General features: G+C 54.5%; 2 protein-coding genes across 7 annotated transcripts; one reads left to right on the top strand and one right to left on the bottom strand.

Moving 5' to 3' along the window:
• Nucleotides 1-10502: 10502 nt before the first annotated feature.
• On the top strand, nucleotides 10503-82160 carry Pald1 (phosphatase domain containing paladin 1). Of its 6 annotated transcripts, none has more exons than XM_077105425.1 (20): nucleotides 10503-10608; nucleotides 52239-52452; nucleotides 54543-54645; nucleotides 55640-55819; nucleotides 57214-57378; nucleotides 58240-58400; nucleotides 58527-58602; nucleotides 59342-59493; nucleotides 59829-59928; nucleotides 60058-60156; nucleotides 61848-61943; nucleotides 62215-62343; nucleotides 62906-63022; nucleotides 63105-63260; nucleotides 63562-63744; nucleotides 64717-64857; nucleotides 65045-65116; nucleotides 67981-68121; nucleotides 78732-78887; nucleotides 80446-82160. In XM_077105425.1, the coding sequence occupies exons 2-20, from the start codon at nucleotides 52268-52270 to the stop codon at nucleotides 80596-80598; spliced, it is 2565 nt and encodes an 854-aa protein (XP_076961540.1). In that variant the 5' UTR covers nucleotides 10503-10608; nucleotides 52239-52267; the 3' UTR covers nucleotides 80599-82160. The 6 variants fall into 6 exon arrangements, with proteins under 6 accessions (XP_076961540.1, XP_076961539.1, XP_076961543.1 ...); XM_077105424.1 differs by lacking the exon at nucleotides 10503-10608 and adding an exon at nucleotides 10615-10726; XM_077105428.1 differs by lacking the exon at nucleotides 10503-10608 and adding an exon at nucleotides 28258-28319.
• Nucleotides 82161-94918: 12758 nt separating this feature from the next.
• Nucleotides 94919-97740, bottom strand: Prf1 (perforin 1). The gene is made up of 2 exons (XM_077105504.1): nucleotides 97199-97740; nucleotides 94919-96047 (listed from the first exon to the last, which is right to left on the bottom strand). Exons 1-2 carry the CDS (start codon nucleotides 97738-97740, stop codon nucleotides 94919-94921), a joined length of 1671 nt encoding a protein of 556 aa, XP_076961619.1.
• Between the last annotated feature and the right edge of the window lie 29959 nt (nucleotides 97741-127699).

Genomic DNA, 127699 nt, shown 5'->3' on the forward strand with positions numbered 1-127699 from the left:
GTATCCAAGTGTTCTGCATCTGTGGATGTAACCAACCTTGGAGAGAAAATATTTGGAGAAAAACAGTCACATCTGTTCTGAACATGGACAGACTTTCTGTCTCGTCATTGTCCCGGAAACAATATAGTAGAGCAACTGTTTACCCAATCTTTACTTTGTATTAGGTATCGTAAGTAATGTAGAAATGACTTCAAGTGCCTGGGAGGGTGTGCATAGGTCATATGCAAATACTATATCTTTTTGTATGCGACTTGAGCATCTGCAGATTTTGGTACTCACAGGAGATCCTGACACCAATCCCCTGTGGATACTTAGGAATGGCTGTATGTATTACACTCTGGAAGCCATAGAGGAGGAGTTAGATAACAATAAGTTGCAGAGTGGAGGACATTCACCTTGTCACAACCCTCCAGTGTCTACCGCAGCTCCTGGCATGCACCTGGGTAATGAATAAGTGTTTGCCAAGTGATTGAATGAACTTCTAATTCCTGAATGAACTCTCTAATTCCCCGACACACTTGCCTTTCACGGGCTCTCCCTGCTGTTTCTACTGTGTCTCCTGCTCATTTACGACATAGTTTAAAAGTTCCCTCCAAACTGGGTGTGATGGCACATGCATAATCCCAAGGGCTACCAAACTGAGGCAGGAGGATCAGCAAGTTCAAGGCTAGCCTCAGCAATTTAGGGAGGTCCTAAGCAACTTAGGGAGAACCTGTCTCAAACTAAAAAGGGCTGGGGATGTGGCTCAGTGGTTAAGCACCCCTCAGTTCAATCCCTCTACCAAAAAAAAAAAAAAGTTCCCTCTTCTACAAACCAGTCCCACCTACCCCACAGCTATTCAGCTATTAGCAAAGTCCCCTTCAAAGTAAAGCAGCATAGAGCAGTTGTCCAGACTCCCTTTGGCGACAGCCACAGAACAGCACGCTCCCTAGAAGTTGGGATGGCTCCCAGTTCATTTCTCTCTGAAGCCTCAGCCCCGGGTTCCTAAGCAAACATCGCTTGCTGGGACCTGTGGCCAGAGCCAATGAGCGGTCCCCTCAATGGCACCCCTGCTCGCTTGTGCTTTCAGTGTGTGCCCACCCTCTGTGGCCCACACTGCTGGTTTCCTAGGCCCACATTCACACTTGAGAGGTACTGTCCAGGCCATTGCTGGGCACTTGTGGCTGTGACCTGGAGGTAGAGATGAGTCCCCATCTCCAGTCCTCCCCTCCAAACCCCTCTTGCCTCAGATGTGCTTCAGCCCAGCAGAATCACCTGCCTGCACCTGAAGCTCCAAGCTGGTGTCCCTTTGCTAGATGATTGTGCCTCGACTTTATTTACACAGAACATGCAGCTCAGGGATCTTCCAGGAAGCCTTCCTCGGGTGGTCTCCCTCTTGCATGTTCTGATCTCAGACCTTCTGTGTTTCTGAGACAGCAGGACTGCTGGCCGAAACTCCTAGGGACTCAGAACCTGTCTTATTGCCTATCTTCTGGCCTGGCTTATTCTGTATTCTCCAAAGCACTAAGCAAAGGGCCTGACATTTGGTAGATGGAGGTTATGAACTGCCTGCAGCCAGGCTTGATTGATAGCAGTATTTTTGGTCTGTCCCCAACTGTGTTTTTTCTGGTTTTATTTGATTTTATTTTTTCGGTACTGGGGGTTGAACCCAGAGGCACTTTATCTATGAGCAAAGTCCCCAGCCCTCTTTTATTCATTTTTTATTTTTTGAGTACCAGGGATTGAACTCAGGGGCACTTGACCACTGAACCACATCCCCAGCCCTATTTTGTATTTTATTTAGAAGCAGGGTCTCACTGAATTGCTTAGCCTCGCTTTTGCTGAGGCTAACTTTGAATTTGTGATCCTCCTGCCTCAGCCTCCTGAATTTCTAGGATTACAAGCATGACCACCAAACCTGCTATTTTTTAGTTTTTATTAAATCCCCAACATTGAAAATTCTTAAGATTTTATATAAAATAGGTTGCTTCTGTTTTGCGTTATTGGAGGAATGGAAAGTTCTGAGCCCTCATTTCAGCATGGCAAACATTCCCTGAAGCTGACCAGTTGCTGCTTCCTTTTGTCAGGGCCTGCTCTCTTAAGTGTGCCACTGTCCCCCCCCCCCCACTCCCTAACTCATCACGCCTATTGGCCTAGCCTGAAGAACGAGTGCATTTGAGACCCTTGTTATGTGTTGGATGAGAGAGAGACACCCTGGGATAGGAAGTGGAGACTCACCTTGCGGGCACCTGGCGCTGTCTGGATGAGCTAGCTGCACTCTGTTATCTTATTAGCATGGACCATAATGTGGTTGTGTCCCCTAACTTACCCTCCTGTCAGTCCTCGATCCAGTGTGAGATTCCATCTCACAGGTGAGGAAACCTAGGCTCAGGGAGGTCAACCTCTTGCCCCAGGGGACCACCTGCCTGGTGGTAGTGCTGGGATTTGCCCTGGGTCATTCTGAATTAGGAGCCCAGACTGGATGCTGTCATGTCCCTAGGCATGGCCCTCCCACACAGAGGCCTTTCCCAGCTCATCCCCTTAAACCTCCTGGGCTCTGTCACATCACCCTGTTCACCTGTTCCACAGGCTTCCACAGCGGCACAGTAACTTGTTTTGTTTGGTGCTGTTTGCTTTCCAGTCTGTCCCTGCCCCTCCACTGGGCTCTAAGCCAGATTCCTTCTGCCCAGTTCAACGTCCCCAGCCCTTTTTTGTTTGTTTGTTTGTTGTTTTTTTGGTGGTGCTGGGGATGAACCCAGGGCCTTGTGCACGTGAGGCAAGTACTCTACCAACTGCATCCCCAGCCCCCCAGCCCTTTTTAAAAATTTCTTATTATTTTTTTAGTTGTAGATGGACACAGTACCTTTATTTCATTTATTTATTTTTATGTGGTGCTGAGGATCAAACCCAGGGCCTCATTGATAAGTAAGGACTCTACCACTGAGCCACCACCCTGGCCCCATCCCCAGCCCTTTTCATTTTTATTTTTAAAATTTGAGACAGTGGGGGAGCTGGGGCTGTGGATCAGAGGTAGAGCACTTGCCTGGCATGTAGGAAGCACTGGGTTTGATTCTCCACACCGCATATAAATAAATAAAATAAAAGTCTATTGACAACTTCAAAAACAATTTTTTTAAATATTTATTTTTTAGGTGTAGATGGACACAACACAATGCCTTTATTTTTATGTGGTGCTGAGGATCGAACCCGAGTCCTGCCTGTGCTAGGTGAGCGCTCCACCACTGAGCCACAACCCTAGCCCCGACAACTTCAAAAAAATTTTTGAGTCAGGGTCTCAGTAAATATCCGAGGCTGATCTTGAACTTGAGCTCCTCCTGCCTCACCCTCCTGAACAGATAGGATTACAGGCTTGTGCCACTATGTCCTGCTACAGCAGTTCTTTTCTTTCTTTCTTTCTTTCTTTCTTTCTTTCTTTTCTTTCTTTCTTTCTTCCTCCTTCTCCTTCTCCTCTTCCTTCTTCTTTTTTTTATGGTACTGGATCGGACCCCCACCTCATACAGCCTAGACAAGTGCTCCTCACTAGACCACACCTCCAGCCCCCGTAGCACAGTTCACCCACCTGAGCGCTCAGTCCCTGTGTGTTGAGCGGGTCCATGGAACCCAGCGCCTGTACTGGGAGGCACAGAGGTAAGCTGTGAGGACAAGGCATGCGCGTCTTGGCCCAGTGGCCACCAAAAGGACATAAGACTCGGGTCAGCAGCTTCCTCTGGTTTCAGGGTCTTTCACTTCCCTCTCCTGAGCAGGGGGAGGGCGCCCCTGTCTTGGCACACTAGTGTCTGCCCCTCACATCTGCAGGTTGTGGCCCCTTCTGCCTGCACGGCTCAGGCGCCTTCTCGCCTCTACCCTCCTGTGACCTGAGCCCCAGATGGTCCAGCTCTAAGGGCCAGCCCTGTCTGCCTCAGAAGCTCAGGCTCCTCCAGCTCCATGGCCAGCTGTCTTCCCCAGCCCTCCTGGGGGAGCCCAATTGGGCTTCCCACAGGGTCAGGAGGTGAAGCCTCAGCCAGGCCTGGGAACCCCGTGGAATGGGAGGGCTTTGTGAAACAAACAGAGAGACCACCAGGAGAATGTCCTCTCCTCCCACCCCGGAAGCTTCTCAGAGATTCCCACAGCCCAGCCAGCGCCCTCTGCCTCCTGCTTCCCACCTCCCTCCGTCCCTCCCGTGAGAATCCCTGTGCTGAGGCTCAGCTGAAGCTTGATGACCCCAAGAGCCTGGGGCTGGGAGAAGGACGTGTGTGTGTGTGTGTGTGTGTGTGTGTGTGTGTGTGCAGGGTACACACAAGAATCAGGGCTAAGAACACACACTGAGCACTTAGTGCTTACCATGTGCCAGGCCCCAACTGTGCAAGGAGGTTTATGTGCACAATGAACTCATGTCTCTCAAAGTCGCTTGATGATCCAGAATCCCTCAAGGCACCGAGGATAAAGGGATCCCAAAGTGCCCTTTTAAGTTTTAATGACTTCAAAAGTATAAGTGACAGAAACGTATGAAGTCATCCTGTAATCATTTACTTAAAACTTATTAGATCTATTTATTTCTACTATTTTAAGTTTTTCTTTTTTGCTTCAGCCAACATTGTTATTTTCAAAAAGCATCGTATTAGTGGGGCGAGGTGTTGCATGCCTGTCATCCCAGAGATTTCGGAGGCTGAAAGAGAAGGATTACAGGTTTGAGGTCAGCTTCAGCAATTTAGTGAGGCCCTGTCTCGAAAAATAGAAAGGACTAGGGTGAAACTCATTGGTAAGGTACATGTCAGTTCAATCCCCAAGACAAAAGAGAAGCACTAATATTAAAAAATATATCATTCAGCTGGGTGTGGTGATGCACCCTAATCCCAGTGACTTGGGTGGATGCAGCAGGAAGATCACAACTTCGAGACCAACCTCAGAAAATTAGTGAGGCCCTAGTTAAATAAAAAATAGAGGTGGGATGGAAACAATAGAGAACGTGAAGAGAGAGCCTGCAGAATGGGAGGATATTTTTACCACCTGCTCCTCAGATAGAGCACTAGTTTCCAGGTTATCCAAAGAACTCCAAAAATTTAACACCAAAAAAACAAATGACCCAATCAATAAATGGGCAAAGGAACTGGGCAGGCACTTCACAGAAGAAACACATACTAGTGGTCAACAATTAGAGAACTGCAAATTAAAACTACACTGAGTAGGGCAAGGTGGCGCTCTCCTGTAATCCCAGTGGATGGCGGGTAGAGGGGAGCGGAGGCAGGAGGATCCTAAGTTCAAAGCCAGCCTCAACAATTTATTGAGGCCCTAAGCATCTCAGAGAGACCCTGTCTCTAAATAAAATACAATATAGGGTTGGGATGTGGCTCAGTGCTGGAGTGTCCCTGAGTTCAATCCCTGGTAACTTCAAGGGAAAACTACATTGAGAGTCCGTCTCACTCCAGTCAGAATGGCAATTATCAAGAATATAAACAACAATAAATGTTGGTGAGGATGGATGGGGGGAAAAGGTTCACTCAGACATGGCTGGTGAGACTGCAGATGGGCACAACCACTCTGGAAAGCAGTATGGAGATTCCTCAGAAAACTTGGAATGGAACCACCATTTGACCCAGTTATCCCACTCCTCAGTTTATACCCAAAAGACTTAAAATCAGTATATACAATAATGACACAGCCACATCAATGTTTATAGCAGCTCAACTCACAATAGCCACACTATGCAACCAAACTAAGTGCCCTTTAATAGATGAATGGATAAAGAGAATGTGATGTATATACACACAATGGAACATTACTCAGCCATAAAGAAGAATGAAATTATGGTATTTGCCACTAAATGAATGGAACTGGAGAATATCATGCTCAGTGAAATAAGACAATCCCCCCAAACGAAGAGCTGAAGGTTCTCTCTGATATATGTATACTAACATATAAGGGAGGGTGGGGGGAAGACTAGAAGTTCATTGGGTTAGACAAAGGGGAAGGAAGGGTAGGGATTGGGGATGGGAGCAGGAAATGCAGTAGAATGAATTGGACATAACTTTCCTTTGTTCAACAAAATTAGTATAACTCCACATTATGTACGACCACAAGAATGGGATCCTAAGTTATATTTCTTGTATGTATAATACATATGTCAAAATACTTCTATCATGTATATCTAAAAACGGATAAAGTGCCTCTGGGTTCAATCCCCAGTAACACACACACAGACACACAGTAACAATAAAATAAATAAAATAATAAAGAATCTATATTATTCAAGGACTAGGGGTACAGCAGTGGTATAGCAGTGGTCCCAGCCATATACACACACATCTATATACACATAATAAATAATTCAAATGTCTATTTCATATATATACATAATTGAAAATTTAAAGCCACCCATGTGTCTGTGGATATTCAAGTTAAAAGGTGAAAGGAGAAACAAACTGTGCTATATCCATATATTGGAATACCCACCGGACAGTAAAAAGGAATGAACTATTGATACCTGTGCTATATAATAGTTTTGATGACTCTCAAAATGATGACGCTGCAAAAAAAGAAGCTAGACAACGAGTGGTACATACTGGCCAAATGCATTTATATAAAATTCTAGAAAATGCAAACTAATGTATAGTGACAGAAAGCAGGTCAAGAGTTGCATGAAGAGGGAGGAATGAGCAAAGGGATACATTTGGGGTGATAAACATGTTATCTTGATTGTGGAGATGGTTATATGCATATACACAAAAAATCAAAATGAAACTTTTAAATTTTTTTTAGTTGTATTGGACACAATATCTTTATTTTTATTGATTTAATTTTATGTGGTGCTGAGGATCAAACCCAGGGCCTCACACATGCAAGGTAAGCGCTCTACCACTGAGCCACAACCCCAACCTGAACACTTTTAAATTGTCAACTGAAACTAAAAACAAATTTCAATGTAACAACCATTTTTTGTGTGTGTGGTTTCTGGAGATCGAACCCAGAGCCTTGTACATACTAGGCAAGCACTCTACCACTAAGCTACAACTCTATCCCTACATAGAATGAGCTCTGAAAATTTAAGAATTATTATTCAAAATTTATAGAATTAATGAGTGTAAAGATTTTTTTTTTTCTGGTACCAGGGATTGAACCCAGGGGTGCTTAACCCCTGAGTCACATCCCCAGCCCTTTTTTGTATTTTATTTAGAATCAGGGTCTCACTGAGTAGCTTTAGCACCTTGCTAAATTGCTGAGACTGGCTGCAAACTTGATCCACCTGTCTCAGCCTCCCCAGCTGTTGGGATTACTGGCAGGCAGCCACGTGCCCTGTGAGAGTAGAGAAAGCATACTAGGCAAGCTCTCTACCACTGAGCCACAACCCCAGTCCTAGAGTAAAGAAATTTACAGTCCCTTTTTATTTTATTTTGAGGCAGGGTCTCAATGTGTTTCCCAGGCTGACCTGAGAAACTTGTGATTCTCCTGCCTCAGCCTTCTGAGTTGCTGGATCACAGGCATTGTATGTATAATTTGGGGTATCTGTATAATTTGTTCTGGCGTGCCTGGCTTCATAATTAAATTTGATATTCTAAGTTTATGCATTTATACTTCTGAAATACAAGTATGCTTAATAGACTATACTATGAAAGCATTAAGGTAGTCCACAGACTTGGTGGGTCTGGAGTAGGACTCAGAAATTCTTGCCCTTTCCATGAGCCTTTTCTTGTCTGTGCTGGGATCAAACCCAAGCCTCATGCAGACTAGGCAAGGGCTCTTCCACTAAGCCCTAAGCTATAACCCCCGCCCTCCAGGGAGTCTTGTTGTATTCTGTAGGTTGTTGTTGGTTTTTTTTTTTGGGGGGGGGTACAGGAATTGAACCCAGCTGTGCTTAACCACGAAGCCACGTCCCCAGCCTCATTTATTTTTTATTTTATATTAAAGTAGATGTTTCTCTTGTTTTCTTTCAAAAGAGGAAAAATCTGAGGCTCAGAGAGGCTCTCTGATTTGCCAAAGCTCTCATAGTTTAATAACAGTGCTGGGGTTGGGGCCCAGGCAGTCTGACTCCAAAGTCAGGATGAGGACACTTGCATCTCAGACTCTGCAAAGCCCAGTGCCCTGTGGACCACTGACCACAGGGCTCCCGGATCCCTAGGCTGGTGCATCCCCCACTCACATCAAAGGGCCTTGGACTTCAAAGGCAGCTTGAGGGGAGATGCACATACCAGGCTGGAAATGCAGGGAAGCCTGGGAGAGCTAATACGATTAACCACAGGCCCATGGGGCAGGAAGCCCTGCACTGAGCAGCTAATTCTCTGGAAGTGAGAATACATTCTCAGCAAGCAAACACCCTCTGAGCTGAGCTCCTTTTATTCTGGGGCTACTAGCAAACCTCTGGACACATGGGAATTAGGGGTGAGCTAGGAACTGTGCCAAGTGTGTGTCCATTCCATAGGTGGAAAAATGTCAGAAGCCAGGCGATATCACATCTGTGCTAGGCACAGTGCCGAGTGCTTTGGACACATGCCTCCGAAACTAGGTGCAGGGTGACCTGTCCCAAGCACAACTCCAAGGCACTTCCTTCATGCTGTATTCTGTAGGCTTTTTTGGTTTCTTGGTTTGTTTGTTTTCGTACAGGGATGGAACCCAGGGGTGCTTAACCACGGAGCCGAGTCCCCAGCCTTGTTTACTTTTTATTTTGAGACGAGGTCTCTCTCAGTTACCTGGGGCCTCACTAAGTTGATGAGGCTCTCTTTGAACCTCCGATCCTCCTCCCTTAGCCTTCTGAACTGCTAGGATTGTAAGTGTGCGCCCTGTGCCTGGCTAATTAATCCCATTTTTACTGATGAAAACCCTGAGGCTGGGGTTGCTTAAGTACCTGCCCAAGATGGAGTTGGCACTGAATGGCTGAGCTAGAACTGGAGCCTAGGTCTGTTTTGATTCTGATCTCAACCCACATCAGTCAGGAAGGGACAAATAGCCAAGACCCCAGCCTGCCCTGGCCGTGTCCTTGGCTGTTCTCCCACTTACCACCCATAGTCTTTAGGGGGTGCTCTTTGCAAGCTGCAGCATTTATACTTTTTAGGGAATGGGGTTGGGCAATCCAATGCTGAGATAATGCCCCTGTGATTAGAGATGTCATAAAACCAAGAGGCTTCCCCTCCATTGTCCCCACATCCCTCTCTCCAAACCCCAATCTTTCCACCAACCTGCTCCCCAGACACCCCACAGACAAAGGCTGCTGTTTCAGAGAGGACTCAGCTTACAGGGTCTGAGGGAAGCTTGGAGCTGGGGACCCGATCCTCCAGCTCCAGTGTTGGCCACTCCCCTCCCAGGAGAGACCCCAGCCCAACCTTCCCAGCGAGCGTGGTCTCAGCGCCCCGGGCCCTTGCCCTCCTACCTGGTCCTACAGCTCCTGTTTCCATCCTCCCTGTGTGTGCCCCTCAGTGCCCTCTTCCCTCCCCCCTGCTAAGTGCTAAGCTCACATGACTTTTTTCTTTATCTGACCCAGGTCCTGAGAATGGCTGATAACAGAAATTTAGGGGCACCTGCCCTACTGGGACAATCCTTTTACTAGGGGAGTCCAGCCAAAAAGCTCTGAGGGTAGAGGTGGACAGTGGGAGGGGTGTTCAGATTAGGGCCTATGGGGGCTCCTCCCAGCCCATCGCCCCCCCCCCAGCATGTGACTATTTTGGTTCTGAGATTGAACCCAGAGGCACTTTACCACTGAGCTACATTCCCAGCCCCCAACTTCCTTTATTTATTATTTTTTTAAATTTTGAGACAGGGTCTCAAAATTGCTAAGTCTGGCCTTGAATTTGCAGTCCTCCTGCTTCAGCTCCCAAATTGCTGGGATTACAGGCATGTGACACCACGCCTGGTGACTTTGTTGAGTCTGTTTCCACATCTGGCATGATTCCAACTCTGTCCCTGTACTTGTCTGTCCTGTATAGCGATTTTCTGAATACAAAATTAATGTGCATTAATTCACAGTAGGGAATTTGCAGACTATAAAACAGTACATAGAGAAAGAGAAAAATCCTCATGATCTAGCTGTGACCATGGTGAACATTTTGGGGTATATCCTGTTTCCCAGCCTTAGGCATTCTTGTTCACATGTATCTTTTCATTTAGAAGACTCACACTGTTCTGCAAACTGCTTCCTTCATGGAACCAGAATGTATTTCCAGGCTAATTAGCGTTTTTTTGTTTGTTTGTTTTGTTTTGTTTTGTTCACCACCATCTACAAATAAATAATGCTATTCCTCAGGACGCCTCCTTCAGGAAGCCAGCCAGCCCATTCAGCCGTCTCTCTCCCTTTACACCAAACACCTCCCCCGCTAGCCTAGCACCTCTGACACTGTAAGCTTCCAAGCACAGACAACGCCTAGGGATCCCAGCCCTCAGTGCCCTATGTATACAATAGGTGCTCAATCAATAAGGAATAGGGGGAGGTGGCCGAGGCAAAGCAAAGGAGGATGGACCTGGAGTCGTGTCCCTCAGCGTGCATGCCCGCCCACGGCTTTGCTTCTTGTTGGCAGCCAAAGGCTTAAAGGTATGAGCGGGCGGTGCCCCAGCTGCCAGCTGTGCTCTGGCGGGACGCCTGGCACTGTAGGCCGAGGTGCCAGAGGAGGCTGAAGCCCTGGCAAGACCTACGACGCAGCTGGGGAGGTGAGTTTGCGGGAGGCTCCGGCGCCCGGCGGTGGGAGAGCGCGCCCAGGGCGCACTGACCAGTGTTCCGCTAGCAGAGCGGCTGCGGAGCTAGAGGCCCTGGCCACGGGGGCGGCCGGTGAGTGTCCTCGACAGAGCACCGGACAGACGTGGGGTGAGGCGGCTGGGGTGGGTCCCCGGCTTGCGCTCGCTGCGGGTCCTGCTCACGGTGGCGGCTCCCCCGCCCTCCGGGCCCGCCGGGGGCTCCCGAGAAGCTGGGCTACTGTGTATTGAGCTTCCCTCTGGGCCAGTCCCGTGGGTGAAGGCTACCCCCGGGTTTGCCCTCAGCGGAAAGTGTCCCATCCCATCCTTCCAGGGGCTTCATTTTGCTGCTGGTGCGGAGGGGTGGGATGTGCCTGCTTGGGAAATTGTGAAGCGCCATCAAAGTGTGGGGGTCTGGGGAAGAAGAGACTGTTCAGGACCTTCCCGGACCGGCTCGGCTCCGCAGGTGGTCTCAGGGAGAGGCAGAAGAGCCTCTGGGCACTGCCACAGCCCCCAGGAGCCCGATTTATCATAGCCACTGCTCACAGGCACCCGGACTCCTGATACAGACATTTTGGACTGTGACCTCATTTGGAGTTCCAATGACTCCACTTTGCTCTGATGACTGCTGCCCCTTCACGGAGGACAAACTTGGGCTCAGAGAGGTGCTGTCCTTTGCTGGAGGTCATAATGGTCCCAGGCACAGTTACCCTGAGGCTAATGAAGCCCTGCTCTCCACTTGGAGTTGAAGCCAGGGTTCTTGACCATCCACTTACATCCTCAGACCTTTTGATCTCTCTCTCTCTCTCTCTCCTCTCTCTCTCTTGTTGTTGGTGGTGCTGGGGATTGAACTCAGGGCACCTGCCCACTGAACCACATCCCCAGCCCTATTTTTTGTATTTTATTTAGAGACGGGGTCTCACTGAGTTACTTAGGGCCTCACTAAAAATTGCTGAGGCTGGCTTTGAATTCATGATCCTCCTGTCTCAGCCTCCCCAGCAGCTGGGATTACAGAACCTGTGCCACCTGCTTAAATTTCTCATTTTGAGAGGAGGTCTTGCTAAACTATTGAGGATGACCTCCTCTCTCACCCTCCCTAGTAGCTGGAATTAGAGGTATGTGCCATGGAAGCCAGGCTGAAACATGACCGAATTCTGTCCTTGTGTTTTGTGTTCTTTTTCTTTAAATCCCCTTCTCCAGCTATATGAGACTCCAGCTTCATCAAAAGTGATCTCTTTGGCAGTACAGTGGTCCTCCCCTTTTCTGTAGAGGATACATTGCAAGACCCCCAAGTATCAGATGCCTGGAACTGAGGATAGTACCAACCCTGTATATATTGTGTTTTTTCCTATTAAATATATTCCTATGATAAAATCTATGAAATAGCCACAGTAAGAGATTAATAACCATGACTACTAATAAGAGAACAATTGCCATGTTAAGTAAAACTAGGGTTACTTGAACACAAGAACTGTGGTACCATGGTACCACCAGAGTTGATCTCATGATCTAGACAGTCACTGAGTAACGAAGGGGAGGGTAGCATAGGCAGTGTGGACATGCTGGACAGAAGGTTGAACCCACGTCCCGTCCTGAGCAGGACAGAGTAGGATGGCTGGAGATCTCATCACATTACACAGAATGGCATGTGATTTAAAACTGAGAAACCGATCATTTCTGGAATTTTCTTTCTTTCTTTCTTTTTTTTTTTTTTTAGTATTTTATTTTATTTTTCATACCTTAATTTTGTTTATTTGTTTTTATGTGGTGCTGAGGATCGAACCCAGGGCCTCGCACATGCCAGACAAGCAATCTTCCGCTGAGCCACAATCCCAGCCCCCGGGAATTTTCTATTTAGTATTTTTGGACCACAGTTGACCATGGAAAGCAACACCTCAGATCAGGGGTCTACTATACCTAGTCTGCTGTCCTCTGGAGATTTCTGGGGCTGGCCTGTGCAGGCCTGGCAGGGAGAGAAGGTCATCCATACCCTGTCTATGTGCTCACAGGACCTTGGCAAGATTCTTGGCTTCCAATGAGTCCAAATAGGTCAGACTTCTAACGTCCTGCTGTGCCAAGAGCAAACTCAAGCAGAGCCTCTGTGACCTTGGGCCTGTCTCTGGGGCTCAGTGTCCCTTATTGAGGAAAGGGTAGTGATTATAGGAGGGACTTCAGGAACCAGGGTGAAAGTGGAAGGAACACAAGAAAGAGGCATTGGAAAGCTGTCGCAATTCTGCCCAAGTCCTCTGTCCCCCCCCCCCCCTTGAGCCCCTACCCCAAGAGCTGTTTCCATCCATGCACACCACCAAGCCCTGGCGCCCCTCTTTACAGCCAGCTCTTCTCTCCTCTGCGGTCTTCTCTTCCACAGCCAAGGGGTCCACGGTCAGGCCCCCCACCCCCGTGGTCACTCCTCACCCGGTTCCTTTCTGTGTACTCCTGGCCCCGCCTACCGTGGGCTCCGCTCGGACTTGGGCCGTGGGAGACTCTGCGTTGCCAGCCAGATTCCAGCTCTGCTGGGCCTCGCAGCCGCCTTGGCACAGCTGAGATGTCCCCTCCCCTTGGCTTCTGTGCCAGGCCCTTCTTTCACCGTCCGACTGCGCCAGCTCCCGTCCCCTCCCCTCTGCGCTCTGCTCTGGCTCCTCCCGCCCCTCCCTCTACTTGTTTCCCCAGGGTCTCCGCCACCCTAAGGCTCCCCCACCCCCAGCCTCATGCCTGTGGCGCCCTGCCTTTCTCCGCCTCAGGCCACCCCTCGGCCCTCTGGACCCAGCTACCTGCCTCCCTGCGCACCTTCTTGGCCTTTCTCGAAGGTGTCTCAACTGCGCTCATCCAAGTACTGTGCTCCTCCCCTGCGCCTGCGCCCGCAGCCAGACCCCTGGGTCCTGCCTCCCCAGCCCCACACCCGCCCATCCCGCACCAGCCCTGTGGACCCTGATCTCCAGGATCCATCCACTCCTCTTTGTCTCCCTCCACGCTGCTCCCAGCCGCCACTGTCCCTCTCCTGGACAACTGTAGTGACCTCTCTGCTTGCCCCCTGCCTCCGGGAAGGAGCTGAGGCACTGGAACAGGGTTGCGCTTCCATACCTCCTGTACCTCCAGGATAACACAGAACCCTGGCCGCCTGTCTCTTGCCACCCCAGCTCCCTGCTCTCCAGCTGTTGCAGACTTCTCTCAGTCCCTGGACCCTCACATGCTGTTTCCACCTCAGGGCCTTTGCCTTGGCCATTCCCCTCTGCCTGGAAGCCCCCTTTCGCCCACCCTGCTTGGCAAGTCTTAGTTTAAATCTGACTTCCTGGGAGAGAGTCCTTCCCTTGCTAGGCTGTCTGAAGAAGACCCACCTCACACTCCCTAACTGCACCCTGTATTTTCTGTTCAGGGCCTTTATTGAGAGATGTAGCTGTGGCTTCATTTGCGGGGCTGTTGATTACTCTTTGCTTTCCCGCAGATGGAAAAGCCCCCTGGGGGGACTGAGGTTGCTCTGCATCCCGGTTGGGTTCCAGGCCCAGGGTGCGGCACCCAGGAACACCTGTCGTGAGGGAGAGGATGAGAGAGGTTGGCTTGGTCTCACTGCCATCCGTCCAGCAGGTGGCCTCCGAGGCCTGGGCTTCTTTTTACAAGTCAGTCCTCAGGCTGGAGAGCTAAATGGCAGGTGCTGGCGCCAGGCTGCCTCTTTGCCTTCCTGCCTCAGAGAGCCCTCTGCACTTCCCTGGCTTCTGTGAGACTTGGCATCATGGTTGTGGACCTGCCTCTCCTGTAGGGACTGGGGCGACTTGAAGCTGAAGGTCTGATGCAAACTGCTTGTTCCTCGGCTGGGCAGAGCTCAGACAGTAGCGTGGGAGGAAGTTGCCTTGGCCCAGGGAGAGACCACTCCTGCAGGCTGCCCTTAAGTCTTTGGAGCCAATCTCTTGGTTCTAATCCTGGTTCGAAGGCTGGCTAGTTGTTAGACTTCATGCAAGTTTCTTAGCCAGTCTGTGCTTTAGGTTCCACCTCTTTGAGAATAGCTCCTGCCTCTATTGGGAGGCCAGAGTGAGGAAAGACATCAAAAGTATTCAGCAACCCGGCGGCGCAGTGGCACACACCTCTAATCCCAGCAGCTGTGCAGGCTGAGGCGGGAGGATCTCAAGTTCAAAGGCCCTGAGCAACTCAGCAAGACCCTTTCTCTAAATAAAATATAAAAAAGGGCAGGGGAATGTGGCTCAGTGGTTAAGTGTCCTTGGTTCAATCCCTGGTACAAAAAAAAAAAAAGTGTTTAGAACGGTGTTTTGCATGTAATAAATGCTCAGGAAATGAAAGCTTTTATTATTGAACAATTCTTTCCCTCCTGTTGGAACCCCCAATCCCAGCTGGATGAGAGGCTGCCTGCTGTGGCACGGGGCTCTTGCACACACATACACACGTGGAAAAAAAGTCCAAGAATAACTTGAAAACTGCACCTTGACCCAGCTGGAATGCCTCCCCCCAGGACAGGAGGGCCTGGCCGATGCCCTGTCGCCCCCCTGGCCTTGTGCCTGCTGCATCCAGCACCGTTGGCTTGGCAGGACAGTTGTTATGGCAACAGATGACCAGGCGTACAAGCGGGCCAGCGGCTGGCCTTGGCGGGGCTCTCTGGCTTTTTAGGAGGGGGTGGCTTCCTGCCAAAGCACAGGCCCTCCTGGGGCTCAGCTGCAGCTGCCGCCACACCCTGGCTCCTGGGCCTGGGAACTCACAAACCGAGCCAACCCTGAGCCTGCCTCTCACTTCTGGGTGTCCCCGGAGCCCTGGGCACGTGCCCTCTTGCCTGTTTCTCACACTCCACTTAGAACGGTCCCATGTGGGCCTTTCTCCTCCGCACCACCACGATGCCCAGAGAGTTCAGATTGCACCTGGCACCTAGTAGGCCTCTCTCAGATGATTGTGGGGTGAACAAAAAAAGCAGAAAATGAATCCCCTCTCACCAGCTTGAGGGGAGTGCAGTCCTGAGACATAGCCTCACCTGCTGCTGTGAAGGCCCATTCGTCCCACAAACATGTCTTTAGCACCTACTGTGCGCCAGGAACAGCTGCACCTGGAAACAAGACGAACCCAGGAGAACATGTCCGGGTGGAGGAGATGACAAGAAGCAAGAAGCAAACCAGCAAGGAAAACAGCCAGTAGTGAGTGGCCATGCTGGGGACCCAGGGGTCCCGTAGGTGGGGACAGGGAACTCTCTCCAAGGAAGCAGCCTTTCCCGACTGGAAAGAAGGAAGGCCTGGAGGAGGGGCATTCCAGGAAGAGGGACCAGCAAGCTCAAAGGCCATGAGAAGGACCACACTTGTAGAATTTTAATTAATTTGTGTATGTGGGGGCGGGTGTGCTGGGGATGGAACCCAGGGACCCTCTACACTGAACGACATCCAGCTCTTTTATTTTAATTGGAGAATTTCTCTAAATTGCTGAAGCTGGCCTTGAACTTGTGATCCTCCTGCCTCCGCCTCCCAAGTCGCTTCCCAGCGACAGGCGTGGGCCACTGTGCACAGCTGAATCTTATATGACCCTTGAATCTGGCTTCTTTCACTCATAATTAATTCTGTGACTTTGACCGATGATATTTTGCTGCTATTGGCAGTTCATTCATTATAATTGCTAGGTAGTGTTCCATGATAAGACACCATCACAATTTATTTATCCATTCTTCTCCCTTTGTCTGTCTCTCTTTTATCTTTTTTTTCTTTTTGGTACTGGGGCTTGAACCCAGGGGTGCTTATCCACTCAGTCATATCCCCAGCCCTTTTTTGTATTTTATTTAGAGACAGGGTCTCACTGAGTTGCTGAGGCTGGCTTTGAACTCACAATCTTCCTGCCTCAGCCTCTGAGCTGCTAGGATCACAGGCGTGCGCCACTGTGCCCAGCTTCCATTCTTTTCTAGATGAACATCTGCTTCCAAATTTCTGTCTGCTCTGAATAAAGCCAGGGGAGGCATTCTTATGCCAATCAGGCCCTACAAAGTGTGCACTGAGTATTAATAGATTATAGGAGCCAGTGGAGGAGCCTCTCATTCTACTCTTTCATTTTATAGGTGGGGAAACTGAGGCTCAGAGAAGGAATGAATTTAACCCAGTTACCTGGGAGTGGCTGAGGGGGACACTGCTGACTCTATTTTAGGCAGAAGGTCCGGGGTCCCAGGGAGGGAAGAGAGAGAATATTTATTAAGCACCTACTATGTGGCAGGTCCTCCATAGGTATTATGCCATTTGCTGCAACCCTGAAGATAACGTGCAATTCCACCTCCTTGTACCCATCTTACAGAGGAGGGGTCTGAGTCTGCAGCCAGGAGGCACGCAGGCCTGTCTGACTCATGAGTGGAGAAGGCTTGATGGGAAGGCTGCAAAGGTGCAATGAAGGACTTGAGGGGACCTCTGAGGCTTGAGGTGCGGCAGGGGGAGCCCTACAGCCTTCCTTCCCCCCAGGGTGGCTCAGAGCTGGATCAACTCAGGCTTCAGCCCAGCTCTGTGACCTCCTTTCTGTGTGTCCTGGGGCCAGCCAGGTCTGCCCTGGTGGCACCCTGGAGCTGAGGCTGGGGGTCTCTTGACTCCCCATGGCCTGGCCATGCCCCTTTCCCCCCGGCTGTCTCGGTTCCATGCCCCCCTGCGCACGCCGTGTGGGGTCCCCATCTCAGCACACTGATCTTCCAGAATCAGGCCTGACTTCAGGACCCTGGGAACTTCTTGGGGAGGTCTTTTTGGCTTTGTCTTGTTTTGTTTCTCATTCCGGGGACTTTTTTTTTTTTTTTTTTTTTTTTTAATTGTGGTAAAACATACAGAACATAAAATTTAACACTTGAACCACTTTTAATGGTTCAATGCTACAATGGCATAAAGTACATTCAGATTGGGCGACCGTCACCACCATCAGTTTCCAGAACTTCTTCAGTCCCCAAGCTGAAACTTCATACCCATCATACACGAATGAATTATTATTATTTGACATTAATTATTTAATAGTGGATTCCCTCCCCCCCCCCCCCCCCCGCCCCCGGGACGGTGGGCCTGTGAGACGAAGTGAGAGAACGTGGACTAATTTGAAGAGAAAAGACAGGAATTTCAGAGAAGACACCCAGGGCTCCATCTCCCAGCCAGACCCACAGGGCTTTCCTGCCCCCCTTCCTTCGGGCCTGGCTCTGGCTGCCCACCCCCACCCTGGCAGCGTCCCCTCCGCAGGCAGCCTCGAGCAGTCCAGCCATTTCACTGCCTCCTTCCCCCTCTTCAAATATGTGGAGTGCAGAGTGACAGGGGGCAGGCTGGGAGGGGAGGGGGCCTGTCTCCATGTAAAGTGCCAGCTAGGTGTGAAGTCAGAGCCCAGAGGAGCTTCTGGGCAGTATCAGAGTGGCTGGGTCGTGAGACAAAGAAGGGCTTCATTCTTCTGCTGACCCCCATGGAAGAGACCCCCCTCAGGGGCACCTGGGGGTAGAAGGACCATTGCGGCTCTTTTGGTCCTGCAGGTTCTCACCCATCCTGGAGAGCCCCCGGTGTTGAGCTGCAGGTCTGGGCCCATCAGGAGATGGCATTTCTCAAATATTTGAGAGGCAGACCCCTGGGAGGAGGTATGTGTGTTCTGGTGGTCCCTGTGTGTGTGTGTGTGTGTGTGTGTGAAGTGACTGGGAAGTGGGTGTCCAATTCATGTGAGAGAAGGATGTAGGCTGTCCTAACCCCCCCTCCCAGGATTCTGCAGAAAGCAGGCTGCCCCCAGGGGATGAGCTGCTGCCACAGGGCAATGCAAGTCCGTCAGCAGGCTGGTGGCAGGACATAAGGGCTCTGGGCTTGGGGACAGTTGGGCAGATTCCTCAAGTGCTCTGGGCCTCAGTTTCTTCGTTTGTAAATTGAGAATAGTAATGGAAAATGCCTTGGGTTTTGGGGAGGAATGAGATGGTGACTATGAAGGCCAACATGGTACCCAGCACTTGGGAAGCACTCAGGAAAGGCTAGGAGCCCAGTAGGGGGAATCTGGAGTGAAGTGGTGTATTAGTCAGCTTTTGGTTGCTGTGACAAAATACCTGAAAAAGTCAATTTAAAGGAGTAAAGGTTCATTTTGGCTCCTGGTTTCAGTCCATGGTCGGCTGACTCCGTTGCTCTGGGCTGTGGTAGAGCATCATGGCAGAAGGTCACGGTGGAACAGAGCCAAGATATGTCAGGCAGCAGGCTAGTGGTGGGACACTGGCTTGCCCCAGTGACCTACCCCCCCCCCCCCCGTAAGGCCCCTCCAACTACAGTTTCCTCCAGCTCCCATGAGTCCATTCCATCATGACTCCATCACTGGATTAATCCATCAAAGAAATCAAAGTCCTTGCAATCCAACATCCAATCACTTCCCAAAGCCCAACTCGTGGACACTGCTGCACCCGGAGCCCCAGGGGACATTCCTGATCCAAATCATAACAGGTGGGGAGTTAGCTTAAGTCCTCGCAAGAGCCCCGTGGCCTTGACCTAAGGCACTCATTCCAACAGTGTCTCCACATTGTCTGAAGTTTGTCACCTTCCATCAGGTGGACAGTTTGTCTACCCACCTGCTGCAGATAGGTTCTGAAAAGAGTATCTTGTGTTTATGTGCAAGGTAGATGACAGATGAGGAGACTGAGGCCCAGGGAGGTCCCTGGACTTGCCTGCTGCAGGCATGGGGAAGCAGGAATTAGGTTGGATTCAGGGGAATCAGGAATTAGGTTTGGATTCGGGTCTCTAGAAGCCTGGTCAGGGACCCTATCTGGTCACAGCGCTATCAGGTCTGCCCCTATTTCCCTCTTGGTGAGAGGGGTTGCCTGGCCCAGGAAGAGGGCAGGGATGGGCCCCAGGATGGCTTGGAAGGAAGCTGTGTTTCTTTAGAGACCCTCCCCTGCCTGGGCTTTCTCGTGGACATCACGTAGAGGACAGAGCACAGTGGACTGGTGTGGGAGAGCCAGGGAAGGAGGCAGCCAGGGTGGAGGGAGAGACCCTGAGAGCTCACTCTGCTGTGGTTCACACCCAGTGAGGCGCCACTCTCTAGAGGATGAGGAAACGGGCTCAGGGCTTGGTGGGGCGGATCTGCCACGCCCAGTGCACACCTGGTGCACACCCAGCGGCTTCCACAGGCTGAGGCCCGAGGATCACAAGTTCAAAGCCAGCTTCAGCAACTTAGTGAGGCCTGTGTCAAAATAAAAAAATAAGGGGCTGGGGTTGTGGCTCAGCGGTGGAGCGCTCGCCTAGCACGCGTGAGGCCCTGTGTTCAAACCTCAGCACCACATACAAATGAAATAAAGATATTATGTCTGCCTACAACTAAAGAATAAATATTTAAAAATAAAAAATAAAAAGGGCACGTGGTTGGGAGGGGTCAGAGCTGGCATTCAGACCTGGCTACCTGACTGCAGAGCCCCCCACCTGGAAGGTGAGCTTTGAATCATTGCCTCCAGCCCTGGAGAGGCCCCCAGGGTGGGCCGGCTGTGTGTGCTCCTGCTGAACCTGGGCCAGCACATCTTCAGTGAAGAGGAGTTGGCACCGCCCAGGCCCCTGCCGGGGAGTTGGGAATGTTTTAGCCTGGGACAGACGGCTAAGGGCCTGTTATCCTGGTGCAGCCAGGATAACATCAGACACTTGATGAACATCAGACACTTGCTCCTCAGGCCCACCCAGGGCTCAGGTGTGACTCTCATGCACACAGGCAGGCGGGGAACAACTGCCCTGTCCTGGCTTCAGGTTTACTCCTCACTGCAGGACAGTGAATGCTTATCTCTGTTGGCCTGGGGGTGCCTGGAGGGGACTTCCAGCAGAGCTTTGGTGACCCTTGAAGTTACATTCCCAGCCCCATTAATTTTTCAAGACAGCATCTCTTCAAGTTGCCGAGGGTGGCCTTGAACTTGCGATCCTCCTGCGTGCAGCACAGGGCACAGCCTGTTTGTTCTCAAGATGAACAGAGATGAACTGGGCCATTCCCTGTGACCTCGAGTGGCCCCTGTCTCTGCTGGGTGCCCGCAGAGGAAGGTAGGGTAGTATCTGTCCCCTCTGAGAAGATTAGCTCTCAGTCCCGAGGACAAAGAAAGAGACTGGGCTGGGTAATGAATTCTTTGTCCCTGGGAAGAGTCAAGCAGAGACAGGTGACCACTAGCCTTAGGGGACTTAGTCCAGGGATTCCTCCAGGTGGGGCAGGGTACACTGGCTGGCCTCTGAGGCTTTGTTCTGTGCACTGCGTTCATCAGGTCCCGCATTCTGACACAGGGAGGGGTGACAGGCCGTGAGGTCTGGTTGCTTTAGAAGAAAACCAATGAAGGAGAGGGCAGGGGAGTACCAGGGGCGAATCTTGACAGCGTCATATCTGGACGATGGTTCACAGAATTGATTATGCTATTTTCCACATTACTGCATACACAAAAGTGTTCAAAGTCAAAATTAAAAATGGCTTAATAATTAGAATATATCATAAATGCATGAGATAAAAAATTCCATCTGTACAAAAGGATAGTAGAAGGAAGTCACCTTCCTGTCCCCAGGCCCAAGTTCCCCTTCTAGGGATAAGTCCTCTTGGGAAACTTCCAGAGGTTGATCCGGAATATAACTTCATGAGCCTATGAATATAAATATGATTTAATTTTTCATTATTTAAAAATAGAGTCAAGCCTGGTGGACCACGCCTGTAATCCCAGCAACTCTGGAGGCTGAGGCAAGAGGATCACAAGTTCAAGTTCAACCTCAGTAATTTAGTGAGGCCTTAAGCAACTTAGTGAAACTGTCTCAAAATAAAAAATAAAAAGGGCTGATGGGGCTGGGGAAATAGCTCAGTTGGTAGAGTGCTTGCCTGGCACGCACCAGGCCCTGGGTTCCATCCCCAGCAGCGCACAGACACACACACATACACACACACACACACACCAAAAAAAAAAAAAAAAAAAAGCAATTGTGAAGCCAGTTGTGGGTGGCTGCCTGTCATCCCAGTGGCTCCGAGGGCTAAGGCAGGAGGATTCAAGTTCAAAGCCAGCCTTAGAAACTTAGCAAGGCCCTAAGCAATTCAGTGAGACGCTGTCTCTAAATACAATACAAAATAGGGCTGGGGATGGGGCTCAGTGGTAAAGAGTTCAATCCCCAGTACCAAAAAAAAAAAAAAAAAAGTGACGGTGGCATTCTGCAAGTAGTGGTGAGGCTGACCTGCTGCAGGTCCTGCTCTTCTCCCCGGAGTGTTTCCACGGCCGCTCCACCTTCTGTGTGTGCGCCTGGCTGGGTGGTTAGGCCTGTCATCCACTCTCCTCGACACAGGCACCTTGGTGGCCTCCAGCACTCCACTATCCTGGACACCACCACCCTGACCGTCCCCCCATGTCCACCTCCAGACCCTGACACCATGCTAGAGATAGCTTTCCCCAGCCCACACACATCTGCCTTCTGTTTTAAAATAGCCATGTGGTATTTCTAGTTTCTGGGGGCTCCATACTGTGGCCAGTCCTCTCTCGGTGGACAGACTTTCAGTTTTCCAGTCGCTCACCACAGAAAACACAGAACCTTGTCCTGCTGTCATCTGGCATACATGCGTGTGCCTCCCCAGGCTCCCCCTCCTCCTCCTCCTCCTCTTCTTCCTCTATAATGGTACTGGGTGCTTAATCCCGGAGCTACACCCCCAGCCCTTTTTATTTGTTATTTTGAGACAGGGCCTTGCTAAATTGCTCATGGTCTCACTGAGTTGCTGAACTTAGCCTTGAACTTGCAAGCCTCCTGTTTCAGCCTCCTGAGTTGCTGAGACTACAGGCACAGGCCGCAAGGCCCAGCCAGGCTCCACCTCTTAAAATGGACACATGCTACCAAAAAGGGTGGGGGTGTTTCCTTCTCACCCTCCTCAAAGCCATCTTCTAGCACTAAGGATTTTTAAGGCTCAGAGAGGGAGGTGGTCTGGCTGGGATAACTCAGCCAGCGAGACCGGGCCCAGGCCAGTGACCTTCCCAAGGCGCTGCGTGGGCTCCTGTGTGTCCCAAGTCTCACATAGTCCAGGACCTTCCCTGTAAGTTTGGGGGGGCCTGACCCCCCTGGAATCTTCTTGGCAAGCACACACCCCTGCCCATGGCTCAGGGGGGTGTCACCCAGGAGCTCCGTTCCTGGGGACTGGGAGCTTGTCACATGAAGGCCCCTTGGGAGGCTCTCTGGACCCCCTCCCCGCCCCACCTCCCTGCAGCATCTTCATAAATGGCTCTGGCAGAGCCAGGCGTCCTTGGGAGCTGCGGCGGGGTTGCCTGGAGACAACTGGGCAACAGATCTGGGTTATTTATAGGAGAGGGAGGGTGGGGGGCCGCAGCCTGCTCACTGCAGATGGATGGGCTCCCCCTGCAGGGTTTGGCAGCCCCCTCCCACCTCCTCATTATCCTCAGTGTCCAGGGCCTGGCATTCCCAGGGAGACCATGCAGAAGGCCACTGGGAGCTCCTTCCGGACAGCAGTGGGGGTGGGACATTGTCTGCATGTTCCCAGGGGGCACCGAGCAAGTGCTGGCTAGGGAGGGAGGAAGGAAGGGGGTGAATGGCACCTCAGAGAGGGGTCTTCCCGTGCTCATAATAAGCACGGATACTGCTCTGCATTGCTTCCTTGAAGGCAGCTGTTTGTAAAGGGCTTTGCATTTGTCAGTTCATTTAATCTCTAAATCCAGTCAAGGTAGGTATAACTATCCCCATTTTGTAGATGTAAAAACCGAGACTCAGAGAGGTTGAATGACTTGCCTGAAGTCACACAGCTAAATGGCAGAAACTGAACTGAAACTCAAGTCTGCTGGATGCAGAAACCTGAACAAACCCCCTCATGTTGTGGAGTTGGCAGGGCCCTTGCGTGGCACCTACTCCATCTCAAGCTGACCTGCTTCATCTCAGGCCTCCCAGGGGTCCTCTATAACAAACTCCCAGGCCCCAGGAGCTCTCCTCCCTGAATCCTAGGAACGGGTGAGCGCTTGCTTGCCAGGAAGATTCTGCTCTGAAGTGTCCATTTACTTGTCTTTGAGCCCCTTGAGGGCTGGGCTGGGCTGGGCAGGGCCAGGCCCGGCTCCCTCTGTGACCCCCCATCCAGGATCAGGCACACAGGTCCTTAAAGAACAGTGTTCCATGGGGCTTGGATGCTGCTGTCCCTCAGACAGGGCAGTGGGCTGACCACGGCCCTCACCCTCCTGCCAGCAGGCCTGTGGGGAGGAAAGAAATGACCCTTCTTCTGTCCTCTCTCCTCCACCCAAAGAAAACGGAAACTTCAAGCCAGGTGCAGTGACGCGCACCCGAAACCCCAGCTACTCAATGCCCAGTACTGCCAGAAGTGAAAAGAAAAAATGGGGGGGGGGGGCGGGGAAACAGTTTGAACCTTATGGGTGAATTTGGGAGGTGGGAGATGTGATCCCACCTCCCCAAATTCTGAAGGAGGGAATGGACAGGCACTTACTGACCCTGCTGGTAATGGTGAGGCCGGTCATCCACACATCCTGCGCTGGGCAGGGGCATTCAGGTCCTAGGGCCTGTCCGGGAAGGGAGGGGAGGAGCTCTGAGCCCAGTGTCAAGTAACCCCTCTGGGAGCCGGGCCCAGTGGCACACGCCTGTTATCCCAGTCATTTGGGAGGCTGAGGCAGGAGGATCTCAAGTTCCAGGCCAGCCTGGGTAAATCAGGGAGATGCTCTCTCAAAATAAAACCCCCAAATGGCTGGGGAGTACCCCTGGGTTCAACCCCCAATACCAAAAAGAGGAGGGGGAGTGGGGGGGGAGGGGGAGGGGGAAGGGGAGGAGAAGAAGAAGAGGAGGGGGAAGAAGAAACCCCTTTGCCCTGCCAGGTCTGGGGCTGGGGACTGGGGCTGGGGCTGGTGAGCTCTGGAAATAATAGCAATAATAACAGCTGCTACCAGTAAGCACTGGCAGAGGGCCAGGCACCCCCTATCCTATAGACATTCCCAGGAAGCAAGATCTGGGCACAGTGGCGCACGCCTGTAACCCCAGCAACTCTGGAGGCTGAGGCAGGAGGATGGCAAGTTTCGATGTTAGCCTCAGCAACTTAGTGAGGCTGTAAGCAACTTAGTGAGAGCCTGTCTGTAAATAAAAAAAATTTTAAAAAGGGGCTGGGGGGGCTGGGGTTGTGGCTCAGTGATAGAGTGTTTGCCTAGCATGTGCCAGGTCCTGGGTTCGATCCTCAGCACCACATAAAAATAAATAAAATAAAGGTATTGTGTTCAACTACAACTAACACACACACACACACACACACACACACACATATGTGTATATATATATATATATTTTTTTTTTTTTTTTCAAAAGGACTGGGGATGTGGCTCATGGTTAAGTTCCCCTGGGCTCAATCTTAGTATCAGAAAACAAATAAGTAAATAAATAAAAAGATGCTCACCTACAGGGCCCATGTGGTCTCGGTCCTTGGCAGTACTGTGTCTCAGGGAGCAAGGTGCGGCCAGCTCTGGCCCCGCGTCCCCCAGCTTTGGCAGGCGTGGCGAGGAGCAGGGGCTGAGCAGAGCAGAGGGCCTGTCCCTGGTCTTTCCCAGGTCCCATCTCTGCTGGTTGGAGCCCAGCTCCTGCCTTCCTGCACATCGTCTGTGCCTGTCAGGTGACAGCTCTCAGCTTGAGGGTTCCCACGAGGGGATCTGCAGTTCCACGGCTCCTGTTTCTGCCAAAGGACCAAACTGGAGAGCTCTCCCCAAGAGCACCAGCACCTTGCTTGGGCGGAGGGGACTCCTGGAAGCCTGAGGATTAGAATTGCCCCTCTTTCCCCCTTGCTGGGGCCCAGGGCCTGGTGCATGCCGGGCAGTGCTCTGTCACTGTGGTGATGAGGTGCCCTATCACCTCATTCTTGGCAGCCGCAGTTGGACTGGGTTTGAACTGTGGGCTGCTTTGTGTGTGCTACACACACACACACACACACACACACACACACACGCCCGCTCCATATCCACACCACTCTCACTGAATCCTTGCACAAACATGCAGTCCCTAGTCACATCCCTGCACCGAGTCTGCACATGAGCCACACAAGCACAGGCGTGTTCAACACAGCACAGCACTGCACAGAGCTACCCGCGGCCCGGCCTTCTGTAGGTGGTAAGGGAGGTCTCAGTGCTGTGCTTGGGGGCTGGGGGTGCTGGTCAGGTGAGTGGGTCCTGAGCCCTCTGCTTTCTGTGTCCTCTTCTGGAACCCCCAGCCCTTTCTTGGGATTTGGGGCTTTGTTCTGAGCTCTTCTCAGGAGCGGTGGCTCCAGTTGGCTTGACTTATCTCCCCTTTGGCCTGGTACCAGGAGAAAGGACAGAGTTCATATTATCTCAACAACCTGCCCCAGTTCCTAGGACTCTCCCGTCCCGGGCAGCTCCCAACATTCAGGCCCGGGTGGGAATCTGGTCCCCAAGGCTTTCTTCCTTCTGCCCCACTCTGCTCCAGCCCCACAGCCAGGGCTGCGGAACTTTCTGCTCTGAGCAGGGACTTGGCAGACTCTGGGGACGTTGGGGTGGAGGTGCTGGGACGGCTGGGCAGTGTGTTTGGATGCAATCTGTGACCTGTCCCTGCTCCTGGGCCTATCAGCCGAGCCCTGAGGCTTCTGTTGGAACCAGAAGGCCTGAGGTTGCTGGTTTTCCTGAGGAGATCTCTGCCCTAGACCTTTCTGCTGGGTGAAACAAGAAGGTCTATTGTGTGCATGGTGAACACAAACAAATGAATGAAAATGTGCCAGTCACGCCCAGGGGACCAAACAGGTCAGATGTGCTTTTATCCTACAGGAGCTCAGTCTAGAGAGACAAACAGCCATAGGGCCCCCCCAACATCTACTGGACTGGGGTACCTGTTTGCCTATGCACATTTGTGTATGTGCATGTGTGTGCTGTTTGTGTGTATATGCATATATGTTGTATGAGAGTGTGTGTGTGTGTGTGCTTGTGTGTACGAATGCTCCCACCTTAGTCCTGGCCATGAGGGGCACATTATCCTGGAATGCATCCACAGAATGGCAGGGGCATGAGTTGGGGCATCTGAGATGGGATATGGAACTTCTTTCCAAAAGGAAGGAAGGAACTGTGTCCAAAGATGGAGCGCTACCCCGCACTACACACTGCACCTGGACAGCAGGTGCCCAGCTCACCAGCTCCTCAAACATCTCTCTGAAGGAGGATGGAGCCGTCTGGTGGGGGAAGAACTTGGAGGCCAGAGAGTTTGTTTACTTTCCCCAGACCAGACAGTTGATGAACTGTGAGCCAACTTGAGCCCAGCTCTGTTGGACCGTGAAGGTCACGTCTGCTTCTCAAGGCCAGTCTTGGCCTTTCTCTGCCCCTCGGCCACCTCTTATGCTGGAGAAGGCCTGAGCTGAGGTCAGATCTTCTCAGGTCCATTCCCTCATCCATTAAAACAGGGATAAGGGCTGGGGCTGGGGCTCAGTGGTAGAGTGCTTGCCTAGCATGTGTGAGGCACTGGGTTTGATTCTCAGCACCACATACAAATAAATAAAATCAAGGTCCATCAACAACCAAAAAATATATTAAAAAAATAAAAACAAAACCAAGGATAATAGCCATGCATGGTGGCACACGCCTGTAATCCCAGCAGCTGGGAGGCTGAGGCAGGAGGCTCATGAGTTCAAAGCCAGCTTCAGCAACTGGGCTAGGCCCTAAGCAACTGAGTGAGACCCTGTCCTAATAAAATATAAAAAGGGGCTGGGGATACGGCTCAATGGTTAAGTGCCCCTGGGTTCAATCCCTGGTACCCAAAACCAAAATACAAAACCAAAAGACAGGGATAATAAAATATTTAGCTCTTTACGTGGGCCAGGGAAGCACCGAGCCCTAGGTGCTGGAAGTCTGGTAAGACCCAAGGCTGTGTGTCCCCCGACCCCTGAACTCCAGGGCTTGCACTATCTTCGTCCTGGGCTCTGATTGGGGGTAAGACAGGTAGTGACAGGTGAGGAAGGAGGATTTCCCCAGAGTGCAGGAGAGAGAGGGAGGAAGTGACTCAACAAACACAACAAAGCCCAGACTCCCGGAGAGGAAGCCGTGGTGAGAGGGAACGCACGTGGGTGCCCGCGGGGGCTGGAGAGCTTAGCGCCAGCCTGGGTCCAGGGGTCATGCAGGTGGGCCCAGCGGCGCAGCAGGTGGAGCCGGGGTTCTGGGCACCTCAGCGTTTGGAGCCACCGAGTGGGGGTGGAGGGTTCCTTCCCTCCCCAAATTCCTGCTTCTCTTTCGCCTCTAGGGGTTGGGGGGCGTCTTTCCTCAGGAGTCCAGGGCTTAGGAGAAAACCACGATTGAGCCGACGGTGTGCTCTTTATGTGTTCATCCTTAGAAACCAAGAGAGGCTGAAGCACAGAGAGGGCAAGCACCCAGCTCAGGTCGCACAGCATAGCCAGGCTGATTCTGTAGCCCTGGTGTTCGTCTCGGTTCCGCCGAGGCTCGGCCTGCCTTTAAAAAGCCGAGAGGGGCGACGGAAGCCCGGGTCCGCCTGTCTGCCGGGGAGCTGCGGTTTTCGAGGGGGTGTGGCGCCCATAGCCTTTGCTTTTCTCCCAGAGCCAGGGAGGCTGTAGGTCGGGGTTGCGTATCTTCCAGAAGGAATCGAGCTAGACCGGAGGGAAGAGGAACTGGCTTCCCGGGCAGACTCCCCCGCCCCAAACTTTTCCTCCCGCCGAGGGTGGGCGGGTGGGCGGAGGGAGGAAGCGGGCCAGGGAAGGTGGGGCCGCGGTTCCTCGCCCGCCCCGGAGTCGCGCCTCGGGGCTGCCCTTCGCGACCTGCTCGGGTGAGTGTGTCTTTAAATCTGAGCCCCCCGCCCCTCCGCGGAGGGGCCGGGGCTCCCGCCGGCCGGGCGGCTGCGGGGCGGTGATTGGCGGCCGGCGGGGTCCGCCCCTCGGCGTGGGGGACGCGGGCGCGGGGAGCCGCGCGGCGCGCTGGCTGCGCTCTCCGCTGGCCGTCGGACTCGGCTCTCCCGGCGTCGCCTGCTCGGCCCGGCGCGGCCTGCCCTCGGGAGCCTCCTGGGCCCGCGGATGGGCCGGGGAAGTCGGGGGCCGCGAGCCGGAGCCCGCGCCGGGCGCGCCCCACCGCTGCCTGCCTCGGCGCCCCCAGTCCGGGCGCAGCGAGCCGGCCGCAGGAGCGCGGATGCCCCCTGGAGCCGCGGGCTGGCAGGTAGCGACGCAGCTGGCCGGGGGTGGCGACGGGAGGGCGGCCCCGGGTCCCCCGTGCCCCAGCCCAGCCCGGGGCTGCTCCGACCCCCCATGCAGAGAGGAGGGGTCCTGGGCCCCCACCCAGCCCCGCGGATTGATGCCTCCCAGGCCGACGGGGGCTGGTGGTGACCCGGTCGTTTTGTACGTCTGGTCACTGGGCCAGTCCCCTGTCCTGAGGTTTCCCTCGGATTGGAGTCGCTGTAGGCTGGCGACACCTCTGCTTTTCATTGCTGGGCCTGCGAGCTGAGCGACCTGAGATGTTGAAGGGAGAGAAGCCCCTCACACCCCGAGATGGGGTCCCCGACTCATCTTTAGGGGCTTTGAGGTCCACACACAGGGGAAGAGTCCGCAGGCCGCTGTGGGCACAGGCTTTGATTCTTGGCTCCGTCTGGCCTGCTTTCTCCGTGGGCCTGAGTCTCCTAGGAGGGTCCATTTTCAACTTCAGAGACTTTTCCTGAAGTGGCAGGGACCTTTCAGAAGGAGCCTGGTGGATGGGCTTCTTAAAGTGACCACCATGGTTGGTGCCCCTTCAGTGGCCAGCATGGTTGTCTTGGGGGAGTCAGAGTCAGAGGAAATGCCTCCTGGCCTCGGGAAGCTTCTGGACATCTCTGCTCTCCCAACCAGAGGTCCAGGCACCATCTCCTGGGCTCTCTGCAGAGCAACTGGAACCTGTGTCCCAGCACCTGTTAGATGTCAGGCTCTGGGCTGTGCTGGGGAGGCTGTGGGTGGTGGGAGGTCTGGGTAGTCTAGTCACAGTACACAGAAGGTTCTCTGACACAGTTCCGATACCTGTCCTGGACCAGTAACAGTGGAAGTGCCCAGAAGCCCCACACTGGTAATGGCTACAGGGTCACTAGGGTGAGGGCCGTTCTCATGCAGCCAATGCAGATGTGCCTTGGAGTTCTCAGGACAGACTCCCCTCCTTGTTACCTACTGGTGATCAGGACTCTTGCCTGGACAGGGAGCAGTGGGAGGGTCGGGGAGATCCTTCTGTCTCTTTATGCCCCACCCTCATTCCCAGATTTTGTTTTGGCATCTAGAAACCCATTTGGTTTCTCTGGTCAGGCTGGGCACAGGACTCTCACAGCTGCCCTGGGGCTCCTGAGGTTTGGGGTTAGAGCCAGCCCTGGGAGAGGTTCAGAGGTACATGGGAGGAAGCCCTCACTTCCTTTCTGAAAAGCCTCCTTTGCTGAGGGCTGGGGAGATTGGGAGGCTGGGAGGCTCTGGGCCAGACTGGGTTTCCGGTGAGTGCAGACAGGCCCCCGGGAGGTCATGGTGTGTCTGTGGTGATCTCCTTCTCTGGTGTTGGCATGGCGGCTGGGGGGCTGGGGCAGCTCTGCCCTCCCACTTATGAGGTTCTGCTGTCTCTAGGGTTCTGCACCCCCTCATCATCCCTGGCAGGTTTCTGCTTTTCTGGAACACTGTGCCAAGGTGGTAGTGTGTGTGCCCAGCCTTGGGTGCTGTTCTGGGAATGGGAATTGCTGAGCTCACCCTACGCCTTTGGCCAGCACTATGGTAACTTACTGAACATACCCACCCCCTCCAACAGGTGGCATACACAGACCTGGGTCTCCCAGGCACAGGTGGGGACGCCTGGGTGGGCATGGGACGTGTGTGCATGCCCAGGTTCAGAAACAGGAAGTGGACACGTGTACAGGAGAACAGGCCAGGACGACTGTGGGATGAGCAAGCGACCCAGGGACACAGACGCCCGCATGTCCGTCTTTGCAGGGATTTGAACCTATCTGCATGGGAAGCAGACAAGTAGGTGGGCCTAGCAGAGCACGTGGATGTGAGCCGACATTTGCAGATACAGGACCCAGGGGCACATACACGGGGCTTGAGTACCTTGGCTGATGTAGAGTCAGCTGTGGGCCTTCAGGGGTGGCACTTGACAGCGCAGACCAAGGTCTGACAGTGGCACTCTGTGGTGTGGTTTCCTTTCTAAATTCCCACCTTGGGGTTTGAGGACCCCAAAAGCTGTGTTTTCTATTTTACTGTGATCCACAGTTGACCTCCCACTCCCTAAAGGCAGGGTCTGTGCCAGGGGCACCTGAGCACCTCCTGGAACCTTTATTTATTTATTAAAAAAAATTTTTTAGTTGCAGATGGACAGAATGCCTTTATTTTATTTATTTGTTTTTAGTTGTTGATAGACCTTTATTTATTTATATGCTGTGCAGAGAATCGAACCCAGTGCTTCACACCTGCCAGGCGAGTGCGCTACCACTGAGCCCCAGACCCAGCCCATTATTCATTTATTTCTATGTGGTGCTGAGGCTCCAACCCAGTGCCTCACGTGGGCTAGGCAAGCGCTCTACCACTGAGCCACACCCCAGCCCTGAACCATTATTTATTTATTTTTGGTACCAGGTATCGGACCCAGGGGCACTCAACTCTGGAGCCACACCCCCAGCCCTTTTTATGTTCTATTTGGAGACAGGGTCTCACTAAATTACGTAGGGTCTTGCTAAGTTGTGAGGCTGGCTTTGAACTTGAGGTCCTCCTGCTTCGGCCTCCGGAGTTGCTAGGATTCCAGGGTGTACCCTGCGCCGGCCTCCTTGAGCCTTTGGTTCCGTCTTCCCTGGACCTCTGGGAGCTTCCTGAGTGTGGCTGCCTGGCCTGGGTGAGCTGCTTCAACGGTTCTTTGCTCCCCAGGATAAGGAGGAACCTGACCGTGGGCAGGTCAGTGATGAGGGCCACTGCCTGCCCCCGCCCCGCATGGCCTCCTCCCCCAACCCTGGGCGAGGATGGACCCCTACCCCTGGCTGGTCTAACCTGGCAGCTGAGTGTCTTTGTCCACCCTGGGCGCCTGCTGGGTTTGAGATTATAGTTGCCTGTCTTCACAGGAGGACCAGTAACCCCCCAGGGGTGGGGGGATGTTGGAGGGTGGAGAGCCCGCAGTGCCCAGTCCTCACGGGGTGGGGTGTTGAATGCAGCCTCCCCAGGCTTCCTTGGTAGCCAGATGCATGGCCCGGGGGACTTGGCCCAGGCCTGGGGCGGGCTGGCAGGCTGTGTGGACTTCTCGTTTGAAAGCTGGTGTGCTTTGTCCTCTCTCTGGGCCCACCAGCCCCTCCTTGGCCCAGGGGGACCTCCACATAGGGTCAGGAAATGGCAGGCCGGGCGCGGGGAAGCTTGGGCCTGCCGCCTGCTGGGCCTCCGGGAGGGGAGCCAGTGGTGCGCTAAGAATAGCCCCAAATCATGCCTCTGAGCTCCCAGCGGGCAGCTGTGCTTCTCCTGTGCCTCTCCTGCCTCTCCCGGTCCAGGCCAGGGGCTTCAGACTGGCTTTCTAGGCCTCCTCAAGCTGGCACTTGGCACCCGGCACAGGGGTGGGCCTGGGAGCTGCAGACAGCCCTCCCTAGGTCTGTGGCTGTGGGGATGTAGTTCAAGGAAGCACTCGGAACTTGTGACAGCTGCGTCCCCCTCACCATCTTCTACCCCTGAGAGACCTGTAGTGACCTAAGAGCATTGGCTGACCACCAGGGTCTGGAGTCCTTCACCTTCCCTCACTAGCTGTGTGGCCCCGGGTGGCAAACAACTTCTCTGTGCCTGATGAGAATTCCCTTAGAGGAATGTGGCAAGGGTGAAAGGAGGTAGTGCGCAGAGAGGCCTAAGTTACGGTGGCGCAGAGGGTGCTCATTAGACGTGAGGCGTGACAGTGGGTGCTGTTGTTATTAGTAGTATTTGGGTGGTACTGGGAGTTGAACTCAGGGCCTCACGCACGCATGCTTGGCAAGAGCTCTACTACTGAGCGACATCCCCAGCCCTAGGTGCTGCTGTTATTGGCATGATGGATGTTTTCTCAGCAGACAAGAGACCTGTGACACCTGAGGGACAAGGACTACTTGTGTGGTGCCACGTGGGGGAAAGGGACCGGATGGCGTCTAGATTCGGGGTCCCTGACCCTGGGTTTAGTATGAGGTGCAGGGGACTCAGCCCCTCAGAGAGGTGAGCTCAGTGCATGCCAGCCTTATGTCACAGCCTGCTGCTGCCCTGTGTGCTGGTGCCCTGCTGCCTGTGCCTGTGTTGACTGGGGGGGAACTGTGTACCAGGGGTGATGTCTCATGGAGGTTGGGAACGGGGGCCTGCAGTTTGCACGTGGACTGGCCGTGACCTGAAGTTCCAGGACCTGTGCGTGCAGTGAACCCAGATGCCCCGTGACTCTCGTCAGAGTGCCCCGGCCCAGGCTGGGCACCCCTCGGAGCTGAGCTGTAGCCGTTCCTATACCAGTTGTAGGAAATCCGTGAACGGCCTGGGCTTGTCCCGCTCTGCCCCAGGAGCTCTCTGCAGGGAGGTCCCCCCTCACCTTTGCAGACTCCTGGGAACTGGGCTTTCAGGAGGAGGGAGGAGGGAGGAGGGAGGCGCATTGCTGGGAGGGCTGTGGGAGGGCTTTGGGTCCCCCTGGAAATGGCCTTGAGGCCAAGAGACTGCAAGGCCGGGGCCTGCTGGGGGAGAGGGGTCGGTGTCCTCAGGTAACCTGGGACCCTGCCAGCCTCTGCATCCTGCTGAGCCGCAGGCCCTGTCCACCTGAAGGCTGTGTGTCCCGCTGCCTTGTCCCAGAGTGGGGGACCCTTGAGCATTCTGGAAGATTCTGTTTGGAAAACATGGAGGGAGACTTGTCTTCCCCCTTTTCTTTTCCTGGAACTGGAGAACCTTGTGAAGGAAGGTCCTGCTGTCCCAAAGAGTTAATGGATATATCCTGACGGCCACCCTGTGTGACGTCACCCTTTATCCTAGGACCCCAGAGGTTGGTATTGACCCCACCCCGGGTGGCCCTCCATCGGAGCCCCAGGACTCTGATTGGCAGGCTTGGGAGACCCTGAGGGTGGTGGTACCCTGTCTTTGTGGGGCTCCCTCCCCACCCTCAGGGCAGAGTCTACAGCAGGAGCTCATGGACTTTGGAGCCCCTACAGGTGGCTCTGCCGGGTTACTCCAAGGCCTGCTGGGAAGCGGTGGATTGCAGTGGCCCCAGAGAGAAGGACCCTCCCTGGAGCTTGCCCTGGAGTTGCGGAGCCCTTGGGAGCGGATCTCTATGAGACTCTGAGCGGGGCCTGAGCCGTTTGGTGAAGCCTTGGTCTGGCAGTTGACTGCCCGCTCTGAACCCAATTTTCTCATCTGCAAAATGGGCATAATAATTTTTAATTTTAATAATTTTTCCCTGCCTACCTGATTACTGGTGGTGCTGCAGGCCTCCTGGAGAGTCCTGCCTGGCCTGTGGACGGCGGAGGGCTGACCTGTCTGGGGCTTTTGGAGGAAGGGACCTGGCTGTGCTGAGATTTTTTTGTTTTTAAAACACTTTTTTTTTTGGTACCGGGATTGAACCCAGGGGCACTTAATCACTGAGCCACATCCCCAGACCTTTTTTATATTGTATTTAGAGACAGGGTCTCACTGAGTTGCATAGGACCTTGCTAAGTGGCTGAGGCTGGCTTTGAACTCTTGAGCCTCCTGCCTCAGCCTCCAGGGCTGCTGGGGTTACAGGCGGGCACCACTGTGTTAGATTTTTATGCTCCCGATTCTGCTGTGACCCCAGCCAGTCAGGGCCAGACGCTCTGAATCGACATTGTCATGCATATTCTCTGACATTTCATGGTGTATAAGCGAAACCCATTTCCTGCCACTCCTGACGTTGCTTGTTTTCATGGTTTTTCCAAATGTAATAATTCAAAGTAGTGTCTCTTAGTACTGTTGTATGAACGGAGTCCAGGAGATAGGAATCCTGTGTTGTGACGTTCCAGGGCAGTCCCCTGCTTACCCAGGGTGGGGTTGTTAGGGTCTCACCTTGGGCTCAGGGACCTTATAGGAGGAAGTGGAAGAGGGAGAAAGCTCCCCCCAGCCCGCCAGTCGGCTTTCTGTCTTTATAGGTTTGCACAGTTTGGATATTTTATATAAATGCAGCGTGTGTGTGTGTGTGTGTGTGTGTGTATTTTTGTGGATCCCCTTTTAAAGGGGGGGACCCTAACTCATTGATTTACATTATTTGAATTGGAATATAAGCTAAATATGTAGAAGATTAGTGTAGATGCCTTAGACGTACAGTTTTTGTGTAACTGTAATACCCGAGGGGGTGGGAGCGAGCTCAGCCTTAGAGCGCTTGTCTAGCATACAGGGGCCTGGGGCCCACCCCCCACCTTGCAAAAACCAACAAAATCAAAACATGATGAACTACTAGAAAGTCAGCCGACCTCCAGTGAACAGTGCTGATCCTTCTGCCTCAGCCTCCCAAGCTGCTGGGATTATAGGTAGGCGCCACTGTGGCTGGCTCTTATGTGGCTCTTTTCACTTAGCATAGCGTTTTCAAGGTCCAGCCACATGGTAGTAGCATGTACCAGGACCTGACTCCTTTTGGTGGACTTAACTGCCCGTTGTGTGGATAGATCCCAGTTTGTTAATTCTTTGATCAGTTGTTGGATATTGGCGTACTTCTACTTTTTGGCTGTTCGAAGCAGGCATTTGGCTGCTATGACATCACATGGTAGTATTTGGGTGCTTATTATTATTATTATTATTATTTTTGTGGTGCTGGGGATTGAACCCAGGGCCTTGTGCATGCAAGCGCTCTACCAACTGAGCTACACCCCCAGCCCAACTCGACTGGGGGCTTATTTTTCTTTTTCTTTTTTTTTTTTTACATTTATTTATTTTTTAGGTGTAGATGGACACAACACGATGCCTTTGTTTTTTATGTGGTGCTGAGGATGGAACCCGGGTCCCGCCCGTGCGAGGCGAGCGCCTACCGCGGAGCCACAACCCCAGCCTGGGTGCTTATTCTCAGTGCTCTTGGTCATCTCAGGGTGAATTTGCTGGGTCGTATGTTCTGTGTTTTACTTTTTGAGTTTGATGTTCTGAGATTGGATGGTGGTGAGGGTGCATGACTCTGTGAACCTGCTAAAGCCGGTTGAGTTGTGTGTTTTAAAGGTGAGTTTTACGTCGTGTGAATCACAGCTCACTTTAAGAAGACCAGATGCTTCTCTCAGCAGACATCCCTGGCGTCTGGGTTGAGTCATGCTCTCACCTCTAGAAACCCAGAGTTCTGTGTCACCCTTTGGGGATCCTGGGGACTCCCAGGCTGGGTGGGGACCCTGAGCCCATAGACCATGTTCGGGGTGACAGGTGGGAGCCGTAGGCCGGGCTGGGTCACGGCTGCCTGCCCCCTCCCGGGCCCATTTGGCCTTCCTGCCTCTAAACGAGGTGCTCCCCCGAACTCAGTTCTCCGTCTGGGAAGGGGCCTGTGAGCAGTGCAGCCTGGCCGTGGCCTGGGCTCCGTGGGCGGTGAGGCCTGCAGAGTGTCCGCCCTCCTCTCTGGGCCCACTGTCCCCTCTGTATTTGGCGTTGATTTCCAGAGCGACCCCCACGAACCTCAAGCCGGGTTCCTCTTTCTCTGCGGGGACCGTAGGGCCTGCCGCTTCCTTCTGTGATTGCAGCCGGGTAGAGACCGCAGCCTTCCGTCTGTCTGTCCAGCCCTGCCCACACTTCCTCCTCCCTCCGCCTGTCCCGCCAGAGCTGATGGCAGCCCCCCTTCTGTTGTTCAGACTGAACTCTCCCCGTGCCCCTGGCGGCTTGTTTCTTGACTGCAGCACTGAGGGGTCAGGAGGTCCCCTTGGCCTCACCTCCCAGTGGACCTAGCACGAGCCCCTTCCCCTTCCGTGGCCCAGGTGCTGACCCCAGCACCCAGCGCTACGTACATTTATTGCACTAAGTGCTGAACAGTTCTGGGGGCGTCTGTCCTTGTCCCCGCCACCTCTTCTCACCAGCAGCTGGGGTCATCTTGTTCGAGCCAGAGGGTCAGATCAGGGCACTTCTCTGTCCCAGGCCGCCTGGTGGCTCCCTGTTTATTTGCTGTGTAAGCCATTGTCCTCCAGAACAGCCCCCCCCAACATCCAGACTCACGCTCCTACCCACTGCTCAGTGCGCCAGGAGCACCCCAGGACCTGAGCCTCGACTGTCCCTTTCACCTGGGACGCCCCATAGCGTGCCAGGTCGCTTTCCTCAGATCTTTGCTCAAATGCGAGACCTCCCTGGGTACCGAGAGACCCTAAGACCCCCACCTTTTCCATGTGTGTATATGTATTTGGTACCAGGGATTGAACCTAGGGGTCCCTGTTTCACATTTTATTTAGAGACAGGGCCTGGCTGAGCTGCTGTGGGTCCTCGGCCCCGTCACAGGTGCGCACTACACGCCCGGCCGGCCCTTTTGTTCTTTTAGTTAGGAAAGGTGCAGAAGGAGCCTGAGGAGTGTGTGGAGGGTGACGGGAAGGGTGCAGACCTCTTCTTTATACATCTGTGACTTGTGACAGTAAGGACAGATTATTTTTTTAATTCAAAAAATCTGGTCAACAACAACAGCAAAAACAAAAAAGGGAAGAAATCCCGTATCTAGGCAGAAGGAGCTTCAGATGGGAGCCCTGGTCCTTCTGATTCCCAGCCCTGTTCGTAGCCGCCACCTGACCTTGCCACATGCAGCCTCCCAGAGTCACCTCGCTGCCATCCTCAGAGAAGGAGAGTAGGGGTTTTTAGCTATTTCTATTTTATTTTGTTAACTGAGGTATCATTTGCAGGTTGTAAATCAGGTCGAAGCTTGATGAGCAGTCACAGGTGTGTCTCTGAAACCCTCATCCAGGTCAAGTTGTAGAGCATTTCCGGTAGCACAGAGGCTCCCTGGTGCCCCTTCCCAGTCTGTTCCCCAACTGTTCACCCATAAGTGGCCTCTCCGACCTCCTTCTAAGGACCACACCTGCTTGTCCTTGGATTTGGTATAAATGGGTAATACATATGAGTTGTTTTAACCTGGCTTCTTTCACCCCGTGTCCGCTCCCCACCCGTGCCGCTGCATGTGTCAGCAGTCTCTTCCTTTTCTTTGCTGTGTAGTGCTCCCTTGCCACATGTACTACTCCAGCACCCCTCTATTAAACTGCCTGGGTTCAATCCTTGGTACCAAAAAAAAAAAAAAAAAAAAAAGTTTTAGATTTGAAGCCTTTGAAGTATTCAGATTTTAGATTAGAAACATTTGCATACACCTTGGGGATAGGAATCAGATCTAAGCCTAACATTAACTTGTGTTCATATATTCATTGTGCACATAGCCTGAAGTATTTTTATGCACCCACATTTTGGCTGCAGCCCGTCACATGAGATCTGTTGTGGAATTTTCAACTTGGGGCTCAAAAAGTTTTAGATTTGAGCTGGGTGTGGTAGTGCACACCTTGGGAGGCTGAGACAGGAAGATCGCAAGTTCAAGACCAGCCTCAGAAACTTACAAAGCCTTAAGCAACTTAATGAGATTCTGTCTCTAAATTTAGGGAAATTCAGGTGGTCTAGCTGGAGCCCGTGGGCCTCGCAGGCCATGTTTCGGGGTCCCGTGGCTGTCTGTGTGCCCAGTGAGCAGCAGTTCCCTCTTCCTCCTCTTCCTCACCTGCGCCTGTCCCTACTCCTGTCCCAGAGACGGTGTCCAGCCGCAGTTTGCCTTCCCTGGTGGGTGCTGGGTGGCTGGGGGTTGCTGTGTTGGTTGGGCCTGGTGCTGGGCGACGGCCTGGCGTCTTTGGCCTGGGGCAGCGTGTGTGCACCTGTGTGGGTCCTAGCGGGGCTGCTCTCTGTGTCCCTGGTGGGCGCAGGTGCAGGTGGCTGCCTTGGGCCTGGGCACGCCTTGGCTAGTGCCCGCTTGGTCCGGGGCCACCTCCTCACGAAGCCCTCAAGGCAGCTCTGGATCTCCAGCCGCCCCAGCCCCTGCCCATGGTGCCCTTAGCCCTCGCCACCTCTGCCCGGCCTCAGCCCTGGACTCTCCAAGGGTATGACATCTTAGTTTTTATCATGTATAAATTCACACTGAATCTGTGCGTCCAGCATATTTATTCACACCAGCGTGCCAGCCATCACCATGGCGACACCCCCAGAACTGCTTCATCTTTCCAAACTGAGATTCCAGACCCGTCGGAGCTGGCCGGCCTTCCTCCTCCCGCAGGCTGCCCTCCTGGTTCAGTCCGGGTGGAGTGACCACTCCGGGGCCTCGTCTCACTGACCCACTCACCTCTTCTCAACTCTTGGGTCTGACTCACTGGAACGCTGGGCAGCATGCCCCCAGACCCTCCCCGGTTACAGCAGGGTCAGAATTCCCTTCCTTCTGAGGGATGTGATTGTTCTTCTGACATCTCACATTTCAGGATTGAGAGAGGGGGTCGGCTTGATGGTTGGAGGGGAATAGATAAGATTTCCTGATGTTTACTAAGTACTGGCCCTTTCCCCACATTGTCTCCTGTAATCCTCGCCGTGTCCCTAGGATGTAGAAGTCAACGTTACCCTCAGTTTACAGATAAAGGAACCAGGCTCAGAGATGTCCATGACTTGGCCAAGGTCACACAGCAGGTCAGGGGTGAGCCAGACTTGGATGCCAGGTCTGCCTGCCTGCATGGCCTTGGCTCTGTGTTCCTGACCCCAGCACAGGATCGGCTGGCCCTTCCCTGAGCCTCCGGCTTGGAGACATCTTCTGGGATCCTGCTTATCACGTCTCTGCAGCCAGAGTGTGGAGCTGACGGGTGCTGAGGCAGTAGCAGAGGCCCATCTTCCTGGGTCAGGTGCCCTGCCTGGGCCAGCTTCCATGGAGAGCCCCAGTGCCAGCCTCCTGGGCTGGCTGGGCCGGGATCTGCAGGGGTCTGGGCCTCTGCGCAGGGCTGGCAGGGCAGCTGGGCCCAGGGTGGGCGAGGCAGGATGCCACTCTCGGCAGGACTTTCCCTGGACAGAGCGTTGGGAGCCTCAGGGTTGCGGGGAGAGGTAACAGGAAGAGGGAGAGACTCAGACGTCCCTTCCGGAGCCTGCGCTGCCCCTGCTGCTCCGCGGGGCCCCTCCTGGCAGGCTGCCGTCTCAGGGCCGTGCTTGTTTTGCCTGGTGGGTGGGGGGGCCTGGCATCTGGGCTCACCTGAATTTTCCTGGTGCCATGATTTCTTTGCCACGTGGTCTTGGCCTCCTCTCTCAGCCTCCCTGAGGGTCAGCTGGGCCGCTACATGGCCCTCTGGGATGGGGCCGCACAGCCTGCGTGACGGGAGGCTGCTCAAGCACAGAAAGGCCCAGCGTTTCCGTCGGGGTTGAGAGCTGCTGGCGCTGCAGCCCAGGTTGGAACCGGGCAGTCTGGTGCTTGGTGTCTGGCCACGTGATTGACAGCCGACACAGACTTCTTTTTTACAGAGAAAGCAAGTTTCCGTGGGCGTGGTGGGTGGTCGTGGGCCTGCTGGGGGTCGGGTGAGGCCTCGAGCCCTGGGCCCCAAAGGAATCTCCCGGCAGCTTTCTACCTGCTGCCTCCTCTATGCCATCCTGGTTAACACCGGCCGTGGTCATGACCTCATTGCCGTAGCCAGGGCAGCACGTCACCCCCTGCAGAGCAGCCCTAACCTCCTGCGTGGTCTCCCAGGCGCTCAGGTTCGGCCCAGCCTACCCCTTCCTCACGTCTGGCCTCACAAATCCCTTCTTGCATGCGAGGTGCCTCTGCACAGTGTGCAGAATTTCTCTCTCCACGCTGTTCCCTGTGGGCAGAATGCTGTTCCTCTCTCTTCCTGTCTGCCAAGCGTTGCTCATCCTTCCTGGCCCCACATGGTTGCCTCTGATCCCAGGAAGCCCTCCCCGCATTCCTGGTGGCAGGTCAACCTCTCCCTCCCTGTGCAGCTCGGTCTAGTGGGGAGGCTGCAGTCGCTGTCTGGTGCAGCCTGCGGGGCTCAGTTCCCTCCTCTGTGAATTGGGGAGAACACAGTGGCGGAGGAGGAAGCCTGGGTCCCCTCTCCCTGGCTTCCTGGAGCATCCAGGCCGGAGCCTGGGGGAACGCGGCCCCCTCAGGGTTAAGTCCCTCCAGTGCCAGGGACGGAAGCGCAGAGGACAGAGTGTGAAATGAAGTCACTTCCCTGCCCGGGGGTCTGCCGTGTGCCTGGCCTTCCGCAGCAGATCCTGTTTCCTCCTTGGCCTCTGTGCCGCTCAGTCCAGGCTCCCAGGACCCCGCAGGTCACCAGCAGGTGGGGGCTCCGGGTGGAATGTGCCTGTCACTCATCCGGCAAGGCCACTTCCTGTCTGCAGAAGCCAACCACTTTCCTGCCTCAGGTCCAGGGGCAGTTGGTGGGGCTGACGGGCGTGGCTGGGAGGGAGGCTCCCTGAGGTCAAGTGCAAGGGCCAGCCTGCTCCTTTCCCTCCCGCACCAAGGCCCAGGAAGGGGATGACACTTCCCAGGGTCAGACCAGGGCCCGGATCTCTGGTCACACTCCAATTAGGTGGAGGACTCTGTGTGCTAGGTCTCTCCTGGGGTCACTTGTGGGGACAAATCGGGTGAAAGGTGAGGAGGTGGCCTGACCTCCCTGGGCTCCGTTTCTTTTGGGGACATGGGACTATCTGCGTGTGACAGAGAACTGGCCTGGCCAGGCTGGGCCAGCAGGACCTCCTTTGGTCCTCACTGTCCTGCAGGAAACCAGGCTCAGAAAGGCCAAGGCCAGGCCTCTGGGGCAGGGCCGCGCTAGTGACCTGTCCCCTGCCCTCTGCCTGGAACGTTCTGGTTTTCCCACGGAGGGTGGTTTAGCATTCCGTCCCTGGAAACCTGGGAGCACCCCGTGGGGCCATGTCTCTGGCTGTGGGTTGGTGCTGACCGCGGTGGCCGGTGGCTGGTTTCACTGGCCGCGCTGGTGAGTTCAGTAAACACGGCTCTTCTAGGAAGGGACGGGTGTAGCTCAGGGGTGGAGCGCTTCCCTCGCACGGACGGCCGGTTCTGTCCCCAGCTCCGCAACAGAACAGGACAAAACAGAACAAGGTCAGGGGAATGAAGACGCTCGGGGAAATGAGAGGTGACCCCGTTCCCCACGGTGCCCTGGGAGTCGTCCTCCCGATGTTTCCCACTGTCTGTACTCACTTGTACCCAAGACACCGCCCCCACCCTTTCTAATGGGACAAAACTCTAAAATGCTTTGGTGTGGTTTTTTTTTTTTTTTTTGAGTACAGGATTGAACTCAGGGCACTCGACCACTGAGCCATGTCCTAGACCTGTTTTGTATTTTATTAGAGACAGGGTCTCACTGAGGTGCTTAGCGCCCCGCTAAGGTTGGCTTTGAACCTGCGATACTCCCCTGCCTCCGGCTCCTGAGCTGCTGGGATTACAGGCCTGCGCCACCTCTCCTGACATTTTTAAAAAATTAAACTAAATATACGTACATGAAATGTGCTGGTAAATAAACTGTGGGCTTGTTTTTTTGAAACTTTGAATTGAAGTTCCAAGGGCTGGGGACACAGTGCAGTTGGTGTAGGTTGCCTTGCATGCACGTGGCCCTGGGTTCAATTCCCAGCACCACACATACACACACACACACTCACACACAAAGAAATTGAAGTTCCACATCTATAGGAAGGTACACACTGCACAGGTGTGCAGCTTGGTGACTGTGCAAAGTATACATGGCTGGTGTGGGGGGCTCACCCCTCAGAAGAGTCCTATTAGTGCCCCAGGTCCTGTCGCCAGTGTCCCCTCCTTTCTGGTGCACACTTGACTGCTTCCCCGAGTCTCAGCATCACAGATGAGCTTTGCCTGCCTGCCTCTGAGTTCTGGGGAGATGGACTCCTGGCCGTCTTTTGTTCTAGGTTCTGTCAGGGACCTGCATCTGCAGCTCCATCAGATGTCTACGTAATGACGCCTACAGTGGGTCCATAAAAGATGTTTCCAGTGTTTGACTAAATACAAACCAAACTGTACTGGACATAGGTGTGGCCATATCTTTGATGATTTCCTGTGAGTAAATTGATTGAGGTCTGGCATGGTGGTGCACACCTGCAATCCCAGCTACTCAGGAGGCTGAGGCAGGAGGATCACAAGTAGTTTTTTTCCTTCAGAACTGGGGGTGAAATAAATCCTTTGGCACTCTACCACTGAGCTACATCCTCAGCCCTTTTTGTTTTGAGACAGGATCTTGCTAAATTGCTGAGGCTGACCTCCAACTTGTGATCCTCTTACCTCAGCCTCCAGCGTCACTTGGATTATAGGCATGTACCAAGCCTGATTAGAGGATTGCAAGTTTGAGGCCAGCCTGAGCAATTTCAAGAGATCCTATTTCAAATTAAAATAAAAAAGGGCTGCGAATATAGCTCAGTGTTAGAGCACCCCTGGGTTCCATCTCCTGTACCACCCCCACCAAATAAATTAATTGAAAAGTGACTAGGTCAGAGTGTCATACAATCTTAACGTAGTTGAGAATCATCGCCAGATTGGCCTCCAGAGAGCTGTGCGGGTTTATGCCCCACTGGATGTTTGGGAGAGCCCTGCCCAGCACCAGGCAGACACTGGGCATTTCTGCCTTAGTTCACCTCTAATATGATGATAGGAGACACATGGCAGCACCCTGCAGTTGACAGACTGCACGTGACAAGTTGTTTTCACATTCGTTGTCATTATTTCTTCTTTCTCTCTCCCTCTTTTTTTTTTTTTTTTTTCCATTTAGTTTTTCAAAATCGTGTGTTGGTTTGTGGTTCTGGGGATTGAACCGGCTCTCAAGCCTGCCAGCACACTACACTCGTGGACCTCGCCCCGCCCTGTCGTTATTCTGTGGTTGGTCGGCTTTTCTGATCCATTTGACTGTGAAGATGCGCCGTCAGCCTCCGTGTCCAAGGTTCTACATTCACGGATTCACACAACCATGGCTAAAAACAGTCAGGAAAGCTGAACCTAGACAGGATTCAAGACAGGATTCGGGCACTTTGGGAAGGTCCCACCATCCTGGATCTTAGCCCCAAGGAGGGTGGTGTCCTGGGGCTCATTCCCTAGAGAGTCCAGGGACAGCTGAACTCTCTCCCATTCACTTGAAAAAACTACCTATTGAATATGACACATGATACAAATATGTTAGAATATGTTTGTGTAGTTTGTTATTTGCCTTTTAACTTTGTGAGCTTTCTGTACTGGTCACAATCTCAGCCTTTTTTTTTTAAAGGGTGCTGAGGATTGAGCCCTGGACCTCCCACATGGTGGGCAAGTGCTTTTTCACTGAGCTAAACCACCTGGACCAGGACCAGGACCCTTTTTTTACGTAGTCTGTCTTTTGATATTTAAGTTCCAGCATTTTCAGTAGAAAGTTTTTTTCTGGCTTGAGACTATACAAATATTTACTTACATTCTCTTCCTTCAGTTCCCTGGTTTCCATTATAATAGATCATCTTTCATTTTTCTATATTTTCTTTGGGAACAAATGCCAGACAAGGGCAGCCCGAGGTCAAGAGCACCGTTCAGGGCTGGGGATGTAGCTCAGAGGTAGAGTGGCCCAGCACACAAGAGCTCCTGGGGTGGAGCCGCAGCACAGGGGGAAGGCTAAAACTGAATACACATGAGAACACTCACTTCTAAGGTCATTTATTTATTTATTTAGGGTAACAGGGATTGACCTCAGGGGCACTGGCCACTGAGCACATCCCCAGTCCTATTCTGTATTTTGTTTAGAGACAGGGTCTTCCTGAGTTGCTTAGTGCCTGGCCTTTGCTAAGGCTGGTTCTGAACGCTTATCCTCCTGCCTCAGCCTCCTGAGCCACTGGGATCACAGGCGTGCACCACTGCACCTGGCTTATAAAGTCATTTTAAAAATAGTAATTCTAGCAGGTGGCATCACTCAGTGATAGAGCACTGCCCTGCACGCGAAAGGCCCTGGCTTTGATCCCTGGTGTGGCAGAACACACTAAAGCTAAACACATTGGTTGACATTTTTTGAACCATTTTTTGAAAAATAATTCTTTTCCTGGACGGTAAAAGGAGGGTGAAGAGTGGCCTTGTTTTACATTTTTGCAAGTCCTTCTAATGTCTGGCCCAATACCAGCTGGATGCTCACATCTGCTCTGCATTGGGTGGTCAGGATGTTGTGATGTGCTATTTTTTTAATTAAATTTTTTTTTGTAGTTGTAGATGGACAGAATGCCTTTATTTTGTTTATTTTTATGTGGTGCTAAGGATCGAACCCATCACACATGTTGAGCAAATGCCATGATTTCATTCTTCTTTAGGGCTGAGTAACATTCCATTGTGTATATGTACCACCTTTCTTTACCCATTCATCTGTTGGCGGTAACCTAGGTGGGTTCCGTAGCTTAGCTATTGTGAATTGAGCTGCTGTAGACATGGATGTGGCTGCATCACTGTAGTCTGCTGATTTAAAGTTGAACTGTCTCTTTTAGATGGTTTTATAATATAGGACATCCGTTGTCAGGAATACACTGACTCACGGGGTTTTGCAGATTTTCCGCATGTGGACACACGCCATGCCGCCGTTTCCAGCAGTTGCACCACTAATTACCGCTAGCACCGGCACCCTTGTCATCTGAAAACCCCTGTCGTGGGGTGCCGTCACACTCGCAGCGCTGCCCAGGTTTTCCAGAATTCTGACTTCCAGGGAAGCTCTCACCTGGTCCCTGGCAGCAGGCGCCCTCGGCGGTCGACCTTGAGGGACAGGCTCACTGCGACCCTTTGGAGAAGGCATCTCAAGGGGAGCGGGGGAAGCAGGGGAGCGGTGCCCAGTGGTGCTTCCCTCCCGCCTGTCACCCGCGGTCACCCCAGAGCGCTCTCCTGCACCTCCTGGTCCATCGCCAGGAATCCCAAACAGACGTGGGCTGGGGCTGAGGTTCCGTGACACAGATCATTTTTACTGCCTCACAAGGTCACCCTCGAATGACGATTTCCACGACACGTGCACAAGTGCACGTCTGTGCAGTCCCCCGATGTCACCGGCCCTGCCGGGGCCCTGCCGTGTGTCCAGCAGGTCTCTCGCGGAGACTCTCGTGCCATCAAGTGGGATCCCCCTGGGAAGGTGGTGTCTTGGCCTCCCGTACCCCTGGCTACAGGATACCATTGAAGTCCAGCTTCAGCCTTTACCTGGAGAGCCTTGGGGACACCCATGGCCGGGAGCCAGGAGGGGAGGCTGGGAGTGGGCTGGGTGGAGAGGAGGAGCAAGGAGGAAGGGCCAGGCGGGGAGGTTTGAGTGTGAGGCCCTTGTCAGCCTCAGGTTCACCTGCCACCGCGCATCTGTTCCACTCTGGAAGAAAACTGGCCAGACTGGCCCCGCGGGAGGCTGCCCAGCTTGTTGTTTGTGGACCATTCCAGAGATCTTCAAGGCAAAGGGCCTGCCTTATACAGACACTTCCACTGGCCCAGTAAGATACACTTCTGCTTTATTATTTGAAAACATTTTTTATTGAAAACATTCTTCTTCTGCTACTGGGGATTGAGCCCAGGAGCATTCTACCACTGAGCCCCTTTTTTTTTTTTTTTTTTTTAAAGAGAGAGTGGGAGAGAGAGAGAGACAGAGAGAAATTTTTTTTAATATTTATTTTTTAGTCATCGGTGGACACAACATCTTTGTTTGTATGTGGTGCTGAGGATCGAACCCGGGCCGCACGCATGCCAGGCAAGCGCGCTACCACTTGAGCCACATCCCCAGCCCCCCCAGCCCTTTTTATGTTTTGAGACAGAGTCTCACCAAGTTGTTGAGGCTGGCCTAGAATTTGTGATCCTCCTGCCTCAGCCTCCTGGGATTCCAGGTATGCACCCTGAGCCCCGCATTATTTTTAATTATTTGCAAAGGTCTGTTGATGTTGCCAGGAGCGGTAAGAAGTTCACTGCAACTCCGTGCTAGGGCTTTACACGGAGTGGGAGTAGGGGACCCACAGGCTCAGAACGGGCCGCCCCCTGCGGAGGAAGCTGTAGCCCTTCATGCTGAACCTGTGTCCTCTGCTTGGTGAGCTTCTCCTTGGAGCAGGAGAGCCTGATCCTGGGGGGTCTTCCTGGACCCTGGAGGCCGCACCTATTGAAGTGCAGGGGACCCAGCAGGTAGGGGACGCCTGGTCCTGACCCCTCCGTTGTGACTGTGGGCTGCTTTCTGGTGACTTCTGGACCTCTTCTAGAATGGGAGGAACAGGACACGCGAGGAGCTCAGCAGTTGTCTCCAGCGGTTCCAAGGTGCCCAAGGGGGTCAGGAACCTGCACTGGGGGTGGGGGGAGAGAAAGGATGTTTTGAGTTGGGGGACGAGACCCAGGGCAGTGGGGCTCAGTCCAAGCCCCTGCCCTGGTGTGGACCTGAAGGGTCTCCGTGCCTCCGCCCCAGCCCCAGGCCCAGTGAGGACCCCTGCGCAGGGTGACTTCCTCTGAGTGTGCTCTGGAGCTGAGGCAGATGTTTCCTGCAGCTGGCCACTCGGCCCTCCCCCACTGCCCCAGACAGGCCTATTTTTAGCTCCATTGTTACCCACCCTGTTCATCTGGATGTCAGGGGCGTGTGGGGGGCTGTGGCCCTGGAAGGGCACTCCCTGGCCTGGCCCGCTGTCCGCCTCCTGCAAGCCCCTGTTCTAGGCCTCGCGGTGTCTGTCTGTCAAGCTGGGGAGGCTCCCAGGGAGAGGTGGGGGCTGAGGGCCGATGCAGAGGGAGAGCCCCGGGCGTCGCTGCGTTAGGAGGTGAACTCTCCGAGCCTCGGGTTTCTCACCTGCTAAGTGGGAAACAGCTGATCTCCTGCCTTCTCAGGGTTGTTCTGGAGACGGTGACTGAGATAATTCAGTAAGGGACACTTGGAGTGAACCGAGGACCCGGACCTGGTCGCTGCTGGGAGAGAGTGGGTGGGACGCTCTCCAGCCCCTTCCCCGGGAATTGGTCCCCAGGTTCCAGCTGCTTGCTCAGGAGAGAGCTCCTTCCCCAGAACTGGCTCCTCCTCCCCGGGGTCCCACCTCGCCTGCTCCGTCCTGGGAGAGTCCCACCCGGCTGGCACCTGCGTGCTCTCCAGGACCTCCCTTGGCTTCGGAGGGTCCCTAGAGGGGAAGGAGAGGCTCTGTCCTCGATGGGGAGACCCTGGGGGCCTTTCTCTGCCTTGTGGAGTGGTCAGGGCCATGTCTGTGTCTAGCGTGGAGCAAATGTTCTGCTCCGTGGAACTTTCTAGATCTCTGGGGCATCCTGGGTAGAGCCCCTGTGCCACACCTAGAAGTGGATGGTTCCCTCTGGCCTCGCAGCTGCTCCTCCCAGCTGCCCACTGGGCCCTGGCATCCAGGGTTGCCTTCTCTGCTCTGTGGCCTCCTTACAGTTGGCCCCTGGATCTTGGGGCTCTCCGCCTGTGCGTGGCCTGCCACCCACAGCACGGCCTGTCCACTGGCAGGGAAACTTGACGTTCTGCATGAGGGGAAAGGAGTAAGCCCTGTCCTGTGGCCATGCGGCATGTGGTCATTGAGGGTCAAACCTAAAAATAGCAGGGTGCATTAGTCAGGATTAGATTTGGCTGCAAGTAATAGGAAAAGCCAAGTTGCAATAGTTTACACAAGATGGAAGTTTATTTCTCTGTCCTGTCCGAGCCCAGAGCTTTGCAGGCCTGGTGCGATGGCTCTGCTCCACGGTTTCCTTGGGGAACTTGATCTCCCCCATTCCTGGGGTGTGGATTCATGGGCTTATGGTTCAAGATGGCTGCAAACCTTCCATCATCACATCTGGGTTCCAGGCAACAGGGTGGAAGAAGGGAGGAAAAGATCTCATGAGGAAGGATTCTGGAGTTTGGCATGTGACACTGCTCGTATGTCCTGTTAGCTAGGATTCATCCCGTGGTCCCAAGTGTCTGCAGGGAGTGGGGAAGGCAGTGTTAGCTCAGTCTCTGTCCCTCCCCTGGGGGATGAAGGCATCGAGGATGGTCCGGGCTGGGAAGCTGGGCCGGATCAGGGCCTGCAGCGTCTCACAGGGACCTGCCCCAACGGGCGTCCTGCCTTGGGGCCAGAGAGCCACAAGCCCAGGCCGGAAAGGCCCAGGGAGGAGGAGCCCGCTCAGGGGCAGTGCTGGGTCAGGGCGGCAGGTCACCTCTTCTCCATACCAAGAAAGTGTGGCCCGTGTCTGGGGAAGGACAGGCCCGCTCCCAGGAGAGTGGCCAGAGGTTGGGGGCTCAGAGGCCTCAGAAAAATGAGGAAGCGCTGCGGGCGCCAGGGCACCTGTGACGGGGAGCAGGGCGCGTCCAGGACCAGGGCGTGTAGCCCTCAGGACGCGGGCCAGGGAGGGCCCAGGGCTTGCCAGGTGGGCTGCGGGTCCCTGGAGGCCCCGGCCCCATGGCTGCCCCTCCTGGGCTCCTCCAGGAGAAGCCGGGAGCCCGGTGTTTATTGAGGCCATGGTTCTTAAGCCCAGGTGGCCGCAGGACATCACCAACTAGAGGTCAGGCTCCTGGCTCCCGGGCGCCTCCTGGGGGCCCGCAGCTTCCTCCTCCAGCGTGAACGCCTCTCAGGCCTCCAGGCAGAGCCAGGAGCCTGGTCTTTATATGGCAGCTTAACCAAACCGGTTTTTAAAATTTTAGTTCTGAAAAAAACTTTTGACTCCAGTATTTTTATTTTGAAGGATTTTGAAAGAACAGTGAGCACCTGAGCCCTGGTGGCCGACGTCGGCTCACAGGAACCCAAGGCCACCCCACAGGGCCACCCCACAGCCGCAGCCCCTGCTGAACACAGGACGGTCACTGCAGACACTCTCCATCCTGGTTTTACTTTTCAGCTCTTCTCCTCAGCTGGAGGGAATGGAGTGCCTGCTTCTCCTGTTAAACACCCCCTCTAACAGGCTGTGGTCAGGTTCTCACACGCAGCAGGTGCCCACGACCTGCAGCTGCCCGGGCTGCCCTCCGGCCACGGAGACTCAAGCACTGTCCAGTAGAAAGGGAACGTGGGCCGCGTGGGCCATTTTAAATAGCCACACTGAAAGGGCAGGAAGAGTGGATGGAGTTGATTTAAGAACACATATTATTTGACCTTTTACTCTATCTTATTTTTTGGTGCTGGGGTTTAAACCCAGGGGCACTCAACCACTGAGCCCCCTCCCCAGCCCTTTTTTATATTTTATTTAGAGGCAGGGTCTCTCTGAGTTGCTTAGGGCCTCGCTCAGTGGCTGAGCTGGCTTTGAACTCACGGTCCTCCTGAATTGCTGGGGTTATAGGTGACCCCTGCTCCTGGTGCTCAATGTCCTTTCATGTGCTTGTTTGGCATCCAGATGGATTTTCGAGTCTTGTCCATCTTTAAATTGTATTTTGTGTGAACTTGGTATTGAGTTGTAAGAGTCGGCATCTTGTGGGGCACAGTCAGGATTAGAGGATGATCCATGACGAAAGCCTGGCAGTCAAGAGACCCTCCTGTTGGCACTCTTTCACTGTGGGCTTCTGCGATGACGTCCTGGCTCACCACAGTCCTCAAAAGAGTGGGACCAACCAACCATGGGCTGAAACTTCAAATCTGGGACCCAAATAAACCTTTCCTCTTTTTAAGTTGATGATTTCAGGTAGTTTGTTATAGTGATACAAGATGACTGACAGACAATACTGTCCAAACTGTGCAGGATGTGGCCCCTCCTCTTACATCTCTTCTCATTCCAGCCACCCCAGTATCCCCTCAAGGGATTGGGCACTAGGGTGCCCACCTGCACCCCTGAGCTTACTGACCACTGTCCCTGGCAGAGGGAAGAGGTTGCCCAGTCCCCGCAGCATGTGACCGGCAGGCAGGGCTCCGCTGGCGAGGCTCACTCTGGCTGGCTGAGACGCCCCTGGGTTGTGCCTTCCTCCCGACATTTTGGGGGTGGGTCAGTTTTCAGGGGACACGGCCTGCCCAGCCCCCTGCAGCACAGCTGGGCACATCTGTATTGTCTCCCGGCTGCCCCTCCAGGCACAGCCGGGGCCTGTCACTGCCTGTGAGCCTAGGGGCAAGGGAGTGGAGGTGTCGGCCCCGCCCTGTGGGAGTGGTGACAGCTGTGGCCAGCTGTGCTCCTGCAGGCCCTTCCTGCGTCCACCCTTGGCCCTCTCCCTGTGCCCCCTCCCCTGTTTGGGCCCGTTCCCATGCATGTCCCCTTGGCCCAGGACGCTGGGAGAGGTCTGGGAGGTTCCGTGAGACCTTGGGGCCCTCCAGCCCCAGAGCCGCCATGAGGAAACGTCCTGCTCTGCCGACAGCCAGCGGGGTCCACCCTGAGCCCCTCCTCCCCTCTGACCATGTGTTTTGGTGTGGGGACGTGGGGGCTCATTCTTACCATCTTTGAGGGAGAAATGGGGGTGAAGGGGGGACGGCTCCCGGGGACCAGGGTGCACTCTCCACAGAGCTGTCCTGGGGCTTCAGGGGTCAGTGGAGACGGGGAGGGCTTTCCAGGGAGAGGAGCTGGCCTGGCTCAGGCTCCGGGAGGGCCCATGAGCCTGGTGGTCAGTGTCCTGTCTGGAGACCCCAGGGTAAGGGGTGGCTCTGGGGCGGGGGTCCTTGGCGACTGGAGGCGCTGCTGGGGCGCAGAGCCCCCTGGTGACGCGTGCCTTGGGCCCCACTGAAAGCAGCCGGAGAGTCCTCGTGCTGTAAGGCCACAGAGTGGGGCTGTCCCCTCCTCCTGGACGTCAGTGCTCCCTGGTGCCCGCGGCTGCTGAGCTCCCGGAACGTCCATGTCTCCTGCCCTCTGTGAGTTCCCAGCACCTCCTCCCCAGGGCCTGGCTCCCGGTCTGCGAGCCCTTTCCCCGGCTGCAGAAGGCTGTCCTGTCCCCTTGCTCTAGATGAGCCCTGCCCCGTGATCAGAGGAGAAGACAGGAGCACAAGGGGAGGAAGCGCCTCTGGGAGCACCGGGCACCCAGGCTCGAGGGCGGCAGGCCTCCCAGCATTTTGTTCTCAGCGCCCAGCGGCCCCTGGGCACTCAGGCCCAGGTCTCCTGTGGACACAGCGCCCCATGTGTGCCGGCCTTGGCTTCTGCCGTGGCTGTGTTGACCTGGGTGCTGCTGCGAGCTCGGGGCTGTGCTCCTTGGAGCCTTGACCTGCTGAGCTCTGCTGCTCTGGGTGCCGCCGGCCTCCCTTTATGACGTTGGTGATGGAGAGAGCTGGGCCGTGGCGCACGCCGGGGATCCCATTCAGGAGGCTGAGGCAGGAGGATCTCAAGTTTGAGGTCAGCCTCAGCAGTGTAGCAAGAGACTGTCTCAAAATAAAAAATAACAGGGGTTGGGGATGTGTGGGTCAGTGGTAGGGCACCCGCCTAGTGTGTGCCAGCCAGGCCCGGGTTCAGTCCCTCGGCTGAGAAGATGAAATGCAATCCTGAAATGAAATCAAGTCATGGACTAAAGCAGGTGTGTCTGGTGTCTGCCTGCGGGCTTGCTTGGAGGAATGATACAGGGGGTGACGTGGCCTGTCTCTGTGCAAGGAGGACCTGTGGATTCGTGCTGCGACCCCACCCCCTAAGGAGACTGTCCTCCTGCGTCCTGTCCCCCAGACCCTTCATTTCCAGCGGCACCCCCTGGTCACACCTCTGCCCTGGTTCTTTCCACTCAGCCGCTGACCCCCAGATAATCCCTCCCAACTGTCTCATTTTTGCCAGGGGAGTGTGAACTCCAAGGTCTCGGTCCTCCTGTCCCTGTCTGTGACTCCCCTGAAGTGCCAGCAGGCCCGCTGACGGCTGGGGTCAGTGAGCCTGCGCTCCTGCTCCCTGGAGGTGGCAGGGCATGGGCGGCCAGGTCCCCTCCTGCCAGTCCTCAGGCCCCCCCCGACCCTGCCCACCCTCTCTCCCGCAGGTCTGGGGTCCTGAGGCTGCCAGCGGACTATGGGTACGACGGCCAGCACAGCCCAGCAGACGGTCCCGGCAGGTGCCCCCTTCGAAGGCCTCCAGGGCGGCGGCGCGGTGGACGGGCGGCCCTCACTCAGCGTCCACTCCTTCCAGACCATGAGCGTGCACAACAGCAAGGCCAAGTCCATCATCCCCAACAAGGTGGCCCCGGTCGTGATCACGTGAGTAGCAGGTGGGCGTGGCCATGATCCTGGAGGACCCGCCCCCGGGAACCCCTGGGGGTGCAGCCGGTGTCGCTCACCTCCTGCTAACAGACGGCTTTCGGTTTCTTACGAACACAGGCCCAGAGAGGGTAAGCGGTCTTTCTGGAGACGCCCAGCCAAAAGACAGCAGAGCTGGGCTTCTGCTGTGACTCCTGAGCCCCTGTTAGCACTTCCTCCGAGTCAGAGAGTGTGGAGCAAGGGGAGGGGCGGGAGGGGACATCCTTTTGAAAATAACTTCTGACTAAACATTTTCAGAGGAAGTGTATATATTTAGATACATGGAATATAGATGTTTTCTTTCAAAGTCAGTAATTATGGCTCCAGAGTGCGGTAAAGGATGGGTCAACTCGGGGCCTTGGGTGGCGGGGGGTGGCGGTGCGGGCCTGTGTTCCCAGCAGCTCTGGCGGTGGAGGCGGGGTCGAGGCCAGCCTTAGCAACTCAGGGAAAGGAAAAGGGCTGGGGCTGTGGCTCAGCGGTAGAGTGCTCCCCTGGCATATGGGAGGCCCTGGGTTCGACCCTCAGCACCTCGTAAAATAAAATAAAGATATTGTGTCCAACTAAAAGGTAAAGTATATTAAAGAAAAGAAACAGAAAGGCCTGTGCAAGGGCTGTGCTGGGCACCCGTGCTGTCCCCAAGGGCGGCTTGGACAAGGGGTCAGGTGCGCTCCCCATGCCTGTCCACCCTGCTCCTCTGCTGCTGGGCCTGGGAGTCTCTGTTCTGACAAATGTGTTTGGAGCCAGGTGTTGCGGACCACACCTGTAATCAGTGGCTCGGGAGGCTGAGGCAGGAGCCTCAGCAACTTAGCGAAATCCTGTGCTCTGTGACCTAGGGCAAGCCTCTCGCCCTCTCTGGGCCTCAGTTTTCTTATCAGTGTCATCAGAGATAATGTTAAATATTTTACCAAGTGCTGGCCAGCTGTAAAGACCCAGCTCAAGGCACCGTGTGTGGCCTGGGACCCTCTGAGCACTGCCCTCCTTGGGCAGCGGAGTACTGGAGGCCAAAGGACCCTTGGGGGTCATATGGTGGAGGACCAGCACCCTCACCCTGCAGGCTGACTCTGCCCGTCACCTCTTCATGATTGTTACTGGACTCTGTTCCTCCTCGTCACTTCAGTGGCAGCTTGAGCCCTTGTCCCTGGGGCCACGTGCCCAGAGCTCACTGTCCGTCCTCTGGAGAGAAGCTCTGCAGAACCCAATGGGGCGCCTCCCAGAGCAGAGCCAAAAACCCATCTGGACGTGACTGTGGGCTCTCAGGGTGGCCAGGTGGCCGAAGGTGGCCTGCCCCGCCCCGCCAGGTGGCTCCAAGGCAGAGCAGCAGGGGCTGGTTCCCCAGACTGCCGCCTGCCTTGCCCAGCCTTTCCTGAAGGCCGGCCTCTGGTAGGGAGGCCCCAGCACCAGGCCAAGACTCTGGGAGGCCCGTGCTGCGAGCTGTCACATGCTGCGTGCTGTCACCGTCAGTGCTGAGGCTTTGTGTCCCGAATGCTGGGTGGCCTTACCTGAGGGCCCTTGAGGGCCTCTGCGTCTGCTGAAGGCGTGGTTCGTCAGGGAGCGTGGAGGAGCCGCTGGTCTGGGGTGATGCTGACCAGCCCCTGTGGGGATAAGGCCACTGTACCGAGGTGACCCCCAGGGGGACGCCTGCATCAGACAGAAGCGTCCCTTGATGGGGCCCCTGGGCTGGTGAGGCTGCCCGCCCGTCCAGGCCGCCTCTGTCTGCGCCAGTGTCCTGGCTGTGCCTTCTGTCCTGTGGCCCGAGATGCTGTTCTGCTTCTGCTGTTGCCTCCGGGTCAGAAGGCCTTCCCTCTAGGGGTGGCCCCGGACTTGCCCGTACCCCACTCCCCGCACCTCCCTGGCCAGGGCCGATCCCGTGACCAGCGTCCACAGCGGGGTGGCCCAGTCCTGCCACAATTCTGGGCTCTGTGTCTGAGGAAGAAGGGGACAGTGGCCGCTGGGGTAGGATGGGTAGTCTGTGCCCCAGAGGGGAAGCTGCGGGCCCCAGGTGGGTGGCCTCCTGTGGCTCTGGAGTGGACGGACGTCTGACCTGGCTGCAGGTACAACTGCAGGGAGGAGTTCCAGATCCACGACGAGCCGCTCAAGGCCCACTACACGCTGGGCCGCCTCTCAGACGCCACCCCCGAGCACTACCTGGTGCAGGTGAGGCCAGCCCTGCCCCCCGCCTCGGGGTCCCTCCCCCATCTTCCTCTGCCCTCCTCCCCGCCCCCTCTGCCTCCCTCAGGGCCTCACCCCTTCCCAGAGCCAGCAGCTTGGCCTCCCTCTGCGCCCCGTGGTTTCCCATTCGCTCCCTGCCAGGCCCCTTCCTCCCTCCCCAGGTGCCGGCAGTGGAGATGGGCCTAGTGGCCGCAGGCTCCCCCGGCTGAGAGCCTCCTCTGTCCTTTTCAAAGTTCTGGACTTCTCTGACTTGCTCTTTCCCCTCCTAGAGGGGCCCAGAGACCCAGGCCACGGGCGGACGTCTTGGTCCCCCGTTGGCTGGGCGGAGGGGGTGGACGTGGCGGGTGCTTAGCCACGAGAATGGGGACAGGCTGCGCTTGCCCACAGAGGTGCCGGGAGGTTCTGGGTTGTCCGGGGTGCGGGCTCCCCTTCCCATCTGTCCTGGGCCGGGGCCTGCTGGGGGCCGGGGAGGCACAAGAAGGTCCAGGGCTCCTTCTGCCCAGGGAAGGGCTCCTTCTGCTCCTTCTGCTTCTCGCCCGGTGGCTGGGCCCGGTTTCCTCCCTCCTCTGCTGGCCGCTCCCGTTGGTCCCCAGAGCTGGGCAGGGCCTGAGCTCTGGCTCATCCGGTGCCGCAGATGTGACCCCCTCCTGGAGTCCCTTCTCCACGTGTGCCCCTGGGAGGTGGGGACATTTGCCCTCTTCTGGGGGAGCCCCCTCAGGCCGCCCCTCTCCCTGTCTTTCCTCCAAGCCTGGCCCTGGGCCCTCCTGATGCTCCCTCAGGAGGGTGGTCTCTCCCTCTCCCCCGCCCCGTGACACCTTCCCAACACAGATGTCTTTTGGGAGCCTGGAGGGGAACGCAGGGCAGAGCATGTCCCTTCCCCCACTTCCCTGCTCCGTGTCCCTGGAGTCCAGGACAGAGCCCTGCCTGTGGAAGATTCCCCGGGTCCCTGAGTGACTCTGCTGTGGCTGTCCCCTGCCAGGGCCGATACTTCCTGGTGCGGGATGTTCCTGAGAAGGTGGACGTGCTGGGCACCTCGGAGAGCTGCGGGGCCCCCAACTTCCGGCAAGGGCGCGGCGGGTTCTCCGTGTTCGGCATGGGGCAGCCCAGCCTCCTGGGATTCAGGCGCGTCCTCCAGAAACTTCAGAAGGACGGACACCAGGTAAAGTAGGCTGCTTCCAGTCCAGCCCCGACCTCGGAGGGCTCCAGGGAGGGGCAGCTTCCAGGCTCTGGAGGGGCCTGGCCACAGGCCCAGGAGGGCGGCGGGGCCTGCATCAGGCCTCGACTGCCATGGTGGTCCTTGTGGTGGGCGATTCTGACGGCTGGGAATTCCGCCAGATGTTCATTGTGTGTCCTGTGTGGATGTGGGAACTCGGAGCCGTTCCGAGCGCCTAGGAGGAAGTGAGGGGGTGACAGGGTGACATGGGCCCCCTCATAACACAAGAGATGCCAGATGATTGCAGCTGACATGAATCGTGCCGTCAACCCTAAGGGAGGAGCTGCCATTTTGCAGAGGAGGAAAGTAAGGCCTGGAGAGAGTAGTGACTTGCTCAAGGTCACACAGCTTTGCCCCAAGACCCAAACCCAGGCAGCTAGACCCCAAGTGCCTGTTTCCTTCCTTCCTTCCCGCCCTCCTTCCTTCCTTTTTGTAGGGGGACTGAGCCTGTGTGCTTTACCACTAAGCCACGCCTCCAGCCGTTGTTGTTTTTTTTAATATTTATTTTTTAGTTTTAGGTGGACACAATATCTTCCTTTTATATTTATGTGGTGCTGAGGATCGAACCCAGGGCCTCATGCATGTTAGGCGAGCACACTACCACTGAGCCACAACCCCAGCCCCAAGCCCTTTTTATATTTTATTCCGAGACACGGTCTCATTAAGTTGCTGAGGCTGGGTTTGAACTCTTGATCCTCCTGCCTCAGTTGCTGGGGTTACAGGCGTGAGCCGCTGCGCCCAGCTCAAGTGCTCATTTTCAGCGACTCCCCCTTGCCTACCTGAGGGAGGTGGGGTTTGCCTCTCCAGGACAGAGCTGGCAGGGCACCGCTCTGGCTGCAGGGACAGAGAGGACAGGGAGCGTCCGAGTGGCCCTGTAGGTGGGGAGGCCCCTGTGAACCAGGGCCGGGTGGGGCTCCCTGTGGCTCCCCTCCCAACTTGACTTAAGTTCTTCCAGGGTGGGGCCTGCCACACCTCCCTCTCTGCCTGTGGTGCTTGATGGCTGATGGCTCAGGGGTGGGGACAGCCATTTCTTCAGCTGATGTCATCAAGCCCCTGATTTTCATCTGGGGTCCTGCCCAGGAACTGTGGGCTCTCCATGTTGAAACACAGCAGGCCTCCGCACCAGAGAGCCCGAGAGCCGGATAAAGGACGCTGGCCTGGGCGGGGGCGCTGCTGCTGACTGGGTGGTGGAGCAGGTGACTGGACTGAGGTGTTTCTCTGGGAGGATTCAGGTTGCAGGGTCCAGGGTGGGTGCTGGGCCCTGGAGAAGAGAGGAGCGGCCGGGCAGAGGCTGGGCAGGGCGAGGTCCCCGCCTGGTAACGGTGGCCGTCTCGCGGCAGGAGTGCGTCATCTTCTGCGTGCGCGAGGAGCCCGTGCTGTTCTTGCGTGCTGGCGAGGACCTCGTGTCCTACACACCTCGCGACAAGCAGAACCTTCACGAGAACCTCCAGGGCCTGGGTCCGGGGAGCCAGGCGGAGAGGTTGGAGCTGACCATCCAGAAGGAGGTGAGGCGGGAGAGGGGGTGGGGGGCTCCCCCCAGGCCTCCTGCCCTAGCTACAGCCCTGCTGGGCACTCTCTGGGGCAGCCCGCCTGGCTCTCCCCGGCCCCCACGCCTTGTTTCTGTGCTCTGCTTGGGGGAGACTGTCTGCAAGGCTGGTGCCCAGGTGGCCAGAGGCAGGTCTTCCTCTTCTGGCCTCTCTGTGGCTGTCCCTTTGCAGCCTGTTTCTCTCCCCTGTGCTCAACATCCTTGTTTAGAAAAGGGTCTGGGGGTCTAAAGAGCCCTGGACTAGGGAGCCCACGAGCAGAGTTGGTCTCCTTCTGTGCTCTGGGGCCCAGCGGGCGCTGTCCCTCTGGGCCTCTGTTGGCCCTTCTCTGAGACCCCTGTGTCTTCCTCCTGCCCTCCACAGCACAGAGACTTGGCAGGTCTCTAAGGCAGCGGGCCCACCACAGGAGAGTGTGGTGGAAGGTGGGGTCACGTGTCCCCTAGGCTCCAGAGGGCAGGAGGCGAGGCCCAACTGATGACATCGCCTCCCGCCTCCCCTCCCAGCCTCCTGCCTCCCCTCCCGGCCTCCCGCCTCCCTGTGCCTTAGCCACCCGCCCAGCTGAGCAAACCTCACCGTCCTGGCAGCTTGGTGCGCTCCTGCTGCCCCTGGGGCAGGGCGGGCATCCCCGCGTGGTGAGCCCACGCACAGCTGGCTGCCCCCATCCCTTCAGGCGCCCAGGCAGGGTACAGAGGGCGTCTCTGGCCATGGGGTTCCCTCCTGGATGAAGAGAAGCCTGTGCAGCTGGTCACTCTAGAGGTCAGCTGGGACATCCAGGAGGGGCTGAAGGTCAGGTAGTCCCTGTGACCTCATACCGCCCTCCAGATCCACGACTTTGCCCGGCTGAGCGGGAACACTTACCACGTGTACCACAGCACGGGGGACCTGCAGGGGGAGCCCCACGCCGTGACCGTCCGGGCTGAGGATGACGTGCACGTGACCAAGGAGGTGTACCAGCGGCCCCTCTTCCTGCAGCCCACCTACAGGTACCAGGGCGCCGGTCCTCCAGCTGTGGCCTCAGTTTCGCCATCTGCAGGTCGGGCAGGGGTTGGGGGTCGGGGTGCCCAGTGCAGGTGGGTGACCTGCCTGATGAGGCCCTCCTCACCTGGCAGGTACCAGCGCCTGCCCCTGCCTGAGCACGGTGCCCCCCTGGAAGCCCAGCTCGACGCCTTCGTCAGTGTCATCAGGGTAAACGGGGCAGAGGCAGTGCTGGGGACACGGTGGGGACAGGGGCCTTGAGGGCTGGAGGTCTGAGGGTGCAGGATCTCTGCCTTTCCCTGGGGGGGCTTCGCCCTGAGCTGTGTGGGGGACCCAGTGAGTCGGGCTGCACGGGGCAGTACCCTGTGTGTGTCTGTCCCTTAGGGGTGAGTGTGCACACTCTCGAGGTCTCTGCTTGTGTGTGCACCTGTGTGTGGGTGTGTATTTGCACACACTCTGATGACAGAGTCGGGGCCCTGGAGGATTGGTCCCAGGGGCTCGGCTGCTGTGTGGCCTTGGAGAGTCCCCCTGGCCTCCCTAGCCCTCAGGCCCCTCATGGCCTTGGGGGACACAGCCATTCCTGCTGCACCGCCTCTTAGCTGGGGTTTCATGGGCTCCGGTGGCCTCTGGTCAGCCCTTCAGATGCTGCCTCATTTAACCTGCAGGGCACAGCGGGTGCCACCCAGGCCCGAGGCCCCCTGAGTAGCTCTCGCTTCCAGACCCTGCACCTGCCCCCTGTGCCCTGCTCCAGACTCCCTCTAAGGGGTCAGCCTCCTGGGACAGGTGGGCAGGTCGGGTTGTGGATCTGCACAGGAGGCCGGGCCTCCTGTCCCCCCGCTGGCTGTAGACGGCGGGGCAGGGCTGGCTGGTGTACGGGCCTTCCTCGCCTTGGCCCAGCCTCAGGGTCTCCAGGTCATGCTGTTGCCTAATGCCCACGGTCTGTTCCCAGGAGACCCCCAGCCTGTTGCGGCTCCGCGACGCCCAGGGGCCTCCCCCGGCCCTCCTCTTCAGCTGCCAGTCAGGCGTGGGCAGGACCAACCTGGGCATGGTGCTGGGCACCCTCGTGCTGTTTCACCACAGTGGGACCATCTCACAGCCAGAGTGAGTGGCCTGGGACCCGGAGTCCCAAGGGGCTGTGGGAATGAGCAGGGGAGAGGAGGGGGCAGGGCTGCCAGGATGATGGGGACATATTCAGGAACCTGGAGGCACAGCTTGGGCTCCTTTCCTGGCTGGTCACAGGTTTGCTGCGTGACCTGGGGAGAGGAACTTGACCTCTCTGGGCTTAGTTCCCTAGTGGGAGAAATGCCCTTTGGGATCCAGGAGGAGCCTAGGGTCCCCTGCTTCCCAGTGGCAGTAGGAGGGGAGACAGTGGGCAGCACAGCTGTCCCAGAAGCCTTAGGGAGCCCGGAGTAGTGGCTAACCTCGCGTCTTGTCAGGGCGGTCCCTCCGCAGACCCGGCCGCTGCCCATGGAGCAGTTCCAGGTGGTCCAGAGCTTCCTCTGCACTGCGCCCCAGGGGAGGAAGGTGGTAGAGGAGGTGAGTGAGGGGCGGGCAGGGCAACGGGACGGCAAGGGGGCCTCCCCTCCTCACGCCTTCTCCCTGCCCATGTCTTCTGTTGACGCTGTCCTCTCTCCCGTCCTCCTCACTGCCCGTCCCTGACTCCAGGTGGACAGGGCCATCGCTGCCTGCTCGGAGCTGCACGATCTGAAGGAGGAGGTCCTGGAGGGCCAGCGGCAGCTGGGAGCCACCCAGAGCAGGGCGCAGGTGAGGCCCAGGGAGGCGGCTCGGGGCCTCTGCCTCCTGGGAGGCCGCAGCCAGGTTTGGTTAGTGCTGTGACCCGCTTCTTTGAGATCGACCTCTCTGGCTGCTTCTCCCATAAGAAAAGGAGTTTCCAGAGGAAGGGGAGGTGGGGTGCTGGCCTGCAGGAAGGCCGAGGAAGAGGGGAAGTTTACTTTCCCTGACCGGGTCCCTGAGCTGCGAGGATAAACAGGATGGAGGGAGGCTGCCGGGGGCTGGGCCTGAGCTGGGACACTTCCCAGATCCCTCAAGTTCCTGCATTGGCCTCACGTTACTATGATGAAATACCTGAGATGATCAGCTTATAAAGAGAAAATGTTTACTTTGGATCATCATTTGGGAAGTTTCGGTCCATGATGGAAGGGCCCTGTTCCTTTTGGACCTGTGGTGAGTCAGGAGGAATGTGTGGTGGGGCAAAATGGCTTATGTCATGGCCAGGGAGCAAAGGGAGAGGTGAGGGGGTCCCATGGTCCCACCCTCGTGACCTAAAGACCTCCCACTAATAATAGCCCTCCCTACCCCCTCACCACCCGCCCTGTGCTGGGCATGGAACCCAGGGCAGCTTACTGCTGAGCCATGGCCCCAGCCCTTTTTAATTTTTAATTTTGAGACAGGGTCTCACTGTGGTTGAGGCTGGCCTCAACCTTGCGCTCCTCCTGCCTCAGCCCCGAGTCACTGGGGTTACGGACAAGCCTCCCCACACCTGGCCTGGCCCTCTTCTTAAACATGGAAGAGACCGAGCCTATAGCACAGGGGCCTGTGGGGTTTTTGGAGATCCAGAATTCGCAGCGCCCCTCACGAATGAAGCTCCTGGGGTCTCTTTGTCAAGACCAGGGTGTGGTCCTGTCTGCTGCTTCTGGAAGATGCTGGGCCCTGGGCTCTCTCTGACAGAATTGAGGAATTAGGAAGAGGTCACCTGCCATTCAGCACAGCTCTGGGAGCAGGTGTCTGCATTCTCTGGCCTAAGTTGCCAACACACAGTTTACCTTCTGCTTGTTGTTACTTTACAGCATTAGCTGGTCCCTGTGTGGCTACCTGGTCTTTGTCTTGAGATTTATTTATTTGTTTTCGGTACCAGGGATGGAACCCGGGGACACTTAACCACTGAGCCCCCTCCCCAGCCCTATTTTGTGTTTTATTTAGAGACAGGGTCTCACTGAGTTACTTAGCACCTCACTTTTGCTGAGGCTGGCTTTGAACTCACGATCCTCCTGCCTTAGCCTCCCGAGCCACTGGGATTACGGGTCACACTGCACCTGGCTCGGGTCCCTGGTTCTTAAAGAAGGCCCTCTCTGAAGAAAGGAAAGGGTTTGAACACTTGATCCTGCAGCACAGAGGACGCAGAACAGGATGGACATGATGGGGGTGGCCTCAGAGGAGAGCTCGGTAGCCCCCATGCCCCCCCAGGCTGAGAGGCAGGTCAGCACCAGAGCTGCGGGGCCTGGCCCCTCTCCTGGCCCCACCAGTAACCATAGCAAATGAGATAGAGTTAGACATACAGGAGAACTTCCAACCTGGCAGAACTGTGGTGTGAAGCAGGGAGACTGTCTTCTGGGGTTTCCCAGGCTTAACTCCTCCTATCCTTCCAGGCATGGAGAGTGGGTCGCCTGAGAAACCCCATTTTTAGCACCTGCCCTCCCTTGCTGGCCCTTTTTTAGGGAAGCGGTGGCCAGCCTGACGTCCGGCAGAGGGCGCTGCGGAGCCTGGAGCGATACTTCTACCTGCTCCTGTTTAACTACTATCTCCACGAGCAGGTGGGGCTGGGGGCTCCTCCAGATGACCCCCCATAGGGTGACGGGTGTCAGGGACCCCATGGAGCTGGGTGGGGGCGCGGGTGCTGTGTTGGTCCCCAGGAAGGCGGGAGCGAGGGACCCGTGGGAGCGTGGTTCCTGGGCCTGACCCCTCTGGCCTCTGCCGTGGTGGCAGCGCCATCTGGCCTCCTTCTCCGCGCTCTGGTCCCCGCGCTGGCCTTCTCCTGGGCCGGCGCTGCGCCCTGAGTGCCCGTCTCTCTGCCTCGGGCCGCAGTACCCCCTGGCCCTTGCCCTCAGTTTCAGCCGCTGGCTCTGTGCCCACCCTGAGCTCTACCGCCTGCCTGTGACACTGAGCCCTGCGGGGCCCGCGGCCCCCAGGGACCTCATCGCCAAGGGCTCCCTGGTGAGTGGCTGGCTGAAGGGAGGGGAGTGGGCCTGGCTGGGGGACCCTGCGGGCTTGGGGCAAGTGTGGCCCATGGGGTGGCAGGATCCTCTTGGGAGCAGGGGCCTCCTCAGGCCCAGGATCGGGCCACTCTTCCTTTTTTATTTATTTTATTTTTCTGTTGTCAGTGGACCTTTATTTAATTAACTTATTTATATGCGGTGCTGAGAGTTGAACCCAGGGCCTCCCACTCTCCAGGCGAGCGCCCTACCTCCGAGCCATGACCGCAGCCCCTCAGGCCACTGTTCTGGTCCCTTTTCTTAGTCTCAGACCTGCTTACTTTGGAGGGAGGCGGGGTGCTGGGCCGCGGTCCCTTGGTCCCAGCTCTCCTCTGAGCTCAGCCTCCTCCTCTGGGGAGCTGCTGCCCTGGCTCCTGTCCCCGCTGGGGCGCTGGGGCGCTCTGGGTGTGCAGAGGGGCTCTCAGCGGGGGAGGTGGAGCCCCCCTCTGGACCACAGGCGGGTTCTGACCCTCGGTGGCTGCGGTTGGCTGCGGTAGGTCCCAGACTCGGTGCCCTCCCCACAGGAGGCCGATGACCTGGTCTCTCCGGATGCTCTCAGCACCATCAGGGAGATGGACGTGGCCAACTTCCGGCGAGTGCCCCGCATGCCCATCTATGGCACAGCCCAACCCAGCGCCAAGGTGACGCTCCTGAGGTCTGGGCCCCACAAGGGGGGCGGGCAGGGTGTGGCTGGGCCCTTTCACTGATGGCCTCCGCCCCCAGGCCCTGGGCAGCATCCTGGCCTACCTGACTGATGCCAAGAGGAAGCTGCGGCAGGTGGTCTGGGTCAACCTGCGGCAGGAGGCCGTGCTACAGTGTGATGGCCACACCCACAGTCTGCCGTTGCCCGGGCCAGCGCTGCTCCCCGACCAGCTGGAGGTGAGCTTCCTGCTCCTGCTCTGATTCCCCTGCCTTGGAGCCTTCTGGGACGTGGCTTAGGAGGGTCTTCAGGAGCCCCCTGTTCCTGCTACAGATGGAGAAACCGAGGCCTTGGGCGCGTCTCAGGAGCAGCTGGTTTAGGACTCCTGCTCCAGGGCTCTGGCCGCCTTCCTGGCCCCAGGGCTCCTGGTGGGCAGGGAAGCCCCTGGCAGCTAGCCTGGTCCTGGTGGCAGCAGGCTGTGGCCCTTCAAGGTCGCTGCAGGCTGCCTCAGCAGCCTCTCCCTCTGTCTGTCTGTGCCAGGCCCTGGAGACCCAGCTGAAGGCCCACCTGAGTTCGACGTCCCCCGACACGAAGGGCCCACCGAGCCCCCGGTTCCAGACGTGCCTCACCATGCGGGAGGTCTTCAGCCAGCACCACGGAGCCTGCCCCGGCCTCACCTACCACCGCATCCCCCTGCCCGACTTCTGTGCCCCCCGAGAGGAGGTGAGGGGCCGGGCAGGCCAAGGCCGCTGGGGCACACCAGGTGACCCTACCTCCACGCCTGGGCTCAGGGTGGGGAGACCAGCCCAACTCAGCACTGGGCCTCACATTGTCTCCTGAGGCCTTGAGATTTAGCCCAAGAGGCTCATTCACACTGTTCTCTGGGGGGGGGGTGTGTGTGTGAGTGTGGACACATACATATTGATCACATGTTGCAGTGTGTGTACTCGTGTGTACTGCGTGTTACAGGATGTGCAGGTGTCTGATGGGGTGTGTGCATGGGGCATGGGGCCCCTGTGGAGGATACCTACGTGTGCCTTGCAGGTTCTGTGGAATCTGGGAGGCAGAGGTTGGGTTTAGGGGAGCCGCATGGGGTTTGTGCAGGAGAACATCGTGACGGGCTAGTGTGACTGAAGCAGTGTTGTGTGGCCGCTGTGGCCTCGTGACAGATGTGTGTTCCTAGGAGGTGTAGCCTGTGTGTAAGGTACGTGGGTGTGTTCATGGTATGTGCCTGACGTGTGTGGTGTAGGGGTCACAGTGCGCCTCTGGACATGCTTTGATGCTACCCGGGCTCCCTGCTGAGGGCTCCTGCCTGTGGTGTGTGGCCCCCTGGTGGCTGAGGGCAGCAGCAGTCTGAGCTCAGGACCTTGCCCCTGCATGGGGACCTGGCTCGTCCAGCTGGGTTGGCAGGGGTGCGGGACACGGGGTTGGCATGACCTGCTGGGTGGGGGTGGGCAACTGGAGCCCCCAGTGTGCTGTGTCTGCTCACACATCTGGTCCCTGGGGTGGGGACGGTATGACTGTACCAGGGTGCAGCGGTTCACACACACGCGGTCTCGGGTGCCAAGTGAGCCGCGTGTGCGCATGTGCAAAGTTGTGGGCCAGGCCGTTCCTGGGGTTGCCGTCTGAGGGGGTGCCATGCCGGGAGTCGGAGCAGCCAGGAGGCCCCACCCTCAGCTGTGCCTTCCCACCCAGGACTTCGACCGCCTGCTGGAGGCCTTGCGGGCTGCTCTTGCCAAGGACCCAGGCTCCGGCTTCGTGTTCAGCTGCCTCAGTGGCCAGGGCCGGACCACGACGGCCATGGTGGTGGCCGTGCTGGCCTTCTGGAGCATCCAAGTACGTGTGGCCTCTTGCATGAGGACGGGTCTGCCTGGCAGTGGCGGGCATTGGAGTCCCGGGGATGCTGCCCGTGGCAGGAAGCCACAGGGAGCAGACAGTGCCTTGGCCCTGGCAGACCCCCGCAGGGCCTTGGCGTGGGGGAGGGAGGCTGGGGTGCTCCAGGTCAGCTGCTGTGCTCCCTCAGGGCTGCCCGGAGGAGGGGGAGGAGGAGCTGGTGAGTGTGCCAGACGCCAAGTTCACCAAGGGCGAGTTTCAGGTGAGTGTGCCCCGCGGGGTCCTGGGGGTGTCTGGGGAGGGGAGAGGAGTCCTGCGGTGGGTCTGGGGGTGTTCCCTAGAGCTCTCCCCATTGCTGTCTCCTCTTCTTGGCCCTGGGGCCCTGTGGCGGGTCACTGGACATGTCCTCGTCTGGGTGAGGTTGAAGACCGCCATCAGGCGCCTGGGACCCAGCTGGGCCCCACTGCCCTGGTCCTTCCCCTGCTTCAGGTCGGGGTGCTGAATGGACAGCCCCGACACTTGGGGTTCCGTCATCAGGTATGGGCTGTCACCCTGCAGCGGTCATCTAGATACCCCGGGAGGTGGCGCCTGTCTGCCCTGCTCCCTGGCCAGCTTGCCCTGCGCCCCTGGCTGCGCCCACACCTGGGCCTCCGCAGGCCCTCACTGCCCTGCTCCCCTCCTCCCTGGGCCTCTCCTTTCACTCCTTCTGTCTGGTTTCTGATTCTTTTCTTATTGTGGTAAAATATACGTAGCAGAACGTTTCCGTCAGGCGCCATGGTACGTGTCTAACCCCAGGGGCTCTGGAGGTGAGGCAGAGGATGCAGGTTCAAAGCCAGCCTCAGCAACTTAGCAAGGCCCCAAGCAACTCAGCCAGCCCGTGTCTTAAAATAAAAAATAAAAAAATAAAATAGGGGGTGGGGATGTGACTCAGTATCCCTGGGTTCAACCCCTAGTAACAAAAAAAAAAAAAAAAAAAGAAAGAAAGAAAGAAAGAAAATTGACTGTTTTTAAGGGTACAGTTCGATGTCATTAAATATACATACATTGTTGTACAGCCATCACCACTGTCCATCTAACTCTTCCATGTTGCAAAACATGTTGCCGTATAAAACTGTGACTCCCCAGTCACCCCCTCTCCTAGCCCTCTGTTAACCACCCCAACCACTTCCTTCCACTGGGGATTGAACCCAGAGGCGCTAAACCACTGAGCTATTCCCTAGCCCTTTTTTGTATTTTATTTAGAGACAGGGTCTTGCTGAGTTGCTAAGGGCCTCACTAAGTTGCTGAGGCTGGCTTTGAACTCGTGATCCTCCTGCCTCAGCCTTCTCTTGGGGTTTTGATTTGCACTATCCTAATGATTGATGTTGGGCAGCTTTTGGGGGCTTGTTGGCCACTTGTGTGTCTTCTTGGGAGAGGTGTCTGTTCATTTCTTTGTGTTTGAATTGGTTGTCTTCTTGTTGAGTTTTCAGAGTTCTTTACATATTGATCCCGTATTAGATTTGTGTTTACTCTCTTGGTAGTGTCCCTTGATGTATAAGTTCTTAATTTTTTAAAAAAAATTTTTATTTTATATGGTGCTGAGGATCGAACCCAGTGCCTCCCACATGCTAGGCAAGCACCCTACCTCTGAGCCACAACCCCAGCCCCACAAGTTCTTAATTTTAATGAAGTCTAATTTGTCTGTTTTTGCTTTTGTTGGGCTGGCTTTTGGTTTTATATCCAAGAAATCAAAGCAAATCGAATGTCATGAAGCTCCTGTGTGTTTTATGCTAAGATTTATAGTTTTAGCCCTCACACTTAGGTTGATCCACCGAGGTGATTGGCGTATGTGGTATGAGGTAGGCCAGCTTTATTCTTTTGCATGTGGAAAACTAGACATTGAATCTCGCTGAGGGACTGGCCTTTCTGCCCTGGCGCTGTTGTTGGAAACCTCTTGACCCCATGGATGAATGCCCAGTTGTCATGCCAGTCCTGCAGACTGCCCAGCCCTGGGCCAGCTTCCTGAGACATTTGGGAGCAGGGGGGCCTGCCCTGGGATGGGCTGTGAATGTCCCTCCCTCGCTTGCTGGTGGTGCGCATCAAGCAGGTGCTGCAGACTGCCCCAGCTTTGTGGGGCCAAGACGTGAACGTGAGCACTGGAGTGGGCCTCGGGAGGGAGGGGTGGGCAGGGCGGGGCAGGGTGGGGCCTTTGTGTGCTGAGTGCATGGAGCCCCCAGGAGACCAAGGAGACCAAGACCCTGGGTGACATCTGACTTTCATATAAATGTGAGAGTGTCGTATTTGGTCTAGGGAGCAGGAGGGCAGGGCTGAGGCAGGGACACCAGCCAGGGACTGAAGAGGCAAAGGTGTTAGAGGTCTGGAGGAGCCGGCTGGAGGGGTGCGATGAGGGCAGATTTGGAAGGGGGTTTGTTGGGAGGAGAAGAGCCCTGTCCCGTGGAGTGACCTTCACAGCCTCAGTTTTCCTGGGAGTAAAGGGGTACTCTCTGGTACTTTCCTGTGGGGCAGGAAAAGGGCCCGAAGGGCCCCAACATTGCTGTTTCACACATCTCCTTGTCTTCCCGGCCCAGCGTGAGACAGTTGTCCCCTATATAGATTAGAGTTCTGGAGTGTGCGTGCATGCATGTCACGTACACGATGCGGAATTGTGAGCTGAGATCGCGCAGCGGCTCACCACTGCCCCTTCCCCATGGGAGGGCTTAGCATTTGCTGACCTAGTAAGAGAAAGTGTCTCCAGACTGTAAGCTGGAAAGCCACTGGCATAGCCAAAAAAGGATCACAGTACGTGGCCTTTAGAGTCTCGGTACCCATGTTAAGAACTGTGCAGAAATTGCAACGTGAACTGCGTGCATTGCGGCCCCGTGGTGGAGCACTTGACCGGCAGGTCCGAGGCCCTGGACACAGCCCCTAAGCAGAAACCAAAGGTCAAAATACAACACTTTGGGAGCCTGGCCTGAGAGGCACAGGACCCCACCTTGTCAGTACCTGCCTGAGAGGGCCAGCAGGGCTCTGCAGCCAGGGCCTGGCCTCAGGCTGGGGTGGCCGTTCAGAGGGGGCTGAGCCAGCTGCCTAGCCTGGGGACCCCCACCCCACTGTCTCTCGTGTGTTCCTCCCCGTCCTCGGGCCCAGGTGGTGATGGACGTGGTGCAGCTGCTGCCTGATGGGCACCACATGAAGAAGGAGGTGGATGCAGCGCTGGACACAGTCAGCGAGACCATGACACCCATGCACTATCACCTGCGGGAAATCATCATCTGTACCTACCGCCAGGTGAGCCTCACCTGCCCAGGTGTGCCTCACCTGCCCAGGTGTGCTTCCAGATGTGCCCAGCCCCCATGGTGACTGATGGGGTGTGAGGTGGCTGGTGGTATCGCAGGCTCGCCCTCTGCTCTTGGTCACGTTTCCATCTTCCAGAAGCAGAGGTGATCCCTGAAAGGGAAACCCCCAACCCCGAGCTGATCCTGTCCCTGGGGCATGTGCAGGGGTGATACAAAAAAGACCTGACCACTTCGCCCCGGGGCCCATCGAGAATGAGGCCAGGCAGAGCAGCTACCCGGGCCCGGCGTTGACTCTGTATTCTGTGGATGTGGGGACCCCGGTGTGCCTGGGTCAGAGGCGGGTAGATGGCAGAGTCTTCAGGGCTTGGGAGTGGTTGTCGGGCCCATCAGGTCAGCATTTACCCACCAGTGCCCCCAGGACACAGTCTGTGCTGCCCTGGAACTGGGCCTGGCCCCCATTGGCCTCTTTCTTTGATCTGCTCAGTTAAAAATGAATTTTTCATTAGAGCATTAGAGTTACACAGAGTAGTTGGGTCCATTTTGACAAAATCACACATGCATGGAATTTGATTTGACTCCATTTCAGTCCCTTCCCTCCCCACAAATTAATTTTGAACAACTCACTAAATTATAAAAATGAAGTTCCTATAACAGTTTGGATTTCATGTAAAAATATGGCGGTGGTGTCTTGGAGCGGGCGAGCACAGCCCCTGGCCTTTGGCCTTTGTCTGCTTCCAGCAGTGAAGGCCCCGCAGGGGGGGGGTCAGGCAGTGGGAGAGGGGAGCCCCACTCCAGGGCGGGCTTGCAAGGCGAGCAGGAGGCCCGCGGGTGGCGGCTGGCGTAGAGCTGTGGGGAGTCAGCGTCGCCGGAGCCCACGGAAAGCGTGGCGAGGCCCTGAGAGCCGGGCCTCCAGGGCCCCGGGGCCTGTGGGCATCCAATTTTTGCCTTTTTGCCTGGTCTTTGTGCGCCTGCGCGCACCTTCTCTGGTGGGCGGGATTATGATGGCCCCGGTATTCCGCACCTGGTTGGTGTCGCTCAACACGGCTCCCCAGCGTGGCCGCCCCCTGCCCGCCTACCCCTGGGCCTGCGAGGAAGGCCAGCCGAGCCTGCCTTCTGGGGGTCGGGAGGGGCCACGCACGAACGGTCTCTCCCTGCATGGTCTCTGTGTCATCCTAACATCCACGTAACCTGCAGCCCTGTGGGAATGTCCTATGTCCCCTGCGGTTCCTCTGTGGATGGCCTTTCCAGGTGTTTCCTGGGGTGGGGTGTCCATGTACATGCTGCTCCTTTACCATGGTGATCACTTCCTTCCTTCTTATATAAATTTATTTATTCATTTTTGTTTTAGTTGTAGTTGGACACAATACCTGTATTTCATTCATTTGTTTTTATGTGGATCGAACCCTGGGCCTCGCATGTGCTAGGCAAGGGCTCTACCTTTGAGCCCCAGCCCCAGCCCACGGGGATTATTTCTGAAGGCTGATCCTTAAAAGTAGCATTATTGACTACCTTGAAAGGTAGGAACTTATTTTATTTTTTAAAAGTTATTTTGGAAATTTTCAAACAGAAAACTTCAAAGTGGAAAGCCCCAGGGGCCCTGGTATGCCACCTCCTGGCTGTGGGAGGTCCCCATCACCTCCTCTTCAGCATGGGTCACTATGAAGCAAGTGCCTGACTGCATAGCATTTCCTCTGTAAATATTTCAGCACGTGCCCCTAAAGGGGTGATCTTGCTGGGTGTGATGGCACATGTCTGTAATCCTAGTGGCTCCAGAGGCTAAGGCAGGAGGACCCAGTGGGTCCAGCCTCAGTATGGGAGACCAGCCTCTGCATGTGTCTGAGTTAACTCCCCTGCTGGGCGATGTGGCGTCAGGCATCCATGCTGCTAGACTGCCCTGCTCTTCTAGGGTTCCAGTGACTGTCTTCCTACAGCCCCATGGTGAAGCTGTGCTCACCTGTTCCTTTGTAATATAACCCTTGCCCTGTTTAGGATAGACTCTTCCATGGAAGTGCCTTGTGTGTGTCCCCTTCTCTTACTGTGGCCTACCCAGGTGTCAGTCAACCTGCTGACAGTGGACATCATGAAGATAGACTCAGCCCCTGAAACCTGACCCCTTGCCTCATTTGAATGGCTTCTCCTCAATAAAAGGGGTCAGCACATGCTCTCCCTCTCTTTCTTCCTGCAAACCCTTAAGGTCAGAGGAGCCATCACAGCTACCCCAGAGAAAAAGGTATTGTGTCTCTTGTGTGGTTATTTTGTGCAGCCCAGTTAGCCCAGTTTACCTAGAGTGACCCCTGAGCCTTTTAGTCGCGAGAACAGAAACCCGGCACTCAGCAACTTAGCAAGGCCTTAAGCAACTTAGTGAGACCCTGTATCTAAATAAACTATAAAGAGGGGCTAGGGAATGGGAGTGTATCTCAGTGGTTAAGTGCCCCTGGGTTCAATGCCTGGTACCTAAAAAGAAAAAAAAAAAAAAAAGAGAGAGAGAGAGAAGGTGATCTTTTGAAAAAGGATAATCAGGACACCAGTATCTCCCCTAAAACAATTAGCAGTTTCTTATCATTAAATGTTGAGTCAGTGTTGAGATTTGCTCACTGGTCTCATTGAGTCTGTCCTGGGAGCAGGTCCACACGAGAGCCACCTATTACATAGGGTCGGTTGGCCCTTAAGGCCCCGTGGATTTGCCTACTTATTGGGGGCTGGGAGGGAACCCTGGGGCTTCTAAATGCGGGAAGGAATCTACCATTCAGCCCCTCCCCTGCCCAAGGCCCTTTTCATCTCAAAAGCTCTTCTCTTCCCTCTCCCCTGGATCACATTTGTTGGGAGCAGCTGGTCATCCCACCAGGCTTCCCAAGGTTGACCTTGCCAGTGGCATCCTGGGTTTAGCTCAGCCTCTGTCTCTTGTAGACTTCTGGAGTCATAGGCTTGTACCAGTTCCTGCTTCATCTTTGCCTGGAATAGTTGGAAGAGTTACAGGTGGCGCCAGGCCACCAGGGCCTGGAGGCCCTGCCCTTGCTCTTGTTGTGATGACTGGTGTCCTCGGTGTACGTCACTTGAATTTCTTCTTTCATTTGGAATTTGCAGGACCCGGTGTGGTGGTGCAGCCTATAATCCCAGTGGCTTGGGAGGCTGAGGCAGGAGGATCTCAGTTTGAGGTCAGCCTGGGCATCTTAACGGGACCAGAAAAGGGCTGGGATTGCAGTTCAGTGGTAAAGTCTCCTTAGGTTCAATTTCTAGTACTGCTTAAAAAAAAAAAAAAAAAATGGGGGGGTGGCCATTCGTAATTTGCAGAATGGTGATCTGCTCATTCCTCGTTTCTTTAACTAACTGTGGCAATTAACTGACAGTTCCTGAGAGACCACCCTTTCTGGGTCAGAAAGGCAGGTGGTTGCTTTTCCCCTGGATTTCCCCGTCTTCAGAGGACAGGTCAGTTTGGGAGGCACTTTCCTAAATAAAACAGGGAAAGACGTTGGATGGTGAGGGAAGCGGGAGCCAGGGGCGGCTGCAGACCAGTGCTGGAGGCCAGGGCCCGACGTCTCCCAGCAGCTCAGCACCAGCCCCAGGTGCTCGAAGCCAGGTTCTCACTCTGCACTGGTGTCCGACGACAGGCAGGCTCCCACTTAGCTCTGGTCTTGCATTTATGGGGGAGAGAGGTCTCTGTCCTTCAGCCGAGTGTGCCCAGGAACACAGCTGGGGGTGGCAGGGAGAAGGTGAGACCCAGACCCAGTTCCCGGATGCGGCCCTCTCTGCGCCACCCTGCCCCCCGGGAGGCCAGCTTCACCTCTTCCTACCTCCCCTAGCTTGTCCTGGGGGGGACACCACGGTCCTGGCTCTTCTCAGGCTGGAGAGCAGAGGCCGCAGGACAGGGCTGGCATGGAGGTGGTAGGCTGAACCCGCAGACGGTCCTCACTGGGATGGACCCGCCCTGGGATGACAGTCTCCGTCCCTCTTTTAGCCTGACTCAGGTTTGCGTGGCTTTGGGGGCAGCAGCCAACAGTGATGCCCTCTCCACTGTTCATGGCGATGACCAAGCCTGGTCACCCTAGCTGTGTGAGGGGCCAGAACGTTCAGGGAGTGTGCGTGTGTGTGTGTGTGTGTGTGTGTGTGTGTGTGGCGGCCCTGGGGATGGAACCCAGGGCCACTCTACCACTGAGCCCTTTTTATTATCATTATTATTTTTCATCTTGAGATAGGGCCTCTCTAAGGTGCCCAGGCTGGCCTCAACTTGTGGTCCTCCTGCCTCAGCCTCCCGAGTTGCCAGGCTTACAAGCACGTGCCATTGTGCTGTTCTCAGGGAATTTTAAGAACTGCCTCAAATGGAAAAAAGAGACAAAGAAAACCCTTTGGACTAAGCCATTTGGTGAGGTGGGGACGGACGGGCCCAGGCTGAGGGGATGCCAAGACGGCCACAGGCCCACAGGGTGACAGTCTGTGGATCAGTCATTCCTGTTGGGCCTGGAAAGGGGAGACATTTGTGACATAAACCAAGGTCACGGCCCTTGGAGGAAGCCCTGCTGGGATCAGTGATGCCCGCCTCACTCTCCCTGTGTGGGCCGGGGCGTGAATTCCTGGTGTTCTGTGTGTGAAGCAGCTTCTGAGTCCCCTGTTTCCTCCAGAGGAGTTTGAGGAAGAGCTGAGGTGAAGGCAGCCACGGAGGACGAGCCACGGAGGGGGCGTGGCACGTGGCACGTGGTCTCAGATGTAGGTTTGGGGGGTTTTGTTTTTGCAGGGTAGGGGTGGAAGGTCCCGGGCCCTTGTGCCTGCCCGGCGAGCCCCCTGCCTCCGAACCGCCCCTCAGCCCGAGAGGCAGTCTGTGAGGGCTGTCCTGTGGCTGGGAGCAGTTTTCTGAGGCCCACCTTCTGTTCCTGCTGGTGAGAAATGGGGTGGGTTCATTAGGCCAGTTCACTGGGGCAGAAATGGAGGGCTGAGCACATTTTGGGACTGGCTGGCAGCAGGACCGGAGCCCCTCTGCCAACACTTTGGCCTGTCCTTTCTCTGCACTGCCGTAGCCAGGGGCCATCCTGTGGTAGCATAAAGAGGAAGGGTTAGTGGGAAGCCCCCGGCTGCTCCGGGGTGTGCCACAGGGTTGGTGTGCGGTCTGCACATGGAGGAGCTGCTGGGCGTCAGTGAGTCAGCCCAGTGCCATAGGACTAAGGTCTGGAAGGAGATAAGCAAGCCGGACGGGGTGCACTCTGTAATCCCAGCAGCTCAGGAGGCTGAGGCAGGACGATTGCGAGGTCAAAGCCAGCCTCAGCAATGGCAAGGCACTAAGCAACTCAGTGAGACCCTGTCTCCAAATAAAATACAAAATAGGGCTGGGGATGTGGCTCAGTGGTCGAGTGCCCCAAGTTCAATCCCTGGCATCTCCCCCACCCCCCAAAAAAATAAGCAAGATGGGCTCTGCGTGGGGGTCTTTGTCAGCCTCTCTAAGACCTTGGAGTTATAAAGAAATAAAAGTCTATCAACAACAACAACAAAAGACCCTGGAGTGGCCAAAGTTGTTCCCTGGAGACACCTTTCCAAAAGGTAACGTCCTGGGCAACTAGAGGAGCCCTGGAGTGCTGTGAGGGTCCACCAAACGTGACAGAAGAAAGGCTGCTAACTGGGCTTGCCCACTCGGCCCAGGACTGAGCCAGCGGGTCAGGGCGGCCGCTGGAACAGAATCTGTGGGCGCGTGTGTGTGTGTGTGTGTGTGTGTGTGTGTGTGTGCGCGCGCGCGTGTGTGCTCCTGCACGCGTGTGCAGGGCGTGGGCTGCGAGCCCTCTGGCTTCCCTGCCTTCCCGTCTTGGGCTGAGCGGGAGCGTCCCCTCCTGCTGGGGATTGGAGGGGTCTAGACTGCACTCCAGCGTCCCCTGGGGCCCCGGGTCCAACCCCCACCCAGGAGGACCCTCCTCTGCGCCAGCCAGGGCTCCGGAGGTGTCTGCAGGGAGCGGGTGGAAGGTCGGTCAGGGCGTTGGAGACCTGGGCTGCCTGGTGCCTTCTTGGTCCCTGCTGTTGGTTGTCCAAGATGGGGCTCTTCTCCAGGGACGAGAAGTGCCCTGGGGGGGTTGGAAACCTGGGTTCCAGGCCCAGCTCTGCCGGTGACTCCCTGAGCAGCCTTGGCACGCTGCTTTGGCCTCTGGTCCTGTTTTCCCCTGTCACCTGGAGTCGTCAGCCCTGCTCTTTCACTGTGAAGAGCGGTGTGAGGACCAGCCCTGACGCTGTGTGAAGTGGGAGTAGGGCAGGGTGCCCGACCCCAGGCTCACCTGGGGGTCATTCACGGGGAGGGGGTGTCACGTGTTGGGTGGAGCCCTGTGCCTGGCCGGGGGTGCTCTGGGCGGGGTTTTCTGGGGACAGCAGGCAGAGAGGCCTGGCACCAGATCGATGATTTCACTGTCCGTAAGAAATAGAATATGGTGTCTTTGGAAAACTGTGCCCACGTGGGCTGAGGCCACGTGCTCCCCCCAGGCCCCGGTACAGAAGCTCCTGTGCTTCAGGCCCTGGTGCCAGGCGGTGCCAGAGGAAGCCCCCAGAGACAGGGCTGATGGAGTGGGGGGGCTTGCCCACCGAGGAGAGGCTGGCCTTGTCCTGGGGGAAGGGTGGGGACCTGCCCTGCAGCCCTGGCCATTTCTGAGGGCTGGGAGCAGAGGCCACCAGCTCATGTGTCCTGCCACTTAGGAGGTGAAGTGGGGGACGGGGGAGCTCCGGGATGGGGAAGGGAGAGTCTGGCTGTTGACACGGACCTGGGCCTGGCCTTGCTGGCTGGCCTTTATGCTTCCTCGAGCCTGAGCTTGGCCTGCCTCTGGCCAGGCGAGCGTGGGCAGGAGGCTGTGGCTCCTGCGTGGGCTCTGCTGCCGGCTCTCCAGGTGGCCATGGCAGGGCTGCACCCCCTGACCTCTGCCTGTTGTGGAAAGCAGAGGGGTGGTGTGGGCCGTGCTGAGCACCCTGCGAGGCTGGGATTCTCGGAGACAGGAGACCCAGCCCTAGTTGGCCATCGACTGAGCATTTGGCACATACCTTCCCAGTGTCAGGACTGCTAGGTGCTGGAAGGCCACACAGAAAGGAGACAGTCCCTCCCTTGGGGAGTCTGTGCCCCAAGGAGGGAGACTTGTGGGGTGGACAGTGATGTCGGGCGGGGGCTGAAGCAGTGAGGAGATGGGGAGGGGTGGGCAGACAGGGCTCAACCACAGTGGCATTTGGACAGACTAGAAGGAGGTGGGCGTGGAGCCGTGCCACCATCTGAGGGAAGAGCCTTCCAAAGGGCCTGAGGCAGGAGCAGCCTGGTGATTTTAAGGGGCAGAGCGAGGGAGCCGGAGGGCAGGGGAGGAAGTCAGAGGGTTCAGGGCCAGAAGGCAGACCTCGTGTGGGCTTTCAGCTTCCACCCCGAGCACAGGGGGAACCAGAGGAGATGCTCGCTCAACGTGTGGAGAATAGACGACGGAGCAGAGTCCGTACAGGACCAGGACAGCGAGAGGCAGGCCACCTTGGGAACTTCCCAAAGTGGAGCCGGTGGGCTTCCCTGACTGTGGATGTGGGGCCGGGGGAGATGGGAAGGAGGGGTCCCAACTCAACCCCTGCTGCTGAGAGGACATCGTTGCCACTAAGATGGGCAAACTGTGGGTGTGGCAGATCTGGAGAGTGCGTGGGGTCTCTTGGGGCCTGACCACTATCCACAGAGGTGCTTCCCAGGCGGCTGCGTGGAGCTGTAACTGGGGGCCCCAGCATCTGCCTAGGATCCCGATTCTGGATGCTACTGGGTGCTGTGGATAGGAGATGACCTGGGGAGGGGTGTCACCGACCACCTGAGCGCCTGCTGCAGGTTGGCCCTGGAGGGGACAGTGGTTATAGTCCAGCGCCTGTCCGCTGGGTTTGTGGTTGGGGAGGCAGAGCCTGCCTTGGTACGCGGTCCTCACCGTGGAATGAAAGTGAAAAGGTGCTGAGAGCGAGGGGCCGTGGAGGGTCAGAGTGGAGGACTCGGAACAGGCTTCAGGGGCCCTGCCCCAGGCCCGGAGGGACAAGCTGCACATGGCAGGGCCAGGCAGAGGAAGGACATTCCAGGGAGGAGGAACAGAGTGGGCAAAGGCCCAGAGGATGTAGGGCAAGAGGGGCTGGCTTGGCCCTGGTAAAGAGGCCAAAGGAAGAACTTGGGTGTTGTTCATGCCCAACAGCGTAGAACTCTGGGACTTTGGGCAGTTTCTTAACTTTGCTGAGCCCCAGCTGCAAAACAGGAAGGCCTACCTCCTGCATGGGATTGCTCTGAGAGAATGTCAGGGTCCGATCGTTCGATTTGGGTGTGACACGCTCAGCGTGTCAACCTGGGGCCTCCCAGCCCTGCCCAGTGGGCCTCTTCCTGGTGGCCCAGCAAAGAGCAGAGCATCAAGAGAGCCACCTTGGCAGTGCTGGGCTGCCTCAGGCCAGGCAGACCCGAGGGGTGAGGGGCTTCAAGTGCTCAGAGTCCTGGCTGCCCCTGGTGACCCTGTTCTATTTTAGGCTCCGTCTCAGCAGACGAGGAAGCTTGTCCCGCTGCAGTGCAGCTAATGACAGCCTGGAGAACTGGAAAACTCTTAAAACAGCCGCGCTATTTTGATCCCCAGGAGGTGGTCGCCACTACTGCCCAGGCAGCGTGAGCGTGGGTGGTTCTAAGGAGACCAAGGCTCTGATAGGAAGACGGTCACGGTACAAATCACAGCCCTGTGACTGCACAGGATGCGCCCACAGCACTCCCTCACTCCCAGGGTGTCCGGCACCTCTCTGCGCAGAGCTCTGGATTTAGGATAATTCTACCCTTGCCCTAGGACCCAGAAGGAGCCCCTGTCGCCTCCACCCGAATCCTCCTCAGGCCCAGTCCTGGCACAGGCAGCCTCTGTCTCCGTAGGAGCAGGCCACAGAGGGCACAGGCTATGTCCACCGCCAGCCGAGACCTAGAGTTTTTTGTGCCCACAGGACATTTCTTCTGGGCTTTTTTTTTTTTTTTTTTTTTTAAAGAGAGGGGGGGAGAGAGAGAGAAATTTTTTTTTTTTTAATATTTATTTTTTAGTTTTTGGCAGACACAACATCTTTGTTGGTATGTGGTGCTGAGGATCGAACCCGGGCCGCACGCATGCCAGGCGAGCATGCTACCCCTTGAGCCACATCCCAGCCCTCTTCTGGGCTTTTTAATCAAAAGTGGTTTGAAGTGGCTCTTGCCCAGTGGAGCTGTGGGTGGCTTCCTCCCCTTTCTAAGAAAGGGCTTCTAGGTGGGCCCCAGGCCTGGGTGGCGTCTGGGAAGGGTAGAGGCAGCCCGAGGCGGGGTGTGCTCACCCCTTCACTGTGCTGTGACGTGGCCGCGATGGAGGTGGGCGGTGGTCCTGTGGTGGCTGCGGTTTGCGTTTAGGGAAAACAACATTGTGTTTTTCCTTTTTTGGTCTATTGCCTGATTTCTATGCAAAATGGACTCTACAGGCTCAGTCCATCCTTAGAACAGCAGGCACGTGTCCCCGCTGCGGCCACTCTCCTTCAGGGAGCCTTGGGGTCGTTCCCAGTCCCCGAGTCACCTCTGGCCCACTTGAGGTTGAACCCAGGTGCACTCAGCAGCGGAGCCACACCCCCAGTCCTTTTTCATATTTGATTTAAAAACAGGGTCTCGCAGAGTTGCTTCGGGCCTCGCTGTTGCTGAGGCTGGCTCTGAACTCTCGATCCTCCTGCTTCAGCCTCCTGAGCTGCTGGGATGACAGGCTGCCACCTCTCCTGACTCAGCTCCAGCCCCCTGTGTGCTGGGTCCAGTCTTGGATTGGCTCCCTCGCTCCTGTCTAGGCCTTGCCCCCCCATCCCGCCTCCCCCAACACTCCTCCTCTGTCCACCCTGTGGGCACACATTCTGGGTCCTCTTCCTGCCTCCATGTGACCCACCTGGGTACCACCTCCCCTTCGATGCCCTTTGTCCCCTAGTTCAGGGGCTGTGGTTGCTCTGCCATCATCTCCCACCTCCTCTACCAGACCAGGAGCCTCTGGGGGAGGGCAGGGCCTGCTGCCTGTCCCTGCGTCCCCAGTGCCCTGTGGAGCGAAGGAGGGGTCCGGGTGGCTCTCTGTGGGCTACAGGTACTTGTCGCTCCTCCCCTTACTGAGAAACCCTCCCCCTGGAATCTCAGGGGCTGAGGCCTAAATGGCAGGACTGGGGCAGAGCCCAGTTTGTGGGTCTTGGAGTTACCCAGAGAATCAGAGCAGCGGCCCTGTCCCCCTCGCTCCTCCTGGCATACCCTGCCCTCCCCTGTGCCTCCATCCCCAGGGCCCCTGAGGCCTCCAGTGGAGTTGGGGAGCCAGCTTGGCCACGCCCTCTGCCTCACAGGACCCTGGGAGCTTTGGGCTGGTCCCCAGGCCCTGGGCAGGCCCACTCCAGCTCTGATTCTAGTGGAAGCACTTCCAGCTGTGGCCCAGCTGTTGGGAGACCCCACTCCTCTGCCCCCTGAGGCTTATGTGGAGGGACAACCGCTGTGCCACATCCTCTCCCGGTGGCAGGCCTGGTGCAGCCTGTGGGGGGTGAGAGGGCCGGGTGCAAGGCCAGCTGTCCGGGGCTCAGGGCATGGGGTGTGCGTGTTTGTGGCGGGCAGTGGGGCCCATGCTGATTCTGGCCTGCCCTCTCCTCCAGGCAAAGGCCGCCAAGGAGGAGCAGGAGGCGCGGAGGCTGCGGCTGCGCAGTGCGCAGTACCTGGAGCGTTATGTCTACCTGATCCTCTTCAACGCCTACCTCCACCTGGAGAAGGCCGGCTCCTGGCAGAGGCCCTTCAGCACGTGGATGCGGGAGGTGAGAGGCCGGTCCTCCTGTTCCTGTGTGCTGCTGGTGGGGACCTGGGTGGCAGGCTGCCCCGGGGAGAGGGCACTGTGTCACCTGTCCTACCCTGGGTCTTCTGCACTTGCGGGGTGAGTTAGGTCCCATGGGAGGCAGCAGTGGCCGCCTGCTGGGCTGGGAGCCTGCTCTGGGTGGCCCGTGGCTGGCTGGCTCAGGGCCTTGGGCACATCATCATTGCCCATCATCATTTCAGCCCTCGCTTGGTCCCCGCTGGGTGAAGGGCAGGGCTGTGGTGTCCCTGCCCCCACCTCCTTCCTGCTGTGACCTTGGACAAATTGGTCCCTTCTCCAAGCCTGCTGTCCCAACGCTAAAGTGGGAATAACCTTAGTGGTTGGCATCCCCTCAGAAGGTGGCGTTGGGTACGCTGAGTGCCACCCGCCAGACCCAAGCCCACCACGTGTGCTCAGGAGGAGACCGAGCACAGAGGAGTTTTGTTTAGGGTCATCGTTAGGACAGACACTTTGTTCACGCCTTGGCACCCCCAGGTCAGGAGATGGTCTCCTTCCCCCTCAGCAGAGCAGCCTGCAGTTACCCGAGCTCACCAGTGAGGCCTGGTGACTCTAATTTGGACTGCTGGCCACCCAGGCAGAGTGGGTAGGAAGGTGTGGGGGTTCAGGCAGGGGTGCCGGTAGGTTCAGAGCTGCGGGGGCGCAGAGGCAGGGAGACCCCTGCAGCCCCAGATGTCAGTCAGGGGGACTGCTGGGGACAGGCCTTTGGGGGTCCTTGGGACATGGTGGTGGGGAAGCACAGGAAGTGAGCCCTCCTGCCCTTGGGTGGGTGTTGGGTCAGCAAGAGCTGGGGGGACACCAGGGCCACCCTTGTGGACGTGCCTGGGCTCAGCTTCCTCTTGCAGCCCCCGAAGTGGGTGGAAGTTTTGGGGGTGGGGACAAGGAGGTTTCTGTCTTGGGCTTTGCTTGGGAGAAGGTATCGGGGCTCAGGAGCTGGGAGGAAGCTGGAGCCCCTCCCAGCTGAGCCTGGGTGCGGGGGAGGGATGCCTAGGAGGGAGAGCTGCTGGTCTGGGCAGGACCGAGGCCCCAGCCACAGGACCCCTCAGCTCCTCTCTCCTGGGAGGGTGCCTGGGGGTGAGCATTGCCCAGGGAGAGGAAAGAAGGCCCGTATTCCACTTACTCTAAGTCCCCAGGGTGTTGGGAAAGAGGAAGGGAAGGCTGATGGGTGTTTAGCCCGGACCTGGACCTGGTGTTCGGTAGCGGGGCCACATGCTGAGTGTCCAGGGAGCTGTGGGTACAGAGGCCTGGAGCCTGACATGCAGCCCCGGGGTTCCTCTGCCTTCTCCAGCCTCTCCCTGGGCCCAACTGGGGTGCCCAGAGCAGCCAGCCTGTGCCCTGAGGTCCACCTGGGCAGCTCTCTGTCCTCCTGTGCCCTCCCAATTAGAGGCCACTGAGCTGCTGGGCGGAAGCCAAGGCTCAGGGAAGTGAGCAGAGGGGTGCATAGACCCGCGGGGCCCAGTGAGGGGAGGAGGGCGTGACACACTGCCCTGCCCGCCTCTCCCCAGGTGGCATCGAAGGCTGGCGTCTATGAGATCCTGGACCGGCTGGGCTTCCCCGAGCTGGAGAGCCTGGAGGACCAGCCCTTCTCCAGGCTGCGACACCGGTGGCAGGAGCAAAACCTCAGTCCTGGGCTCTCTGCTGCTGGGGACTTCCTATAGGGGCTTCCCTGCCTCTCCTGCAGGGCTGGGGGGACCCTGAGTGTCTCTGGCTGGAACTGGCCCTGGGGGCTGCCTGGAGAGCCTGGGCGGGAGCCTTTCGGGAGAGAGCTTCCTGTGGGACATGCAGACGGCACAGCCGCTCCTTGTAACCCAGACGCATGTGGACGAGCCTCCAGGGAACTACAGGGTGGACACCTTGCAGGCTGGCTGGCACTCGGCTTCCAAGGAGCGCCCCCCTCTGGTGCCCACAGCTAACCGCCCCTTCCGTCCTCTCCAGTCCCTCTCAGTGGCTCTGAGCCCTGCGGGGCTGGTTCCTTCCTTTCTTCCTCTTTTCTCGGCTCTCTTCACCCTCCCCTTTGCCGCCTGAGCCCTGGCTGTGGGTCCCTGGCTGCCCGAGGTGAGGGGACAGTCCTCTGGGTGATTGATCAGTTTTCTTGTGTCTCCTGCCTGTCCCCAGCCTGGGGCACTGGGAGGACAACTGCATGGCGCTGGGCTGCCGGGGCCTTTCCTCTCCCTCCTTACCACTTCCCTGGGGCTGGCAGGCTGGCCGAGGTCCCCAACCAGCTTGAAATCCCTCTTAGAAGAGGAAGAAGTTTCCAGCACAGCGGGAGAGGCCTGCTCCGTTTGCCCAGCAGCCTGGGCTGCAGGTGCGGAAGAGCCAGAGTCTGGGGCTGCGGCCCCTCTGCTCCTCCTTCCTGTCCCACCCGTCCAAGATGGCCCCACCTGCTGCTGCAGGAGCCCCAAGGACTTCGGATCCATAGCAGGCTCCGGGGAGGCCCTTGTGAACCGTGGAATGTGGGACTGGGCCAAGGATGCAGGAGGGTCACCTGATTCCAGCCCGTCCTCGCAGAGATCCTTGAGCTGTCTCCCCAGCCGCAGGAAGGGCCAGACGCCGCTGAGGCAGGTCACCAGACCTACCTCGCCCAGTTGAAGGCGGCACGGAGAAGTGACAGAAAGGGCCGTGTGGGTTGAGATTGCCTCTCCTCTGTCTGGAGGCTGGTGTTTGCTGAAACCCAGGCCCTGGGCAGTGAGGAGCCTGTCCTCCCGCCTGGCCATGGGGCCAGGGAGGCCTCTCTGGGGAGCTCATGCCCATCTGCAGAAAATTAGGAGGTGCCCTTCTCGTTGGCTGCCATATCTGAAAGGGAGAGAGGAGGCCAAAGCTGTCCACTTGTGCCCAGTGTTGGGAAGTAGGGACCCTCTTAGCTGAATTATTTTTGCAAAACTACTGTATGTCTGCACACTACCTTTTCAGATTTGTTTTATAATTTTGCATGTACTCAGAAAATTTAATTTCTTTGCAGACAAGGTCTAGCTGAGGAGTCAGAGACTGGGGCTACACTGGGAGGGACCTCTGTGTTCTCATGGTTGACCCTGACTTTCAGCTGTGCTGGGACCACTGGCCGATCACTTCACCTCTCTGCCTCAGTTTCCCCATCTGTAAAATGGGAGAATAATACTTGCCTACCTACCTCACAGGGGTGTTGTGAGGAATCATTTGTGATTTTATTATTTTTTTTTTTTTGTACAGAGCTTTTTGGCATTAAAAACAGCTTAAATGTGAAGTGGGCCCAGCTGCTGGTTTATCTTTAGTGTGAAACAGATATTGTAGGAGACACAAGTCGGGGACCCTGCCTCTTCAGAGGGAGGCTGGCTGCACAGGGTTGAGCGCAGAGGCTGCCGTTAGCACTCCTGGTCTCAGAGAAGGTGGCTTTTAAGGTACCCTTGCCCTCCTTCCCATCCCCCTTCATTCATTCCCCTCTCACACAGTCCCCCAGGCTGTCACGCTTCCATAAAGGGACACGACAAGCGAATTCTCACTGAAGTGTGAAGACCTACCATATCTAGGGAAAATGTGTGCAACAAAATGGACTTTAAGGCCTTTAAAGGAAGGTGGGGGCTGGGGCTGGGGCTCACTGGTAGAGTGCTTGCCTCGTATGTGTGAGGCACTGGGTTGGATCAGGGATTAATTCACTGGGTTAAGACTCTCACCACCCAGACGTTCCTCCTCTGAACCTTTTTGCATTGTCCCCTCTAATTCCTGGTTTGTAGCCTCTTCCATTCTTAAAATCCTCCTCACACCTGTCATCGCGTCCCCGCTGCCTGTGGCTGTTCCCTGGGTTGGTGAGACGGGGAGGTTGCATCCTTGTTCTTTGGGCTCAAGTTCTTCGCAGGCATTTTGGGAAGATTCCGAAGAATGTGGGCCACCTCCAGCCCCTCGGAAGGGAAGCCTGGGGTGTGGGGCGTCCTGGGAGCCCTGGGTGAGGGCAGCTGTGAAGCCTGGACAGGGGACTGTAGTCACAGGAGATGACTCTGCCTGCTGCACTGAGAACAGGTCCTTGTCCCTGGTCCTTGGGTGCCCATCAGTGCCGCCCAGTTAGGCCCACGTCTCCTTGCGGCACCCTGAAGAGTCTCCAGGAAGGTTTGCTGAGGAGGGGAGCGGGTCCCAGCGGGAGCGGGTCTCGTGGGGTGGCAGGTGCAGCAGAGTACGAATGGTGTGCGTCTTTGTGTCCCCACACACCCCACATGGTAGGGTCCCCAGTGCTTCCTGGGTGAACAGAGACTGGACGCCTTCTCCGCCCCTCCCTGCCTCCGCCCCTTCTGCTCTAACGTGGAGTGGAGACTGCCTCCTCCCGCTGCTTCCTCTGAGCAGGGCAGGCTTCCTCAGCCCTCAGTGACAGGCGTCACCCCCTGAGCAGAGGCCATTTCCTGGGTATCGCCTCCAGTCAGGCCTCTTCCCCACGAGTGCTTCTGCGCCCCTCACCTGTTCTGCTGTTCCTGTGGCCAAGCTGTGCACGAGGAACCAGAGACTCAAGGAGGAACCCCCCTTGCCTCAGGGCGCCCAGCAAATACCGCCCAGCACACACCTGGGCCTGTGAAGGCCAGTCTTCCCAATGGGTCTTTTTGCCCAATGTTGTTGATACAACAAAGACAAAGAGCAGGCGAATGCTTTTAGGGTTAGTTGGGAGACCTGACTAGGGAAGAAATGCAGGGAAAAATCTAAGGCACTAAGCTTGTGCAAGCAGCTGGCGGGGTGGCGCACGCCTGTAATCCCAGTGCTCCGGAGGCTGAGGCGGGAGGATCACGAGTTCAAAGCCAGCCTCGGCAACTCAGCAAGGCCCTGAGCAACTGAAGCCCTGCCTCTAACTAAAATACAAAAAAGGGCTGGGGATGTGGCTCAGTGGTTAAGCGCTACTTGGTTTCAATCCCCAGTGCCAAGGGGAAGAAATTAAATCTGTCCAAGTCAAGTCCTGACGTTATGTTCAGATACTTGACACAGGATGATGGGAATCAGCTACCGTCTCGCGGTCGGCTCCCTGCAGCACCTACCTAGAGCTCAGATAAGGAGCCCCGTGATCACTCCTGGCCTACGAACCAACCCATTTGCATGGTTTGTTTAATAAACAAATTTGCATGGTCAAAATGGTCTGCAAAGGGCTTGGAAGCCTCTTGGGTTCTTAAGAGAGCTGAGTGGTTCCTGGCCGTCTCGTCTGACTTGTGGTTGGTTCTGCAAACCTTGGTTTGGTTTGGTTTGGTTTTCCAAATCACAAGCAGATGTGCGTGCCGGGGCCGGCCTGGCTTACACACAGGCCCATCTCTCCTCTGTCCAGCTTGATCCGTCAGCAGTGGGAAGGGGCACCCAGCCCGCTGGACACCTTCCCCAGGGGCGCTCCCAGGGCGGCCTCTAACTGCTGGCTGCTCTTAGCAGCCAGGTTGGGGCAGGGGAGGCTGTGGGAAAGGGAGGGAGGGGCCTCTGGTCCAGTCTGCAGGGCCCGGAGCGAGATGCCCTCCTGAACGGGATCCTGGTTGGAGTGAGTTCTACTCCGTCCCTGTGTAATAGTCCAGACAACTCTACTGCCCTGGGCATCTAAAAAGAACCACAACAAGAACACTCTCCTGTCACCGAGCAGTCAGAGTGACAGAGAAGGAGGGCCAGCCTGCCAAGAATGGTGGTGACATGGGGCTCAGTAAATGCTCCCTGCCTTTCCTTTAGGCTCTCTGGAATTCCCAGGTCCACCTGGCCACCTCCTGTGGTCCAGAAGAGGGCACGGGAGCTGGCACTGCTCACAGGGTGCCCCAGCTCTGGCCCCGGGAGAGCTGTGTGCTGCCCAGGGTGGGGAGGGTCACTTCCCAACACCTGAAGCAGGAGGGCCAGGAACCTCCCAGTGCAAGACGGACCCAGGCGGAGGGAAGGGCGGAGGGAAGGGAGGAAGAGCCCCCTGCCCTGGCTACAGGGAGGAGAGTCATCTAGGGTCCCTCAGTCCCTTCCCTGCTAAGGGAAGACCGAAGGGCACTGTGGACTGGGGCAGGCTGCAGACCTACTCAGAGCCACTGGCCACAAGACACCACTGCTTCACATAGCACTTCGCTCAGCAATTAAATAACTGGGGGACTTTGGGCAAGTGATCAGACCTGAGCCTCGGTTTCCTCATCTGTAAAATGGGGCTCTCGGGAACTCAGAGGAGATAATGCATATTGACTCAGGCCCAGTCCCACGGCCGGCACTTAAGCAAAGGGAGATAAAGGTGAAAGCAAAGCAAACAGAACATCACCGGAAGCCCCTTCCCCACCTTGATGACGTGGAGGATGAGTCTTGGGGGCAGGGACCTCAGAGCAAGTCCTGCTTCCCAAAACATCAGCTCCCTAAGCTGTGGGACGGTTTCCAGGTACAGGGAGGAAGAGTTGGCCTTTCTGGGTGGTGGAGGGCAGCTGCTCGTCTGCAAAGAGAAGCGCCCTAAGGTGAGGAGGCTGGAGCCCAGAGCGTTCCCTCAGCCCAGGGCAGCTCTTCTTGGCTTCCTGTACCAGGAGCAGGGCTCTGGTGTCCCTGGGTCCCCACCCCTGTCCTCCTCCCCTCCCTCTGCTGTCCCTTCCCCTCGCACTTTCCTCAGCACCTGCACCTCCCCTGACCCTGGTCACTCTGTCCTCCACTGTCAGTCACCTTAATTCACTTTGGATTTCCCTTTCACACCAGGCTTTGTGGGAACACTGAGGTGAACAGGCCATGGTCCCTGCTCTCTGTGAGCTCACGGTCCTGTGCAGAGTGGGGGTGGAAATACCTGTCAACATTCACTCGTTCATTTAGCAACATTTATTGAGAACCTACTATGTGAATCCTGAGGCCTCCGCTTTCCATCCTCCCTCCTGCAGGGCGGGGTGTAAGGGAGGGGTGGGGTGTGGCTGGGAAGGCTGGAGTCCCCGTCGCCCTGGCAGGAGTGCCAGAGGACTGCACCTGTGTTCAGGTCCCCATCTGACAGGGCGATGGCGGGCACAGACAGACATGGAGAGCTTAGCTCAAAAGGTAGCGGCAGGGAACAATTTGGTGGCCTCTCAAAATTCTAAATACAGAACTGCCTTATGGCCTAGCAATTTCACCCCTAGAGACATGTGTAAAAGAATTGAATGCAGGGATTGAAATAGATACTGGCCCAACAATGTTCATGACAGCATTATCCACCATAGCTCAAGGGGAAACAAGCCCAGTGTCCACCAGGGTGAATGGATGGACAAAATGTGGGGTAGACACACAGTGGAATATTACTCAGCCAAACACATGAAATTTTGATGCATTCAAGAATGCAGAGGGTTCTTGGAAACATTATGCTAAGTGAAATAAGCCAGGCATGGAAGATAAATACCGCATGATTCCATTATATGGTGTATCCAGGGTTGGCAATTCACAGAGAGGAAAATAGAATAGATCACCAGGGGCTGGAGGGAAGTTTAAGGGTACACCTTTTTTGTTTTGAGGATGATGAAAAGTTTGGGGTCTAGATGGAGGTGAGGGCTACAGCATTGTGAATCCATTTAAGGCACTGAATTGCACACTTGGGGTAAATGTTATGCGTACTTGACATTTTTTTTCCTTTGGTGCTGGGGATTGAACCCAGGACCTTACACATGCAAGACAAACACTCTACCAACTGAGCTATATCCTCATTTTTTTAAGCTTCTTTTTAAAAATAGTTGTTTATTTATTTTAGTTGTAGTTGGGCACGATACCTTTATTTTGTTTATTTAGTTTTATGTGGTGCTGAGGATCAAACCCAGGGCCTCTCATGTGCTAGGCGAGCGCTTTACCGCTGAGCCACAACCCCAGCCCTATATTTTACATTTTGAGAGAAGCTAGTGGCAGGTGGCATGGGGACCTTGCTCCCGCTGAGAGGTGGGTCCTCTGCAGTCACCGTGCAGCATCGTTTGAAAGTGGTCATGGAACCTACAAAGGAGAGCCCTAGGGGAGGCAGTGCAAAATGTGGTAGGGAAACTTCTGGATTCCTCCAGGGGGTGGTGGAGAAGGTTCACCACCAAGATGTGAGGGGAAGCTTCAGAATCCGGGGTGACTTCCTTTCTAGGAAGGAGAGATGTGTAGCTGGGAAGACCAGAGGAGGTAAGACCTAAATGGTGCTTAAAACCCTCTGACGACGCTCAAGAGACGCTGCTGGTTTGTCTCTTCTGCTGTTTGTGAGAAACAACAGGAAGTGGAGGGGCTGGGGAGGAGCCAGGGCGCCCACAATTCCTGCAAATTGGAAAAGTGCTTCACAAAATGAAAACACATGGAGCCCCGAACTCCCGTCTCCTGGTGGAGGGTGGACACGGGCTGCCAGGATGTCCTCACTGGATTTCTGTCTCCTGCTGGTGGCAGGACCTTGGGCAGAGATCCCAGTGCCCCGTGGTGCCGATTCCTGCGAGGAGCAAGGAGAGGGAGACAAGGTGCCTCCCCGGGTCGACCTCGTTCCACGACTGCAGAGTCTCATAAGTAGGTTGGGTTTCCCAGGGGAAAATCCAGTGTCCTGCCAGCGAGATGACGTCACTGTCCTTTGAAGACGAAACAAGGAACCAGCTGTGGTGGAGATGAACTGTGAGTCCAGATGTGCTGTGGAGGCTCCACAGCAAACAAGCCTGGTTCTAGCTTGCAAAACCACCGTGGTGGTTCTGGTCCTGGCTGGCTGGGGTCCAGTGTGTGGCCTTTGGGAAGAGAAAGGCCAAAGGACCTGGGGCCTTCGCAGCAGGAGGGTGGCCTGGTGCCCACCATGTCAGCGTGAAAATGGTGCAGATGCTGTCACTGGCCCTGCTCCTGAGTATCGGGGTGTGACAGCTAGAGAACAGGGGCTGAGGCCCTCCCCCTAGAAGCCATTCTTCCAACCCCCTCAACTTGGAGCCGGGGCCCTGGGGTCTGGAGGAGCGGCTTGACGGGTCGCCAGGTGTTCAAGAGTCACAGAGGTCTCTGTGCAGCTAACCCTAACCCCAACCAGCCGGGAGAATCCTGCCTGTGACCTTGGTCTCAACCAAACCAGACCCTCCCTCTCCTTGCCTACCGTCCTGGGCAGTGCCGTGGCCAGCTGGGCCATGGAAGGACCTCACCAGGCAGTGCAGGAGAGAGGGGAGAGCCCACTCACAGCTAGCGGTGGATCTTGCCCCCCTGGAGTCAGAACCTGCGAGGCCAAGTGGACATCAGCTCTGCCCAGAGAAAGAGGTACCCCAGCTGGATCTGACTCCCGTCCATGACAGATTCTATTGAGAAAAAGTCAGGAGCCACAAAGGGAAGCCATCTCCTTCCACGAGAAGTTCTCATTTCCACTGGGAAGGGGATGAGCGGCCCCACCAGCCAAGTGGTGTGCACCCCTCTGGGGCTCCTTCACAGGAGGAAAGCCAGCAGAGACCACTGCGTGGACTGAACTCAGCCTGCTGCTCCTTCTGCCCCACCCTCCTGGAGACAGGTGCAGACAGAACCCCGGAGCACCTCCAGGGCTGGAGATGTCTTGGGGCCAGAACCTTCCAAATGCAAACCCACTACCTTAGGAGGCAATGAGCTCTCTCTAGGAGGGTCCAAGCAGAGGCTGGAAGATTCCGTGGTGGGGTTCGTTCATCTACTCATTTGTTATCCACCCAATATTTTTCATTCGTCAAATTTATGCCAATCAGATGGGTGCGGTGGTGCACGCCTGTAATCCCAGTGGCTTGAGAGGCTGAGGCAGGAGGATGACGAGTTCAAAGCCAGCCTCTGCAATGACAAGGCACTAAGCAACTCAGTGAGGCCCTGTCTCTAATTAAAATACAGAATGGGGCTGGGGATGTGGCTCAGTGGTCAAGTGCCCCTAAGTTCAATCCCTGGTACCAAAAAAAAAAAAAAAATTATGTTAATCAATTATGCTGGACTAATTGATTCAACCACAGTAAGACAGAAATGGTGCTGAGAGGGAAAATGCTGGGGCCTGCGGAAGCAGAGGAAAGGGGCCATGATCTAGACCTGGCAGTCGGGGAAGGCTTCCTGGAGGAAGACATCATCAAAGGGTCAGAGTGTGAAGGGTGTGACCAAAGGAGGGTACAACAAGTTCAGTGAGGCTGGGCTCAGTGAGGTGGAGGCGGGGTTGAGAGCCGGGGTCAACCGGTGGGACCTGCGGCTCACATGAGGGGTTTATCCCAAGAGCCACAAGGAATCGGGAGTTTTCAGCAAAGCAATGCCGTGGTCAATGAGGGCCACCGCTGGTTTCCCCAGGGCCAGGCCCGGGTCAGGGATTCCAGGGCAAGTAGTTTCTGCAGGAGGCTCTTCCAGAAAATGCCAGTAGAGGAGTGAGGAAGCTAGACAGGGATGGGCAGGGGCCAGCAGCACCCCTGTGGTCCAGCAGGTCACCGCTTGGGCAACTGGAGTGGAGGGCTCTGGGAGCCAGGGTGGGATCTGCCCTGGAGTTAGCTCCTGGACGGGGTGAGAGCTGCGTGTTGCTATGCCAACTCTCATCAGTGGTCAGTCGAAGGTTTGGGGGGCCTAATGGGGAGAGCACGCTATCCCAGCACGTCCAGCCGGGGGCAGGCAGAACAGGCCCCAGGGGACAATCTCCAGGCAGTGATGGGGTTGTATGGGCCCCGAGGGGAGATGGGCAAGTGCAGGCACCCCTGGGTGGGGTGGAGGGTGGGGGCAGACAGGAGCCTGGAGATCAGGGAGCAGGCCCCAGGCAGATGAGTCCAAGCAAGCGTTGTTAGTGACCTGGGCTGGAGAAGCCATGGTTATGAGGACAAGGGGACAAATAATGTAGAAGTGACAGATGTGGGGGAATGAACACTACAGACAGACTTAGAGTAATAGGAAGGCAAGAGAAGCCCCCGCCTCTCAGAGCTGCTGGAGCCCCTCCATCCCCAGGTTCCCCCAACCTAGACTGGCTCTGTCCACCTGTCAGGGGTGCGGGCTCACTGTCCCAGCTTGTCAGCTGCTCTTCAGACACTGTCACAGCCCCCAGAGACGATGAAGGTGTGTGAGGGAGAAAAAGGTAGCCTGCAACCATTTAAAAAGCAAATGCTAAATTACAATTATCTTATATTAGACAAAGGTGCCAAGAACATGCTTTGGAGAAAAGATAGCCTCTTCAACAAATGGTGCTGGGAAAACTGGAAATCCATATGCAACAAAATGAAATTAAACCCCTATCTCTCACCAGGCACAAAACTCAAAGTGCATGAAGGACCTAGGAATTAAACCAGAGACACTGTGCCTAATAGAAGAAAAGGTAGGCCCTAGTCTCCATCATGTGGGATTAGGCCCCAGCTTCCTTAATAAGACTCCTGTGGCACAGAATTAAAATCAAGAATCAATAAATGGATGGACTCAAAATAAAAAGTTTCTTCTCAGCAAAAGAAACAATCTGTGAGGTGAGTAGAGAGCCTACATCTTGGGAGCAAATCTTTACCCCTCACACATCAGATAGAGCACTAATCTCTAGGGTATATAAAGAACTCAAAAAACAAACTCAAATAACCAATCAATAAACAGGTCAAGGACCTGAACAGACACTTCTCAGATGAGGACATACAATCAATCAACAAATATACAAAAAAGTGCTCATCATCTCTAGCAATTAGAGAAATGCAAATCAAAACTACTCTAAGGTTTCACCTCACTCCAGTCAGAATGGCAGCTATTATGAAGACAGACAACAATAAGAGTTGGCGAGGATGTGGGGAAAAGGCATACTGATACATGGGTGATGGGACTGCAAATTGGTGCAGCCAATATGGAAAGCAGTATGGAGAATCCTTGGAAAATTGGGAATAGAACCACCATTGGACCCAGCTATCCCATTCCTAGATCTTCAGCCAAAGGACTTAAAAATAGCATACTACAGGGACACAGCCACCTCAAAGTTCATAGCAGCACAATTCACAATAGCTAAACTGTGGAGCCAACCTAGATGCCCTTCAATAGATGAATGGATAAAAAAAAAATGTGGCATAGATGGAGTTGGAGAAGATAATGCTAAGTGAAGTTAGCCAATCCCAAACAACTAAATGCCGATTGTTTTCTCTGGTATGAGGAGGCTGATTCATACTAGAGTAGGGAGAGGGAGCATGGGAGGAATAGAGGAACTCTAAATAGGGCAGAGGGGTGGGAGGGGAAGGGTGGGGGCAGGGGGTTAGAAATGATGGTGGAATGTGATGGACATTATTATCCAAAGTACATGTATGAAGACACTAATTGGTGTGAATATACTTTGTACACAACCAGAGAGATGAAAAATCGGGCTCTATATGTGTAAAAAAATAAAAAAACAAGCACTGAGCTGTCATCAATGCCAGCCCCGAGTCTAGGAGACGTGACCTGTGTGCGAGTGCGTGTGTGAGATTGAAAAGCGAGGAAAGCCACTCAGCCCGAGCTCCCTCCCAGGATGTCACCTTGACTCTAGTATCTTCCTACACGTCCTCATGCATTCCCCCATCAGACGTGGGGCTCAGGGGCGCATGCTCTGCATGGTGTGCTGGTCACTGGGGGCCTAGGAGCTGGCTCATCGGAGGCTCTCAGTGAGCATCTGTTGAATGATGGGACCTGGCAAATGGTTCCCTCCCTTCTGTGCTCATGCCCTGGGGAGGAAGGTGCTTGGGGACAGGTAAGTGCTAGTTCTAAGGACATGGGCCCACCATGGTGGCAGGAGGACCAGTGTAAAGGGGTGGGGGTGTTGAAGCAGCAAGGAATTTAGTTGCTGGTCATAGAAGTCAAGTTTAAACGAAATAAGTCAATAAATCATAGAAGTCAAGTTTAAATGACAAATAGTCTGTCACCAAGAATACGGACTGAGCACTCCGTCACCAGGGTGCCTGCACAGCCTGAGCCTCCAGGAACAGTGTCACCAAATCTTGCCTCAGGGCTGCTCTGGTGGGGACACTGCTGAGGAGCTCTGGGCGTTGTCACCAGCGGCCCCGAAGCCCCTGGCCCAGGAACTCCTCCTGCCACACTCCAGCTCTGGCTTCCAGGGGCTCCATGTCAGCCTGCCTTCATGGCCGTAGCAAGACCAGCACATCTCCCTGACTCACACCCTCAGCGGGGCTGAGGGCTTTCTCTGGCTGCTGGACCTGCTCCACCTGCTCCTTTGGTGGACCGGGAGTCTGTGGGAATGAATGCCTCCCCCAGAACCCCCTCACCAAGGACTGAGGGCAAGGGGTGTGTCAGTACCCCAGCTCCCCGCCCCCGTGGGGCACACTGGGGTACCCGTTCTCCATCAGCACCTGGAATTCCCCAGGGGGACCCCGCTCCCAGTGGCCCCCCTTGATGAATGGTGGGATAACGTGCCTTTGATCTGCCACCCTCCTGGCACACTTCCGCTGTCCCTCACTGTGTCTCTGCACAGATTCCTTGGTCTCAGCACCTGCTTCTGAGCACATCCCACGCCTGCAGCAGAGCCTCAGACTGGTGGCGCAGCCCTGGGTCACTTCCCACTTACAGTGGAGCTCGGGTGCAGGGAGGCAAGACTTGGGCCTTGTCAGCCTCTGTGGGAGGCGGGCTCTGCTTTCCACCGGGGCTCATGGAGTGGACTATCACTCAGGGTGTCCGTGGGCGGCCAGTGGCAGCCTCCACTACAGTAATTTGCACAGGGTTTAGTTACAGAGATGGCAGTGACAGGAGTCGGGGACAGTGGGAGAAGAGGGGTAGTGGTGCAGCCACTCGGGGTTTGCAGCTGCAGAGCTTCGGTCACCCCTGGTGTGACAAGGGCGGGCTGAGGGCAAGTTCCTGGAACAAGGATAAAGGCCCAGCGGCCTCCCAGACTCCAGCAGGAGGCCCAAGTCCGCCTGCAGAGGACACAGGGAAACAGAGACCCTGATCTCTCCCCTCCCCCGTGTCTCCTGCCCAGGGAGGGGGCTCAGACAGCCTTGCCACTTGGGTGGCTGCAGGGTGGGGACCCGCAGCCCAGTTCTCTTAGGCTTGTCCCGTGTTTTCTGCATGGGTTTATTTTCACCAAGTGAATTCACGGGGGCCGAATGGAAGGTAAATGTGAGTTTTCAAATAAACCCGGGCTCCAGATATGACCAAGCGGCCCCACACCCTTGTGGGACGGAGCTGGAAATGTCCTGGTGGTCTTGAGTTGGGGCTGAGGGCTCCATCGTAGCTGCGCCCCCACAACAGCAGCCCCTTGGCCTCCTCGGCCCCTTTCCCTAACGGCCCTCCTTCCCGGCCCCATCGTCCTTTCTGTAACTGTGTTTAGAGGGACGTGCCCAGGACTCCAAGGCACCTGGTTCTTTCTGCTACTAACTTCCGCCTTGACCACCCGGCAACCCCTTCTTGCTTCTGGGCTGGGGTTTCCTGACCTGGGAGACTGAAGGGCCAGCCAGTCCACTGCTCAGGACCCCCTCCCCAGCCCTGGGGAGGCCCAGCCCCTCAGAGCAGGCCTGAGAGGAGGGGAGGGAAGAGGGTCCTCGTGGAGACCCTGAGGCCCAGGGAGCCCCACCCCGATTCGCGGCTCTACCTTCCCCAAGGGGTGGGGTTGACACTTCGGCTTCAGTCACAGCCTGAGTGACACTTCGAGGTTCCTCCTGTGTTCTTGTTTGTGTGTGTGGCTGTGAATGGAAACGAGGAAGGACAGTGGTTTCTACTGGGCTTCTAGGCCTCGCTCCTTTCTCCTGCCCGACCTGGGGGTTTGGGGTAACTACTTGGCTTTTGAGCTTATGGGTGCTCCACAAACCTCAGAGGGTGATTTGTCAGGAGTATCAAATAGCGTAGGGAGCGGTGGCCATGCCTGAGTCCCCCTGACCCTGTTCGGCCATGTCCTACCACAGCTACAGAGCTGCCCTGAATCTTGCCCCCCAACTCCATGGGCCTATGTACTGAGGCCTGTACCCTAGGCACCCCCCAAAAGGACTACTTCGTTTAACATCAGACCCTGAAATCAGGTTTTCTGCACACCAAGGCCCAGCAGCCCTCAGAGACCACCCTGTTGGAGTGACTGCACTGCCCGCCTGCCTTGTGAGATTTTTCAGCCTGTGCGAACGGGCTCTGTGGGAAGCAGAGTTTTCCGAATGAACATCCCGGCTCAGTGATGGCCTGAAAATATGGTCTCTTTGACCTGTACTACATTTGCCCACAGAGGTTTATTTTTACAACGCGTACAAAGTGAGATGAATTGCCACAGTTAGCAATCAAATTGGAGTTTATGATTGCTTTAAAAAATGAGAAGACCTGGAAGTTCTGGGCTCACATCTTGACCTGGGAAGGTTTGGCTGAAGGAGAGCTGCAGCACGGCCCCGCCCCCACCCCACCAATAAATAAGACTCACACTTGCTAATTCACCACTGTCCACCACCGTCCTCACCTGTCCCTGTTTTCTTCCAGTTGGGAACTGGATGTCTGTGACCACTTATCACTAAGTTTATGCTGCTTTTTCTCAAGCCAGAGGGTTACAAGGAAAGTAAAATATTTCGAGTCTCCACATTTCCAGCAAAAGCAGAAAAGCAGTTTACATGACCTGCCTGCCCATTTCGTATGGGTTGCTGATGTAGAATTTTGGCTCTAGAGGTGGTTTTGTCCCCATTGTCTCCTCTGCCACAACACCACCACTACGGTCACCGTCATATATATCCTATCTATTGGCCTGACGTGTGCAGTGAGCTAGGTCGTGGCAGTCCTCGCTTTGTCTTAGAGATAAAGCAGGGAGACAAAGAGCAAAGGTGTGGTGGTGCACGCTTGTAATCCCAGTGACTTGGGAGGCTGAGGCAGGAGGATCACAAGTTTGAGGCCAACCTTGGCAACTTAGCAAGACCCTGAGCAAGTTTGCAAGACCCTGTCTCAAAATAAAAAAGGACTCGGGATGCAGCTCAGCAGCAAAGTGCCCCTGAGTTCAATCACCAGTACCAAAAAGTAAAAAATAAATGGCTGCAAGGAGGGTTTTGAAAGATGAGCTCTAAGCAGCCTGTGGGACAGTCTACTGACTTTTTGCCCCACCCCTGCCGGAGCTATAGTCTGTGCAGCAGTGACTGCCAGGCTTGGAATGTCGGGGGGCTGGGACAGTTGGGCCAGGGGCCTCAGGGTTGACCTGTAAACTCAGCCACCTCAATGATAAAGCCTGAGCCCTCACCACACGGCCCCGCTGCGGTTCCCTGGAGGCTCTCCCAGAAGCCCCTGGGGGGCATAATCCAGGCAGGTTCCCCCAGCCAGGTGGGGCAAGCACCTGGCCTGGTAGAGGAATTGCAGGTGACCGTGATTCATGTGGCACTGCCCCTCGTGGGAGCCAGACCTTAGAGACCGGTCACAGGAGCCAAGGAGGTCATCATCCCAGCCGTTGTCTGCATCCCAAACCTGCACCCTCAGGGGGCCCCCTGTGGTCAGAAGCACATCCCCGAAGTCCAGCCGAGTCATCCATCTGGGGTTGTTATTGTTCCATACAGTGCCGGTCCTCAGCTCCTGGCCACCAAAGAAGACCTTCACATAGGCGTCTGTAGCACTACCATAGTCTCCCCACAGATTCCACGCTTGGATGATAGTCACCTCCAGCTGTGCCAGGCCCCTCTGGCGTGGACAGCAGTCTTGGTTGGTGACTGCTGAGCCATGGCACACGCACTGGCACGGGTCATGGGGACTTTTCTGCTGCCCAGGCGGGCAGGGCCGGCTGCAGTCCCTCCAACGTGCCTTGCCCATCAGGTACTTGCTCACGGCCTGCCTCAGCGCCTCCCGCCGCGGGTCCTGGCCGTCCACCAGGAAGTGCAGGGGCTCCAGGCTGTAGTCCACCAGGCCGGGGCTGCTGATCAGCGAAGCCACCCAGGCTGAGTACTGCTCGGGCCCAGCCTGGTTCCCGAATAGCAGGTCGCGCCAGGAGGCGTGGCGGCCGCCGACCACCTCGGAGTGGCGCTCGCGGTAGGTCTGGTGGAAGGAGGTTATCATCTTGTGCCGCTGCTTCTTCTCCTCGCAGGCCTTGAACTCGGATGAGGACTCGGCATGGCCACCGATGCTCACCTGGGCCTCCACAGCCAGGCAGTCCCCCACCTCGTCGGCCGTGAGCCCATCCAAGGCCAGTGCACAGGTGCGCAGGGCCGTGAGGGCTGAGACGCGGCCACCCAGCTCCACGGACCGGATGAAGTGGGTGCCGTAGTTGTGGATGAGCCTGAGGTAGTCAGGCTCGGTGGAGGTGTTGAGGTGGGGGGGCAGGTCCCCAAGTGCCCTCTTGAAATCAGGGTGCAGTGGGGGTTTGTGCACCACATGGAAACTGTGGGGAGAGAGAAACAGCAGGTGAGCCCGAGGGTGGGTAGTGGTTTCCCCACTCAATAACTCCCTCAAGACTTCCCAAGTTCAAGTGTGAGTGGGAACAACCAGGACTTGAACTCGGTGCCCTTGGCTCCAATGCCAAAGCTCTGGGGCACTATCACTCCTTGGTGATGATCTACGTGACATAGGTCTTGCCTCATTAAATGAAGCATTGTGTTTTCTGGTTATAAAAGCATGGATGGTCTCTACCTCGCTTTTTTATTGTTGTTTTTGGTACCAGGGATTAAACTCAGGGCCACTCGACCACTGAGTCACCTCCCCACCCCTAATATGTATTTTATTTAGAGACAGCGTCTCACTGAGTTGCTTAGCGCTGCGCTGTTGCTGAGGCTGGCTTTGAACTCACAATCCTCCCGCCTCAGCCTCCCAAGCTGCTGGGATCACAAGTGTGCACCACTGCGCCCGGCTCCCATCTTGCTTTTGAACCTTCACTCATCCGTTCCTCTGGCTCAGGCTCATGTGCCTGGGCTCCCAACTGCTCTGGCCATGCAGGCAGGAGGTGCCCTGCCTCACTGTGGAGGACTCATGGCCCGGGAAATCAGAGGAGTGACTCGGGTGGCCATTGCTTGGTGTGGGACTTGTGTCCCAGGCTCCCTGTTCTATGGGGGCTGGAGTATTGACAGCTGTTGCTTAGTAGGGCCACCCTGACACATGAGCCAGGTGTGAATATTGGTTAAATGGATAAATGAGGCCTAGATCAGATGCCCAAGATCACATAGCAATAAGGAGGGAGGACCCAGCCAGGTCTCTGGTCTCTGTCCCTATCCAGGTAGGACCCCATGGGAGGCTGACAGTGCCCAGGAAGGAGGTGGGTGGGCTCTCAGCACACCTCCCTGGTACCACGTTAGGGCATCAGGCACAGTCTTGCTCACTTTCCCTCTGCCTGGGCTCTCAGTGGCTCTCCTAGATTTGGGCCCTCCTGGATGGGAAGAGGCCCAGGGGCTGTCACCTGAAGCCTGAGAACCAGGTCTCTGGTTTCCTCCTGGTGGGAGCAGCCTCCGAGTCCCCATCCTGCAATTCCAGAGCTCCTAGATGGAACTCAGGGTTTCCCCGTCCTCGTCCACATCACCTGCACCCATCCCCGGCCCTCACCTGTAGAGGCGACACTCCACCGTGTCCGTGCTGAAGCTGTACTGGTCCTGGTGGGTCTTTTGGGCTGCGAAGTCCGCTGCCTTGGAGTGTGAGCCGGCCACAGACATGTGCACTTTGCTGCTGGGCTCGGGGGGAGTCACGTCCAGCCCCACCCGCCAGTCATTGTTGATGCTGGAGGCCGCCTCCCGGGCCACCTCCTCGGTGGAGCTGATTTTGGCCTTGGCTACTTGGCGCCTGCAGCTGGAGCCCTGCCCACGCCAGTGGGTGAGCGCCAGGGGCAAACGCTGCAGAGCGCCCTTCTGCAGGGGGTTTTTACAGAGGGTGCAGGTGCCGTCGGGCCGCAGGAACCTGTGTGTGTCCACGGGGAAGGAGCCGGAGCGGCGGAGGCTGGTCACGTCCACACCTTCCCCAGCCAGCAATGCGCCAGGCACGGGGTCATGGTTTTGCTTGCACTCTGATCGCGCAGCTGTGTAGCAGGAGGCTGGGGCAGGTCGGGGCAGCAACAGGAGGAGAATGCCTCGGAAGAGTAGTTGGGTGCCCATGGAGCTGTGGGAACAGGGAGCTTTGAGCTCTGGGACTCCGGGCAGAGGGAGGGAGGGTGGCTGTGTTCTCTGCCCACCACTGGGGATTACTGGAAGGGCAGGGATTCTCCTAAATGACTGAATGCAGGAGTTGCATCTGTTCTACAGCTCGGTGCAGACAGGCCCAGGGAGTGTGTCTGCCCAGCCCGGCATCCAGCAGGGCTCCTTTGCTAGGAACTTACTAAGGCTTCCCTAATGGGAATCTGGATGGATGTCTTTGTCCCCAGGACACAACTGCTGCTGGTGAGGACGGGGCTCTGGTCTCAGAAGAGGGAACAGTAGCTGGAAGCCTGAGGACCTGCCAAGTCTGGATTCTGGAGGAGATTCCTTTTGGGCTCTGGAACTGCTGGCCCTCTTCCGCCCGATTCTCACTCTGTGTCTCCAGCTCTCATCCCCGTCTCTCCCACCGAGTCCTTAACAGAACCGGGAAAGAAATGAGGCCATGCATGTCCTGCGCTCCCCATTTTCCCTTCGGGGTCTCCCTCTGAGCCTCATTGGAGAGGCATGATGTGCCATGCTGTGGGGGGTGGGTAGACGGGGGAACGGATGGGGGCTGCGTGTGCCCAAGCCCTTGGCTCTGATGGGGGAGGGGCCTTGGATTTGCTATGCACGCCCTTCCTGGTGCCCAGGTCTCCCTTCGGCATTCCTCACCAAGCTCCTGGACATCTGGCAGAGACCTACCTGTTGCCTACATTGGCTGGAAGTTTCTCCCTCCTTCTGAGATGGCTTGGTGCCTACCTATGATTGGGGATCTCCTCTCTCTCTCTCTCTCTCTCTCTCTCTCTGTACTGGGGATTGAACCCAGGGCACTTAACCACTGAGCCACATCCCCAGCCCTTTTTTATATTTTAGATAGTGACAGGGTCTCTCTGAGTTGCTTAGGGCCTCGCTAAGTTGCTGAGGCTGGCTTTGAACACACGATCCTCCTGCCTCAGCCTCCTGAGCTGCTGGGATGGCAAGCGTGCACCACCACACCTGGCTGGAATCTCCTCCCTATCCCCCTGTGACCTGAGCTCCTCAGGGGCCTTTTCTCTCTGGTGCCTGCAGGGACATCAGTTTCTGAGAAAAGGGGGTCATGGAGGACAGGAATGTCCCTTACATGGAGCCTTCCATGCCCAACCCAAAGAGGTGACTTGAAGGTGGAATTCCAGGACCATGCAGGGCTCAGAGGGTGCAGAGGGGAGGGGAGCGTCCCAAGTCCCCCCAGGCAGCCCGCTCAGGGGACCAGCAGGCTTCTGTCGTGACCCTAACCCGATCTCGGTCTCCACCCGGGCACTTGTCCTCTTGGCCATTTTTTTTCAGAAGCTCTAGTTGTTGCTTGAGGGGCTCTTGGAGACCATGAGTGCGACTCCATAATGAGGAAACTGAGGCCAGAGTGCGTCCAAGGCTGCCCAGGGAGGCAGTGAGGGGAGGCCGGGCCCTCTGAGGCCCAGAGCTCGTATCTCACGGGTCAGGGCACTTCCTGCTCCCCAGCTTCCCTGAGAGCGGCAGCCAACCCTCCCACCCAGGACCCCGGCCCTTACCTCCCCTCCGCCCTACCTGGAGTCCTGCGAGAAACTGCCGCGGGGCCGCCGTGCTCCCCGCCGGAGTCTCCTGAAATAGTGGCGTCAGCCCCCCAGGCAGGCTTGCCCCAGCCACGTCACATCACTTCAGCTTCCTGTCCCACCTCCAGCTGTGGCCACAGGTCCCCCAGCACCCACCCTGTCATCGCCTCCTCATCCGGCCCTGCTGACAGCCCGCAGGAAGCAAGCTGAGAGGCCAGAGGCTCATCTGCCACAAAAGCCTGGGCCGCGGGACCCAGGGAGGTACCACAGGGCTTTGTGCTCAACTCTAAGTGAGCCCTGCCCCTTCTGACCTGCACATGACACATGTGCCTAGGGCCGGCTGGCCTCGGGCCTTCGTGAAGAAGAGTCGAGTCAATCCGTGTCAAGTGCTTAGAACTGTGCCTGGCCCTCAGAAGGTGTCTGTATATGTGACTGTCCCCTCCTCCTGGAGCAGTGAGGAGAAAAGGCGTCCAAAGCTGGTGTCCACTTCCTGCCCACCCCTTCATGCCAGCCCTGTCCTGGGCCCAGCAGGCACTGCTGAGAGATCCGAGGGGGAAGGCTGGGGCCTGTTCTCCTCCACTCTCTGCCCTGCCTGAGGTCAGGGAGAGGGGGGTTTCCATGGGGCAAGTGACTCACAGGTCACCTTCTGGGGGGCCAAAGCACACTGATTCTGAGGTGGGACAAAGGGGTGAGTGTGGGGGGGTCAGTTCTCAGTACTTCCAATTGTGTATGTGACAGGAAAAAATAGCCACAAGCCTCAGACCACGTGTGACACCGTGTGTCATGGGTCACGTCTTAGGGTTCATCCCTTGAGTCTCTGTCCCCCCTGCATCCCCGCTCTGACGGGAACAGGGGCTCACACTGCCTTCTCGGAACGGGCCCCATCCTCTCCCCTTTTTCTCCCAGAGACTGCGGCTTCCCGAGCCCCTCCAGCTCCGGCCCGTGGCCTGGCTCAGACACCAGGGCTGGGAGGAGTTTCATTTCCGACATCTGAGGAGGGCCGCGGGAACGCCCATGAAAACCCTGCAAAAATCGATAGGAAACGAAAGCGAGGCTCTAAACAGGCTCTAGTCCCAGCTTCACGGGCAACTTACTGTGGGACTCTTGGCAAGACACTTTAAGCCCTTGCTGAGCCTGAGTCTCCTCACCTATCAAATCAAAGGGAGAACGTTGGGATCCCCAGGAACCCTTCCAACTCATGACGAGACGTGCATTTGGCAGGTGTCCAGTGGCTGGTGTCTATGATGGTGTGGATGCTGCCCATCGAAGAGCCCCATTGACACCCAGGATTACAAGTGGACTTGGCTTCTGGTGACGGCCGTCCTTCCAGGTCAACCTTGTGCTTGAAATGTGCATTAAGCACAGTCACCCTCAGAGACCCAAGTTTCAACAAGGGCACACTTTGTCCCTTGCCGACACCACCCACATGTCCTTTAAAACAACTCTACCGAGATGTAATTCACAAACCGTATATTCACCCGTTTAAAGTCCCCGACTCAATGCATTGTTTTTAGCCTGTTCCCGGAGCTGTCCACCCATGGCCGCAATCAATTTTAGAGCATTTTCATCGCTTCTGAAAGGATTCCCCTGTTCCTGTTGGTAGTCAGTTCTCATTTCCCCCCAACACGTCCATGGGTTCTCCTAGTTTGGACATTTCATCTAAATGGAATCATATGACATGTGACCTTTCGTGTCTGGCTATTTCATTTAACAGAACATCCAAGCTTCATCCGTGCAGTAGCTCTGTCAGTACTTCATTGCTTTTCACAGTTGACTGACTGTTCCAATAGACCACGTTTTGTTCATTCACACATCAGTTGATGGGCTTTGGGTTTTTTCCACTCTTTGGCTATTAGGCATAATGAATCATGCTGCTATGAACATTGGTGTTCAAGTTTTTGCGTGAGCCTACGTTTTCTTTCTTTCTTTTTTTTCTTCCTTTTTTTAGTATCAGGGATTGAACCCAGGGGTGCTTAACCACAGAGCCACATCCCCACCCTTTTTAAATATTTTAATTAGAGACAGGGTTTAGCAACAATTAAATTGCTTAGGGCCTTGCTAAATTGCGGAGGCTGGCTTTGAACTCAAGATCCTCCTGCCTCAGATTCCCAAACTGCTGGGATTAAGGCAGGTGCCCCTGTGCTCAGCTGAACGAACATGTTTCATTGTTCTTGAGCTTGTACCTTGAGTGGAATTGCTGGGTCCCGTGGAAACCCTGGGTTTTTACAGTTTTAGAAACTATTTTCCATACATTCCTAACAGCAGCATGTGAGGATTCCAATTTCTCCACCTCCTTTCCCACCCTTATTTGTCATTTTTATTACAGCCATCCGAGTAGGTATAAAGTGGTATCTCCTTGTGGTTTTGATTTGAATTTTCTAATAGTTAATGGCACATGGTTTTCCATGTGCTTATGAGCTTTTTGTTTATTTTCTTTGAAGAAATGTCTCCTGAAGTGCATTTTTGAAATGAGTTGTCTTTTTATTGTTGAGCTCTCCTAGTTCTTTTTATGTTTTGGATTCTAGAACCTTATCAGATATGTGATTTGCAAATATTTTCTTCTATTCTGAGTGGCATTCTCATTTTTTTAGATGGTGTCCTTTTGAAGCACAAACATATTTCATTTTGACGAAGTCCAATGTATCTATTTTCTCTTTTTGCTTGTAGTTCTTATGTCATATCTAAGAAGGTTCGGTCTAACCCAAGGCTACGGAGATTTACTCTGATGTTCTCTACTAACCGTTTTGCAGTTTTAGATCTATGGTCCATTTGGAGTTCATCTTTGTATATGGAAAAGCATCCAATTTCATTCTTTTCCATGTGGTTTTCCAAATGGTTCTGATCCTTTTAAGGTTGCAATTTGTGTGTGTGTGTGTGTGTGTGTGTGTGTGTGTGTGTGCATATTGCTGGGGAAAACGGAACCCAGGGCCTTGAGCACGCTAGGCAAGTGCTCTAATACTGAGCCACATCACTAGCCCTCAGAATTTCATTTTTTTTAAAATTGCTTTTTAGTTGTAGATGGACACAAACCTTTTATCTATTTCTTTATTTTTATGTGGTGCTGAGGATAGAACCCAGTGCCTCACATGTGCTAGGCAAGCACTCTACCACTGAGTCCCAGCTCCAGCCCTAACATTTCTATCTTGATAGAAAAATCTCTGCAGATATTGGCTATGGCTTTGACATCTTCCAAAATTCATGTTGAAACTTAATCCTCAATGCAATAATAATAAGTGGGGAGACTTTAGGAGATAAATCTGAGATAAAAGGGGCTCGAAGCAATCTGTTAGTTGCTTTTTGTTCTTCTGCTTTGGGCCACGTGAGGACATGGCCACAAGGTGACATTGGTGAAGCAGAGAGTGAGCCCTCCCTGGGTGCTGAACCTGCTGGAGCCTTGGTCTGGGCTTCCCAGCCTCCAGAACTGTGGGAAATAAACTTCTGTTCTTATAAATCACCTACTTACTAGGGCTTTAAATGTTTGTTCTCCCAAATTCATGTGCTGGGGAGCAAACATTCAAACCACAGCAATTCATTTAATTCTCAAAGTCATATGTCACTGGTACTTGGAGGTGGGGCCTTTGAGAGGTAAGGAGAATTAGATAAGGTCCTCATAGTGGGCCCCCTGATGTCATTAGTGGGTTTTTTAAGAACAGGAGGAGAGACCCAAGTTAATGACCTCGCTCTGCCTTGCCACGTGGTGCCCTCTGCCGCGTTATGCTGCAGCAAAAGAGGCCCTCACCGGACGCTGAGTGGATGCCAGCATCACGCACTTGGACTTCCCAGCCTCCACGGCAGTGAGCCAAACTTCTGTTCTATCTAAATTACTTGGCCTCACACATTTTTTGATAGCAACAGAAAATGGTCTAAAACACCAGTCCGAGGTATTTTGTTACAATAGCAACAACAGAATAAGACAATCCATAGAACGCTTGAGGGAGGTACTGATCTGGATCACATCTCTTTGTGTGGACTCCGCTTACGACGTAAACCACATCTGGGAACTGTCACCAAGGGGTCCTTTAGCAAACAAAGTGTTTAGGTGGTACCTAATGTACACATCCCAAAGACCCCGAATGTGGTGAAGATGCTGTTTTCTTCACCCCAAATAACTCTTTGGTCCCTTTTCTTTACAGGTTTCTGAAGCTTAGATGTTCTTCCCCACTCCTAGGTGTTACCCACATTCTGCCCATTCCCCCCCTCCCCCAGTCTCAGAAGAAGTTGAAGAATCTTCTTTCCATTCCATGGAAGGTTTTATAGAAGGTGGCATTCTGCTTTGTAGTGGGTAGATTTTGAGTCCATGTCTTCAATGATTATAATTCTATTAAGGTTCCCTTTCTCTCTCTCTCTCTCTCTCTCTCTCTCTCTCTCTCTCTCTCTCTCTCTTTCTGTCATTAGTTTTGGCAAGTTATGGTTTTCTAAAGAATTTTCTGGTCTGTCTGAAGTGTCACACTTATAGGCTTCAAGTTGTTTATGATGGTTTTTCTCTTTTTTTTTTTTTTTAAACCTCTGAATCAGAGTGGTGCTTGCTCCTTCTTTTGTACCGGGGATTGAACCCAGGGGTGCTTAACCACGGAGCCACATACCCAGCCCATTTTATTTATTTATTTATTTTAAATTTTGAGACAGGATCTTGCTAAGTTGCTGAGGGCCTCGCTACGTTACTGAGCCTGGAACAGGTGATCCTCCTGCCTCAGCCTCCAGAGCTGCAGGTGTGTATCCAGGCTTCTGGGATTACAGGTGTGCATCACTGTGCCCAGCACGATGCTCCCTTTTTGATCCCAGATATATTTTTAATGATGTTTCGTTTTGTTTCTAGAATAATCTTGCCAAAGATTTTTATACATTGTATTAGTTTTATCAAAGAGCCTATTCTTGCCTTCACTGATCCCTTCTATTCTAGCATTATTTCCCATTTAACTAATTTCTTTTTCTTTCTTTCTTTTTTCTGGTATTCTTGAGGAGCTTCTGTTATCCTAGGGATTGAACCCAGGGACGGGCACATGCTAGGTAAGCACTCTGCCTTGGAGCTCCATTCCCATTCCTTTAGATTTTTTATTTTGAAACAGAGACTTATCAGGTTGCCTAGGCTGGCCTCCCCAGTGACTGCCAAACACATGGAATTTTAAGCACTACCTCTTGGCTGTGAATTTCTAGCAGTTAACGCTACTCAGAGCAGGTGGTCCCTCTGACCCCCTTTGATATTTGTAGAAATTTTCTCCACGATCAACGGAGTGTTCAGTTTTTTTTTTTTAAGTGTTTCTTGAGAGGAATATATATTTGCTAGTTTTTAGATGGAGTTCTAAGTTCAAATAGGTTAATTACCCAGAGAGTCATGTTCAGTTCTCCATGATGACGGGAGAGCATCTGGTTTCTCCTTCAACTGTAGTTCTGTCAATTTTTGCTTTATGAATTATGAGGCTGCTTTACTAAGTAAGTTTAGTGTTTGGGCTTCCTGGTGAGTTGAACTTTTTATCATTACGAGTGGCCCTTTTTCATCTCAAATAATGCTTTTTGCTAAAATTTCTATTTTTGACTGATGTTAATAACACAATCCCAACTTTTTTTCCTACTATTACTTTTCATTGTGATAAAGTATAGCTGGGCATGGTAGCAGAGGCCTGTAATTCCAGCAACTCAGGAGGCTGAGGCAGGAGGATCTCAAGTTGGAAGCCAGCTTAGCAATTTAGCAGGACCCTGTCTTAAAAATAAATAATAGAAACAGCTGGTAAAACCCTCCTGGGTTCAATCCTCAGTGCTACGAATAAATATAGTATGCATAACATAAAATTTGCCACCCTGACCATTTTTAAGTGTACCAGCCTTCTTTGGATTAGTCCTCACCATGGAGATATTTCTCTTCCTGCCAAACTCCCTGTGTTCTTCAGTTTTTAGCTGCGTCTCTGTTAAACTTAGTAGGATTTTGTTTTGTCCTCTGTCTGGAGTAGCCAAATGAACTGTGCATTAAGTCCATTTAACTTTACTGTGCTTATTATTCTCTCAGAATTTGTTTTGACCATCATATATTTTTTTTTCTCATTTTCTTTCTTTTTCTGTGTCCTTCTTTCTTTCCTGCCTTCTGTTTGACTGAACTTTAAAAAAATTTTTTTGGTAGAGATTGAACCCAGCCCCTAAAAAAGAAGAAAAAAAAACCCCAAAACAAAACAAAACAAAACATTTTATTTAGAGACAGGGTCTCACTGAGTTGCTGATGCTGGCGCTGAACTTGTGACCTTCCTGCCTCAGCCTCTCCAGCTGCTGGGACTGAGGGCATGTGCTACTGCTCCTGGTTCCATTGAACATTTTAAAAATTAAAAATTTCAGTCCTTTCTCTCTCTATTAGTTTAGACTTTCTATTCTTCTATTTTTGATTCCTTGGTGGTTACCCATAAAAATGCCAACATATAAATCTGAATTTGTGTACCCCTGTTCTCCTGCTTGGGGATATGAAGACCCCCCAGGATATTGTTAACCAAGTTTTCCATTTTTTCATTCTGAGAGCTATTTTTGTTCTACCTTAATTTTCCTCCACGAAATCAGTCATTCATACTGTTACCAGACACAGAGCTTGTTTGTATCTCCCCACATTTGCCAATGACTTTGCTCAAATCATCTTCCTTTCTCTTAAAGCACATCATTTAGATGTGTTTTCATTGAGTATCTGTGGGAGCTCCCGTTCTCAGTTCCTGTTTGCCCAAAATACCTGCATTCCACCCTTTTTCTTTTCTTTTTTTTTTTTTTGTATTATGAATTGAACTCAAAGGCACTTCACTTCTGAGCTACATCCCCAGTGAATTTTTCAATTTTTTTTAAAATTTTTTTATTTTTTAAAAAAAAATTTCGAGATAGGGTCACATAAATTGCTGAGATTGGCCTTGAGCTCGGGATCCTCCTGCCTCAGCCTCCCCGGTGGCTGGGATTACAGGTGTCAGCGGCGTGGCCGGCTTCACCCTTGCTCTTGCATCTTGATTTTGGCTGTACACTTTGAAGATGTTCCTGGCTCACACCTCCCAGACCTTGATGGTGGTGTACCTCTATTGCTGTGGTTTATCACTCCTGCATGGAGAATTGGGGTTCTTGTTTTTTGAGGGATTGGTGGAGGCAGTGCGGCTTTTAAGATCTCTTCAAGTTCGGTCTTCAACTACAAAGATTGTATCTAGTGATGCATTTTTAAAAATTTATTCTGTCTGGGATTTGTGGTGCTTCCTGAATCGGAGGAGTCACATCATGCAACATTCTGGAAAAATACCTTGGCCGTTGTCGCTTCCTGTGTTCTGTCTGCCGCACTCTGTGTCTCGGCCTTTGTGAAGACCAAGCAGAAGCACTCCGGCCTGTGCATGCTCCCCTCGGGGTCTGTTGGACTCTTTTCTTATTTTTTGACTTTTCATCTTTCACTAATGTCACTATTTTTCTCCAGTTCTTGGTTCCAGGTGGCACCTTCTTCCTTTCCAATGCATCTGATCTGCTATTAATTTATCCATTGAAATCTAAAATCAGGAAATTCACTTACAAAGATACAAAACTCAAAACAATATAAACACTACCTGGTGAAGGGGCTCCTCGCCCCCCTGAACCTGCCTCCCCCCTGAACCTCCGCAGGGGCCTCTGCTTTTTTTTTTTCTCTTTCTAGTTTCTTCTGTGTCCTCACAGAGAATTTTCATACAGATGTAAGTATAAATAGTAACTAGTATAAATAACTTTTATTTTATCCCTTTCTCGTACAAAAGGAAGCATATATTTTGGCTTTATGCTTTGATTTTGGTTTTTCATATGAAGTCTGAAGATCTTTCCTTATCAACACAGACTTTCCTCATTCTCTTATTTTTCTTTAAAAATGGTTGCATTGTATTTCATCGTAGGGATGAATCATAATTTATCGTCCCAGCCTCCTGTTGAGGGTTGTTGGATTGTCTGTAGTCTTTTGTGCTTAAACACAATGTTGCAATGAATGACCTTGGAGATACCTTATTTTGGATACACTCAGGCATATCTGTAGAATAAATTCCCAGGAGTTGAACTACTAGGTCAGAATCCTACACATTTTCAATTTTGTGCATAAGTTTGCTGTAAGTGGCTTCACAGGGCTGGCACTAGTTCACTCCTACCACTGTGAGAGTGTTTCCCCTCAGTTTCACCTACAATCATTTTTGCTTTCAGTGAATACTGTGTGTGTGTGTGTGTGTGTGTGTGTGTGTGTGTGGTGTGTGTGTGAATTAAGCTTGAAACTTTTACCACTATGCTATATCCCCAACTCTTTTTACTTTTTATTTTGAGGCAGGATCTTGCTAGCTGTCCAGGCTGGCTTCAAAATTGTTATCCTCCTGCCTCAGCCGTCCAAGTCACTGGGATTACTGGTGTGTGCCACCACACCTGGCACAATGAATAGTTTTTATTTGCAAACTGTCTGTATTCTTCTTTTCCAAAGTTCATGATTATGTTTTATATATATTTTAAATCTAAAATCACTCAAGCATATTTGTTTTAGATTTTAAACCTCATCAGCCAACATCTGGATTCTTTGGTGCAGCCACTTCTTTATCTTATTATTTTGGCAGACTGCCCCCCGTCCGTGGCTTGGTTCCTGAATGTTTTGCTCATAATTTTAGATTGTGAGCTCATTCCTGGTTGCCCTTCTGCAGTGGAGGAGAACGTGCAGGTTTGCATCTGCCATGGTGAGGCGCCGCCCAGCTTTGTCAACACAGACCTATTTATGCTCGAGTTTTGGCTTGGCACGTTGTGACCAATGCAGGTGGTGTAAATTCTAACCTCAGATGAGTGACAAGGCGGCTGTGGGTGTGATGTTTAGGGAGACATTGCTTCCCCTCAGATTCGAGACTGAAACAAACAAGTTTCTTTCTTGACTCGCCTTTCCAGTAAACAGGTCCTCTTTACAGTGTATCCTTTGGTTGACAATATTAGCCCTTTGAGTGTCTATTTAGTTTTAGGTGGAATGGTCTCAGCTTCTACTGCCTACTGTCCCACCCCACAAGGTCCTATTGTTTGGTACTCATTGTCACAGCAGCCTGAAGAGACTAAGAGACCTGCGTTTGCTTTAGGGTTTTTTTATTTTTTATTTTTGTACCAGGCATTGAACCCCTGAGCCACACCCCAGCCCTTTTGTGATGTTATTTGGAGACAGGGTCTTGCCAAGTTTCCTAGAGCCTTGAGAAGTTGCTGAGGCTGGCTTTGAACTCCTGATCCTCCTGCCTCTGGGATTACAGGTGTGCGCCACTGCCCCGGCAACTTTGGTCTGTTTTTAATGAGTGGAAATAGCGAGGAAGACTCTAAGGACATCCTGCTGTAGGAACCTCCAGACTGCTGCTGGTACTCAGGCGAGCGAAAGACACTAGGCCGCCCTCCTCCTGTCCTTTCTTACTCCTCCTCGAACGTCAGACGTCTTTCTCTTCTTCTCCACCTTAGATGCATTCGGTTTCAGCAGATGCCCTTCTTCACCTACCCATTTGCTGCCTGGTTCCTTCACAGCTGCTTAAAGATGGCAGCCTAGGGCTGGGGTAGAGCTCAGTGGTCCAGCACCTGCCTCCCTTGCATGAGGCCCTGGGTTCAATCCCCAGCACAGAAAGAAAAAAAGAAAGAAAGAAAGAAATAAAGAAAGGAAGAAAGAAAGAAATGCTTTTTAAAATGGCAGCTTAAGCCAGGGGCCGTGGCACACAGCTGTAATCTCAGTGCTTTGGGAGGCTGAGGCAGGAGGATTGTGAGTTCAAAGCCAGCCTCAGCAAACACCAGGTGCTAAGCAGCTCAGTGAGACCCTGTCTCTAAATAAAATACAAAATAGGGCTGGGGATGTGGCTCAGTGGTCGAGTGCCCCTGAGTTCAATTCTAGGTCCAAAAAAAAAAAAAAGTAGCCTAGCCAGGTGTAGTGGTGCACACCTTAATCCTAATGACTTGGGAGGCTGAGTGGGAAACTCACAAGTTTGAGGCCACCCTCAGCAACTTGGCCAGACTCTAAGCAACTTAGACCATATATATATATATATATATATGTAAAGGGTTGGAGGTGTGGCTAGGTTTAGTGCCCTTGGGTTCAGTCTCTTAACACACACACACACACAGGCAGCCTAAGCCTTATCAGTTGGCTCCTGTGCTTCTTCTCCTTACTTCACAGAGCACAGAATTCACATTTTACAAGAGCTTTGCCTACAGTATTTCACCTATGCATAACTATGTCGTGACACAGGCAGAATGTCATTATCTGTAATTTGTTTTGTGGTTGTAGGGATTGAACGCCGCAGGAACCTCGCACATGCTAGGCAAGTGCTCTGTCCCTGAGCCACACCACCAGTTATTTTTTTAAAAGTGCTTTTTATTTTATTTATTTGTCTATTTATTTATTTATTTTAATGTGGTGCTGAAGATGGAACCCAGTGCCTCACACATGCAAGGCACTGAGCCACAGCCCCAGACCCCACCCTCTTCCATTTATTTTTATTTTTTATTTTGAGACAGGGTGTCTCTAAGTTGCTAGTCTAGCCTTGAATTTGAGATCCTCCTGCTTCAGCCTCCACAGTAGCTGGATTTACAGCCATGTATCACTGTGCCTGGCTTCTAATTTTTTTTTTTTTTTTAAATGATACTGGGAGCCATTAGCCAAGTAGGTATGACAATTTCCTTGCCAGCGTACCCCATGTTGCTTAGTGGAAGGACTCGTGGAAATAGGACATTTTGCAGCGACATTGCATGTAAGGTGACCTTGCTCAAGGACCAGGGTGGATCCGGGTTTAGTATTATTCCTGCTGGGAATAGGGCGTATCCTGCTGCCTGAGTTCCCCTTGAGTTCTCACAGGATTCAGACAGTATTTTTGCGAGACAGAAGCCCAGTGGAGGTGTGGATTTGGGCAGAGAACGTGGATTTCCCCAGAACGTGTTTGTAGAAGGCCAGTGTGAGATCGGGAATAAAGAATTGCTGTTTGAATCTACAAAGCTGTGAGTGGCTCGTGATTTGTGCCCAGCCAGACTGCGGCAAAATGAAATAACTGAGACCCAGCAAGAGGTACTTGTCCAACATCACACAGCCAACAAGTAGCAGAGCAGGGACCAAGCTCAGATTTCTGTCTTGGGGCCAGTGCTCGCCTCGAAGGCCAGCACACAGAACCATCTAGTAAATCCACATTCAAGGGAAATTTCAATGCCTGGAAAAAATGGATTTCTAACTCATGGCTCAGCTCCCGAGCTTCTCAGGTTTTTGTTAGGGCACAGTAGGTCTGTGACTGCTCCGTGACAGTGGCACCTCGGATTGCAGAGTTCAAGACTTTGTGAATGTTCTGAGGTCTGCCTTGGTCTGGCTGTCCAGCTGTGCTTGGCCATGTCTGGGGGTTTTCCTGGTAGATGACTAGTGGCCAAGGGCTTGTGAAAACATAAATGTGTCCTTGAACTTGAAACTGAGTGGAAAGAAGTTAAAAAGGAAAAAAAAAAAAAAAAGAAGAAGAAGAAGAAGCAGTTCTGAGTCAGAGGCTGACTAATGGCTCCTTGGAGGACACGGGGCAGGGCCTGAGAGCTCCCCCTGTGCTTTCAGCTGGAGAAGGTTCCCCTGGAGCCTCACAGCTCTGTGTGACTGACCAGCACGGTGCAGTGTGCACGCTGCTCTCTGAGGAAGCTTAATGAACACCTACTACACCCGACTACTGGTGCCGATGGGGAGGGCCACAGAGCCGCACGGGACAGGGTTCCTGCCTTAAGGGGTGAGCGAGTCAGAATGACTGATCAAAATCCCTGCTGTGCCACTTCCGACTAATAGTCAACCTTGGATGAGTATCTGACCTCTTTAAGCTCCATGTTCTCATCTGTAAAGTAAGACCAGCCATCGTACCCACCCAACAGTGCCTGTGACGCAGGGTGTGGATGTGGAGATTAGTGAGGCCATGTGCGTGAAGGGCTTGGCACAGAAGGAAGGATCTAAAGGCAAGTTAAGTCCCTGGCATAAGATCATACAGGTTTGGGATGCGCGGCTTTCAGTTAAGGAGATGTTGTGGTCCAGAGAGGGGAGGGGTTGTTTTGAGCTGGGTTGATCCACTAATGTCACCAGAATAAGATGCTCCCGAGGCTTGGCAGGTGGGGGAGACTGTGCAGAGGGTTTTTTGATTGTTTGTTTGTTTGGCTTTTTTTTTTTGGGGGGGGGGGGTGGTATCAGGAGTTGAACTCAGGGACCACTGAGCCACATCCCAGCCCTATTTGTATTGTATTTAGAGACAGGGTCTTACTGAGTTGCTTAGGGCCTTGCTAAGTGGCTGAGGCTGGCTTTGAACTCGTGACCCTCCTGCCTCAGCCTCCTGAGCCACTGAGATCACAGGTGTGTGCCACAGCGCCCGGATGTGCAGAGAGCTGGGAAAGAGCATGGTGCACACCTGGCGTCCTGGCTCCTGGGAGGCTGAGGCAGGAGGATCATTGGGGCCCAGGAATTCAAGACCACCCTAGGCAACATAGCAGGTCTGGGTCTCAAAAATCAAAACCCCAAATCAACCAGTTAACCAACAACAAAACCCAAGAATACAGCAGGTGCCCATGAGCAACACTAGCATGGAGGTGCAAATGGGTGGAAATTGGTAATTGTGATTATTATGAGCATCCCATATGAATACTCACTCTTTTCTAGGCATTTGGTGAAGTAACTTAAATTATACAAATTAATTGACATAGTCAGCAAATGAATTCACATAATCTGAATATGTAAATTAATTTCCATAATCTAAATTAATCCTTCCAACAACCCATGAAATGTCCTCATGAAATCTTTTTTTTTTTTTTTTTGTACTAGAGATGGTACCCAGGGGCACTTTGTCACCGAGTCACATCTCCAGCCCTTAATATTTTTCATTTTAAGACAGGGTCTCACTAAGTTGCGAAGGCTGGACTCAAACTTGCGATCCTCCTGCCTCAGCCTCCCAAACTGTGGGGATTATAAGGGTGTGTCGCTGTGCCCGGCTCCTCAAAAAATCTTGAATATCCCGAGGAATATCCCTTCTAGGGGAAAGCTCCATATGACATGAGGAGACATGTCTGGGTGAGGACCGCGACTGCGCAGGGCAGCAAGTAGGAGGGTAAGGAGCCGTTCCCCAACTCCTCCAGAGCCTCTTCTAAAGACGTTTCCGGAACTCTAGAGGGAGCTCTAGAGTCGTGAATCTAGGCCAAGAAATCCTTGTCCCTTCTCCCCACTGAGGAGTCAGGAAAACTTACCTAGGCACAAGTGACAGTCAGGTCACCAGGCAGTGGAATTCTCTAGAAAGACATGCCTACAATTGAAATTTTAATTTAATATTTCAAAATGCAGTAAAAATATTTTAAAACGACAGAATCTATAAAACTAAGTCAGGATTATTAAAATGAAGAGATGAGATGATTGGACAAAAGGAAGATTTGAAAATGTTCACAAGGAACTTGATAAAAAAAGAGAAAAAAAAAAAAGATTTTTCTTTCCTAAAACGGAAATTCATTTCATAAGTGAAGGCTAACCAGAGTTGTTACCAATGCTGACCACCCCCACCCCAAACGGTCCTCTTTCCCTGCTGCAACTGTGGACCAATAAGCGAGACAGAGTTCTGATCGAGCAGAGAAGGGAAGTTTATTTTTGGCCAAAGAATGGAAGTAGGGGAGACCAGCTCACAGATCTGCTGCTGCTGTTGCTGCTTTTGATACTGGAGATTGAACCCAGGGGTGCTTAACCCCTGAGCCACATCCCCAGCCCTTTTATATTGTATTTAGAGACAGGGTCTCACTGAGTTGCTCAGGGTCTGGCTAAGTTGCTGAGGCTGGCTTTGAACTCTCGGTCCTCCTGCCTCAGTCTCCTGAGCCCCTGGGATGACAGGCGTGCGCCACGGCGCCTGGCGCAGATCTGGACAGATGCAGGCTGGGCAAGTCCTGGAGGAGGAAGGACCAAGAGGAGGGACAGGCTAATGTAGGGGAGGAACGTTCACGTCTTTTCTGGGACTAGGCAGAGATTTTCCTGGAACTGGGTGCTACTTCTTTTTGCTTCTTTTATGTTTCTTCATGACCATTGCCGACTGTCATGGCCCCAAGCGGCATGCCATCTGGCATGCAAGTGGAATTATGAAGTTGGAGGCTAGCTGGTGGCCACTGGTGGCTGTGTCAGCACTTCTGCAGAGGGACTTCTGCCCTCAGAGATAAACAAGATCAGGGTGACAAGTCCCTCCTTTCTGATTTTCACTCCTCCCTCCTGAAGGGTGCTGAAGGTCGAAAGTCCATCTTCTGCTACTTTTTCAAGCTGACTTTGGGGGTCATTAGGGGGTCCATGCAAGGAGTGAAATTTTCCTTAATTGGCCTCAAACAAGTCTGATTACTGTCTGGCCACAGGCTGAGCTGTTCATAACCCTGAGGAACTATTGTTAGGGTTCTGATGGCCTCCAAACTCTTATTCACAAATGAGACCAAATGGTTGAGGACTAATGAACCAAAGAGCAGGAAGAGCAGCCCAGCTGCCGAGGCAGACACCGGGTGGCGCTGGGCGAGACCCCTCCCATCAGCGTTCCAGCATCCCGAGCAGGGGTGGCTAGACACCCGTCTTGGAGCCAGGTCGCCCTCTTTGTAGAGCACATGGTTCCTTCTGGGATCCCACTGGCGTTCACATAAAAACAGACCATGTCGGGTGTCCATCGTTGCTTCTGGGCAATATTACCTAAAAAGAAGCCAGACGTTTATTTGTGGAATAAGAAGTGTTCTCATAAACTCTAGGCACACCTGTGACAGGAAGCAAGGGAAGGATCTGGAAAGGGGAAGGGACAGGGACCCCAGGGCCAGGGAGAGGCCCCTTTGTGACTTTGTCAACTTTAATATACTTCACATTCACCTGTTGAGATTGGTGACACGGGGTCCCTTGGCAGGTGGGTTACTGTGCACACTCCTCCTGTGCTAATAAGCAGTGGAGAGTCCCCTGGTCCCTGAGAAGTACATGGGCAAGGGAGCGTGTTTAAACACAAAAACAAGAAGGATGACATCAGATATTCTGAACAATACTCTTTTTTTAAGAAAAAATTATTTGTTCTTTTTAGATACACGTGACAGTAGCGTGTATTTGGACATATCATACATGCAGGGAGTAGAACTGCCCATTCTTGGGGTTGTACATGGTGTGGAGTCGCACCTATCGTGTATTCATGTTATAGGAAAGTTCTGTCCGATTCGTTCCACTGTCTTTCCCATTCCCATCCCCTCCCTTCCCTTCTCTCCCCTTTGTCTAATCCAATGAACTTCTGTCTACCCCCCCCCCAACCTTGGCATCCACACATCAGAGAGAACATCCAGCCTTTGGTTTTTGGGATTGGCTTATGTCACTCAGCATGATGGCCTCCAGCAGAACAATAGCGTCTGGCCACCACGATGAACCACAAAAGTGGCCTCAATCTGAGGTTGGGTGGACAGTTGCCAGGCAGAGGTCCTTTTAGAAGTCTTTGTACATAAGGTTAGGGCAGCCTCTGTGCAAATGTCCTGTCACCGGTGGGCTCCACTGGGAGGAGAGTTGTTCTAGTGCCCAGAGTTAAGACTAGCCACTGGGTAGGAGAGAGGCTGACCTGAGATCAGGGGAGGAAACAACTGATAAGTGAGAACCGTCCTCGCATGAGGGACTTGGCATCTCCTCTGTCACCTGCAGAGCTCTGCACAGTTTACAAAGGGCTTCCCATGCAAGTAGATGCACAACAGGTGCAAGCGTGAAGTTTTGTAAAAATACAGATGTTTAAAGAAGAAACAAAAAAAGAAAGAAAAAGGAAAAGACCACAAATAAAAATTTAAACAAACAAACAAACAAAAAATACAGGTGCTAAACTGTACTCTGGAACTGCCAAATCTTTTTACTTGTTAACTTTAGGACACTCTTAGCATATGTTTTGCCTGTTGATGGGATGTTATCTGTCGTCCATCTCAGGATTATGTTATATATTAAAATGATTTCCTCTGCATACAGCATGTTCATCCCACTTTACAAATAAGATGTAACCCCCCAGTGACTTCCTTGAAAAAAAAAGGCTGAATCACAGTCCTTAAAGAAACTTTACTGCCCATTTTTTGCCTGGCTTTGTCATCTTGATTTTCACGCCACATATTAAGCCAAAGTTGCGGCTTGGTTGCGTCGTTCTTGTTTTTCTTCTGGGCTGTGAAGTTGGTTACCTCACCGTGTCAGCTGGTCCCAGCCACTTTCACCCGGGCTCTTGGCACAGGGACTGTGTCCAGTTCCACCCGCCAATCATTGCAGAAGGTCTTGGCCATATTTGGGACGGCTTCCTCAGGAAAGCAAGATTTAGCTCTGGCTGGAGGTAATGAGGGAGCCCTGGGTGTGCCGGGGGTGAGTGCCAGGGGCAGGTGCTGCCGAGCATCCCACCCAGGATATTTTTACAAAGGGTGCAGGTGTCCTGGGGCCTCAGGAACCCTGTGTGTCCACCAAGGAGGTGCTCAAGTGGGAGGCTGGTCCCAATTGTACCTTCCCAGGCTGCCATGCACTGGGCCCGGACCTGCAAACACGCAGGCACTGGGGCTGTTGGCTATGAGGCTGGGCCCAGGAGGGGCAGCAGCAAGGGGAGACCCAGGAAGAGCGGGTTGGTGGCCAGCAGCTGCAGACAGGGCGTAAGGGGAGTAAGACAGGACTCAGCCACGCCAGCCCCCTCTCCACACCCCCACTTCCTGTGGGCTATGTGCTCAGGGCAGGTCTCCTTGACTACCATGGAGGTGGCGTGAGTGTCCAGCAGCTGAGAGTGGCTCTCCCAGGACACCCAGGGCCCTTCTGGAAGGAGCAGGCTAAGTTCTGGAGCTCGCTCATCAGAGGGACTTTCAGTGCTAAACTGGGAAACGTCCTGGTAAACCAGGGACAAATCAGTCACCCAGGCTTGCACTCAGCTGACACTCATGCTGACCTGTGACCTCTAGGACAGAGGCTGTCTAGAGCCTGGGGACCGCCCTGGTGCCAGCCCCACTCTGGCTCCTCCATTCCTGAGACCCGGGGCTCTCTGTGGCGTGGGCTTCAGTTCTGGCTCTTTCTCTTCTGTCTGGTGGCTGTGGGCTGAGGTCTCTTTCCACATCTGTAAACAGGTATCAATATCCATCTGCCCAGCAAATCACAGGGGTTGCTGTGGAGGGACCAAGGGGGGACTTTGGTGGGCCTCACTCCGGTGGGAGACGCCCAGAACGTGAAGGTCAGCCTGTGGTCACTAGGGCCCTTAGCTGTGGCGCTAGCCATGGCTGTGCTGTCCAGCGATGTTCTCTGTGTGATCCTGGTTGGCATCTCTCACCGGCAGAGCTTTGGACAGTTTACAGAGGGCTTTCAAACTCATCCAAGATCACTTGGCAAAAATCTCGATTTCTCATTTACTGAGCACAGAATCTACTGGAGCTCCCAGACACGGATGTCCCAGTACTTTGTAACCCTCACTTACAGCAATAGTACCAGCTGCCATCAGAGTAAGAAGAGGTGTGTCTTTGCTGTGTCCAAGGCCCTCTGCTAAGCAATCTGCATATATTTAGCCCTCCCCAATGTCTTAGAAACCAGGTCTGTGATTTTCTTTTCTTTGCACTTGGGGAAACTGAGGATCAGGGGGCTTGAGAAACATTCCCTAAGTCCCAGAGCTGCTAAGTGCTGGGACTCAAACTGACCAGACCTTCCTCAGCATTGCTCAGGGACAGGGACCAACCTGGGGCAGTGTGTGCCATCTCCCTGCCAGGGTATCTGATGCCTGTGCTGGGGCTGCAAGTCGGCTGGGGTTGGAGAGAAGTTGGAGAAAATAAATTGGAGTTGGTTAATAGGACACCCCTGGAGGGCGTGGGTACCCTGGACAGGATACTGAGTGCGATAGACACGGCAGGAAGGTTCAGAGGTGAAATGATTAGAGGATAAGAGCTGCAATTTAATCGCTAGATTAATCCATTTGATAGATTAATAATTGCAACGGGTTACTGGGTTGTCACTGTAGGCAGGTAGCGGTGGCTAGCGGAGGTCAGACGGTGGCTGGGGGAGGTCAGACGCTGGGACGTGCCCTTGGGGATTATATTTTGTGTCTGGCTCCTCTTTCTCTCCCCGCTTCCTGGCCTCCTTGAGCTGAGCCGCTCTCCTCACCACCCCCTGCTGCCATGATGTCCCTCCTCACTCAGGCCTAGAGCAACGGAGTTGGCGACCATGGGTGAACCTGTGAGACCGCGAGCCAAAGTAAACTTCTCCTTCTCAAAGTTGTTTCTTGTCGGATATTTCAGTCACAGCGGCAAAAAGCTAACGCTCTGGGGACCTCGGGTTGGAATGTCAGAGCTTGATTCCTCCTGCAGGGTGGCCTTGGCCAGGTCACCGCCACGTTCTGTCTTCAGTTTTTCCACCAGAAAAAAAAAAAAAAAAAAAAAAAAAAACCAAAACTGTTGGGATAACAGCAGAAGAAGCCAAGGAGTCCCCAGAGCTGATGGTCCAGACGGAGCCCGGGTGTCTACAGGACAGCCGGAACCCAGAGCAGGGGCACTGTCCCTCCTGAGTCTCCAGTCCAATTCTCCACAGGTGGTCACCTGGTTTGGGTGTTGCCTGTGGCTTTGTGGATCCTGAGAATGGCGCTGCTTCCTGGGGCTGCATGTCTGACCTGCCTCCAGCCCGCCCAGATGGCACATTGAGTCACAGGGTGTGGGGCCTCCAGAGAGGGACCATCTCCTCTCAGTGCTCGCCGGGCAGTGGGCTGGGTGCTGTGTGGACCTATTCTGGAAACTCAGTGGAGGTCTGTCGGGGTGGACTGTGGGAAGCTCAGAGCTGGAAGGTCCTGTTTTTGCCTCTTGCAACGTGCAATCTGGAGGCCGTTTTTAGTGTGGCCGGCTTTGGGTCTTCACACTGTACTTCAGTTCTCCCTACACCCTGCTCTCTCCATGACCTTGTTCTCTTGCGGCTCTCGGAGCACTCCACCCAAGGCCTCTGTGCTGGCCCTAACTAGCCATCTGGTGACTGAGTCAGGGGCCTCGGGAGGAATTTCTGACCCGGTTCCCACCCCAGCAGCTCCCAGCCTCCAGTGCTGACTTGGCTAATTGATCTGGAGGCCTCACCAAAAAAACGCACCCCCCCCCCCCCCAGGGCTGCTGGAGGGCCTGGCTGGGCTCAGCTGCTCGCAGTTATAAAAAGAGCCACAGCACTTATGGTGGGCGGAGATGAGCAGCGGCTGCCGGAGATGTCACGTCTGTCAGCTGTGGGGTGAGGCCCTGTGTCTCAGCCCCCTGTTGGCTCCCAAGCCTATCCTGGGGTGGCGGGACAGCCTGCCTCACCTTCCAATCAGGGTGCGCGGGCTGCTCTGCCTCGGCACAGGACTCAGTCGGCAGACGCTGGGTCTCCTGAGCGCTGGCGGGGGCCCAGCCCGTTCCAGGCACCACGCAGGCTTTGAAAACCGGGAGGAACTGTTCTGAGGCTCATGCTCTGATGAGAAAGGATGGAGGAGTGCAAGCCCAAGCTGCAGGAGCTCGGGGAGTGGGGATTTTGGAGGCTGAAGAGCTGACTCCAAGTCCCAACTCTGCTACTTGCTAGCTATGTGACCCCGTGAAAGTTGACTTCTTTGGACCTCAGTTTGTCTTGTCTGTAAGATGGGGACAATAGCTGCCCCACAGAGCATAAGTGAAAAAGATGGTAAATCAGTTTTAACCTGATGTGGGTCCTGGAGGAAGGAGAGGTCATCCATGTCTGGGTCACACTCGGCATATCCAGTCTCCCCGGGTGCCACTGTGAGCAGGATGAGCCCAGCCTGTTAACAGCAGCCTGTGTAACCACACCGAGCTCTCCAAACATCATTCTGACCGTGATTATGTTGGCAGCACAGCCTGTCTCCCCGGAGACCCTTTCCCTCAAGCTTGGGTCCTCTAACTATGCTGTTGCCAGTCCTCTTGGCCACACTAGTGCTGCCGGGCCACCAGGAACCTCGCCTGCAGGGTCCCACATTAGAGCAAATGTAGACAGTCTTGTCCTAATCTAATTGCTATGCTCTTAGAGGAACCATTCAGCCCCCTAGAGAGGCTGCTTGCCCATCAGGGAGGATTGAGGTGGGACCACACTTCAGTTCGGACCAGAGTAGCAGATGTTAATTGAGCAGCTATTCTGTACCAGGAGCTGGTGAGGCAAAAGGTGAACAAGGAATGGTCCCAGCCCTCAAGAAAAATGTAAGAGAAGCAGCTGGGGGTGTAGCTCAGTGACAGAGCACTTGCCCACCATGTGCAGAGCCCCAGGCTTGATCCCCATTGCTGCAAAATATAAAAATAATAATTTACAAAAATGGCTAGGTACAGTGGCACATGCCTGTAATCCTAGCAGCCTGGGAAGATCGTGGGTTCAAAACCAGCCTCAGCAACATAGTGAGGCCCCCTGATCAATTCAGTGAGTCCCCATCTCTAGATGAAATATAAAAAAGAACTGGGGATGTGGCTCAGTGGTTACGTGCCTTTGGGTTCAAAATAAAGAAAAAAATGTAAAAAAGGAAATGTATAAGAGAGCCAGGCACAGTGATATGTGCCTATAGTCCCACCTACTCAGGAGACTGAGGCAAGAGGGTCCCTTGTTCAGGAGATGACCAGCCTGGGCAACATAGTGAGACCCTGGCTCAAAAGAAGTTGATTCATTTATACTCTTTAAATAAGAAATGCTTCACCAAGAGACATATCTCTTTCCACACCCTGTTAGGAATCTCCTAGCACTGCAGTAGCTTTAGAAACCATAAAGAATTAATTTGTGCATTCATTTGTGATGCACAAATATTTACAAAGACTCTGCCTTGATCCAGGCCCTGTGTCAGTCAGTAAGAGTGAACAGAGATCCTCAGTTTGCAGCTACTCAGCCAGTAGATAAATCCAGCCCGGGAGCCCGGCTCTAGGTCTGTGTCCGAGGCTCAGGCGGAGGGCAGGAGAGAGAGGACTGAATAATGTGCTGGTGGGGACGGCGCTGGTGCTCCGAGTGGGAGGAAGTGGATGTGAAGGAAGCCTCGGCTCACCGGGAGACCGTGGAGAATGACAGCCTGTGCAGGGGCCTGGGGGGGCGGGGTGGCCAAGGCTGTCGGGACTGAGAGGCACTGGGAGGTGATCTCATCCATCCACAGCCGCTTCAGATGTGGCTGCACGCAGAGGGCGGAAGGGACAGAGAGGGCTCCCCAGCTGGTTAGCAGCAGATTCGGGACTGGAGCTTCCTCCCAACTCCCGGCAGGACTTTTCCTGGCTGTTCAAGGACCAGCACCATCTTGGCCACCATCTTGGCCATTTATGTCTCCCAAGTAGGTTTGTGTTCAAGTCATCAGGATTTAGGTCAAGGGGTGCAAACGGGAGCGGAGCTGGAAGGACTGGCATTGGCTGAGGTCTGGGCCGTGCTGCCCACAGTGCCGGCCATATAGTAGGTGTTCAATAAATATCTGTGGCTCCCTCAAGAAACGCCATCCCCTGCCGAGCGGACGTAACACCACCCCTCACAAATCCTGCAGTTCAGTAGGAACTAGAGCAGATGAGGCCTGTGCTGTCTGCATTTCTGCTTCCTCAGATTCAGAGAGCTGAGCTCAGAGAGGGATCCCGGCCCAGGTTAAGCTATGGGAGCCAAGTTGCCTGGGGCCCAGGGGAAAGTCACCACCCCTGTGGTGTGGCTTCAGGGCCTCCATATCATCAATGGCCTGTTCCCATGATGCTAAAAATGAATCGTGTGGAAGTACCCAGGCATCACCGTGAACTCTGGCTTTTTAGACAGAGCCTGGAGGCCATCAGGAAGTGGGACTGTGGGCCTCCAGCTGCTGCCCGGATGGGAAATTTAATCACTTCCACCCCTTTGACCACAGGTCTCCGGAACAGCTGGACGATGACACAGTGCCCGAGGCTCGAGGTGCACATCAAGGACTGGGTGTGCAGCTTATTAGTGGAGCGCTTGCCTGGCAGGCTGGAGGCCCTGGGTTCAACTCCTGCACCGGGATCAATCAATCAATCAATCAGTCAGTCAATCAGATAAAAAGAGGTTCTCAAGACTCTCACTGGGCCCAGTGGCATAGGTCTGCTGTCCCAGCTACTCAGGAGTGAGACCCATTAAGACAAAGTCACTGGACTTCGGTGGGGTGGACGTTTCTGCTCTGTTTATACAGCCTTTTCTTTGCCTGCTTTTGGTGACGAGCCCTGTTCCTTCTCAACATTTCAACATAAGTTTCCTACGAAGGAACTTTTACTATAATTGCCTATATAATTATACGCTCCCACTCTCCCTACTTCTTTAGAGCACTGATTCAGAGTTTCATGAAACTGTGTCTTTTTATTTTTTTAAAATACTAGGGATTAAACCCAGGGGTGCTTAACCACGGAGCCACATCCCCAGCCATTTTTGTGATTTTTTTTAAATTTTGAACAGGGTCTCACTAAGTTGCTGAGGCTGGCTTGAACTTGCGATCCTCCTGCCTCAGCCTCCCGACCCTGTGGGCTTACAGGAGTGTGCCACTGTACCCAGCTGAAACTGTGTCTTCTGAATGGCAATCCCTAAGACCCGAATAAAGTCCTTTTTACTTCTGCAGTTTCTGAATTTGGATTGATTGAGAAGGAAAATAGAATAATGTTCAATATTTCTTTCAAAGCCAGGTCTCTGTTTAGGGTGTTTCCTTTTTGAAATGGGTACATATTAAAACACATATGTCTATATTATATTTTATATTGATATGTAAAACATTCATAGATCTAATTATATATGATAGTAACAGGTTACATTAATTTATGATCATATACGCTAGAGCATACATATATCACTATAATACATAATATAATCTTTTATCATACATAATATACAAATCTTATAACAAAGTAAAAATTATGTATACATCTAAGGTAGAATATGAGGATGCATTTGAAAAACAAAATTTTAGCTGTAGATGGACACAATATCTTTATTTATTTTTATGTGGTGCTGAGGATCATACCCAGTGCCTCACAGGTGCTAGGCAAGCGCTCTGCCACTGAGCCCCAGCCCTAACTACATATTTTAAGATGTGCTTTACTTGAGAGGCTTCAGGAAGGCAGAGGACACTGTCTACAGGTGCCCCTCCTGCTGCCTGACCAGGAAGACACCTGAAGACAGCAGCTGGCAACCCCACCTGGCCAGGGTGCCTTGGGGTGTCGAGGAATTTGAGAGCAGGCTGCACATCTTTCTGGCTTCCTAAATCCTGGGGCTGCTCTGGCCCTATTGTGGAACCCTCCAGAGGCCTCGTCAGGGGGTCTGGTCCTCTGTGGCCTCTGGTCTCTTCTTTGTCCCCTTACCAGCCCTGTGGTTCTCTCTGCCTGAGACACCGTCCCTCCTCTCCATGCCCATGCCCAACTCCCAGCCATCCTTCAGGCCTTGGCTGGAGCGGCGGGCATTTCCTCCAGAATCATCTTCCTGCAGCTCAAACCTGGGTTTGGCTTCTCCCAGGCCCCTACCCAGTTCTGTGCCTACCCCTGGCATGTCACCACCAGCAATGCTGACACCCTGTCCTCATGTGACCCTCACCAGATGGTGAGCTCTGACACACGGCTGGCCTGCAGTGGTCATCTCCGCACCCTTGGGAGAGGGGACACACTCAAGTGTTGGTTGAATGTTGAACACAAGTTGCGCCAGAGTGTCGCGGGGCCGAGGGTCCTAACGGCGAAAGCCCGATGAGGAGGGCCCAGCAGTTTGCAGGTGGCCCCAGGTTTGGAGGATGAAGCATCCTTGGTTTCCTCCCTGGTAACCATTCAGCCCTTTCCTCCCCTGTGACAGGAGCCCAGTGTTAGAAGCAGCCCTGTGCTTCCCGAGAGGGGGCTCAGCCCTCATCAGGGAGATGCTGATGTCCCAGTCCTAGACCTGCAGGGTCAGGAGCGGAAATGGCAGAACCAGGGCTCAGGAGGGACAGCTGGCCTTTCTGGCCTCCATCCTTACAAGGCTGAGGAGCCCTCCTCTCCTGTACCCCTTGCCACGCAACCATGACACACAGGGCACAAACAGCATTGTTTCTAGCTGATCTCATGGTTCAGCCGGTCTCAGGGGCATCTGCTGTTCTGTGATGCATGACAAGTCACTGTGGTTAGCTTAACCCTCGGGTCTCCTAGATACAGTCGTCAGACACTTGCCAAAAATGTGCAGAGGGAATGCTGGGGAGGAAAAGGAGGAGGCGGCTGTGGAGGAAGGCCACAGGCATGCTCTCTGTGTCCATTTGGACATTCCTGGAGCTCAGATAAGGGTCCATCCCTCCCAGGCTTTGGAGGCAAGGATGGGAGATGAGTGTGGAGCCTTAATTAGGAGCCAGTCACAGGCCGAGCTTACTCTCAGAGTAATCTGACCCCAATTTTCAGGACTTTGCTTCCAATGGTGATTCTTAAACTTGAACATGCATCAGAGTCCCCTGGGGGCTGGTTACAGCACAGATTGCTGCCCACCCCCTTCCCCAGGGTTTCTGTTTGAGAAGCTCTGGAGTTGGACCCCAGAATTTGCATGTCTAACAAACCCCTAAGGGAAGCTGATTCTGCTGGTCACAGCGACCCTGATTTGAGAACTACTGGCTTCAAACTTCTAAAAAACTTTTATTTTTTAGAACTGGGGCTAGAACCCAGAGGGGCTTACCCACTGAGCCACCTCCCCAGCCCTTTTTTTTTGTATTTTATTTTGATACAGAGTTTCACTGATTTGCTTAGTGCCTCACTTAATTGCTGAGGCTGGCTTTGAACTTGTAATCCTCCTGCCTCAGCCTCCCCAGAGCTGGTCCTAGAGGTATGCACCAGGGGGTCTGGCTGTAGGACTTTTGTGCAGGACTGTGGCTCCCAGGCAGCCGGAGGTAGAGATTCAAACTCTTCCTCTTCCTTCTGGGCTGAGCCCCAAACCAACAGTGGGTGACCAAAGGGCCCATGGTCCTGGGCTGGAGGAACCAGTGTCATCGACCCTTTAAGCTCATTGGACTGGAACCAGGAGGTATGGGTTGTCACTGTGTGCCCTCAGTTTGCCCCTCTGTAAGATGGGCAGGTGTCACTTTTCTGGATGTATTATCATTTTCACAGCAAAAAAAAATATATATATATTAAAAATGAGAAGGAAAGCACAATGAGCTGGGTGAGGGCTGGGGGTGTGGCTCGGTGGTGAGCACTGGCCTGGCGGGCGTGAGGCCCTGGGTTCAGTCCCCGGCCCTACAAACAAAATCAAACGAAACTCCTTTTTAAAAAATGAGCGAGATGAGCTGGAAGGGGGTGGAGGTGGGGGGTCTCCGGGTGTCAGGGTGAATGACAGCTGACTAGGGTTTGAGAATGACTCTGCTGTTTAGCAGCTGCGGGTGTTGGGGAAACTGCCCGGGCTGGCAGCGCCTTGGCCTCCCCATCTGTAACCATCGAGAGAAATGCCTAAGGCATCTGGCCCACAAGTGTCAACCAGGGTGGTTGTTTCTATTTTCAAGATCTTCTCAAGGCTTACGGGAACAGGAAGTCAATTCTTCTCCCCCCTGTGGAGACGGGTGACCTTCACGTTGCTCAGAACTGCCAAGCAAGTCTCTCCCTGCAGAGTGGCACAGGCCTGTAATCCCAGGGACTTGGGAGGCTGAGGCAGGAGGATCACAAGTCTGAAGCCCTAAGTAACTCAGCGAGACCCTGTCTCTAAATATAAAAATTGGGCTGAGGATAGAGCTCAGTTGGTAGAGTGCTTGCCTCGCATGCACAAGGCCATGGGCTCAATCCCCAGCACCACAAAGAAAAATAAAATACTGGGGATGTGGCTCAGTGGTAAAGCACCCCTGGGTTCAATTCCCAATACCTAAAAATACTGCCCCCCCCCAACAAAACAAAACTTCCAAGCTTGCCTCAAATTTCCCCCTGGAATGATGATAGTTCTGGGACATGCTTCATTCCCCCAATTTTCCATGCACTGTTCCTTCTCTAACGCTCACTTATTTGACGATTAACTTAATATTTATTGAGGGCCTATTATGTGCCCCAACATAAGACAGGTGCTAGGCACACAGTGAGGAAAAAGAACCCCCTGAGGCCTGCTCCCCGCTCCCTGTGGAACTCACAGGCTGGGGGAAAGCGGACATGAATCTGCAGGTCACACACAGCAGGCGAAACTCAAGTGCGAGCTTCTGGGAAGGAGATGGAGATGGTGTAACATCAGGGGGATGAGGTCAGCCTGGGAGGCCAGCAGAGGCTTTAGGAAGGAGGATGTCTGAAGGTAGCAGCAATTGACTGCGTGAAGAGGAAGGGTGGAGGCTTCAGGCAGAGGGAACAGCCTGTGGAAAGGCCCTGCGGCAGGATAAACGTGGCACCCACAAGGAGCTAGGCTGGAGGGCCTGGGAGGCAACAGGGTGGGCAGAGGGAGTCTAGCCTTTATCCCAAGACCAACAGAGCCTGTGGAGTTCTACCAGCAGACAGGGCCATGTGACATGAGATAGGTCTCAAATGTCTTCTCTGATGTCATTGGAAAGATTCTAGGGGACAAAGAGGACTGGGTCAATCTGTTAGGACAAAAGTATGGCAGCGTCCAGAGAAGGTTGCTGGGGCACAGCCGGGTCAGTGGGGGGCATTTGAGATGGAAAAACCTTGCTGTATTTGGAGGATCCTTTGGGGTGGACTCCATGGGATGTGGAGGTGATGGCTCAGGTGGGTGAGGGGTGACCCAGCTGCTGGCTCCCCGACCGTCTAGGTTCACAGTGGTGGCTTTCACTGAGCCAGGGGTGGAATTCTCCCGCGTTCTTCAGAGCCCTGTTGGTCACAGGGCCGATAAGACAAGGACCCTCTGCCTGGGTTTCGGAGTCCTTACCTCCTTCAGGTGTCGACGAATCACGTAAAGCGCTCAGCTCAGCAGCTGGTACCCAAAATGACAGCCACTTCGTGCCCCCACCCCCAGCTGTGACAACACTGTGCCTCTGGGTCACCCACAGCAACCTCTCTGGGAGCTGTTGGCTCTTGCTACAGACACATGTACTTCCCCTGGGGGTGCCGGGGACTCCCCTTGATGTGGGGGGATTTTGTCTTAATCTCCATCCACCTCATTCCGTCAGGGATGAGGAGGCCGGGAGCTGGGAACTGGTGGAGGTTGTGCTCTCCCAGGTGAGAGTGTGGGTGTCCCAGGTCTGTGGTCAGGGGCTCTGGCCCTACTCCAAACCAACTGTGACCAGAGGTGAGTCCCTTTTCCATTCTGGACTTCAGTTTACCTAATTGCAAAATGGAGCCGGGCGTTGGATTAGAGACTGATCAGAACCCCCGTAGCTCCAAATCCCTGGGGTTCTGTCTCTGCTCAAAGCACTGCAGGCTGTTGACCGAGACTACCTTCCTCCTCAGTGCTGGGGTTTGGCCCTGCCTCAGCCTGCCCGTCTGGTCCTTGAACTTGCTGCACAATCTTTTGGTGCTAAACACCTCAACCTTCTGGCTTCCTGAATCCATTGGTTCTAGCTGGTCCACTTTCTTCCCCCTGCCTGGGTCGCTCACTCAACACTGGCCAACTCTCCCCTGGGCTGGGACCATCCATTCCCCAACCAGGACCCTTCCTCCTCTCCTCTCTGCTGTGGAAGCCCTGGCTCAGATCCAGCCTTTCATGATTCCTCCCTTTGGGTCCCTTCTTTTTGGAAGCCCCCTACTCCTCCCTGGTGGTCCTGTCATCCACCTGGGGACATTTCTCTAGCCCTGTCTCACCTGGTTTTCAGACTTTCTCTTGCTTGTGCCAGGTCTCCCCATTGGCTGGCTCCATGCAGCACCGACTTCCGGCTTCCCCCTGCCTCAGGGCCTTGGGCTGGGTGTTGGATGAGGGTGGGGAGACCACCAGCCAGAGAAACACCCAAGCCCTTCTCCCCTGCGCCAAGTCCCAAGGCAACCCACAACTTGCCTTCCTAGTGGGGTCTCCAGCCGATGCCAGTGGACTTCTCTGCTTTGGCCCTGTCCATCAACAGAAATGGGCCACCCAGCCATTCCCCCACCTTCTGGCCCAGACTGAGTTATTCCCCTGTGTCCCCTCTGCCTAACAAAGCGTCCTCAGTGGAACAGAGCTGGGACACACAATATGTGCCAACAAAAGCAGCCATTGTAGCCCCAGGGAAGGGGGTGGGGGAGACGCAGGGTGAGGTTTTGCTTTCTGTTTGCCAACACTGGCTCCAGGGAAGGCCCCAGCCCACGGCTCATGAGTCAGACCTGGGGTCCCAGCTGCAATCTGTCCCTCTTGACTTGCCCTGCTTGAGGCAGGAAGTAGGGGGTGGAGTGGAGCCCCCACATTTTCTCTGGAATGGTCTTTCAGCAGGGAGATAATGACTGATCCTTATGACATGTGTCACTTCAGTCCCCATTCTGCAGCTCAGGAAACTGAGACGGTGCAAAGGGAAGCCATTATCCCACCATGATTAAGGGGGTTTGCAGAGGCCCAGCGCAGGACCCTCCCATCTGGGCTCAGTCTTTCCTCCACGTGCCCCTCACCCCTGCATTTCTTCTCTGGTGGT

Source organism: Callospermophilus lateralis, chromosome 15 (genome assembly GCF_048772815.1).
Source record: "Callospermophilus lateralis isolate mCalLat2 chromosome 15, mCalLat2.hap1, whole genome shotgun sequence".
Classification (NCBI taxonomy): Eukaryota; Metazoa; Chordata; class Mammalia; order Rodentia; family Sciuridae; genus Callospermophilus; species Callospermophilus lateralis.

Coding starts and splice junctions, on each gene's coding strand:
- Pald1 (XM_077105425.1), top strand. CDS start 52,268: ATGGGTACGACGGCCAGCACAGCCCAGCAGACGGTCCCGGCAGGTGCC. Junction 55,820..57,213: donor TTCAGAAGGACGGACACCAG/GTAAAGTAGGCT, acceptor GTCTCGCGGCAG/GAGTGCGTCATCTTCTGCGT. Junction 57,379..58,239: donor AGCTGACCATCCAGAAGGAG/GTGAGGCGGGAG, acceptor ACCGCCCTCCAG/ATCCACGACTTTGCCCGGCT.
- Prf1 (XM_077105504.1), bottom strand. CDS start 97,740: ATGGGCACCCAACTACTCTTCCGAGGCATTCTCCTCCTGTTGCTGCCC. Junction 96,048..97,198: donor GTGGAGTGTCGCCTCTACAG/GTGAGGGCCGGG, acceptor CTCTCCCCACAG/TTTCCATGTGGTGCACAAAC.